The 144,179-nt window shown below is 38.1% G+C and overlaps 1 protein-coding gene and 1 long non-coding RNA gene across 2 annotated transcripts; one reads left to right on the forward strand and one right to left on the reverse strand.

Annotated features, from left to right (window-relative positions):
- The first annotated feature begins 13,606 nt into the window (after positions 1 to 13,606).
- LOC106908855 (contactin-4-like) lies at positions 13,607 to 82,744 on the forward strand. The gene is made up of 21 exons (XM_088005959.1): positions 13,607 to 13,872; positions 27,146 to 27,269; positions 29,610 to 29,785; positions 32,792 to 32,887; positions 36,664 to 36,867; positions 45,430 to 45,532; positions 45,718 to 45,902; positions 49,194 to 49,280; positions 49,830 to 49,980; positions 55,487 to 55,614; positions 56,186 to 56,358; positions 61,173 to 61,175; positions 64,878 to 65,014; positions 66,467 to 66,608; positions 66,900 to 67,089; positions 68,611 to 68,760; positions 70,244 to 70,314; positions 71,446 to 71,680; positions 71,783 to 71,898; positions 80,205 to 80,385; positions 82,716 to 82,744. Exons 1-21 carry the CDS (start codon positions 13,689 to 13,691, stop codon positions 82,742 to 82,744), a joined length of 2,865 nt encoding a protein of 954 aa, XP_087862085.1. The 5' UTR covers positions 13,607 to 13,688.
- LOC148159567 (uncharacterized) lies at positions 24,782 to 26,423 on the reverse strand. The gene is made up of 2 exons (XR_015762799.1): positions 26,049 to 26,423; positions 24,782 to 25,811 (listed from the first exon to the last, which is right to left on the reverse strand). It is a non-coding gene; the product is annotated as an uncharacterized LOC148159567 (long non-coding RNA).
- Positions 82,745 to 144,179: the final 61,435 nt, after the last annotated feature.

Here is a 144,179-nt window from a genome sequence, read left to right on the forward strand (position 1 = left end):
CCACTCAGGGTAAAAGTATTTTTATGAAGTGGAGCTGAACTGTTTGAGACATCTGAGAACTAATCCCTGAGAAACTGATTACTAACTGAGGTTGCTTATCTCCTCTTTTTAAAGGCTTTCTCAGCATTTTGAGAGTAAAATGTGTTTGTTTGTTTTGAGAAGTAGTTTTGTTAAAAAAGTCTGTAATTGACTGTGCTAAGCTCTTATGGTTTTTCTCTTCCCATCACGGTGTGTAGTATTCTCATGCACAACATGCGGCAGTTTAGCACCTAAGCTGCAGCATCCTTTGCCCCCCGGGGACTGACAGGATCTCAGATGAACTGTAATCCTAGATCAGGAAGCTTTTTGTTTTTTTGCTGGATATTTATTACTTAGTGTTTTATAAATAAACAAAGATGAAGCTGGATGGTTTGTTGGCTCCTGGAAGTATATTCAAGAAAAGGCACCGTCATGTTGATGTCTTTATGGAACCCTGCGCATTGCAGAAAGTACCTGCTATCCAAAACGGGTAGGAGGAAGAGAGGGGTCTTAATTAATACTCAGAAGGCTGCAGAGAGATCATTTATATAGTCACATGTTTAACCAATTACTCAGAGGGTAATGAAGTGGAACATGGCTCAGTAGAGATCCCAGGACACCCTACAGTTCCCCTTTTTCTTATTGTGCTAATTTGGCTGCTCCACAATGGAAAGCTAATCTGCTTGAAACGTTAGCAGGAATCTCTGTCCATCGGATACCTGCGTTTATCCGGGTCAGAATCCAACAGTGGTTTACAAATTTCTACGCTGATATCTCAGCATCGCAAGCTAGTCGGAGAAACGGAAGGGGAACACATTAACTGTGCTAAGCTCTTAATGTAAAAAAACAAAGTATTTTTGTCTACCTTCTTGTGCAAATATTATGGTACATTTCAAACAAGACAAAAGTAATTTACAAGTAACTTTCCAGCAGGCGATATGAGCTTGTGTTAAGTCAATAACTCCTTAATTTTGATCAATAAAAAAGCTTATATTGTTCACTTACAACAAAACATTTTTACATGTCATAAGTGGAAAAATTCTGCCAGTGCTTTTATATTAAAGCTGCATTTAATCATTATTATTATTATTATTATTATTATTTTACATATTTGTTGAAACTGTCACTGTCTTGACAGTGTGGCATAAGATGGACAATCTGTGAAAAATCAGTATCCTCAGGCTTCTGCCAGTGCTCCTAACAACCAACCAGAGCCAGGGGCCGAGTCTTAGTGCTGTCAGTCATAAAACTGATCTGCAGATGGCGGCGTGCATTTGTACTTTCATAAACAATATGCTGTTGTGTGATGTCAAGGTTCTGTTTCTGTGCATGCAGGTCACTTTGTGGACGTAAACTGTCCACACAAGTCTGATTGCAGAGGCATATAATGAGTAGTATGAACAACTATGCCTAAAACAAATGTAATTTAATTTAAAAAAAATTCTGAATTGAGTATCAAAACCTGCTGTGAGAACATAGCTTGTGAATGAAATTCAATTTCATGAAAGTATGACTTATTAAAGTAAATATGTCATACTTTAATGACTTATTTTGTAGTGTGGAATGTAAGAAAAGGTGATCAAGTGATATTACTCAAGCAGAGAACAATTGTCAACATTAACAATGAAAACAGTGATCCCATTAACTAATGGTTCTGGGTATGGAACACCCAGAACCGTAGAAAGGCTACAGCAGAGTTCCTCTATCAGTGTGCTTCTATCTGAGATTTTACATGCAGCCCCATATAATCTGATGCTCGTTTTTTGTCTGATATGGGATCAATTTCCAATATTAATATTGGATTGGGAAACCTCGTATATCTTGCTGAAAAGTTACCTATAAGATAGTTTTTTCTTATTCAAAGTGTAGTTAGATATTTGCACTAGAAACTAGAGCAAAAATTGGTTTGTGTTTTTTCAGTGCATGCCTGAGTGCTATTATCCCTTCCAGGCACCATTAGCCATCTCCCATCCAACACCTCGAACTGAGCATCTACCACATGCAAAAATGAATTACCATTGTTTCTTGTTAAGGGTATGTAAATTAATCACATGCAACTTCTTTAGGTTTCTGGACTGTAGCCAAAAACAAACAAACAAAAAAAAAAACCATGCACCCTCTGGATTCTGAGGATCCATAGATCATGATAACAGAGTTGTTGTGCCCCTCACTTAAACATCTCCAGGAACTGTCGTCTCAGCATTCCCAGGTGCTGTGTTTGGGGTACGTGCCTTCAGGAGCCCTGAGTGTGACTTTGAATACGAATCAAAGCAGAGCCACATTTGTGTGGAAGTGGACAAAATAAAGTTGATTAGCTGGAAAGCGAGAGTGGACAGCTGACTGCGGCAAACACAAATGAACATCGATCACTGGGCAGAGCAGGTCTGCTAATGACTTAAAATGCTGCAGGGGCTTGTTAGTCAACCTCTGTGATAGCCATTAATGCTTCCCATAGCCTCGCAATGCACTAAATGATAACAATGTCATCATTCTTAATTGAGGAACCCAGTATTGGCAAATAATGGGCTTCTGATTCGCGCAGGATGGATGGATTATGGAGCATCGTGAGGAAAGTGCTGCTCTGAAGGTGAAGGGTGCAGGAGAGCTTTAGATCCACTGAGTTCTCTCAACATGGCCCAGTCTTTAGGCGTTCAGTTTTTATATCCCAGTCAATCAGCAGTCAGTACTTTATACTATTTATATTCATATTCATTTAATGTGTTGGTCACTTTGTCTGAAATTGCAACCACAAACTTCACTTTATTGAGAATTTATGCAATAGGCCCAAATAAAATAATGAATTTAAATGTAGAAAAAGATGATTAAAAAAGGACTTCAGCAGAGGGCTTGTTGGACTCTTGATTTGCTATTGTACATGTACAGATGTTTCCAATCTGTTTGCTGCTCATTTATCCCTGTTGTTTTGAGATGCTATTTTTTGTTTTTATTCTGGTTTATTCATTTTATTATTTTGTTTTTCATTCTTCTGACTTTGGGTTAGTTGTAGCCCTAAATGGGCTTATAATTGTATATTACTGTGATGTAGTAATTATAAAAGAAGCCTGTTCAGACTGGTACATGACTGTATTTAAAAAAGTGGAAAAGTTCAATAAAAATACTTTGGTAAGGAAATAAAAGGACTTTAATGTAGCAATTTTTATTAATTAATTCTTAATAATTTTAATTAAGATCTTTTTGTTTAGCTTTTTTATGTAAAGTCCCGAGATGGAAATTTTGCATTCATATGTTTCTGGTACTTCCATAAATCTGATGTACAAGTGACATCTGCAAGCAACAGCAATGGACGACAAAGCTGCTTCTCATGGCACATTGGGGGTTAATTTTTGCTTCAAAAATTATCTGATTGGGCGCTGGAAAAGACTGTTGTGTTTAAATTTAGCTAAATGGAGATAATATATCAGTGAAGCTATTCAAGCCTAAAATTTTTCAGAACAACAATCTAGAGAAACCCCCTAGTTTATAAATAAAGGACTACTTATTCTTAAACATGGGGAACTAGTACATAGTTTTATACATTTTTTGTTCTTTTGCTCTTTCCTTTGGTTTGTTGTTTTGTTGTATTTCCTTCTAATTCACATAAAGCACTATGAACTTCTTTGTTGCTGAAAATGTGCTCTATAAATAAAATTACTTTACCTGACCTTAAAATAGCATCTCAATGCTAAACATGTAGCAGCAGCACAGATCACTAATGTCAGCATCCAAATTTCTAAAGAAGTTCCATGAATGATCATGCACCAGAATGAAGGTTAAATAACAGATTAAAAACAGTAAGTATTTTTTGTTGTTTAGCTCAAATGTCCATTAATTCAGTCATTTCACAGCAGAACATTTTCTTGAATTAAACGTTTATTTTATCCATTGCCACAAAATGAGATCTAGATCTGAACGGGGTTTACCTGGTTAAACAAAGGAAATAAAAAACAGGACAGTGAACATACTATAAAAAGATAAAACAGAAAACATAGACATGTAGAATAATACCCTATTTTGGAATTGTGTGATTTTTTTTTTCTTTATCTAAAAACATGTCTTTCATGTTACTGTAGTTATTTTCACTGTTGTTTCATGATGTGGAACATGTGACCCCGTTTTTCCTCTGTCATGCCACATGGGGAGAAACCCGTATGAAATGTGATTTTTTTTTTTCCCCTATAAGGCTGGTGCCAGCTCCTTGCAAATTGAACTGTTTCCATTCCCATCACTGATCTGCGCTTGGGCCAGATTCCACATGAATCAGACGATTCCATCTGGGCGCTTCACTTTTCTGTCACTGAGCGTAAACTTGACTTGTTTCAGCTCCTCTCCTCACATGCTGCTCAGTAAGTGCATCTGATTTTTAAAACTGATTGATTTTGGCTTTACCTAGAGGTGGTTTAACACCACATTAATTCCAAAAATGAATTTTAAGAATATATCTGAAAAATAAAAAATAAAAAAAAATAATATATATATATATATATATATATATATATATATATATATATATATATATATATATATATATATACTGCTCAAAAAAATACAGGGAACACTCAAATAACACATCCTAGATCTGAATGAATGAAATATTCTCATTGAATACTTTGTTCTGTACAAAGTTGAATGTGCTGACAACAAAATCACACAAAAATCATCAATGGAAATCAAATTTATTAACCAATGGAGGCCTGGATTTGGAGCCACACACAAAATTAAAGTGAAATGTTCCCTTTATTTTTTTGAGCAGTATATATATTACAGTGATTTAGAATTTCACAAGGGTCCAATAAAAGCATTTCATCTAACTCTATCAGCCACTCACATTTCTGTTAGATTCATTTGGAATCTTCTTACCTGGTTCCTTAATCGAAACAGAATTACTTTAAAATCCCAGAAACGGCTGAAAATAGGGAGTTTTTCATGTCTTGGATCTCAAAGCAGAAAGAATACTGCTGTTTGATGAATACTGTTTGATGGATACAGATACACTTTTTTCTTTCTACAACAGCAAAATATATCAACTGAGCCATCCTCATAAGCAAAGGAATCTACCAAAACTCCCATTATTGACCCATGTGTCTGTGTTTGATTGACAGGGCAGAAGACAGTGATGACAAACAAAAAGTCAGAAAGTAAAAAAAAACAAATCAATAATGATGGCTGACAAGATGGGGTTTGGATGATCTGCACTGAGCTCTCTCAGAATAAATAATGCAGAGTGTTGTAAATCTACTGCTCTTCGCCTGAAAAATGATTTTATTTTTGCTCCCCCCGTCAGTCACGATAACTGATTTCTCTGTTCTAGTTACAGACATATGTCTGAGCCAGTTTACTCTGGGAACTGAAATTAGAAGATACAAACACAAGCAAAACTAAAAAATACCACTTTACACACTATATTGTTGAAAGCATTGGATCATTTGGCTTGGTGTCCCATTCTTAACTCCTTAAAAAGCAGTGGAACGCCACATTCCGTTTTTACTTACTTGCAGACCCAAATCCTAGGCTGTCTGTTTAGACAGTCTAGGATTGTCTAAACAGACAGGGAAAACCCCCTCCCCTCTGGGATGGGGGTTTCTAGGAATTTTTCACCATTCTTCTAAGACAACATTTGTGAGGTCAGACACTAGTGTTGGATGAGAAGTCCTGGCTCGCAATCTCCACTTTAATTCATCCCAATGTAAGGATGCACAGAGAAATTATCCACTGTAATGGAAACATTTATAATGTGCCCCTCACCCCTGCTGCTTTGGGTTATTTGCATAGTATTACCATATGATTGGCCAACCTGCTTTCACACAGGCCTCTACAGTGTTATGTAACAACAGGTGAGAGGGAGACTATCTAATAAGACCCCAACCTAGAACTTATCTGCCCCCTCTAGCATTAAACAGTCCCCTTTCCTTAACAATAGACAAATGGCAAGACCATTTGTTGGGCTCTACAGAATCCCTGTTACATAACCATCAAGGATTCACACCTATAATCCAATCCAGTCTCTCTTCTCTGACCAGAAACTATAAAAGGAAGCCAAATCCACTGTTAGTCAGAGCAGACTTGACAGACTCTTTTGACTCTGTATTTCTGTTCTCACTTTGCAACTTTTTAATACATTTATTTCTTCTCATCCAGACTCTTGTTATAGTAATTTTTTCCATGACACCGCCCAATAAATCTGCCCCAATTTCCTAATTGTGTGAGCTTGATGATTGGCCGATACTTTGAAGCTGATTTTATCAACCTCAGCAAATTTCTGACAACCAGCCACTGTCCTCTCCTGTGACAGAGGTTTGACTGACAGAGCAGCCCACCAGGTCATGTCTGCATGCTTGCAGTTAACAATACTCACTCCACTGTTGCCAACTCAATGACTTTCTAGCTATATTTTCCAAAACATTTCAGCCAAAAAAAATTGGCATTAGCCAAAATCGGAATCGGCAGATCGTGCGTGCTCTTTCTGAATAGTGCATGTTGGGATTTGGAAGGTTCTGCTCTCTATGGATGTGACACATTACATCTGCCATAACATTGTCATCACTCATATTATTTAATTTTATAGTTAGTTTTTCACTAAATGGAAAAACAAACAAACAAACAAACAAAAAAATTCAAACCAAATCTCAATTTCAATACTCTGATTGGTCAAATATGTAACTCCTGAATGACTTGGATAGTACGTCTAGCTATCACTTTCACTTTCAGTTTTAAGCATCATTCATCCCGAGGCAGCAAGCAACGCTATCATTGGGTGATCATGTATCTGTATGCATCAGTTATGTACTATAGTACTGCATAAGTGAAAGACTCGGAGAGAGAGTTCTTGGTGCATTAGATACATGTCACAAATATTTGCTAATCTATCTGAGTCATAAAATGTGATTAATGTTAATAATTCACATATTTTTAGATGGTGGTAGGAACAAATGCTTCTGCATACAAATGTAGGTTACGAGATTTTTCTGGATCGTAATTAAAGTACATGCTATCATTTTGAAAATAACATGTTTGTTATGTAGTCAGACCTGCTGATTCGACTCTTGTCGTCAGCAACAGTTCTTGGAAACTCAGTAATCAGCATGAATGGTCACACTCCAGTTTAACATAATAACTCAGATTCTAAGATTCACTGCAGTCATCATCCTTAAGATTAAGTTTGACTCCTTTGAGTCATTATTAACTTTGCAATTTTGAAAATGTCTTATACTGTTTAATCTGCTCTGTAATTAGTCTTTAAAACATGCCAAAGAACCTGTCTTAATTTTTTTAAGTTTCTGTATTTTTCTGTAATAATTTGGCAGCTTTTCTGTTATAGAAACTTGTATAGACTTCTGATGCCTAATTCTGCAAATGTTTCACTTTGTCATTCTGAAATAAATAACTGTGTTTATTCTCCACTCATTAGTTTGAATCTCCCAGAGAAAGTCAGACTGTGTCTGATTTGTTTGTGGGAGATCCAAAAGCTAAGTTGTACATTCCTACGCAGGATTCATAACATATAAATAATTGAACACACTTCTTGGAGTTGGGTCCATCGTTTGCCTGATGCAAAGCTTTTGTTTCAATAATAAGCGTATTGATTTTAGAAGCTTTTAAAAAATGTACTCAGAAGGTTTGCATACAGTCTTGTAAATATAATGACAGCCCTTTAACTTTTTTACATTTTGGTATGTTGCAGTCACAACCTTCAAAGGATTTTACAGGAATTTTATATGATACGCCAAAACCATGTCTGTTTATCTTTGGTGGATAATTTCCTATCTCTATTTTCTGTTGAGGTTTAGCCTGTTGGTGTCAATGAGGCAATCCAGAATCTTCTTTAAGAGAGAATTTGAAACGCTTCTCCTGTTCATTCAAAGAGTAACCACTGATCACAATGATATAGTCACTTTGAAGTGAAAGAAAAATGGGACATGGCTTTCAATCAAAAATTTTCTTGCATATAAAATTCTTGTATATATTCACCTCCCTAGCAAAAACTTGGTTCATGTCTGTCAGTATGAATTGGGGCCTGCTATGCAATGCGTGGCAGGAACCTACTGTTCTACACCCAACAAGCGATCTCTTTATTATTTATTTTTCTTCCATCACCATTAATCCGACCCGTACTGCTGCATACACCCCCACAAAAATGGTATCAAAACGTTCAGCTTCATCCCGAGAAGGGAGCTATTACTTTTAGTGGGATTCTGAGTTAAAATGACGACATAAATTGAGAAAAATCGAGGCTGAGTGTCTCACAGAATCAGTAATCTTTCTCTCTGAAACTCACACACAGCACAGTGGAGGTCTGACTCCAAAACTCTTTAACTCCCCCTCACAGGCACAAATATCGCCCTATTGATCTCAAAGTCGGTCATGACATAGATACACATGCCTGCTCCCGTAAAATGTTTTCAAAATGTTGCTAGAGCTTATGGTTTTTTGTCAGGGTCCTTGAGACCGACGCTGGGTGTCTCACAAGTATAGAAACGCTGTCTCCAGCATACTGTCTGACAGAGAGAGCCAGCAGATCATTCATTACTACAGCAACGGAGCCCAGAGAGAGGCAGTGAGTAGTCTCAAAAACAAGCATAGAGACAGGTCTCACAATGCATTGTGGGAAGAATACATATTTCCTGTGACTATTCATATTTTGCTTACATAAAATTATTATTTCTCTGAATTTTTGTGTGTGAATTAAAATCCTTAATATGAAGATTGAATTTTTTTTTTAGAAATAAACAATTATCCATTGTCTTCATATTTTTTATTTTGGACCGTGAGTGAGAACCACATGTGCGAAGCTTATAGTCGTCAGTCAGACTGAATTTCTCTGTACATTGGGTTCAGCTACTGTAGTGTAGTGATTAACCTGGTCATCTATGGCATTGTGGTACTAGACCTGGCAAGTTTCCGTTATAGTGCTCTGGTGGTGAACCATGTCAGACCTGGATGAATGTGCTTCTGATACTACCAAGTGCAAATCCAGATATGTGAGCTGTGGCTTAAATGCTAGGTCTAAAGTGATGGGCACATTTTTGCAGGCCCCATTTAAATTTCTTCAGGAATTTTCTAGTTTCCTCATGAAGAGAAAAAAGAAAAACAGAAGTCACTTTGGACTACAAGTAACAGGTCCAGCCAAACTATGAAAAAAGTGTGACTTATAGTACAGAAAATACATTTGTATTGTTCTTCACTAAATAAAAAGACAGTCGAATGGGTAAAAACTCGTGGATGGAAATTGCACCATTGCTCTCACTGATTATTTAATTAAAGCAAAGTGGAAGATGCAGGAAGGAATGGGAAAGTTTTTCACCCAGTATGAATTCCTCCCCACTGTATGTAAAGACTCAGGCCAAAGAGCATGCATTTTTGTTCTTTTTCTTATTATTCATTGCCATGTAATAAAAACAGCAAGTACAAATTATTTATTTAAATTTCATGTTTTTCTCCTCAGGACACTGATAAAACTGCTGGTTAAGTTAAAATTCATGTAAGTGCAACCCAGTTCACTCTGTTTCAGATCATTTTAGTCACAATTCAACATAGCCACCTTAAATCCAATTCTAAGGATGCATTATAATGCCTCCTATCTTGTCCACCTTATGTTTTCATGCAGTGTTGTGTCTCAACTGGGAATGCACTCGTGAGAATTTTGGGCAATATTCAATGCTAATATTGCTGTTATGGCTGATGACCAATACTTACCAATATTGCATATATTTCATCACCGTTTTGACACCTTTGAAAAAAATACAAAGTAACCAGAAACAAACAGGAACACGATAAAAATACTTGGTCCAATAGTTTTTTTTAGCATATCAGAGCAATACCTATATGTTTAAAAAAATGCTAGTGCCAATATATTGATCATCCTTTAGTCTAATCAGTGTTGTAATGTAATGAAGTAGAAATATTTTTTCTGTGTTTAAGTAAAATTTCAATGTATTTTTACTTCGTAGTTTGTTTCTAGCGGCTTTCACTCTGCTACATTTCCTCAATAAATGTAGCAGCGCACATTTGAGGAAATGTACTCTGCTATATTTCCTCAAAATGTAGCCGAGTAAAGGCAGATTTACTCCGCTACATCTCCCTTAGCCACCTTTGCTACTCATTGCTACAATGCAAAATTAGAAAAAACCTGATTGGACAATGCCTGTTTGTTGGGAAGGGCAACAGACACAATCTACAACTTTCCACCAAGCCAACCGACCAAGCGCTGTAGAGGCGAGTCTCATTATAGAGCACAGGAGAGGCAAGAGGGCTGAGGCATCAGGGTGAGGTTGGCGTGCTGGGGGCCCAGGCATCCCTCACAGATCCGGTGCCCGTCAAAGGACATGATGTACCCCATCTGACAAGACTGGCACAAACGGACGATACCACTAGAAAACATCTTTGCTCTTAAGAGTGCTATCCTACGGTGAAGAAAAAGAGGGGACCATTTGTCCAGTCTGACCGTTATTTATACAGACTGGGGTGAGGCCCACCCAGTAGGTGGGCGTAGACTAAGCTTTTTTTTTAGTGCTGCACTGTGTGTGAGGGATAAACCCACTAGTAAATAGCCTTAAAGAGTGAAGCCTATACGAAATAGAACCTTCAGTTGCGTATGTTGGAGTGAAAGAGTCCACTTTCTGGATGAAGTGTGTTACGTCCACCAGGCTCATTTGTTGGGGTAACATTAAAGGAGACCACACAAGGATTTAATGAAAATAGAATTTAATTATATTACAGAAATAAACCTGAAAAAAAAGGAATGCCTGAAATGAGAAACCAAAGTAGATTAATGCAAAACCTATAGTTGACCAGAAATAAGCAAATGCAAAACAAACCTAACAAATCTCAACCATAAGATACAAACCAAACCAAATGGGGGTCTGAGGAGGGAGAGGAAAAAGCCCTCCAGACAACTGCATTCATGGCAGTTTTAAAGCTGCAGAGCATCAATCAGGGCAACACATATCACCTGCAGAGACCTGTCTTCAGAACCCTACAAGGAAAAAGGGCAGAGACCCACTGAAGCCGTAACAAGTGCCTTTTATGCCAACTGAAGACAACAGAGGTATTAGCATACAAAAACTCCCCATTCAACTTAAAGAAGCATGTTGAGGTATGTTTACATTATTTAATAGTATAATTCATATTAATTCAGTCAAGCCAGATTCTGAGTCAGTGTTATTTAACATTAAAAAATAAAATAATAAAATAAATGGTTGTTTAGGTATTTAAAAGCTTGCTAACTTTGTACTCGCTAACTATTCCGATTAGCTTGCATGTTTAAGCCAGTTTTTTTGTCCAGTGTGTTCAATCATTTAAATCTACATCAAACCTATTAAACATAATATGGTAAATTACGTTACGCTTTCTGGCATGATTTAATTGGTGGTGGCAGAATATGTCCTCCTCCCCCATGGAGAAAATACTTTTGGTTAGTCATTTGGCCAATTAGTGGCAAGTTGCAGTGTTAGTTTTAGTTTAATTCCTGTCATAAATTTAACATAATTCATATCATAAAAAGCATTGTGTTTGGTTAAGATTTGCTTAATTACTTAAATACTTTGTAAATAATTCAGTATATTGTTGGGCTGATATGTATTAGGAACATTACATGTCAGATATCATAACACAAAAAACCTTCTTAAACCATTTTAGATGTTTCTGAAAAACTTTAACTATTAGTAAAAGTCATTACATAGGTATGTCAATTTTTGACCTGTTTCGTGATGCGTCTTCTGAAGAACTACTTATGGTCCACCACCTGCATGTGTCCTAGTATCAAATTTTAACTCTTGAAATTCAAAGGAACTAGCTTAAATAATTTTCAAGATACAGTGCATATCTGATATTTTCAATTATTTTTCTTACTATCAGTGAGTGTATGAACTTTCTAGATATTATTTTCTCTAACATTTTTGAGTTGGCTGATGGGAAGCTATTCAAATATTTGACATGGAATTCACCTAAAGGGCCCGGGTCTTCAATAACAGGCCTGGAGGTCCAGTGTACTGGAACCTCTAGGTGTGTCCCTGGTCCAACACACTTGAATCAAACGGCTGAATTCTCCAGTGTCTTGCTAATAATCCAGTTATTTGAATCAGGTGTTTTGGACCAAGGACACATGTGTAAGTTGCTGAACTCCAGCCCTCAAGGCCTGGATTTGAGGACCCCTGCTTTGTAATACTGACAATTATGCATGGGTAGTAAATACAATCACAATATCAGACCTTTAATTAAAACTTAAATTTTAGGTCACATCATGTTAAAGACTTGGCTCAGTTTAGTTAACATTTATTTTCTTCAATATTTTAGGAATTGACTACATTAGACACACATGGAAGAGTCTACTCTACAGTGAGCATCCAACCAATCCAGTTCATCTGACGATGATGTCACTTTTCTGCTCTGCAGTCGTCTCAAGGATGAGATGGATACTCAGCCTGTTCAGCTGATAACATGGACTTAGTGAAATCATTCCTAGTGGTGTGCACGCTTCTTTTGAAGCTGAACTCTCCTCTACCAGCCTCAGCAACATTTGTCATCAGTCCAAGAAGAGCCCGACTGAATTCATGCAACTGAAGTTCTGAAGTTTTTGTCATTGATATTGGACAAAATAAATCTTATCTTAGAAATTCTGTGGTAACACTTTATTTGAAGGGGGTTGAATAAGACTGTCATGACACCGTCATAAACATGACATAACACCTGTCATGAACATCAATAAGCCTTCATGAATATTTATGACTGTTGTCATAAAGCGTCATTCGGTAAATTATGACACTTTTAATACAAAGTTGACATTATTCAAAATGTCTTTGTTATGACAACTTGACATTAACGAAGAAATCATTACTGATATAAATTTGTTATAAAAGTATTACTGATTGCACTTTAAAAATTAGGTAACTTTATGTTATTAAAGGTAAAGTTTAAACAGTAATGATTTCTTGGTAAATGTCAAGTTGTCATAACAAAGACATTTTGAATAATGTCAACTTTGTATTAAAAGTGTCATTATTTACCGAATGACACTTTATGACAACAGTCATAAATATTCATGAAGACTTATTGATGTTCATGACAGGTGTCATGTTTATGACAGTGTCATGACAGACTTATTCAACCCCCTTCAAATAAAATGTTACCAATTCTGTTTACTTGTACTTAATAATTTTACTTTAGGTACATTTTATATGGGAAATTTACTTTTGACCCTTAAGTACAATAAATGTCGGATACTTTAACACTTTTACTAAAGTAAGTAAGTAAGAGACTTTAACTTTTACCAAGGCAAATTTATGGTAAGATACAGGTACTTTCAGTGAAGTATCACTTTGAGGTACTTTAAACAACACTGTGTATAATCACCACTAATCACTGTCTTCTACGATCTGACCAGCTAACAATTTTCAGAGATTAAACACTTCCTGCAGCAGGATCCTGCTAATCTGTTGCTGCTTCTGCTTTGTTTTTGTCCTCCACGTGCTCTGTGGAGATAGTGAAGCTGCAGTATGCACCACATATCAGCTCCCACAGTATCGTATCAGCTGCTAGCTCAGCGCACAGCATGAGATCCTAGCCCGGGTTATTTGGTTGAATGAATTATTAATAGCGCACCGATTTTTCACAGCTTACTGCCTTTTACACATTCTCTTTTTTTTTCCTGAAGTCGCAGATTCCGATTGCATCTCGTAATGTTCACAGAGCTCATGTGGTCTATTTTCCTCTTTCTTTTTTCACAGTTCCAAACAAAGGGAGTGTTTGCCCATGAAGTGTTCTTCACTGTCTGTCAGAACAGGAATCTTTCACCTTGGAAAATGAAGATGTTGTTGCCATGGGAACTCTTAATCCTTCTGTCACTCAAAGAGTGCCTTGCCGGTAAGATGCCAAGACAAGTCTCCTTTCATGACATGGATGATATGCATACGTCTTTCAGAGAGAGAGAGTTTGCCTTGTTTTCCCTCACCTGTGTCTGGTTTATCATTTCTTACGGAGAGCTGATAGTGAACTCAAATAGAAGCATTCTTTTCTATTTGCTTGTATATCTGTGCAGATCCTACACCTACTTTGAGGGGGGGAAAGCGCAAAACATCTTAGATCTGATTGAAATTCAGCTTTGGTAGCGTATCATTTCTGAACCAGTGCGGTGCATTCTGGGTGTAGGAAAGTTTTCAAATTCACTTGTGGAGATGTTGGGTTTCTTTAGCTCTCAGTGCCAGTCAGAGATTTATATGTTACATATATACCACTCACAAAAAGTTAGGGTTGTTTGGTTTTCTTGCTGTTCTCTAAGAAGGAGCTTAAAGGGGTAGTATTAAGCAAACTCGACTTTTTTTAGCTTTACATTGTGTCATAATGTTATTTCTTCATCAGAAACATATCTGGAGTCTTACATTGATTCTTTCATGGTTGCTTGAGAAATCCTTTAATCTCTATGGCAACCATTCAGCTGTACAAAACACCTAGGTGAACCTAGATCTGCCTTCAAGGCGAAGCTCTTCCTCAGAGCTGCAGTTTACAAGCTTCTGAGCTTTCGCCTCACAGAGCAGCTCTCTCCTGAAATCACCACACTCAGCTCCATCAGACTAGCCAGCAGCAATTAGCAAACACCTGTAGAACTGCATTCAGATGACTGCAGTTCAGCAAACAACTGTCAATTGAAATCACATGGGCTGAAGCAAGGAAACACATAAAACATGCAGGACAGTGTGCCTTGAGGGCCAGGTTTGGGAAACACACCTCACCACTCAACCAGGGCCAAGGAGCATTTACACTGGATGAGGGACCAGTGGAGCATTTACACTGGATGAGGGACCAGTGGAGCATTTACACTGGATGAGGGACCAGTGGAGCATTTACACTGGATGAGGGACCAGTGGAGCATTTACACTGGATGAGGGACCAGTGGAGCATTTACACTGGATGAGGGACCAGTGGAGCATTTACACTGGATGAGGGACCAGTGGGCACTCGGTGCTGATGAAAGTCTAGTCACATTGCGTAGAAATGATGGCCGTCAAAGATGTTGGAGATGCTTTTTGCATCAACCACTGTTGTCACCAGATGATCATTTGGTGGGAGTTTTACAATGTTGACAAGTGTATCTAGTCAATACAGAACTGCCCTGGTACAATGACAAGCCCATGCTTCCTCATTGACATCAGGAATCCAGTCATTTTGGCCCTGCATGAACAACACAGACCTAATATCTCCTTCATCATGGTCGCACCATGATGGAACGAAAGAGGGAACGAAAAGGAGGAAAGTTTGCAGCTTTCCTCCTTTTTACACACTTGCACAACAAACAAATCCACTCACTCAGTTTAACGCTCATGTATTTATTTGGAGCATGCAGGGGATGCTGTTGAGCTACCTCTGAGAGACAAAGAGACCAGCACCAGACTCTAGTTTCTCAAATACCTGCATGAGTTATTGTGAAGGCTTTCCACTCCCTCTAAGAGCTCTCTGGGGTAACTTGGAGATTTACAACCAGCAGCCAGATTTGAGGGATATAATGTGTACCCAGATCAAGCCGACCGTTTACAAGTCATCACGCAAATATACACTGAAATTCATACAGCATATGGAGCCGGCTCTATTGCTTTGTTATTTATGCCTCTGTTTCAATTGATTTAGCATCCTGTCTCAAGTCAGCACTTCCACCGGGGTGTATCATGAAGCGTGCAGATACAGAGCAGAGAGAGCAGAGGCCAGTGCTCTTCATCATATTCTGCAAGTAGTGTTGTGTTCAAAATGATAGCAGTGTATTTAAAAAAAAGTGAGAAAAGCTCAATATCCTTATAACTGTTTTTATTTCAATATTAAGGGATGTGTTGAGAACTATAGAACATTCAATTCCAAAGTGAAAAACATGGCAGAACCGTAATCACACTTATTTCGCGCCATGAAAAAAAAGGAATATTAGGATGGTTTGAGAAATGGCAGCATCCACATTTTTCTCTGTAAAACCAAACATTTACTGCATACTCTGAAAAACCATGAAGATTTTTGCTTTCCTGTAAATCACTGAACTATTTAGTTGCGTAAATTACAAAAAAAAAAAAAAAACAATCCCACCTTAACTGCATGACATCGATCTTGTTGGTCTGGAACCAAGATGTAGCTTGTCTACTTCTGGGCTTTGGTTAGCTTGTTGCAACATCACTTTAAAGGCCATTTCCTCTTTAGAAAACTAACAACATGATGTGTTTGGCATCATGTTGTCAGATTAATATCAGATCAACTATTTTGATGTAGTTAATCTGACCCATTACCTGTTTTCTTTTGTCCATCATCTCTTTCTGGTTTTGGTTTTGAAGCAGTTAAGGTCATTTTAACTAAAATACCCAAACATTTTCTGAAAAACTTAATATCTACACGCCATACTAAAAAATTTGCTCATACTCAGGTGTGAGAGTGTGTGTGAATGACTGTAGTGTGAAACACTTTGGGATTTTCTGGTCCGATATACAAGTACGGAGCCAATCACCATTTTGCCTATTAATGCAAATACCACAATTGCAAAATTGTGTTCTTCAGAGTTAGCAGAATACTTTCAAAGATTTGCGTACATTTATAATGAATCCACAGCTTATGATGGGTCTGTTGGTATTCTCTTACTCAACTATATATGGTAGTAAATTATGTACTATGTGAAAATGTTACCAAAAACAAACGATCTAGTTAGTGCACACAATGCCTTTGAGTTTCCTTTTACATGCATTCTCATGAAATGTAATTAGGTGTAATGTGTAATGGATGTACACTCACTTGTAGCAGTGGTCAGTCGGGTCGGAGTGTTTACTGAGCAGGGTTGTTCTCAGGCAGATAAACGAAGCTCCCAATGTTTTCCCCTGGAGAAATAACCCAGCTTTTAAGGGTTCATTAATTTGTTTAATTTAAAGGACATTCCAAGCAGGGCAGAATCTGAAACGCCTCCCTCGGAGACGAGAAAGAGGGGAAATGAGGCCCTTACCTGAGGCAAAGACTCCCACTCTCATTAGGATGATCATAATGATGACAACGTGGGAGGGAACACTCTTTGTCCTAGTCAAGGTTAGAGATGTGTATCGGGAAAAGGAGAAAAAAAATAGAAAAACATCTCATCTTTCATCGTCTCAAGTGAACAAAGAGAAAATTAACATTTTTTCCAAGCAGCAGGGTTGTGCAGCTTGGCTCGTGACACGCCGTGTCTGAGGAAATGGAGGGTGTGCACCAGTGCGTGGCTGCATGTGAGAGTGCATCTGCTAAAAAAAAGTTTCACGGGAGTAATTAGTGCACCATCAGTTAATTACTCCTGTGTATTGATAGTTTGGCAGACACAACCAAAACAATGAGCTTTACAGAGAACACACCCACGCACGCACAGACTATAGACAGCAGTTCTGCTCTAATTAGATTAAAACCATTCGAGAAACCCTACTCTGAATACTTAAGCTCTTATGTAAACATCTTCTGAAAACTATCCTCCTTACATAATAAAAAAAAGATGAATCGGAGCATAAATCAGTGAGGGTTGAGTTGCTTAGTAATATTTTAGACCATTAAAAATATTGTATTGATTGAATTTGCTCTGTTTTTATTTTCTGTTTTCTGTCTCCACTTACAATTCCTTGCAAAAAAATCTTGAACTTTCTTCCTCATTTTGACACTTTGCAACTGCAAATTGCTGTTTATTTTTCTGTGATTTAATGTAGCAGACCAACACAAAATTATTTATCAGTAGCAATCTGAAAATTCTTTTCTTTCATATCCCCAAAAAATGTACACACTTGCGTTAACGGCGCAGCTAATTTTTAGCTATGCACCCTAGCGTTTTTACCGTCTTAGAAAACACTTAGTGCAGTTACCTTCTCCCAAATTAATTACTCCAGATAAATTATAAAGCTTGGCCATCTATTTACTTGGTGATCCTATAAATTTCAAGTTGAGTGAAGTTTGACATCTTGACTATTGACTGTTGAGATTTCTTCAAGTAGCGAGCTGTTTATATTCATGCTGTTATTTTGAAGTGGGTGAATACACTATCTCTGTTTCGTCTCCTCATGTTCTCCACCCGTGTTGCGGTACAGCAAATGGCATTTATTCTGTACCCAGAATGACTCGCTGTTCTAAAGTAAACAGTTTAAAATGTTGACTGTGTTTTCTAACCAAAGTTAATTAGTCTAAATCAGCAAGAGACTTAGCAAAACTCAACAACTATAAAACTAAACTCTGGAGTGAAAGAATCAAAGAATCACTTCCTGAAGTGCAAACAGTACAAGTAGGAGTGCAATAACAAATTTGATCCTGTTGAGGGCGGTATACTATGTTGTCAAATTGTCATTGATGCATGGTGCAATCAATATGGTTGAACTTAGCACTTCATTACTAGCTTTTGGTAAATACCAGGTTCATACAGCATGTTAGTGGAGCTAATGTTCTTGGATGATGCTTCAGGGTTATGCAACTAACTTTTTAGTTAGCAGTGCCCACCACTGATGAAAAGCGAGACAGACTACAAATTTCTATTAACTTTGGACTGTAGATTTTAAAAATGTCCTTCCTCACGTTTCACTCCAAGCCCCTAATAACAGTGAAAGTAGAACTCCTTCCTGCGGGTCTGTTCCTTCTTTCTCGGCTGTTACATATTCCAGTTTTCTTGGGAAAGTCTCAGAAGACATTCTCACCTACATTTGAAGTTTACTCTCTGCTTGCTGCCTTTTTGAGGTCTCTTAACAGATGTTTTCCTGTGTTTAAGACTCGGCGTTAGCAGCGCTGAAGGACAGGGAGATATTTTCCCTGAAGCTGCCGCAGAGTTTTCTTGGCTCTGCGTTTCACTGTTCAGCTGGAAGTTGAACATTTGCTCCAGTCTCAGGTGGATTTAATGCTACGACAGGTTTTGTTTAAGGAGCTCCCCTGTATTAGGCTGCAGTCAGTCCATCCGTCCCTCCCTCCCCCAACCCTGAGTTAGTCTTGAAGCAGTCCCTGTCGATTCAACCTTATTTCATTTCAGAGTGCTTTAATATTAGAACATTGTGCACGTGGGACCATTCAGAGTCTAAAAATAAATAAATAAAAGGTTGACCACAGAGATGTTGTGGGAAACCTCTGAGACAACTTTTGATTTTGTTGATTGGTTTTGTCCCTTACAACTAGTGTTTTTTTCTATCCTCTGTGAGATATTAAAGCTTCAAATACAATTTTTTTTGTCTTCATATCCTATTTGCAATAGCTGGGCTCTTGGTAACATCTGTAAAATTGAAAGTTGCATTAATGACACCCTGACTCCTATATAGAGTTTCACAACAAAGATCATTAGAACTTTTAGAACTGCTACTGCGACAACAGCACTTCAATAGTTTATTGAGATGAGATGGGGCCATCACCATACCTTCTTTCTTAGTTATTCTGCAGTAGATTTGCTGCTGTGTTTCGGGGTCATTGTCCTTTCTCGGCTGTTGGACAGATGTTCTGAAATTTGTATCAAGAATAATATAGAATGAAGCTTTATTGTCACCCATTGGGACCATTCATTTGTACCACCAGCAGCCACTGCATGCAAATTCACACTGATAGAAATATAAATATGGAGAAAAAGAAAAGAGACTGTGCAGTGAGGGCAAATTTATGACACAAGGAAAAGAAAAAGCGGCACAGTTTTACCTGTGTTTATCAAGAGGCAGTTCTCAAGGCACCAGTCCATAAAGTCTGGAGTCAACTATCTGTACTCTCAACCGTCTCCAACTGTAATGAGGTCAACTATGTCAGAGTCACAGAACTTCTGAAGACAGCAGTGTGGGAGAAGTCTGCATTTTAGAGAGTGAAAAGGAAAGGTGTCAGTACAGATCCCTGCGGGACTCCTTTCCTGCAGACCACCCTGTTGGAGACACAGCCATGTGTCCTCACATACTGCCGGCACCCAGTGGGGTAGTCTGGTTGTCATACACACTTTAACAAACCTTTTGTTCTGCAGAGTATCCACAAACAGATTTAGTTTAGTTCAGTTTAGTCTCATCTGTCCAAAGAACTGTTGAAAGTCACTCAGATACAACTTTGCAAACTTTGCTGCTATACATTTCCAGTAAGTCTTTCTCCAGGCAACTCCTCCAAGAAAGCTGTACTTGTTCATTCTTTTTTTTTAACTGTACTGTGATGAACTTTAAAATTCAACATGCTAACTGAGGCCTGTAAATGCAGAGATGGAGCTCTTGGGTTTTTGGCACTTAATATAGAAATTCATGTTCTGACCTGGAGGTCAATTTGCACTGATGACCACCGTGAGGAAGAAATGTGACTGTCTGAGAATGTTGTCCACTTGTGAATGTAATATTTAATAATGGATTTCAGGTGGTTTGGAAATGGTGTTATGACAATTCTCAGATACTCAGAAAAGACTCGCTTCTCTGGGGTTCACTGTGGAAAAATAAACAATGAGGGTTTTTTTCAGAAACAGGGGAATTAGAATTTTAGAAATTTTAAAGAGAAGACCGTTCTTATTACAACATGAAATCTAAAATCCTGGAATTGAGATTTGGATGTGGAAGACATCAAACAACAATTGTATTACTATTAATGGTTGATTAAAATTGTTAATGAAGTTCATTACAGCATCTGTAATGACTTGATTACAATCAATTGCATCTTAATCAAAAACCATACATTAACAAAGCAACATTTTCAATTCAAAACCCCTATTTGCTGCTAAATTATTGTATGAATAGACAAAGCTTTACTGATAGGCTTACTCCTTTTAACACAGCGTAGACCAGAGGTTCCCAAACTGTGGGGCGCGCCCCCTAGGGGGGGCGCCGTGTCATTGCAGGGGGGACGGGGGAAGCCGTCTGGATGAAAAAATCAAAAACAAAACATGAACACTGTATGCGCTGGGTTTTTACCTTAGAATGGCCAACTCTCTGTTATTCCTATGTCAATTTGATACAGTAGAGGCTTCCACACTTCCCATATTTGTGTCCTCTGTCACTTTTATCAGCAGTTAAAACTGTTTAATCCATTGTTAACATGTTGTAACCTGTTTTTCCGAGCCGCCTTTAAACGCAACATGAGCGCTACGACGCTCGCGCTGGGTTTCCACCTGTGAAGGAGACCTGCTGCTGCTGTGCGGAGCTATGTAGGTTTGTGTTAGAATCACGGCAGCAAACCAGCAAAACACAAAGAACTTTTCACAGTTTTTCCCTCCAAACTAACCGACTGAGTTGAGTAAAGCTGTTGGATGCAGGTAATGTTAGCTAAAAGATGACTAGCTAATATCAATACAGAACCTTAAGGTTAACAAGTACCTTGTAGGCTACCGATGTTGGTGTCTATTTTCAGCTACGTGCATTCATTTTGCCCCCCAAAAAGCCCCCCCCACACACACACACACACCCCACACGCGTCGTTTCAACCAGACAGCCATTTGTAATCTATAGGGGAGGCGCAGAAAATGTTTGGAAACCACTGAGGGGGCGCAGAAGAAAATGTTCGGGAACCACTGGCGTAGACACTGAAATACTCTTTTCCAGTGTCCAATTGGATCGCTTTTTGAAAGAAAAATTAATTCCTAGTGGGGCAAGAGATGCGGCTTTGTCTATTTGTCTATAGACCCTTTTCACATGACGTCACACAACCTCCGTTTTGGCTCGAAGCTGTGTATCCTTAGTTCCGGTGTACATAGTAAGTAACGATAAAGTGGTCTATTTCATATATGTAAAATGGACACATATATATCTATATATATCTATATAGAGACATATATATAGAAAGAGAGATTTATATATATATATATATATATATATATATATATATATATATATATATATCTGACAGCATATGTTGATCAGACAGAACACCGGAGCATGGAGTTTACACAGTCTCTAAAACATTTGCCTAAAATAAGATTTGAAGATAGCTCACGATTTGCAAACCAATTTTCTCTGACAACAAAATCTAAATTAGACAAAGGCTAGAAATTCTTCACCGAACAATACCTGTTTGACTATGAAGGTAGGTAGTTTTGTTTTGCGTAACCGTTAGCTTAGCATTAGTGAATTTTGTTAGCTAGCTAACTACATGACATAACTGTTCCTTAACCAGAACTTTTTACTGTTTTTGAACTATAACGTTTTAGGCTCTAATCTTGATCAGATTCTTAAATTATAGACTGGAGTTGCCACTCATCCCATAAAATAGGGGTTTGTTTGTTATAAGCAGAGATGTCCGGTGCCGCCGCTGCTTTGTAATGCTTTCCTCTAATCGGACCACTTTTTCCGGTGACGAATAATCTAACGAGCTCGTATTTCAAATCCAGTAATCAGATTAAAGTTATTTTTATGTCCTTTATTTTCCATTAATACAGAAAATGAACCTCTAAACGTTACATCACTGACAGGCGGCGGTGCATATGTTTCCTAACTGTGGCTAAAGCTGCTGCTAGCTGGTTTACTCATGATCGGAGGCTGGTTGGAGAATGGTAAATTGACAATGACTAATAACGGTTATCTAACACGTAAACACTGTTTTATAAAACACAGAAAGTGAACCTCTAAACGTTACATCACTGACAGGCGGCGGTGTATATGTTTCCTAACTGTGGCTAAAGCTGCTGCTAGCTGGTTTACTCATGATCGGAGGCTGGTTGGAGAATGGTAAATTGACAATGACTAATAACGGTTATCTAACACGTAAACACTGTTTTATAAAACAGTGTGAAAAGGGTCTATAGACCCTTTTCACAGTGACGTCAGACAATGGCCGCCATAACTCAAACCTGGGTATCTTTACTTCCGGTGTGATTTTGCCTTGGGAACCAAGCTGAAAAATTCCCGCATTCTCATAATCTTAAGGATATAATAAAAGGTAAGTTTAATAATAACAGCATTTAAGTGTTAGATAGCTGTTATTAATCATTGTAAAATCACCATTCTCTAACTGTGTATAAAATAAACAGCCTCCGATCGGAGAGTAAACCACCTAGCAGCAGCTTTAGCCACATTTAGAAAAAAATATACTCTCTGTCAGTGCTGTAACGTTTAGAGGTTCACTTTCTGTGTTTTATAAAACAGTGTTTACGTGTTAGATAACCGTTATTAGTCATTGTCAATTTACCATTCTCCAACAAGCCTCCGATCATGAGTAAACCAGCTAGCAGCAGCTTTAGCCACAGTTAGGAAACATATACACCGCCGCCTGTCAGTGATGTAACGTTTAGAGGTTCATTTTCTGTATTAATGGAAAATAAAGGACATAAAAATAACTTTAATCTGATTACTGGATTTGAAATACGAGCTCGTTAGATTATTCGTTACCGGAAAAAGTGGTCCGATTAGAGGAAGACATTACAAAGAAGCGGCGGGACCGGACATCTCTGCTTATAACAAACAAACCCCTATTTTATGGGATGAGTGGCAACTCCAGTCTATAATTTAAGAATCTGATCAAGATTAGAGCCTAAAACGTTATAGTTCAAAAACAGTAAAAAGTTCTGGTTAAGGAACAGTTATGTCACGTAGTTAGCTAGCTAACAAAATTCACTAATGCTAAACTAATGGTTACGCAAAACAAAAATACCTACCTTCATAGTCAAACAGGTATTGTTCGGTGAAGAATTTCTAGCCTTTGTCTAATTTAGATTTTATTGTCAGAGAAAATTGGTTTGCAAATCGTGATCTATCTTCAAATCTTATTTTAGGCAAATGTTTTAGAGACTGTGTAAACTCCATGCTCCGGTGTTCTGTCTGATCAACATATGCTGTCAGATATATACATATATATATATAAATATCTAAATCTCTCTTTCTATATATATGTCTCTATATAGATATACATAGATATATATGTGTCCATTTTACATATATATATATATGAAATAGACCACTTTATCGTTACTTACTATGTACACCGGAACTAAGGATACACAGCTTCGAGCCAAAACGGAGGTTGTGTGACGTCATGTGAAAAGGGTCTATAGAGCTTTGGAGTTGACGTCACAGGATATGACGTTTTCGTCGCTCGGCGCCATGTCTGGGGTCCACAGACCAAAACAAATTATTCAGAACACCGGTGTTTTCATTGTATTACCAACCGCAGTAAAGTTGTTTTCAAGTTGGATACTGGATAAACCGAGCTCCACGGAGTAAGAGACGTTCAGCTCAAGGTTGATCCGATTTATGAACGCTAATTTCGGCCAGCTGTTCTTAAGTCTCTCCACAAGCGCTCGGAGTTTCACATTGCTGCTGTCAATTTCCGAACACTCCTGTGCATAAATGCTTTGTCTTGTGACCAACTGATACCAAAAAGTGGACATTCATGCTATTACACGAGGCACACCATCTTCTATTAAAATTTTAAGTCATATTCAATAATTTTAATATTAAATGTTTTCTTCAGTAGCTTCCAAATTGTGTCCCATTAACTCAATCTGCTTGAAATTGTTCTAGATTGTATAGATGAGGCACACTCACCTTTATTACATTTGAACACCTTTTATATATTTTTTAGCTATTTCTGCAGTCAAAATTTTTTATTTTTCTTAGCTTGTAGGTCATGTAACCTATTAACTCAAAATCTGTGTACAATTATTCTATTAAACTATAGATTAGGCATATTTTTATTCCATTTTGACCCCTTTTTTAACCAGAATTATATTTTAAAAAAAAAGAAAATTCATAAAATGTATTACCTCAGATGATCATCACTTGTTACCCGTAATGTTCAATTGCATAAAATTCTAGGCCAGGATCTATGTCATTACATGTTCACTTACCTGAAATATGTTAAATACAACAAATATTTATTAAAGTGTGGTCTATTTCATAAAATTTGTCACCTTTATTGTTTAATTACACATTAAATGTTTAAAGATGGGCTCTTTCATCTGGTTTGTGTCATGATGTGGCGGTGGACACAAATGCAGCAGGCAGTGGACTTACTTTATGTGGATGTAGAAACAAGGCTGATCTAACAATAAGAACTAAGGAACACAGAGCAAGAGAAACTAGAAGATCTAAACAAAGAAATAACCCAACTAGAATGACACAGAAAGATACAGACTCAGACATGGAACAATAACTGAACCTATGGTGATCAAATTAAGAAATAAACATTACTAGAAACCCTGCAGGGAGGCTGAAATAAGAAATAACTAGAAGGATAAAATAGAATAGTCATTAAAGAAGGCTTGACATGGACTCAGACAAACAAGGAAAAGCAATAATATTATTCTAACTACACTAAATACCATGAACCACTTAAGTGAATTGAAACACAAAGTTAATAAAATGAAAAGCAAAACAAACCCAAAAACCCAGTGTCTTGACAGATGTCTGATTATATAATTGTTTACTTTAATCACATAAAATATTTATTTAAAAATATAATCTCATTACCTGAATATTTAAATATCAAATTGTTACTTAAAATGTGATTCTTTTCTTCACGTTTACATGCAACTTGAAGTGCTTGAATCAAACGATTCATGAATGTTTAATACATTAAATTATTAAATGAGAGAACAGCCATTTCCAACTGTATTTCAACACAAATGGTTCCTGTTCCTCTTCAGAGTCTGCAGCCTTGCTGAGCTCCTCTCCTGGGGTTCCTTCCTCCTCAGCCTCTCCAACTTGTTCCTCTTCTGTTGCCTCTGCTACTGTGTTTTCATTATTTACCTCTTCTGGGGTAAATAATGAAATCAGTCTCAGTAACCTGTTGATGGTTTTGCTGTATCGCCTCTTTAATTGACGCCCATGTCGGTCCGATGTTGTGGCGTTTACCTCAGTGACCCACATTCAGCACTGGACCCCAGTCAGGATTGAGCTCATCCATTTCATACGTCGGTTTGCCTTTAAGAGGACATATCAGAACACATCGCTATTAAAGCTGTAAATTTGATAACACTAGTAAAATAGTTTACTTCACAATAATGTAATAACCTCGATGTCCACTGACAAAACTCGGACTATGCTACATAAACAATATTAGCCCGAGCTAAACAACAGAAACTGAACGTAAGAACACTCGGACAAAATCATAGAACAACATTATGACACAAAACCAACAAAGCAAATTTAGACACTCACCAGAAAGGAAATGTCTGGAGGAAACTTGTAGGTATCTGGGGATTTTGGAGAACGTGATATCAAGACGTGTCACCGCTGATACCAGGACATTCGTCTTCTTTTCGTTAGCACCGATAGCTTAGCCTCCTCACGTTGTTTCCAAGCAGGATAATAGTGAAACCAAAGTCCGTCTTATATCCTTTTACCGTTTCAGTCGTGTGATCGGACATTACAGACAATAACGTAGCAAGTTCGTACCATAGCTAAATTATTTTAAGTAACTTGGATTGAAAAACTCTGCGAGACTGTTTTTTTTTATACTGCGAGACTGTTGTCTATGGACCCCTAAGATGGCGCTGATACCCCTCCGACTAGAGCAGTGACGTCACGCTCCAAAGCTCTATAGTTGTCATTCGTGGATGTCAGTTGTGTGTCAGATTTACAAGTGTTCCAGAAACATGCAGATACAAAGGTTCCGCCTGGAAACCTTATATGTAAAAAAAAAAAATAATAATTGCATTAAAATCTTTAATGCAATTAAACCTTTTTTATTAATTAATCAAAATTAACATCTTAGAGTCCAATTAATATTCTTATTTTCCTAGAGGTATTGTTTTAAAAGATAATTATCAGTAAAACTATTTAGTTTTTTTCCCCTCAAAAAACCTTTTAAACTTTAAGTTTTCTTCATTTTTATCTTTGGTTTAAAGTAATGCACTCTGAATCATGACAGCACAGAGTCTACTCAAAATAAGCATTCATATTATTAGAGATTTTATTGGTATAAAACATTCTAAGCACAAATGGAGCATAATAAGTAGGCTCCATCAGCTGCAGACTGTGCAGAATGGGCCGAGAGACCAATGTGATGCAGGGTTATCTTCTGTTAATTGCTCTCTCATCGCAATGTGACATCTGCATCGTGACATGATGGTTTATTAAATGCACAATGTACTCAGAGAGCCACCTTGGAAGTTAATTATAATAGGTGTGGAATTTACATACAGCTTCCAGAGTGCTGAGTGATTCCTCTTTGCATTAATATGTTGTCACTTGTTCCACTTCATGGTACAGCTAATGTTTTATTCATTTATTTATTTATTTTATTTATGATGCAGAGAACGCCCGCCATGGTCCTGTCTTCACTCAGGAGCCGAGTGACAGTATTTTCCCCATGAGCTCCGGCGACAAGCTGGTGTTCATTAACTGCAAAGCGAAGGGTAACCCACCTCCACACTATAGGTATGTACTTTGTTTTAGCTGCAGGTTAATGTGGCTATCACAATGAAAAGTAGTGTTTCATTAGAAAAAGAAAAAAAAAACTGTTTCATTTTATTACTACTATATGTGTTTTGGCCTATTTTTAAATAATGGTTTCCAGGCACATTATGAGTGTCATGGAATATATGAGTGATAATACAATGATTTTCCAGCATTAACACGAAATATTTACATAAAGATTTGGAATTATGACAAACTTATTTTTGTGTAATTCAAAAAGGCAACAATTATTTATATTGCTGCTATTTCTACTGAAATTTTGAAATATAGACATAAGCAACTGTCACACTTCATAGGTTTCCATTAGAAATGGAGAAGATAAGCATAAACATCCATATCTGTGTTCATAATGGTCATTTTTAAACATGTCAGTATCAGTCTAAGTGAAATTTTTATAACTGATATTTCCATCTTGCTGTTTGTGAGAAATATACAGTGTGTGTATATAGCAGCTTTGAATATCTGTTCTTAGACCAAAGGAGCAATAATAATCCAGATGTTGATATTTTTTCATATGGGTGCATCCCTGTCTGCCAAGTGTGCATTCAAAATGCATTACTTGGCTGTAAATATTAGAAAATGAAGCAGATTTTGAAGTGCTCATGTACTGAATAGTCCATTTATATAGTAGGACGTAAACATCAGTGTAAACATCAGTGCTGAACTGCGTCAGGACAGAATTCGCCATTTGCCTTGAAATCTCTGTTTGATTGTATTTCTACAGATATAGTAGAACAATAAACGTCTGCATAATTCAACAGCAGCTTTAAAGTAGATAAGTTTTACAGAATATTACCTTTTGTTTGTAGATTTATGTTTTATTAAACAGGAGATTAAAAAACTGATTTTAGCTAATTAGTCAGACTATCTGCTCAATGAGAACCTGCAGTCAGATACTTAAAGGGACAGTATTATGTAAAATCAGCTTTTGTTTTTTTGCTTTACATCATGCTATACTGTAATGTTAGTCCCTCGTCAAAAACCTACCTGCAACTCCTCCACTCAGCTCCTTCAGACTAGCCAACTGCAATTAGCAAACACCTGGTCTAATTGCTCATTATAAGAGCTTCTTCTCAGTTCAATGCTGGTAAAAACATTATTAAAAGGATAACCTCTCAAACCTGAATATTTCTGAAAGTAAAAGTGAGATTTTGGCTTGCTTAGTACAAGATCTGTGTGTGCTTGATTATTGGGCAACTATTAGTGTGCAGAATTAATATGCAACTGAATTAAACCGAAAACTTTCTCATCTCACTTGTTTATTGTCATTTGTTAAAGTGAGAATAATAAACATAGAACTCAAACTTGACAAACATTTCTGACATTTAAAAAATAAATCAGTGACCAATATATCCATCCTTCTTTTCATTAACAATTATAAGCCTTCCATTTATGGAGTCTGTCAGGTTCTTGATCTGTTGACGATCAACTTTTTGTGCAGCAGTAACCATAGCGTTCCTGGTAGCTTCACGTTTGATTCTTCTCAAATCTTTGGCAGTTAATTTGTCTTTTTGTCTCAACATGTTTCTTGCGACCCTGTTGACTATTTGCAGCAAAACATTTGATGGTTCTGTGATCACACCACAACATCTTAGCAATTTTCAAGTGCTGTATCCTCTGAAAGACTTTTCAGTCTCTTAAATCTCTTTTTTCCCCATTTTGCCTGAGGAAAAGAAGCTGCCTAATAATTCTGCACACCTTGATATAGGATGTTGATCTCATAGGCCCCACCATCCCACACCAGCTGATATGTTTATATTCAACAAGCATCCAAGTTTATACAACTTGGAGTTGGAAAATATGCATAAAAATGATGATACGATCGAAACTAAAACTTGTCTAATAATTTTTCACACAGTGTGCAGCATTTTTATAGTAGCTTTTAAAGTTACTTGATTATATTATGTCACTGTGACTGTAAAACACATAATGCTGCCCCTTTAATAAACATGTTGCCCATTGCTTACCCACTCATCCTAAAAACAGTTCATTAATAATTAATATAAAACAGTATTAGTTTCCACAGTATTAGTTTTGCAGCAGAAAACATAAACTAAATAGCTAAATTTATGGGAGCGCTCTGTCAGCCATCTGACCGTCAGTCACCCTAATCCTATCAACATCTGGAGACAACTCTGCCATATCTTAACAAAAATCATGTTAGTAGTTTTGAAACTTTTAAAAAATCTGGGTATATGTGGATGCGACTAACGAACCCCATTCATATTCGTGATAAGAGCTGATCATCGGTTTTCTAACGTGAAAATCAATGATGTACCGGTGGCACATCTGATGTCATAGGTGGAAAGTGGATGGGAGGGCCATAGACTCCAGCTCGGACCAGAGCTACAGCCTTGTTGAAGGTAACCTGCTGATAAGTAATCCTCATTTTATCAATCACGGAGGCGTCTATCAGTGCATCGCCACCAACGCGTTTGGAACCATTGTCAGCAGGGAAGCAAAAGTCCAGTTTGCATGTGAGTATTCTTTCTGAACCACCAATTTTTTTTTTTTTTTTTTTTTTTTTTTTACTAATTTTTCAGGTGGTTGTTAAACTTAATGAGCATATTGGTAAGAATTATCCCCAAAATACAAAAATATATGTATAAATAAATAAAAAATGCTCAGCATAGATACCCAGAAACACAAACACCTCCAATGATAGACTAACATACTAAAGCTGAGATGCAACATCTTAGTAATAAAATAATAAGCTTAGCATAAAAAAGAAAATGAATCATGAAGTATCTGTAAACAAAAATGCTTAGTTATGCAAATGGAAATTAAAGAGCTTGTTCTTATTTGTTGTTTCTGTTGCTTGGTTTATTTATTTTACACTTAAAATGTCTTACACTTCCAGTGTTTAATGTTCTTTGGAATTTAAAGTTTATTGATCTTGAGAATGTGTTCTTGCATTTTTATGCCATTACCATCATATAATTTGAAAATGGCCTCAAAACATCAATGTTATCATTTATCGGAATAACTTCTGAAACAATTTATTGTCCGGTAGAATTTATCATGACCGGCCTAACTGTTGAACCAGCAGTTAGCTTGTTACCACAGATAGATTGACTTTGTAAAATGACTGAAACCATGAAGTGAAAGGAAATGATCTGGTGGAACTCAGGTTTTTCGCAACTTTGCTGATTTTTCTGTGGAACGCTGAATTATTATCCTCATCCTCAAGTATTTTTCTTTCTGTTCATTACTGCTGTGGTTCTATTGCTGTGCTAGTACCAATACAGAGTAAACAGAGATACAACTAAGGAAAAGTTCTGTGTGGATCAATAAGTGACAGTAAAGGCAAACCCATTGTATTTACTGACTGCTGTTAGCTTTATAGGAAATAGTCATTTTGCAGTTTCCTGTAAAGCAAAAGTCTCATTTAATAATGTCGATTCTGGTGTGTTTCCAGCAGTCTGTGACACGGATTCACCTGGAACAGAAGCTGGAAGTTCACATTTGCTTCTTCATCCTCTATCAGAAAGGAACAATCTAATAAACTCTTATCTTGACTTCCAGGAAATTTGCCACTGCTGCTTATTGTTTCTTGAAGGAAGGACAATAATGACATGTGTGATCCTTCACTTTTTATCTCACGTCAACATCAGATAACATTCAGCATCAAAATAACTATATATATTTATATATCTATATATCCTGTTAGGATGAAATACTGTTGTAGCTGAAGGTTTTTCTGATGCAGATTGTGATGTTAGTGTTTTTATATTTTTGACATATTATATAGTTCACCCCATCGGATGTTTTACACTTTTTATCGCTTTTATAAATCAATCACAAAATTTGGCTTTTTTTGACAAAATAATGTACAAAAAGATACCTGTAATGTCAAAATGACAATGAAGTAAAAATAATAACATAAAATAAGTGATTGCAAGAATATTTGCCCCTTCGAGGCAGTACGTTAGAGATTCACCTCTGGCTGCTATCACAGCAGCCAGTTTCTTAAAATCCTTTTAAGCATAAAGAAACATGTTTTTTAGTGTACAAGGGATAAACTGCTTAGGATAATTTGGGTTTTAAATTCAAACACAAATATAAAAGTGGCTGTAGTTCAGTAGTCAGATAACTTAAGAAAACAGTTTGAATTCTTTTCTCCTTTTTATTCTATTGAGGGGGGAAACGTGCATCAAAAGGCCCAGTCAAATCAACAATACATAGGAAAAGCAAAAAAATAAATAAAATAAAGACTGTCAAACTGAGATTTTTGCTGTTTTGTTGATCCAAATCTTTGTTGAATTACCACAGATTTCTTCTCTAAATGGGGAACTCATTGTTTTACTTCCTCACAGTTGTGTGTAATAGGAGATGGAAGGGCTTGCCTTCATTTCAGGAGGAGTTTTAATTAGCTGAGCTCTGATTTGACCCACACTGATATTTGCGTGACCTCTCCAGAGACCAGTTGGTATTTTTTAGGATTGATATGTCTTCCTGCTATTTATTCTGTCGTACTGCAGACAGCGGTGTTTAATTAAAGGTGAAAGCCTGACTGCAGCGTCCTTGGCCCGATCTCCTTCAGGTGTGGGACAAACTGGTGTTGGTGTTTTCCTGTAGGGGGGATGCTGTCGTCCCACCATTTCTGAATTTCTTCCTTGTATCTGCTGAAGACAAGTGAGAGTTGGTAGTGATCCACAGCTTTCTCACTGACCTGTCTGCTGGAGAAACACAGCATGGAACACGCTCCATTAGTTTGTTCACTAACGTTCTCTAACAAACCCTTAAAGCCTCAGAGCAACTCCAGTTACACTGTCAAATATTAACAGCAATAATTTTGGTTATTTAGCTAGCAAAATATTTAGTTTACCAGCTAAATATATAACTCCAAACTAAATATTTAGTTTGAAAGCTAGATATTTTGTTTGAAGCTGAATATGTCTGTTAGCAAGATGAGAATTTAGTTAGTGAGCTAAATTGAGTTACCAAACTAAATATTTAGCCAGCTAAATAACCCAAATTTTTTAGTCTGTCACTAAATATTTAGCTTCAGGCTAAATATTTGGCTATATACTTATCTTTCTAACTAAATATTTAGTTTGTAAAATAAATGTTCAGCTTAACTTAAAATTTAGCTTGTTGACTAAATATTTAGTGTGAAACTGACATTTTTAAATGACCATTTTAAAAATCTGACTCATTTTTCCCCTCTGACAGGCTGAATAACATAAATGATTGCTCCAGGTTTTTGACTGTGTAACTTTAGAAACAATCACCACATAGTGATGTAATTATGTGGGTGACTTCTGAATGTGAATATGTCCTTTTCATATTTTTATGAGCAAAACAACTTCCACACCATGTATCATTTTCTGTCCACTTCACTCTACTTTGTGTCAACTATTGGCAGTGACATACTGATGTGCATAACATGAGCAGGCTTGAATATTTTTGCAGGGCACCTTATGCTGAGGTGTGCTTTAGCAATAACCTGATGATGTTTTTTCTTTTCTCATCCCCAACAGTTCTGCAGAACTTCAGCCAGAAGCCAAGGAACACAGTGACAGTGAGAGAGGGTCAAGCCGTGGTTCTCCTCTGCGGCCCGCCGCCACACTACGGAGGTACTGAACTCCCGACTATTACTCTCCTCAATTGTCTTCCAGCTTCACACTGCTGCTTGCCTGTGTTCCTCAGTCTGCTGCTTATTGTCCTCCAGCAATAATGTCGGGATTCTGTTTGTTTCTTTTTGTTTTGGAGCCCGACCCACTGGCGTTTGGCGCCGCCGGAGTTCTCATGGTGTCTAACCTGCCACTGCGCCTTGCCCAGACCCCTCTGACTTCCTGCATTTGTAGTTCACAGCCTTACACTTCTTAACCTCGAACTCGCTTTTCCTGCCCATATGATCTGTGGACGTCCTGCCATCTAGAAAGCTCCATCTCATCCAACTGTCATGTATGTTGTGAGTTTTTTGCAAACAGGTTATCTGCTGGGTAGTACCAGCGTCTGGTGGCGGGAGCATTCATCCCAGTGGCTCAGCTGTGTGTCGGCTCATGCGTCTGGGTGCTGCTGATTAGTGGGCCCTCACAGGGGTCGGCGCTCCCACAGCTATTCGGAGCCCGGCGGCGCAATTTCACGCCTCCTCAGCAAACTTCTCTCCCGCTCTTTCCTTTCCTTTTTTTTTTTTTATGAGGGTTTGAATCATTAAAAAAACCCCATTTAATCCAGGATTACAGTAAACATTTTCCTAGCAAACATTTATGTAGCAGATTAGAGATGATCTAGCAGATGAAATGATTAATCAATTTTTGAAATAATCAATTAACTAGAATAATCACAATCAATAAATAATGGATTAATCACAATTAATCAATTCTTGAAATAATTGTCAATAATTGTAGTAGTTGATTAATTGATTAATTGATGTGATTAATTGTTAACTGGAGTATACACTCAAATAAAGGTTGTTTATTTGAGTGTATATTTAAAGCAGTAATTCATCCAAAACGGTACAAAAATGATAGATTTTGCATTTAAGATGACATCTTTGTCTGTAAATTATCTTTTAGCTAAAACTCTTCTAAAGTGGCATCAGTTTTAGCTTCACCTGGTTCAGATTTACTTTAGGAATGTTATGTTATTTTATTTTAGGCAATAAAATGCTTAGTATTTAAAAAGGGAATTGAATTATCCGCTCTCTGTTTCCAACCCAGTCCTGCGGCCGTGTGAAATTCCACACATTAGCAGGTTTTGTTGCCCTCTGATTCCTTCCTTCCACCCCTTCGCCCTTTGAATACCCCCACCTCTTTAGTTTTCACCCTTAAAAGGATCATGGTCACACACTTGATGGGATTTTCACAGGGTGATAATGCTAGCTTGAGGTGTTTCAGCACCGGAATGTGTTGCTGCATCATTTTTGGTGATATCACAGCTGCCTCGACGCACGTCGAAGCGATTCTCGAGGAAATCTACAATGCGCCTTATTAAAGGAGAATTCATGTGAAGCTTATCTGAACAATCAATACCTAAGTGGCCTTAAAGGAGCGGCGCTGAGAGCTGAACTCTGTCGGAGCACGTGGGATTATGTGCCTGGAAGTCCTCTGTTGCTGTGGGACTGCGGCTCTTAAACAGAGCCGGTCTCTGATAGTCCCTAATCATGAAAGGTCTGGCAGTTCATGCCCCGACTTTCCTTGTAATGATTTCGAATCACAGTTTTTTCCCCTCAAGGAAGCGAATGGAACTTTTTAGCAGCTGCCAAGTGAGACAGACTGAGAGCAGAATGCTATTGGTGTGATAAGGGAGGGCGGCAGAAATGGCTAAATACCTTCGACACCCCCTGCAGACTTAAACTCCCTTCTTCCTCTTCTCTGTTGAAGTATTTGACTGCACACCTCGACTCTAATGTGCTCATCTCTTCTTTCCTTTCTTCACTGCGACATGTGTGATGTTTAGAATGAAAGTGGAAATGCTTTTTACCAAAGAATTCACTCAACTTTCTAATATTTTGTCCCAACATCATAGTTGAATTAATATAATTTTAGATTTTCTAGCAGAAAGGAGTGCATTCTTTACAGTAAATTAAAAAAAAAATCATAGAAATAGTATCTCTGATACAGGATATCTGATTTCTGAGTTTAGATTACGTTTACACAGGACTTCTGTCTGGAACTTGTCAGATTCTTCAGATGTTGATCTGGGAAAATGTTCCACATTTGGCTGGAACCACCAAGGCATGTCTAATCCGCCTGTCACAATTAGCAATTAATCAATTAATCGATTAATCATATGATCAATTAAAATGAGCGCAATAATTTCCACTCTGATTATAAATATTTTTGAAAGAGGCATCATGATCCACTTTATTTATGGTTTTGTTTGCAAGTGGTTCTTGTTTTCTTTCTATTTATTATTTTTGGTTGTATTTTTATTTTGGATACTTAAAATATCTTCCAGTTCCAGTGTGTTCTTTACAAAATGAAAGGTGATTGGTGTTTGAGAGGGCAAACTTGCATTACTCTTCTATTATCAATATATTACTTGAGAATCGTCTATAAAAACAATGTTATCATGTATCGCAATAATTACTGGTACAATTTATTATCCAGCAAAATGAGTTATTGTGACAGGCCTGGCTGTAGTTGTCAGGGTGTCTCTGCATGTGGTCACTTTTTCTAAGGTCTGACTCTCCCTGTTCTCTGTACCTGGTGATGTCAGTCTGTAAGGCATTGCAAATTGTGAGAAGGAAAAAAAAAGAGACTTCTTTCAGATTATGGATTGCATTAACAAGTGCTACACTCGTATATAAATAGTTATTTTGTAACTTTTGGGGCAGAGTGTGTCAGTGTTTTTCCATGGGAGCACAGAACAAAGGAATGAAGGTTGTGATGGATCAAATCACAGACCGGAGTTTGGACGTCATGGTTACTTTAATGTCCAAAAGCACAGAAGATGTAGAAAACACTGGGACAGGGGAAGGATGACAGAATAATCAAAATACAAATTATGAAACCCAAAACATCCCAGAACCATGACAACGAACCATGAAAAACCTCGAGACAAAATCTGTTTTTCAAGGGAAACCTGGCCAACAGGCGCCCCTGTTGGCCAGGGGCGCCTGCAAGCAAAACAATGAAAGGTACTTACAGTTAAAATATCTTAAAAGTATAAGTCAAACTGGTCTATGAAGGACTTTGAGATTTAGTAGAGAACATTATCAAACATTGAATGAAGCACTTGAATATTTTTACATTTTAACTAGCATTTTTAATAATAATAAAAAAGAAAATACAATTTCAAGGTTGAGTCCAGTGTTCCTGTGTTGTTAATTCTGTCATTTATTGTCACAGGTCAAATATATTGCATTTTGATCTTTCTGTGTTATTTTTACTTTATTATGAAAGACTTTTTATGCCCTTTAATATCAAGTGTGAAATATATAATCTAATCTCATCTGTTATTAAAATCCCGTGGATATCATCTTTACCTAAACAAGCTTAAAGCTGTCTGAGAATATAAATCCACCTCTTTGACTGCTCACAGTTGGAATAGCAGATATTTTATAGGACTCAGTGGATACCCACTTGCTAATATTTGTTCATTTTTATTTAGTATTTGGAAGTGTGACTTACACGGACTTTGCGACTTCCTCAATTGGCAATGCTAAAACTACATGCAGACTACAGATCTGAAGCAGAAAACTGAAATCACTGTTCACAACTTTTCTTTCTGTTTGCTGATCGGCCCGATAGAAAATTTACTGGTGAAATTCAAGCAAAGCTGAGAAAGCCCAAATTGTACTTTTTCAAATGCAAGATTTGAAAAATAACATATCCATCTCGAGATGTTTTTGTTTGATTGCTCTCGTCGTCACTTTTAGTGTTGTTCTTCTCGTTGTCTACAGAGATCAAGTATTCCTGGGTTTTCAATGGCAACCGTAACTTCCTCCAGCAGGATGCACGCCGTTTCATCTCCCAGCGGACCGGCAACTTGTACGTCGCCAAAGTGGAAGCTTTGGATGCCGGGAATTACACATGTGTAGTGAGAAACATGATGACTAACGCCACGGTGTTCAGCTCTCCAACCCCGGTGGTGGTGCGGGGTGACGGTAAGCCCTGACGCTGCGCCATCCGGTTACTCAGCCTGCTGAACCGACACCCAGAGGAGATAAATGGTTTGTCTGGAACGTGATGCTATTTTTCTCTTCAGCGGGGGTGTTAACACATCGGAAATATCTCGTATGGTGGCATGGTTATGTGTGCGGGACACACTCCGTCTCCACATATTTACATAACTAGACCGCATGCACAGTAAACAGGCTGACACCAACACAAATATCTACAACCCAGCTCTGGGCTTCTTGCTTCCACTGCAACCTGTATGCAATACAAACTCATCCATCCATTAACATGTTGTGTGCTAACCACGCCTTCAAACAGCTGCAGTGCAAAAACACAAAATCTTCCCATGTTTTTTTTGTCTGGTTTCTACTGCAAATAAATGATTACACTAGAAATAAGAAAACTAACTTACAAATAACTTTTCAGCTAAACATAAAAGCTTGTTTTAAGACAATAATTCTTGAATATAATTTTTTTTAAAAAGACTGGTTCAAAAAATTTTTAATAATATGTCTATTTTTTAACTTGTTTTGAGAAGTGTATTTTTTGCAGTGGGAAGTGTTATATATATTCATAACTATCTTTTTTTTCACATTTTCTTGGAATTATGTGACAGACCAACACAGTGGTGCTGAACTGTGAAGTGGGAGGAGTTTGTAAAGTTTTGATTGAACTTTTTTCTAAATCCTGAAATGTGTGCATTTGTATTCAGTCTTTTAAATACCCATAAATAAAATCTAGTACAAACAACTACTTTCTGAATAAGTGAACAAGCTAATAGTGTGAAATTTGGAAAATCTGTTCACTGGATAACAGAAGAATATTTTAATTTTGTTGATAGAAAGCAGCGAAAATGTTCACATAAGTCATAAAGGAGACACATGTAACCTAAATTACATTCTAGGACTATTAGGATTATTAAAGAAATAATCCAAGTTAGAGTCAATCCAAGTGATTCTTAAAACTAGGTTTGTCTGCTGGAGGAGGTGGCAAATTTGTAGAACACAGAGACAACTAGATGGTGCAAAATTGGTGAATTGTATTAATATTTACAATATATACAAGTTAGTCCACAATTTAAAGTCTAGAAGGGTTCCTTAAACCAAGGAAGTCAAGTCTTTGTTGATGATGAAAGGAAAAAAAACAAAAATAATAATAATCCAGTTCCATCAGTGAAGATTGTTGGGCTGAATCTCCAACCAATTCGGAAGAGTTTCCTCAGATGATAGAAGGTGTTGTATTTCCGGATCCGCTAAACGGTTAGCTCGCCAGTCTGGTCAGCAGGATGCCAGACAATCCTTGTAATAATATAATACAAAATAAATAAAAATAATATATAATAATAAAACAATTTATATTGCTATTTTCACCCTGTGGTTTGTACTATAAAGTATCTATTTTTTACTCAGCTTAACCAATTCTGATGATTTTGTCTTCAAAAATCGCTGGATTTTCGCATTTTCCCATTCAAATGCTAAGAAGCGAAGCCGGTGAGGCAGCAGGAAGCTGAGTCTCACCTGGGATTGCGCAACCTCTCGCTAACTGCACTGGCTGCCACTCTATGGGAGCATGTTCGTCCTCAGGCACGTGCAGAGGGGGGGGTTGGGGGTGCTTGAGCACCTGCCCTTTTTTGCTCCTTGCCCAAAAGTGCCCTTTTGGTCTTTTTTTTTTTTTTTTGTATTATTATTTTCAAAGCCCTCTTCTGACACATAATAACATGTACTAAAATTATTTTATTTTATTTTATTTTTTTGTACAACATAATAAGCCTTTCGGTCACCTTGTTACCTTTGACCTTTTGCCCGTGACGCATGACGCAGTTGCCTCTCGCGCTGTGAGATAAGGCGGCTAACTGGAGCTCAGCATAGCAAACGATCCAGATCATATGTCTATGTTCCAGATTACAGAACAGTTTTTGGTGAAATATATATATGAAAAAACGTTTTTGGTGAATAAAGTGGAGTAGACTTGCTACTTGTCAGATGACGGAAAAAGTTTAAGTATCGTTTCTGCTTCAGCTTTGAGTAGCGGCTTAAGCAGAGAGGTAATGAAATACAACAGACACTGACAGGCCTCTGCGTCTGCTTTACTCTGAAGAACTACTGAGGGGAGGAGACAGCCAGGTGAGGAAAAACTGTTCTTATCTATCGATTCAGTATTTTTATCATACAGACATTAGGCTGCTGTTGTTGTGCTATTAGCTAGCTGCTAGCTAACGACTTTGTTTGCAAAGCTAGATAACAAAAAGCTTCTTCCCTGTGTACGAGGCACATCGCCCATCCAAAACCGATCATCTCCATAATGGATAAATGTCCGATCTTCTAATTTCCTTTGCTGCATAATGTACATTGCATTTATTCTGGCGTTAGGTAAATGTATCTTGAAAGAGAATAGCACTTAAATAAAAGTCCAACAAGGATATTCATTTAGAATTAAAAATAACTCACCCTGAATTACCATGATAGATATAATGTATGTCATTAATGAAGGGGAAAAAACTCAACCCAGACTTTAAGTTTAGGGTCTGGTTCGCAGAGTTTGTAGTTAAATTTTTTCCTCAATTATTCAATGGTGAAAAATAAACTAACCTCAGTTAAGTAAAATAAAATTTTAATCAAAACTTTTGGAATTGTAATGATTTCTTTTTTAAAAACAAATTATTTTGTTTAAAAAACTTTTTTTTAATTAAATAACTAATTTTTGTCTTGTGAACTTAAAAAGTTATTTGCCAAACATAAACTTTTATTTGCACACATCAGAAATCTTGTTGTGATTTTGGGTCCTGCCCATGACGTCATGTGAGAATCACAAGCAAAACTTTGAGTCAAACAAAAACTTAGAATATCAAGAAAAGATTTCTGACATGCACAAATAAGTTTGTTTTGCAAAAAAAAAATTCACTTCATGAGACAAATGTGTGATTTAAATGTTTAAAAAGGTTTTTAAGCAAAACTCAGTAGGCTTTTTCCATAATGACATGCATTAACAATTCAATTTTTTCTTTTTTTTTTTTTCTTTTTTTCTGCAGTTCCACCTTAAAGTTTGATGCAGCTCTGCTTTCCTGAATGGACCATCTTCATCCCCACTGCAGTAAACATGCAGCTCTTTTTTTATAGATTACAGTTCACTAAAAGGTTGCATTGTGCCCTTGTTTATATTTTTAATAGTGTAATTCTGTAAAGACAACATATGTAAATCAGAGCTAAACCACCAGCTCTGATTTACATATCTTGCTAAATTGCGGGTTTGAATATCGCAATACTTTCTTATAACAAAATAGACCTGCAGAAAGAAATTACTAATAAAATATCTTACATATGCATAGTTGTATGCTCTGTATAGAGATTTACCTTAGCTTTGATTGTATATTTCACAATTTTGTAATTTATCATTGTTTATTAAACTCTGAAAGCTGAGAGGCTTTGTTAATATTCTGTCCTAGAATGCGGGGAGATGTGCCCTTTTTTTTTCTTTTGAGCACCTGCCCTATTAGTGGTCTCTGCACGGCCCTGTTCGTCCTGTCTGTACGCCAGTAATAAAATGGCTAAAAAACATTTAATATATGGACTGATTTTCCATAATTTCGCATATGTATATAATGTACAGTGTTTTTTGTCACTAACTGTGTATGTATCGTGTTTTGTGTGAGGAGGAGCGATCAGAAACGGCAGAAAACAGATTCCAGGGGAGGCAGGCAGTTCTCTTGCCTCATGTCAGGGGGCGCTCATGATCCCAGATATTGTGACTCCACAACTGCAAAGTAAGACACAGTGAGCTAACTATGGAGCTAGCCACACAGTAAATAAGTAAAGTACAGCGATATATTTGTTTTCTCCTCTCTTCCGACGTCAACATGAAAGACTACATTTCTACACTTAAACAGTTTTCTAAAGTAGATTTTCAGTTGAAGCAGGAGATAATAACTAAAGGAAGACCAACACCGGAGCTGAAAGTTTTGCTTCGAGAGTTTGACGATTCTCAAACGGAGTAGAAAAGACATGCCAAGGATAGACTTGGCTTTGGATGAACGGATGTTTTTGTGCAGAATTAGCGGTGCATGGATTTCATTGATACATAAAGGTAAGACAGCAATAAGATGTTTTTTTAATGAAATGTGCGTTTTGTGGGCTACAGTTTGTATGTCTAAATAATTCAGTAAAGTAGAAGCGGTAGCTAATCTACCACAGTAATTATTTATTAATTAAACGTTAAGCCTAAAACATACTACAACAACAGACTGGATGTTCTGTTCTGTGTGCAAAATTCTTGAATGTTTTTTGGTGTTAAATCCTAAAACATGAAGTGGCATTGTTGTCGGTTGCTATGGCAACGAATCTGCGTAGCTTGGCGAATACAGATAACTGCTGTGGATCATAGCACAAAATCAGTACCTACATTTCTAAGTTTCACTGAGTTAACGCGGCTATGGATGGCATGTAAAAGATTAGTCTTTTTGCCCTCAAGCATTGTATGCTTGCGCGAAATTTCCGTACGTCCAATAACATGCATGGTGTCTAAGTCTTAAGTCAGTGCCTCACCAGCAGTGAACCTCACCGCACGTCACTGGTTTACATAATAATTAAATGCAACTTATGCAAATTCAATTTCTTTTTTACACAACAGTAGTGTTTTATACCGGTAAGCATTTCAATTTGAACATGCCTTAGATCGGTGTATAACCAACTCAACGAGCTGGGAAGGCTAATGCTAGCATGCTAGCTCCCAAACACAACACTCACCAGTTCCCTCTTGACAAACCGTGATCGCTACAACGTTTGGTCGAATGCTCACACGTCTGCAAGTTAACAGAGGCACACGATTGAAGGATGCACACTAGACATTTGATAACTGCTTGGGAAACAGACCACAAGCCTACCTGCATACCAGAGTTCGACAGCGTCTCCTACCTAGGGTGCCGATTAGCAGCCATATAAGCGGTAGCTGTCAACATAGACATAATATAAGGATGGACGCTTCATGGACCGCTCTCGCGTATTGTCGCTGACGAGATTTAGGGCGGCCATCTTGGAGCGGTCCACCACTCCACTCAGCGTTATGTGTTTAGCAGCACAATGACGTATCAGCGCATTTAATCGATCATAGCACGCTTTTTTGTTACTGGAAACCATATTCAAACATCTATCAAAGCAACATTTATAAACAATTGTATTTTTTAAGTATGTTTTTAATACATAGTTCATCATATTTAAATATGCTTAGTGGCTATAACAATAGAATAGGAATGGAATATTCTGATATTGATGTATGAAGAGCATATTACAAAGCACACAGCCGTTCATAATTTATTTAATAAATTCTGGCCGCCCAGGAACAGGCCCTAAACACCAGAGCAATAGAGGCTCAGATCTACCACACCAGACAAGACCCAAGGTGTAGGTTGTGCAAGGAGGCCTCTGAGACAGTCCAGCACATAACAGCAGGGTGCAAGATGCTGGCAGGGAAAGCATACATGGAACGACATAACCAAGTGGCGGGCATAGTGTACAGGAACATCTGTGCCGAATATGGACTGGAAGCCCCGAGGTCAAAGTGGAGACCACCCGCGGAGGGTGAGAAGGGAATTTTTTATATATAAAATTCCCTTCTCACCCTCCGTGGGTGGTCTCTTTCATCCTCTGAGCTCGGGTCCTCTACCAGAGGCCTGGGAGCTTCAGGTTCTCCTCCAGTATCTTGGCTGTGCCTAGAACTGCACATTTCTGGACTGAGATGTCTGATGTTGTTCCTGGGATCTGTTTGAGCCACTGCTCCAGTTTGGGGGTGACTGCCCCGAGGGCCCCGATGACCACAGGCACCACTGTGGTCTTCACCTTCCAGGCCTTCTCCAGTTCCTCTCTGAGGCCCTGGTATTTCTCCAGTTTCTCGTGCTCCTTTTTCCTGATGTTGTGGTCACTTGGTATTGCTACATCCACCACAAAGGCTTTCCTCTGTTCTTTATCCACCACCACAATGTCCGGTTGGTTCGCCATTACCATCTTGTCTGTCTGGATCTGGAAGTCCCACAGGATCTTAGCTCGGTCATTCTCCACCACCTTTGGGGATGTTCCCCACTTCGATCTCGGGGCTTCCAGTCCATATTCAGCACAGATGTTCCTGTACACTATGCCCACCACTTGGTTATGTCGTTCCATGTAGGCTGTCCCTGCCAGCATCTTGCACCCTGTTGTTATGTGCTAGACTGTCTCAGAGGCCTCCTTGCACAACCTACACCTTGGGTCTGGTGTGGTAGATCTGAGCCTCTATTGCTCTGGTGTTTAGGGCCTGTTCCTGTGCAGCCAGGATGAGGGCCTCTGTATATATATATATATATGTTTTTCAGCCGACGAGTCCAAAACCCGATGTGAGATTCATCCGTGCTGCAGTGAATCCGTCTCTCTTTATAGATATCTCCCTCTTCTTCCTCACATCGTGTCTTTAGGAAATTTTCAAAACAAAAACGGAAGATTTAGGATGTATCTTACTTTGACAGAGTGAAAGAATATAAATAATAGTCTTTACCACCTGTGTAAACTTTGCCAGTGAATGTTATAGCACTGTAGCTAATATTAGCTGGTATCTCGCTGGTGGACATAAATACAGTAAAGTAATATTCTAATCACAATATATACACAATAATATGTCCATCTTACTTGTGAAATGTTGTCTGTGGAGCCCTCACATCAATAATCCATAGATCTGAACAACAATATCCCTCAGTGCTGAGGCATCTTCTGCTGTTTTGATTGAGCAAAGTAGGAGGGTATACCGCTCCAAGATGGCCGTCGTATTTCCTGCGCCGGAACGGCCAATGCGGGGTCTACTCTTATATTATGTCTATGGCTGTCAATTTAGGACGCTGACGTGCAGCGGTCACATGACTTTAAAACCGTGCGAGAACAATGTTGTTCTCGCCGGTTTGTATTGAATAAATTAAGGAAAGGAGGATTTTTAATTAAATTTTTAAATAAAATAAATAAAACTAAATTTTACAAAATGGAAAATAAAATAAAACTGAATCTAATATGGAAAAATTATCCTGGTTACACACAGAAAGCACATGGACGGTTCTATAAGGGGGTCCATAAGGGGCCGGTTCCCTGTAGAACTGAGCTTGGTCCCTGTTATGGCCCCTGTACTTAAGAGACCAAATCAGTTTCTTTAGTTGGTTTTATTTTTTTACCTTGATAATTTAAATGGATTAAAAATGAAGGTCCTGCATTTCCTGGGACCCCAGGAAGATTAAGATCAACCACTCCACTAATATAGCTTCAGCCATATTAGTTTCATCTGCTAAAGCTCCAGAGCCACAAGTGACTCTGTTGCTCACTTAATATCCTGTTTTGTTGTGCTCTTTTGTTTAATTTTTGTGTTCTCTCATAAACTCTGGTCAAACGTTCTACAGCAGTGGTCCCCAAACTACGGCCCAAGGGCCAGATCCGGCCCGCTTCCACATTTGGTCCGGCCCCTGATCCATACCAGAGAGTATTTAGATTTTTTTTTTCATATACTGTATTTTCCAGACTATAAGCCGCTACTTTTTTCCTAAGCTTTGAACCATGCAGCTTATAGCCCGGTGCGGCTTATATGTGGATTTTTCTTCAACCACCAGGTGGCTCTCTTAGCAGGAAGTGAATCATTGGAAGTCAAAATTGGAAATAAAAGAAGGAAGCGCCCATTAAAACAGAATTAGGTTTTAATAGGGAATTGAAATTTGAGAATGTTGTTGATCAGTTAAATAGCAATGAGGGGAAAAAGAAGATTTTTCGTTTTTTAAATAATACTGGGATCATTATGAGAATTTGAAGTATAGATATTAGGATCCAATAGATGGCAGTAGTGCAACAATAATGGATGCAAGCTGCCATTGAAATCTAAAGAAGAAGAAGAAAGCGCCTATTTTCATTTAGCACATGCTAGTAGCAGACATGACAGATCAGCACTTTTACTGTTACACTTACCGTTCGGAAGCTATCGTAATCAGTTCAGTTAAATCTAAACTTGGCAACGTTTTCTTTTTCAACCGTAATAAATGTGATATTCAATTGACCTGTTATGACTCAAATGTTGAGTGTCTGCCCCCCTCTGCTGTGTGCTGCATCATTGTGGAAAACCTAGAGCGGCAGAGATATCTGCGCCTTATAGTCCGGAAAATATTTATTTCATAAATAGTGTTATTTACTGGATTTTTTCTGTGAAGAACCCAGAGAGAGTTATTTGAGTGTGCTTTCTGGAAAACAATAAAGTTTTACATTTAGGCACTCCTGCAATCGTCACACTTTTTCTGTTACAAACTGACTCTGGCCCCCCACCAGAGAAGGGAAAAGTTATGTGGCCCTCGCAGGAAAAAGTTTGGGGACCCCTGCTCTACAGCTTAAGTAAAGCCTAATGAGTGGCTCTACACAATGAAGTTCTACTTCAGTTTATCTTTCTCGTAAGTCAACAAACACAAATATTTGTCGTTAAGGTTTTAACATTGCAAAATGTGAAAAATTAAAGGAGTATTCAAAGAACTTCAGGGACGTATCGTGTTCTGACTTCTGTCCCTCTGGTAGTGGTGATGGGTGAATATGAGCCCAAGATCGAGGTTCAGTTTCCTGACACCCTTTACGTTTCCAAAGGATCGTCAGTGAAGCTGGAATGCTTCGCCCTAGGAAAGTAAGTGTCACACATACGCATGCACGCACACACACACACACACACACACACGCACACGCACACGCACACACACACACAAAACAGGAGATGGGTTTGAAGGAGCAGAAAGCAAACATACACAGTGACTTCAGCTTTTATGGTCAGTGTGACCTTGCATGTGAGTGTGTGTGTTTCCACCTCGGCAGCCCCGTGCCATCCATCTCCTGGAGGAGAGCCGATGGAAACCCACTCCCTGGGAAGATTAAGATCAACCACTCCACCGGAGATCTGGAAATTCCATATTTTCGTCCAGAGGATGCCGGTGTGTACGAGTGTGTTGCTGAGAACAGCAGAGGGAGGAATGTTGCCAGAGGGCAGCTGATATTCCAGAGTAAGAAAGATGGATGTTTTTCACATTTTGTTTGTCACATTACAGCTTTCTTTTCATCTCTATTTAAAATCCCCACATTTTGTAGGACTAATAGTAACTGGATGTATTTTGAGGACTGTCTTTTTTAACTCACAAGATTCTTAACCGATAGAATTTTTCTATTGGTTAAGAAGTTTATCTGCATAGCCCATTTTGACAGCAAAGCAGTTCAAAGTGCTTTACATCATAAAAGTACAAAAATAAGAAGTCATAAAAACATCACACAAGCACCAGTTTAGGAACATTTTGTCAAGTGTCATCATCAAAATCATAGATACACATCAAATACGTTGGAGAATGTTGATACATTTCAAAATAAACTACATGGAAGGACTACCTGATGTTTTATTCCTGGATGAAACAGTCTATGACATCTCCTATCAGTTATACTTAAACTACGTAGTTTATGTTCAAAGCTAAGCACTTAATACAGTGATTCCCAAACTTTTTCCTCCTGGGCCCCCCCAGTGGATTACAATAGGGAGAGTTAGACTTTGGTCTTCTGATTGAAACAATGTGTGTGACTGAGGGGGGTGGGCGTAGTAGAGAGACTCTTAGAGACTCCCTGTTATACTCTTCCACCCACCCACCCCTCACACAGTGTTCGTCGTTTTTTTTTTTTTTTTTCTTCCATTCATCCATCCCGCGCCCCACAGTTTGGGAACCTCTGACTTAATATATTAAAAAAGAATTTTGTGCTATTCTTTGACATCACTCTATTTAGATTTCTGTTGCCAGAAATTATTTATTTGTGTTATTGTTTGTCCCTTTGGGATTAACAAAGTATTTTTGAATTTGAATTGTAAAATATTTCTGTGAAGTACACTATACTTCAGATAGACAGAATCCGGACCACAAGGATTTTTTCAACATCTAGTTGTGGAAAATTATACAACAGTTTAACAATAGAAAACAATGGCATAAGAATTAATAATGGAGTTACACAGTTTGTATAATTTATTATAGTGATGTGCAATATTACAAAATCATTGCCTAGGTTATTGCTTGGGTAAGATTAAATAGGTGTAATTTTTTTATCATAGTTTTTATTGAGCATAGACATCTGTTGAATAGAGGTGTCTCATTTATATTTAAATTGATTTCTATTTACATATCCGAAATAAAATCAATCATTCTCTCCCCATAAATGTTAATGCTCATAAACTGGAATTTCTCTCATAAAGTATAAATTACTTGCATTTAAACTTTAAGTTCTGCTTTACACAGAGTGTTGAGCTCCTTGTCCATGCCCTGTCATTATATGCCAACTCTAGCATACCCCTGAGGCAGAGCTGCCAGTGACTACATTAAAAGCTCTGCTAACGGTCCCAGCAGCGCCAGCGGCTCTGGTCTGCAATCAGTCAAAGACAACTCCTGTAATTCATTCCTTTTATTGGACGCTATTCTGTGTCTGTTAAGTCATTAAATCCGGTCTATACAGTAGACACTAGGAAAGGAGCCACAGAGTGAAGCTCTATTTTGCACTGGATAAGCATTATCTGGCCTTGCGACAGCCTGGCGACCTGTCCAGGAAGTACCCCGCCTCTCGCCCTGAACGTTAGCTGGAGAGGCACCAGCAACCCTCTCGACACCACTAAGGGACAAGGGTGTATAGGAAATGGATGGATGGATAAGCATTGTTTGGGAATCCCATGTCATAAATAAGTTTCTTCCTAGCGTCTTCTTTCTGTGTGATGCAATTGCACTGGACACTTGAATCCTGAGATTTTGCTGAAATTTACAAACGTTTCCCAGATACGATGTTGGTGCATTTTTTTGCGTCAACTCCAGGAATGACGCGAGTTGATGTTAAAAGTTCTTTTCAGGCTATGGCCATAGCTTGGTGCTGGGCAACATGCCTGCACACGCTAATACCCAAGAGCGAACAATGGAAGAAAACTCGAGTACCTTGAGAGAATCAATGCATGTACAGGGACAACATGTGAATTCTATGTTATGCAATTCCACCAGATTCTCATCTCCCTTTAGTGTTTGATCTGAGATTTCTCCTACTGATTCTGCTTTCTCCAGTTGAATTTCAACCAGACCATTTAAACAGAAGGAGGAATTCTGAATGATGATGTTGACTTTCTGAGCTGTTTTAGAATTGTAGTCTGCCCATGTTGGGTTGTAGTCTCAGCAATGGCAGCGGAGGAAGTGAACAACGTTGTTCAGTCTTGTTTGACCACTCTTCCAAAAATTGAGCAAGTATAGTAGGAGTAGGAGGACTGTAGAAGACCTTTTACTGCTGACAAAGATGCAGTGGGGTTGTTTACAGTGCATGCAATTTCTGGTAAGTTTTATCAAGTGCCTTACATACATCACAGCTAAACATTAGTGATTGGATAAATCACTAACGTCCAAGCAATAATTTCTCTGTAGCTGAGTGTTTCGTCCCCCTGTAAGAAGCAAGGCTTGTTTTTGCCAGGCTGGCACAGACCAGGACACTCTTGTTGCAGGGCAACTATGCAAACTCCCACCCAGCGCCACCCCATCTCATGTTTCATTTCTACACTGACTTCAACTTTCTCTGTAGACAGTAGAAGCACATCGCCTCTTAAGCTATTTTTTGATTGAAACATTTGTGTTTGGAAAGTAAAACAAACAAATAAAAGCATCATATCGATACATCTTCATATGAACACATTATGTTTTCCTAACTGTATTTGGATTCAACCACATTCATGGCAAAACTGAAGAACAGAAACAGTCATTAAGTCAAGATTATGATTGAGTCAGTCATCAAGTGTGTGTGAACATTTGCTCTGAAACTCTGTTTATTATTATATGCTCATTGTATTTTAATTCCTGTAATCACTGTCTCTTAATTCTTGCGGTGCTCATGCCCCATGCTCCAGAGACTGTGGCTGAAAATTAGACTATTTGGCTAAGCTGGTATATTTACACAAATGTTTTTTAATGTGCACCATCTTTACATTATATTTTAGATTTTAAACAAATTAACCATTTTTGAAGCAGAACAAATGTAACAGACTGAACATTTCTCATGCTTTTCTTATAATTGTTCCAGCATTAATAACTGCATAATAATTCTTTGCAACGATTTGTTTTTTGTCTACAACAGTAAAATAATTTCTGTGATTCATCCTGCTTCTCTCCCTCACAACCACCATCAATATGTTATTTTCAAAACAACATTATCGTTTATCACAATATCTGATAGGACAATGTATTGTTAGTAAAATTTGTTATCGTGACAGGTCTCGTCTCATTCATCTGTTTTCTCCTCAGATGTTGAACATCTTCAGTGGACCCAGATCCTGAAAGATGCACATATGGCCATTGATGCCAACCTGCAGTGGGAATGTAAAGCCATTGGTAAACCTAAACCTAAATATCGATGGTTAAAGAATGGTCAACCACTGACAGCAAGGGTAAGACACAAAGCAGAAAGTAATAGCTTCTTCTAATAAAAAGATTGTTTCTCTTGTCAGTAATGCTGAAAAAAATGTGTCACAGCTGCAGCTCCTGGTGTGTTTTTTTCAGGAAAGAGTTCATGTTGAAGCTGGTAGACTGACCATATCCACAATCCGTTTGTCAGACTCAGGGATGTATCAGTGTGTGGCAGAGAATGAATATGGATCACTGTATGCCAGCGCTGAGCTCAAGGTTGTAGGTAGGTTTCATTCACTGTGATCAACTAGCGTTGACAATAGAATGACAAAAATAGAATAAATAAGCTCGTCACAGAGCCCTGGCCTTTGCTTCCAAAAAAAAAAATTATAATCAATTCAAACAAGCAGCCAATCTGGTGGTAAAATGAAATGTCTATAATTGCCAGTGACACACTTGACATTTTGGCTGACAGCCGGTCGTTGTCCCTCTACAAAGCGAGACAAATGGCTTCAACACGGGTCTCTTCCTTAGCTTCGCCGCCTGACTTTACCCAGCGGCCCGTGAAAAAATCCACGGTGATCCATAGAGGGGGAGAGGTGGTCTTAGAGTGCCGGCCCAACGCGTCCCCCAGGGCCACCATCTCCTGGTGGAGAGGAGGCGAGCTCCTGAGGACTGGCAAGAGGTAGGTTAACATCAGCGCCGCAGCACCGAACACTGACAAGTTTTATCATTTAGACCCATTTTTATATAGATCTATCCACAAGGGTGGTCTATCAATATCAAAAAGGGAAAAAAAAAAAAAAAACACTTATGGATGTTTCCCTCTACTTTGACATGCAGTGAGTGTTGGTTTTAAGGTGTTTTCACACCTGATAGTCCAAGACCAATGTTATATAATTTGTTACATTTTCAGACGATGCGGTTCACTTCCACACTGCACTTCGTGATTATACGACTTGGCAGAAACAAGCAGGTATAGATGATGAATAGTTAGATGGAAGCAAACACCATGTGCAAAAACAATTGCAAACAATTGTCCTGATTTTTCTGCTAACATTAACTCTTGGTTTCATGAATCTATCAGTGTGTCGGAGTTGGGCTTTTTCATTAGGGCCATTAAATATGATGATGGTGCAACAAAGAACGATGCCACAGAATTAATCAAAGTCAAACGGTTTGATTTAGCAAAGAAAAAAAGACTGCCTTTTTCCTTGCTGTCGATTGATAACTCACTGAGTAATATCAAGAGCCCTGGAATCAGCAGAAATCAGTCCTTATCATGAGGCAAGTGAGAAGCTTAAAATAAAAAATCAGTCTGAAGTTTTCCAATAACCATTTTCACCTTCAAATATGCAAATTAAAAAAACACCTTTTGCCTTCAGTAAAAACCATCATGAGTAGAAGAAAATGTTACCAAGTTGTCCTCAAAAATCTGAACAATAATGCTTCAAAAAAAAATTATGAACTGGAGAGAAAAACAAAAGACAAACACTGTCACTTAGAACTATTGTGTGAGAGGCGGAGTTTCAGAAAGAGCAGGAGTTTTATAGAGACAGAGGCCCTATTTCAAGGCATTAAACTACAAAGTTGCATATTTTCTTACATAATTACAAAATTTATTTTAAGTCGTATTTGATAAATAGAGCATTTTTATAACACGGTTGGAAAAAGCAGGGCTGAGTCTGAAAAAGTTTGAGAAGCTCTGTTCTGTGGTATACTAAACATTTTGTGAGATTTGTCAATTTATTTAAAGTCAACTTTTACAGTATTGCCCTTTGGGTTTTGCTTTGGATTGATGAAAATGATCTATGGGGCCCAATTCTCAATGAAGGTGAGCCATTCTTGTTTCATTTGAGTCAGACACAGAAACTGACCACATATTGGGTCAACTGGTTTCCTGACTATGGGTCCACAGTTTTATTTATTCATGCTGGACAACGACACAAATCATTTTGCAGAGGTTGTGGGATGGTGATGGTCTTGGATGATTCTTTAATACCCTCCTTTACTAAGACTGATCCAACTCATTAATCTAAAACAATCTGAATACTCATGAAAAAAACAGTATGAAAACAAAAAATGGTTTCACAGACAAAACCTTTGGTTATTACTTTATTCAAGACTTCACATTGTCCCACTAATCAGCATAAAGTTGGTAAAGTGAGAGTTGTGTTTCTTAGAAATGTTACTACTATTAAAGCACCAAGAAGACCTGTCCATCAATAGCCAAAGACCATTCAAAATTAAAGAAAACAAGGGCAAAAGGTTAGAACTCTTGGTTCCAAACTGGAGCGTTTTATTTGCAGGATCCCATCCTACAAACTCAGTGTTAGGAATGATATTAAAGTGAGATAGTTGTTACACCAGTAGGCCCATTAGAGCCTTCTTTCAAGCAGCTCGATATTGGCTGGAGCAGCTTCTGAAGAATCCATGCTAAAAAAAAAAAGTAATTTATCAGACTGATGAAAACTAGTCGTAGCTCTTACAAACTTATATGAAAAGTGATTTTCATTCACCTTGCAGCCATTAGGAGTCCTCTAAAATCAAATCCTTAGCAAACTGCCCAATTTTTTTTTACCCAGAATGTAACCAAAGCAGCCCTTGTCTGATTCTTAAGTTATTTCTCCTAAGGTTCCCTGGAACAGAGCGCTAGTTCCTATAGCTTATTGATAAATCTTCCTAGCCTGAAGTAGAGCCTGACTCTGAAAAGCAGTCAATTGTTTTTGTGTGTCTGACAAAGATCGTACCTGCTTCAATTTAACACAGAATTTTACAAGTTAAGCAACAGTTTTAGTTTTTGCAACAGCAACTGGACATTGTGGTGGTGGATAAAGAACAGAGGAAAGCCGTTGTGGTGGATGTAGCAATACCAAGTGATTACAACATCAGGAAAAAGGAGCACGAGAAGCTGGAGAAATACCAGGGCCTCAGAGAGGAACTGGAGAAGGCCTGGAAGGTGAAGACCACAGTGGTGCCTGTGGTCATCGGGGCCCTCGGGGCAGTCACCCCCAAACTGGAGCAGTGGCTAAAACAGATCCCATCAGAAATCTCAATCCAGAAATGTGCAGTTTTAGGCACAGCCAAGATACTGGAGGAACCCTCAAGCTCCCAGGCCTCTGGTAGAGGACCCGAGCTCAGAGGATGAAAGAGAGAGAGAGAGAGAGAGAGAGAGAGAGAGACCACCCGCGGAGGGTGAGAAGGGAATTTTTTTTAATATATTTTTAATATATATGTGTGTGTGTGTGTGTGTGTGTGTGTGTGTGTGTGTGTGTGTGTGTTTGTTTCCTTAGTGTACTAATTGTACAAATGATGTATAATTGCTACATTTTCACTGGAAGGTTAGGTTTGTATCATGTGCTGCTGGCTGTGACTCTGTGAAAATCCCCTCATATCCCATGCAGTATTTATGACACAAAGAGCACCGGTCTTCAACAACACAGCGCTCTGTGCTCCAGCTGCAATTTCTATTAACATACATACTTATCAGAAATGTACTGACATTCAGTAATTAGACAGAGCAATATGTATTGTCAATATGAAGTTTGTTTCGTGAGGCGCTATCTGTTTATTAAAACATGTCTTTAAGTGAAATAAGTGAACGCTAATATTATTAGCCTCTAATATAAAGGTGTGTTCTTTAAGGTTGACATTCTGTTGTTTCTATGTTTGAGGTTCATATTTTGATGTAACAAAGGAGGTAGTTCCTGAGTGTAAAACTACAGTATTTAAGACAAAGAAATGATGGCAGAGTGGCAGGATTAGTTTTTGTATGGATGGCTGTTAACAAGACTACTGTTAACTTAGCTTTCACAGGGTTTGAACCTTATTTGGTTATATCTAGAACAAACTCTCAGTTACTATGAGATCAAAGCCAGGTTGGATAATTCTACACTGATTTTAAATTCTTTGAAACAGTTTTGGGTTTGTAAAATCTTAATTTGTTGGGAGACATAAAAGGGGTTTCTTAATTATCATGTTTCTAAAAATATTATTATTATCAACTCATCTCATTTTTGCATTTTTGTGAATGCAGGATGGTCTGTAGCCTCCTCATTACTGGGATGTAATGTTACAAACCTAATAAATATGACCAGACTCTGCCCTAAATACATACCTGATGCATCATTTGTATGTGGGCAAGTGCAGAGGAAGCAGAACTTATTTATTTATTATTTCACAGTTTTAAGCATTACCTAGTTTCATTGCTAAGGGACCTGTGAATGATAAGATCTGAATACTAAAGTCCAGAAGGTTCACAACAGTATGGACTATAGTGTAGTGCATTCTGGGTAAGTAGAACCAAAACAAAAGTGAGTGCTAACATTAGCTGGAGAAATGGCTCGTTGTTGTTGACCAAAAACAAAAGAGAAATTCTACAACCTCTAAAATCTGAGGTTTTTATGTTGTTTTCTTAAGTGGCTCTTGCTACAACGCCCCCATAGGAGAGGAGGGGAACAGGTTTTCCAAAGGGTTTGATTGGTTTGACTCAGCAGAGAACCACAGCAGCTGGAAATATCCGAAGCATCCGAAGCATTCGATTACAGCAAGGTCAGATTCATCAATTGGTTTTCCTTACTGACAAAAAGTGTAATCTAGACTTTTCGGTCATTAAGTAATAAAAGCTCTTTTATTTAAACTTCTAATATGAATAAGAGAAATAAACCTGATTAGTGACTTTCATTGAATTAATTATGATTAATCCTCTTTTGAGTTGAAAGAATGGCTCATTTCTCTGATCTGAGCAACTCTTTGGTTGCAATCAGTTGTCTTATTTCAGGCAGAAGCAAAAACACTGTAGAAAAAAATAGATGGCAGAAGCTGAAAAGATGGAAAAATAATCAGTCGGATCCAAGTTTTTATTTGATTTGCCTGGTTACTTAATAAACTGCTTTATATTTGATCATCATGTAATCTATTTTATGAGTCGGATGAAAAGTGAAGTCTATTACCATTGTTTTTATGTCTGTCTTGGTTTTTGCTCTCCGTCGGATCGATACAGCCTTATTCCCACAGACGTCCTGCCTGAACACGTGACCGTTCAGATGGTGTATTTATCATATTTGTCATGCTTTCATCTTGGAGAAAAAAGGGGGAGAAAAATTACCCAACTATTGAATAGCCTGTGCGTTTGCACAGGCTGGAACGGAATCGGTCTCCAGCGCAGACAGTTGTGCACGTCGCTCTTTGTTCTGCACCTCATTGCCCCTCAGGTCATGTTCTCAGCGCGCCTCCATCACTCACAGTTTGATATTTTTGTCAATAAATCAGCGCAAAGCACAGCGTGTCAGACATGCTCTTTGGGTTTAAGCTCGGCCCAAGTGAATACATATTTATTCTTGTGAGCTGCTATGAAATTGTTTCATTCCTGAGTCGGATGTTTGTCACATTTTTGTTTGATCATGTGAATTGACTGTGCCTTATTTATGCATAATGTTTTACATGTTTTCTGACTTAGAACTAAAATTACAATTTCTAGTTCAAAATGTTCTGATTCTTTCCTGTAATTCTGTTCCTCATGTCATACAAATCAGTTGCAGTGACAGGAAAAAATTTGCCCCTTGACAAATTTCATCTTTTTTGTGATACTTAAATACACCGACAGAGCTTACCTGAGAAAATTCAAAAAGCAGTTTTCAAATGATGAGTTCACTGACCAGAGGAACAAGCCCTTCTAAAACCAAGCTGACCCTATTAGAAGTCATAATTTCTCCCATTGGTAAATCTGGAAATGATTGTAAGTAACCATTAGTTTTGGAGTAATTTCCCCAGTCACACCCTGACCTGAACTCACTTAACTAGAACTTGTCTGGCAACATGAAGTAGGCTGAAAGCTCTAAAAAAAACCATATCATATTTCAATCTAAAGAAATTCAAAAACAGATGAAAAACAAAGTTTGCATCATCTGCATATCTGGAAAGACTTTCAAAGCCATTTCTAAGGTTTTGAGGAATCCAGGACTAAGATAACTAAAGCAAAATGACAGATTTCTGCAATATAATGCAAAATAACTGGGTTCAAAAGTCAAGGGAAATATGGCATAAAATCATTTTAGAACCATTAATTAGTTCACCTGATAAAAAGTTAAACTATAATGAAAAATCCAAATCTATTATAACCTCAATATGTGTTCACCTTAATGAAGAGAATGAATAATTGTGTATTTTTCATGTCTTCCTGATGTCTTTAGAGGGATGATCCTGGAGGACGGCACGCTGCGCATCGCCAACATCTCCAAGGCAGATGAGGGCAGCTACACGTGTGTGGCCAGAAACCATTTTGGAGCATCCAGCAGCACGGGGGCTCTAGTAGTGAAAGGTATTTCCATGCTCTTTGCTCTTGTTCCTCTTTTTCTTTAAGCCGTGAGTTTAAATTATGTTAGTGGGGGGAGGAAGCACCTCAAGCATGACTCTGATAATGAAATATAAAGGCGCTTTATGTTCCCGCCCGCTTGTGACAGACGTATAAGTCATCCACGGGTTTGTCAGCTCTGAGTTATTGCTCATGTAGCGGAGTGGGACAAACCTCCGCTGCTGCTGTGATTGAAGAATATTTTTACTCATTCAAAAAGAGCTCCTGTCGCATTGTTAGAGATTTTTTTTTTTTTAGAAAGAATGATTATAAAGTGGGAGTATCCTCTTTTTTTTTTCTAGTTGACGTTGTAATAGCTGTGTGCTTAATTATTCATGCCGAATTATAGGAGGCATTTGCTTCCTAAGTGAAGTTATTTAAGGTCACTTAATTACACTGATGGACCACAATCTGTCTCTCTATTCGAGCCAAATTAAGCTTTATTACCTTGTTCACTCGGCCAGATTTTATAGGGATACGTTCCACTAGCACATGCACAGTAACAAATGATCTTTCTCTATCTGCCGCTCTGCCACAGAGCCCACCAGGATTGTGGTCCCGCCTCTAAGCTCAGACGCCAGCGTGGGACAGAGCCTGGTCCTGCCCTGCCAGGTGTCCAGCGACTCGTCCCTCAGTCCTGTCTTCAAGTGGTTCTTCAACGGCAAGGCCATTGACTTCAGCCGGCAGGAGCACTTTGAGATGATCGGTGGGGTACGTTCACCATCCTGAGAAACGTATTGCGTTTAGAAATTCATCTTCACAACTTTCTGGTGTTTGTTTCGAACTAAGCTCATGTTTACATTTTCATACGGATCACTTCCAGTACCGAGATCTGAGGGTTAGCATCGAGCGATACTGAGCCGACAGTAAAACAGAGATGAACTGACTAAAACTAGGGCCTCGTTTACACGACAACAATTTCAGGTGAAAATGGAAGAGTTTCGTTGCGTTTGCAACTGTACATTTACACGAAAATGGTGAATGTTTTCTTTGACAACGGCACAGTTTGAGAATGGGTTCCAGAGTGCGATGTTTCTAAAATGTACCGGTGTCTGTTGTCTTGTAAACAGAATAAATAGATCTTTTCTTCCAGAAAATCCCCAGCTCATGCGTAGTGTGACACATTTCATAATGGCTGTCTACAAGCCACAGAAGAATAAACTACAGAAAATGCCAGTTGCCAGAGTACTATTTGTGCTTCTGACTCTTATAAATCTAACTACAGCTCTCCAACACAGTGCTCATTTTGTATCTCTACTTAAATCATCAAAGACGGATCTCGTACATCTCCACTCCGTTAATTAGAAGATGTATGCGATGAAGAAACATGTCAAGGAGGCGCTACTGGACGCGACCTGGGAGAACAAGCCAGTGGTGGGATAACTTTGTAAACAATGTAGTCGATGATGAGGGAAAACTTTCGTTTGTCCAAGCCTCACACCAACTAGTGGCGCGGCAGGGGCATTACACCTTTTCGATTTATGCTGTTTCTGTGTAAACAAAGATTGTAATTAGAACGTCTTCATGTAAACGTGTTAATAGAAACGAAACAAAATAATATTATAAATGATATTCAGTATCAAGTATATAGAGTATTCATTAAACTCTGATCCATAATCACATAGCTTTCTGGGAGATGTAGGCAAAGGAAAGGCTTTAGCTGCTCAATAAGCCTGTCACAATAAACAATAAATCAATTAATTAGCTTAATAAATTAAAATGAGCTCAATATTTTTATTTACGATTTGTTGTTTTTCTCTTTTTCTACCAAAAACTGAACGATAAAAGTCTTAAATCTGGTTCTTTGGTCTCAACTTTTTTGAAGTATAATTTTCTTTAAAGGCACTCCATAGTTAATTTCATTTGTTGTTTTGTTTATTTATTTTGGCTATTTAAAATGTCTTCCAGTTCCAGTGTTAAATGTTCATTAGAATTTAAAGTTTATTGATCTCTGAGGATGTGTTCTTCCATTATTATGCCATTACCATTATAGTTTCTTGAAGATGGTCTCAAAACGACAACAAAAATGTTATTGTTTATCACAATAACCTTCTGGGACAATTAATCATCCAGTAAGTTTTGTCATAGTGACGGGCCAACCTAAGCAAGGGTGGTAGCATCAACTCACTCACTCTTTGGTTACCTAGCAACAACCAGTTGTGTAACTTGTGCAGCAGTAGGTATCTCATGATGTGATGTTGTTTTTACATCACACTTGGATTATCAGGCAGTTAACTGGATAAATCTATCCGGATCCCCAAAAAGGGAACAAAACATGTTTTGCTTTTTGTAATTAGAGCATGACCTAATGAAACATAAAATGTAAAAAAGAGCTGAAGAAATCAAAATTGGACTTATTGTGGTCTATGGACTGAAGTGTCCAGTAGATTTAAAGACAAAGAAGATCTGCATAGACCTGCTTGTCAGCTGTGCTCCCTGCTGAAGTGTAAAGCTGAGATCAGACCTGCTGGAGTTTGGAATATTACACAACAGAGATATAACACTGCTTCTTACGTTCCCCATGTTCCTGTTCAGCGCTCCACTCTCCCACATTGTTGTTTTGCTTATGGATCTCACATTGCCCATTACATTCAGAGAGAGACATGTTTTCAAATTCTCACCTCCGCACTTCTTACTTTAGTCCTTACATTTATGACATACGCTTTCACCCGTCTGGGAGTTTTAGTGTTATTTTGGGAATTACTCAGACATCCACACTACTCTGATAGGAAGTGTTTGGAGGACTAAATCAGACATTTTCATTAATACTGAATATATGTGTGTGTATATATAAATAAATTGTTATATATCTACTTTAAAGAGACTTTACTAGAAGTTGTTTTGGGTTTATTTAAAATGCAATGGATTCACAGACAGTAAAGAAAGGGAAAAAGAAAAAAGGGAGGAGAGAAGAGGGACAAAGGTGGGAGAATGATCTAAGAACAGAAGAGAAGAAGAAGCATAGAGGGAATACAGGAAAACACTAGCTGTGTTTCCAATCAACCATAGAACTGTGCAAATGGAGATCACAGCAATATATTTGCTCAATGGAAACATGCCAATTTTGAAAAAAAAATGTTTTTCAATTAAACGTTTTTGCACTGGAATGAGGTGATCTTTCAACTGTATCAAAATTGATTTATTGATTTTTAAAACTGCGAAATTTCTTATGCATTACACGAGTCACATGATCAACAGCCAGATGTTACTACTGGCGAAATCTGCAAAGAAGACAATGAGAAGTAGCAGGAGGATGATGGTTTATTTTGTTGCAGCTCTTACAGCATCACAGTTCATAAAAAGCTGTCATCCCAACGTCGTGAATCCATAACTCTTCTGTAAAATCGATATCTACAATTTCCTGTAGATCTGACATAGCTGCTTCCAAGTAGGCGGGGCTTGTTGCTCCAAAATGCAGAAGTCTCCTCTGATTGGCTGAGAGATGATGAGCGCTAGTAACATGTCTGAGATATAATTATTTTACATGTAACTCTTTACATCCCTCGCTGCCATAATTTTTAATGACTTATCGCGCAAACAAGCACATTCATGTGTGATTGTAAATTTCATTTCTTATTTATTGGAAAGATGGCAATTCCATAATTTTGTGTTTTGTTTTGTTTTTACATTAGCAGAGCAGACAAGGATTTGTGTGTATTTGCAGAGGAAACGCAGCTAATGCCTCATTTTTCTTTTCCAGTTCCTCTTGTTTTTCCTGGTTCTAAATTTTAAGTCTTTAATGTATGACAGATATACGAATATCTCTCATACATTCATAATGAGCTTGAGTGTTTCATATTTCACAATGTTGGTAAAAAGTTGAGTCAGGAAAAAAAATTACTTGAAACATATTTACTTATTTGTAGGAACCTGCAAAAACCATTATTTAACGTATCAAAATAATTACATTTATTCTCATTATGAGTGTATAAAACAAGTGAGTGGCACTTGTTCCAATCTGAAATAAAGTCAGTAAGAATAGGACAGCACTGCTTTTGAATGGAATGTGGAAACAGGCTTAAAGCTTTCACCTGTAGCTACACAGATGGAGCTGCTGCTTTGTGGTGTTCTCTTGTAACAGCAGTTTCCTCTGTTGGAAATTACTTTTTTTCTACTTCAGACAATAGGAATCCTTCCTGTTGTCATTGTAAAAATCCTTACCCTAATGCAGAGGTTTCCAAACTGTGGGGCGCGTCCCCTAGGGGGGGCGCCGTGTCATTGCAGGGGGGGCGCGGGAAGCCGTCTGGATGAAAAAAAAACAAAACATGAACACTGGCCTTAGAATGGCCAACTCTCTGTTATTCCTATGTCAATTTGATACAGTAGAGGCTTCCACACTTCCCATATTTGTGTCCTCTGTCACTTTTATCAGCAGTTAAAACTGTTTAATCCGTTGTTAACATGTTGTAACCTGTTTTTCCGAGCCGCCTTTAAACGCAACATGAGCGCTACGACGCTCGCGCTGGGTTTCCACCTGTGAAGGAGACCTGCTGCTGCTGTGCGGAGCTACGTAGGTTTGTGTTAGAATCACGGCAGCAAACCAGCAAAACACAAAGAACTTTTCACAGTTTTCCCTCCAAACTAACCGACTGAGTTGAGTAAAGCTGTTGGATACAGGTAATGTTAGCTAAAAGATGACTAGCTAATATCAATACAGAACCTTAAGCTTAACAAGTACCTTGTAGGCTACCGATGTTGGTGGCTATTTTCAGCTACATACATTCATTTTGCCTCCAAAAAAGTCGATGCCCCCCGCCCCTCACACGCGTCGTTTCAACCGGACAGCCATTTGTAATCCATAGGGGGGGGCGCAGAAAATGTTTGGGAACCACTGGGGGGGCGCAGAAGAAAATGTTTGGAAACCACTGGGGGGGCGCAGAAGAAAATGTTTGGGAACCACTGCCCTAATGTATTAATTAATTTTATTTTGTAACCAGGCTGCTGTGTATTGCAGACTTCTGCCCAAGTCCCTCTTGAAAATGAGATCTAAATCTCAACGGGGTTTACCTGGTTAAATAAAGGAAATAAAAAAAAGGTAAACTCAGTTTGTGCTTGCTACCATATCAGAATCAACAGAACCGTCTCGTTGACACACCACTTCACGCCACAGACAAACACATAAACCCCTCGCTCACGTGCAACACTGATATTTAAACCAGTGAGCAGCTGCAGTCCACAAGACAAAACAAACCTACTGTTTTAATTGTTCCAATCCCTGTCTCGACTCCACATGGACTCCAGGTAGATGGAATTTTACATCAGTGTGACTGGAAAATATCCTCCACACATTTTTTTTCCCTCTAACTGTCATCATATGTCTTTTGAACAAACAGAAGGGAGGGAGAATCTGTGTGTGTGTTGTGTGTGTGTGTGTCCTGGACATCTGCTCCTACTCAAGTAAAACACTCGGACTTGGAATAAAAATGACAAAGAAAGAAATGCTGGATGCTAGCTATGAACTTTAGCAGCAATGACTTGAAACAGTGTGCTCAGGAGTGTCTGCAGAACATTATTTAATCAGTCAGCAGGTGGGACTGGAATGACCCACAGTGTAGAAGAGTTCCTGCTATCAAATAAAACCTACCAAAACACTGAAAGACCAATGCCTCACCACTAGGCGGTGTTGGCGTTGACAATAGCAACAGTGAAATTCAGATGAAGAAAATCCAAAACATAGCTAAAGAGATGCAGAGCCAAAGGTTCCTTCAGAACTACACCAGCTCATGTTTTTTATTCAATTAATTCATAATTTTTTCAAAGTCATAGCTTTTGGTGGAAAAATGGTTATGGTGGCTCAACTTAAAATTCCAAAACTGCATCAAAATAAGCCACAAAACCTATGGATTAGAAAAAAGCAGAGAACGTCTCATGCAGAGAATTCTCGAGAATTTTTTTTAAGAAAATGAGAATTTATTGTAATCCAGAAGTTCTGGTTTATTAGGATGCAAGTTTAAATTGAGCCATAGCTATTTTAAGAATGGATGTGTTGCAATGGCTCAGCCAAAGTCCACATTTCAGTCTCCCTGCCAACTTTAATGAAATAAAATAAAATATAATACTGCTATGAATCAAAGTGAGGCAAAATCGAAGTATACCAGCATAAATATTGGAAATAACATGAATGTCTCTGAAACCTGGTTGATAGAATTTTTTTTTCCTGGAACCAGTATTAAAACTGTTAACATAAATAGGATCTTTCTCCATTTTTAGTTGAACAAAAAGCAAAAAAAAAAAAAAAACACTTGCAACTTCCAAAGGCTCCTGGATGTCAGTCAGAAAATAGAAACAGATGCTGTTTTCTTTTTCACACACCTTCAGGTCACAATAAAGCTTCCCAGATTTAAGATACTTTACCTGATCAAAGATGCCCTGCTGTTGGTTTGAGCTGACCTTTTTTGTAGAACAGAAGGTGAATATTGTTTTTCTAATTATGGAACTTAACTGGTGCATGTGAACAGCTTTCAGTGTTTTATTCTGAGCCAGGCTTCCAGGTGCATACGTTTAATTCACCTGCTGCATGTCTCCATATCAAACCAATCTCATTTTCTCACATTACAAGCAGAAACGTCTATGTATTTTATTGACATATTTTCTACTAGCCCAACATAGACTAGTGCATTATTCTAACATGGAAGGAAATGATACATGGTGTTCTGTAATGAATAAAACTCAAAATAATGTGGTGTGTATTTGTATTTAGTCCCTATTAATTTAATACCACTAAATAAGATCCAGCATAACCAATAACTTTTACGGTCACATAATATAATTTTATAGCAAAATCAAGTAACTATTACCTTTAATTGTTATGCTGTATAAATCAAATCTGACTTAAAAGAAGTTTGACATAATTTAATACCTTGAAATTGGACCTATGTTTGTTTAAAAACTCCTGCTGTTTCTGAAATGCCGCCTTCAGGAAGTCATCACAACATGACTCCTCTGGTAACACTTTAACAACGTTTCTACCTCCCTATTTCAATCATGGGAGAAGAAGTGGAGGTGGTTGAGTAATATAAATACCTCTGTGTTCATCTGGACAATAGACTGGACTGGAGACGCAACAGTGAAGCGTCCATAAGAAGGGACAGAGCAGACTGGACTTCTTGAGGAACCTAAGATCCTTCAAGGTTTGCAGCAAGATGCTGCAGATCTTCTATTAGTCTGTTGTTGAGAGCATCATCTCTGCTGCTGTCATCTGCTGGGACAGCAGCATCAGAACCAGGGACATAAAAAGGTTCAACAGCCTGATGAAGACTGGATCTGTTCTGGATACGACTGTGGAGCCTCTGGAGATGATTATGCAAAGAAGGATTCTTCAGAGGATAGAGAAAATTATGGACAACCCTGACCATCTTCTTCACGAGACTGTCTTGGGACATCTTCAGTCAGAGGCTTCTTCAGATTTAGTGCAGTACAGACCGCTGCAGGAGATCTTTCCTGCCAACAGCCATCACCATCTTCAATAACTCTTTGAAGAATCAAATTTAATGAGTTACAACAACATTTAATTTCCCTTTGGGATTAATAATGTATTTTTGAATTTCAATTGAATTGAATTGCTCTGAGTAGTAGTTGATAATGACCTCAGCAGACACACAGTTTCACCAGGTGTTTGCTAATTGCTGCTGGCTAGTCTGAAGGAGCTGAGTGGTGGATGAGGGCTGCTCTGTGGTTGGAAGTGAACCAGCAAGGTGTTTTGCATAGCTGAATAGATTCAAGGATTTCCCAAACATGCATAAAAGAATCAAAGCAACACTCTAGATATGTTTTTGATGAGGGAATAACATTATAATATGATGTCAGCTGAGACATGGAAGCTGGTCAGTGTAAACAAAGAGGGCTTTCTGCACTGATGTGGGTACATTTCCATGAAAAGTTCAATTTAAGCAGGCACTTTGAAGAAGTTTTTTACCAGTATAAAGGGGAACTTTGTGAAAGACTTGGTCTGACTGAGCGCTTAGTTCCTTCTGTCTATTAAAACAACAGGCACAGTAAGCTGCAAATAACACTAAGGTAGCAAAAAACTACCTTAGACTTAACTAAACTTTGATGTCCTAGCCTTTGTCTTGATAGTGGTAGCATCATGGCTTCTGCATATGTTAGTACTGTGTGCTAGCATTTAGCTTCTTGAGTATATATTTGCATTATTGCGTAAACAGTTTAGCATTGGGTTTGTCATTTTTGTCTTGAGAAACACGTGACCCAAATACATTCATCCATGATTCTGTGAAGTTAGATGATCATATCTCTATTGCCAATCAACAAAAATGGCCAAACATGGCGGAGTGGAAGGCAGTGGAGAGAAACAGTCTGACCTCGAATTGGGGGCGGGGTGTGAAGTGCCTTATTTGCATTTAAAGAGACGGCACCAAAACTAGCTGTACCTCAGAACAGGGAGACATGTGGAGTAACAACAACAAAGAATTCAGACCAAAACATTGCAGTTCCACTTTATGTAGACCACAACTGAATGGTTTAAATGGAAAAAGGGAGGATTCAAAAACATGACATGTCCACTTTAAACAGAACTAACACCAGGGAACATGTATCTGTGAGCTTGTAATTGAACTGAAGTCAAATTCTACAAATGTAGCAGCAGCTCCTGGCCTTTCTCAAACATTATTCCAAGCCTGAAGTTGATCTCACCATGTGAGTTTATAAAATGCGAACCACTCGACTTCCTGCTGAGTAAAATTTCCTCATTTAAAGGTTTAGGGTGGCTCTGTTGAACCCACCAGGTCCAATGAGATTCAGCTACAACGCTCATATTTTCCACAGATGTTTGATGTGTTTTGAAGGGAACAAAATTATAATGCTAGTCTTTGAGTGCTTGAACAGCAAAAAAAGTGCAAAGGAAAAAAAAAAATCTCGTCCTGCTACTCATTCATCTGAGCTGTCAGGGTGAGTGTTAACACGGCAGCGGCTGACCCAAAGAAAACAAGCTGTTCAGAACAAACGTTGTTTTCTTTAATGCTTTCATTTCCACATAAAACTGAATCTGAATCTTTTTTTCCTGCCCAGTGGTCAACACGATCACGTCTTTGAAGCTTTCTTCTGGAGTATTTACAGCACATGACTAAGAAAAGAACCTCTTGTGTTCCTGAGGATTTGCAAAAGTTCTTTTCCTTTGTTTTTTATCTATGCAAACCTCATTTCTTTTATGTGTTTTTGTTCCCTTTTTTTTGCTTCACCTTAAGACTTTCATACTTCTTTGTTTTTCTCGCCAGGGATTTGCAGGCGACCTGATGGTGAGGAACATCCAGCTAAGGCACTCTGGAAAGTACGTGTGTATGGTACACACTGACGTGGACACGGTGTCGGCAGCAGCAGATCTAATTGTTAGAGGTACATCGGCTTCTACTTTGTGACAGTGCTTATCGTTATAAAGCATTATCTCTCGTGGTTTGTCATGGCTTTGCTGTTCTGAGAAGAATCCATGCGTGTATGTAGTTTACAATTGGGACACAGGTGTCTTAAAAGCTCTCAGATCAAATTATAAGGTTATAGTTTTACACTTTTTTGTTGATGATAATGGGATTTTTGTGAACAAAAAAAAAAAAAATCGGAGTGTGCTGAGTGGTGTACTTTGCGTCTCTGTATTCCTGCAACATACTGATTTTTAAATGAGAAACCATAGACAGGTTCTTCAGTTCAGTTACTCCCATTGAAGACTGGTCCTTCCACCACCTTTTGTCATTCAGCTGCCTATAACGGCCAAATGAGGGGAAAGCAAACAAAAAAAAAAACTTAAGTTTGGCTGCAGTGTCACAAATAACAGATATCAAGGAATGGCTATGAATGCATCTCTGCTCCTTTTTGGTCACTTTAATCAAATTCCAGTCCATTTGCCTAGAAAGTCCGGTTCAGTTGGAGAGGTGTGAATATGTAATCAAACTCTGGCCTACCTAAAAACTTCAGCATTACTGATATAAATTTGTTATAAAAGTATTACTGATTGCACTTTAAAAATTAGGTAACTTTATGTTATTAAAGGTAAAGTTTAAACAGTAATGATTTCCTGGTTAATGTCAAGTTGTCATAACAAAGACATTTTGAATAATGTCAACTTTGTATTAAAAGTGTCATTATTTACCGAATGACACTTTATGACAACAGTCATAAATATTCATGAAGGCTTATTGATGTTCATGACAGGTGTTATGTCATGTTTATGAAAGAGTCATGACAGTCTTATTCAACCCCTTCAAATAAAGTGTTACAAAAAAAAAAAAAAAATATATATATATATATATATATATATATATATATATAAATTATAATAAAAATTACATACTGCAGATTTAAGGAAGCTTTAAAACACATTGCATTGTGGTTAAAAAAAAAAAAACTAAATCGTTCTTAAAGTACAGCAGAAAAAATAAGACCGTGGGATAATGATAGTTCTCAGGAGCTGCCCTTCCTCGTTGACTCCCTGTGCCGACCACTGCAGAATGACTGTGATCGGGACTCTTAGCCTGAAACTGGGATTGGATATATTTGAAGAACCATTACACTTTTGGGAGAAGGGATGAATATTCTTTTAGCAATAAAAGGCGGGCTCTGTTTTCTGTCTTTGAAGGTTTCATTGGAAGCATTCTCGTTAAAGAATGTTATTTGAATACAAAGTAAGTTAAAATAGCCCAGACGTAGCAGGTCGTATCAGTTTTACCACCATGCCTCCAGCTTATTCCTTCAGCCTCAGACTCTCTGCTCTCCCCTGAGCCTCCTGTGCTGCTCAGTCTACCTCTCTCTGTCTGTTTGTGTGTTGTGGGTGTGGCACATCTTTCACTCTCCTTGCTCTCTGGCTGCTCATCAGCCTGCACACCAGCAATCCGTCTCCCTCTCAACCCTGCAGTATATCAAACCTGGTTCTTCAACCTTTCATCGCCAGCTCGTTCTTCCAGCCAGTGCGGATCATTGCTCGCCACCCGCTCTCACGCTCGTCTCCACACCTGCCAGTCAGTCATCCAGCCGCGCGCACATCCCGCTCTGCTCTGTTTCACCAGCCCAGCACACTCCTCCAATCCCTGATGAAAAAATAAAACACAATAACATCTCTAGTTCTCTCCAGCCATCTGCGTTCAGTATTTTGCTGTTGTTCTTGTCACAAGCCGATGAACTTTAATATTCACCATTGATGAGACTGCTTCTCTCAATAGAGCAACGTTATGAATCACTTAACACTAGTGGCAGAGTTTCAGAGCGCAAAACACAAAAACTAACCTGAAATTATTATTTATTTTTTCTTCATTGACTTTTCTGTGTTTCTGATCATTGCAGGACCTCCTGGTGCCCCACAGGGTCTGCTAGTGACCGCCATTACTGACACTACAGCGCAGCTATCCTGGAGCTCTGGACCAGACAACCACAGTCCCATCACCATGTACGTAGTTCAAGCTCGGACCCCCTTCTCTATTGGCTGGCAAACGGTGAAGACAGGTAAATTAATATTAGTGGTGGGGCTCAATTAATTGAATAAATTGCACCAGCTGTAATTTATTAATTGCATTTTAATTGAAAACCATATATCCACAAAAGTAACATTGTTAATTCAACATATATTTTGCTTATGAACTTTTGAATAAATAGACAAAAAAGCTCAAGAAAAATATATATTTGTTTTTAACCTGTTATTTAGGTTATTCAACCATGAAATTGGTGCAACATGATATTATACACATTAATTGCTTCAGGATGTCCTTGATGCATATATAAATGCATAATTAGCATTGAGATAGATGCTATTTTAAGCTTGAATAGCTTCACTGGTAGGCTAACTTAGTTTAACACAAATTGAACACAACAATATCCCAGTAATTTTCTTTTTTAGCAAAATGAACCCTCAACGGGCCCGGAACATTGGTTTGGTCGTCCATCGCTGCTGTTTGCAGATGTTGCTTGTGCAAAAAAGAAAAAAAAGTATTTGTGTGAATCTCTTTAACACATTAAAATGTAAATAATCAAAATTACTGTGTTAAAGACACACACATCCCTACTTCAAATAGGTTTTATACATAGAATTGTAGCTGGCGTGCAGGCTACCGAGCTGGCCAACCACAGTCCTGATTCAAACATGAGTTTGAATCAGGAATAGGTTTTAGCTGGATTTGTTAGGTTGTGTATTTATGGTGAGTCTTACCAACAGGAGATGTTTTTCCATTAATAAAACATTAATAAAAACCTGCTGTATCTTGACACATTAATGTAGCCAAGCTAGTTCCATGAGATCAACATCAAACGATGTGTTTACATTTCAGAATGTGGTTGAATGTAAGAGTAGTCTTTAGATTATAGCAAAATTTTAGTTTAATGTCAAGATGTGTGTCTTTAAGGCTTATAGACTTAATGACTGTAATGTGTGTCATATCATAGCAGCAAAACAAAAAAACACCAAAAACTCCCAACTTCCCTAAATGTGTTAAACTGTCATCATTGCCACCATCTTTGCATAGCTTTGGGGTGGAGTGCTTGGGACAGTTTCTTCATCAACTCATTTTATGTTGAGTCACTTAAAAAAAGTTAGGTCTTTATCTAAATGACATTTCTAATTGCCTGTTGAAGTGGTCTAGATGGTCTAAACACTGCACCACAGATTGGAAAATTAAAATAATATTTTGGAGTTCTTGAGATGACAGTTACATCCACTGATGACAGAAAAAAATAATTAGATTTTTTTAAATATATTTCATCTTAAGTACTTTTCACTGAACAACTCAAAGTGCTGGAAGACGTTTAGCTCCATCCTGTCAGTCACATTAATTAAATTGACCACAACAGGCTTTTGATTCTGTTTAGTTAAATGCAGTGACACTCCATAAATGGAAAAGTTTTAAATTATGAACAACTGTCAGCTTTTCAGACTGACGTCTCTATTCTTTTTTATTATTTTAATATAGTTGTTTCAAATATTCCTTAAAAACAATTAATAACACCTATCAATTCTTAATTCTTTGATTCTAGTTCCTGATTCTGTGCCTGGACAGATGATGCACGCAACTGTGAAAGATTTGAGCCCCTGGGTGGAATATGAGTTCAGGGTGGTGGCAATCAACAGTGTTGGTGTTGGAGAACCCAGCATGCCATCAAAACAGATCCGAACCAAAGCAGCAGGTACTCTGTCGGCTTGTTATGTCTCTTCATAGAAAATTAAGCAGCCCCCATGTGGAAAATTACCTGTTTGATTTAGTTTTGCATCTCATTGCGTTCTTTGTGCAATTGTTCATGTTATTGTTCATGCCAGCTCTTTGTTTCACTCAGAAAATGAAAATGAGGCGACATGAAATTCCACTTAATTACCGTAAGCGGCCAAGTCGAATGTAGAAACAAGCATTCTGGAACGTGTAGTGTTAATTATTTTAGTGGCAGACAGAAGTGTGACATCCACCAGGAGGAAGCAACACAAAGAACTCCTATTTGATGTAAGATAATTTTATCCATCTGGTTGGATCACAGAGGAACAAGTTTCCTGCTGGAAGCTACATATTCACCATCCAACTAAATCTAGACTTTTCGACTCAGAGGTTTCCTATTTTTACAGTTTTGGTCACATAAATGTTTCATATCATCAAACAAATGTTACATCAGACAAAGAAATGTGTGTAAATATAAAAAACAGTGTTAAAATTATGGTTTTATTTGCTATGGGGAAAAGTTATTTTATTGTTGAATTTCCTTTGATTGTCTGGCATAATTTGTTGCTTTTTTTAGGTTACATTCACACAAGTCTTTTGATCCTCTTGTTTGGTTCAGACCAAAAGCGGTCTTTATGTTTTTTGTTTTGTGTGGTGTGCCTTCGCATTGTGCTTTTTCTGCAAGCCCAAAAAGCACAATGTGTAAGTAAGCTTTATGCAGACAGTACATTATACTGAAATTGTACCTGATTCAGCACAGCGTTGGCATCCTACATGCTAGTTTGGACCAAACTGGTTAAAACAAGTTAATTCATGATTTAACAAGATGGGCATTTGCAGTTTCATAAAGGACCATGTTGGTTCAGGAAGCTGTTTTATTGTAATAAACAAAATCATCTGAAGCCTGCATTCTGTATTTACTCATATTATCTTTGTCTAATATTAAAATTGGTTTCCATTATAATCGTGCGCAAAACTGTTTTATCCTGCTAATGTAGAAAAAACACAATTTTGAAATTGCGGTGTTACCATTAAATAAGATAATTAAATTCACGTGAATAAGTTAGTCATTAAAAGCATGCCACACCACCACTTCCTGTCATCTTATCTTCTTTGTGGTTTCTGCCAGTAGTAACATCCAGTTGCTGATCATGTGACTCGTGTGATGCAAAGAAAGAGTTCCCATTGGAGTTTTGCGAGAGACGCAACAATACAACTAAAAAACCACCTCATCATAGAGCAAAAACGTTTTTATCAAAAACTTATTTTTTCAAAAATAGCTGTTTTTCCATTAAGTGAATTTATTTTTGTAATTCCAATTTGCACAATTATATGGTTGATGGAAATGCAGCTAACAACAGCAAACCACTTTTTCCCCAGCTCTGTGGCTAAACTGTCTGTTCTAACAGAAAATGCAGCACCTGCCCCTGTTGATGATTATGTTTCCTTTTTTTCCTGTTCAGCTCCCAAGGTTGCACCGGTTAATGTGAGTGGTGGTGGGGGAGCTCGAGGAGAGCTTGTCATTACGTGGGAGGTGAGTGGATGATTTTTGACCGAGCGTTCGCTGTGGCAGAGTGTCCTCCCTTTGATGGGAGATGAACTCTGGCAGAGTTACTGTTCCCGCAGAGGACCAGCTTTGGGTGCAACTGATTTTTAATTAAAAGTGGAGCCTTTTCTGATTTGCTACCTGCTGACTCCCTGTGTGGCGTAAATCTAAATGAGGATGCAGAGCCTGAGCCAGTTACAGCGTGTAAATCTGAACTTTGGTGACGACTTTACGTTTTGTGGATCATTCAGTTCCTTGGAAAAGTATTTATACCCCTTAAAGGTTGCAGCAGTTTATATAAAGACAAGAGAACAATATTTGTGGTTAACGCTAAAGTATTCACAGGTTGGAACTTTTTCCTCATTTTCTCACAATACAGCCGATATTCTGCTAATGTGCTAATGGCAGAACTAATTTTTAGCTTAGCACTTTACCGTCTTCGCTAACTTTGAAAACGTTTAGTTCACTTAGTTTGCTCTAGATCTATTTTTCCAGATAAATTATATTTTACACTTAGCTCCTTTGTTAACTTACAGTTGAATGAAGTTCAGCATCTGTCATTCTTCAAGTAATTAGACATTTATATCCATGCTCCTTTTTGAGGTTTGTGAAAACTGTTTATGCAGCATTTCCTTTTCCTCTTATGTTCACCACCCAAAATCTGCAACAGAGTTAGTAAAATTCAACAATAGTAAAGATGAAACTATGAAGTGAATTCACCGGAAGTGAATCCAAAGTTTCACTTCTGGTGAATCATGCAGGAAGGTGTGTAATAACAAATCAGACACTGTTGAGGGCGGGATGCTGTATTGTAACATTTGTTGTGTCGTTGGCATTGATAAGTTCAGCTTTGTGGATACAACTCATGCTTTGGGTATTCAAGGATCACATATCCCTTCAAAGCATTTCTGTGCCCTACTTTGTATTAACAAAAATCCAAATGAAAAGTATGATGTTTTTGTGGTTTTAATTTGTCAAGTTGTTACAAATGTTTGAATGGTTTGGTTGTTTCTCCAAGGTTGTGTTGGCAAAAGTTCTTGTAGACATTGTGAACGTTGTGGATCAAGCTTTGTAATTTAGTTTGATCATAGGTGTTTATTTCTTTACCTCTTCCCTCAGCCGGTTCCAGAGGAACAGCAGAGTGGAGAGGAATTTGGCTATCTTGTGGCTTTCCGACCACTTGGCAGCAGCACCTGGATCAAGACGGTGCTGGCCTCGGCCGACGTGTCCAGATACGTGTACAGGAACGACAGCGTTGCACCTCTGTCCCGTTTCGAAGCCACTGTGGGTGTGTACAACAGTGTGGGGGAGGGGCCGTTCAGCCGGATTATAAAAGTGCTCTCTGCAGATGAAGGTGAGGCATTCGCTTTGGAAACAGGAGGACGGAGATTCCAGAAGGGGTGTGGTTGTGCTATTAATCGAGGCAATGCATAATTCATATGTCTGTCCTCCACAGAGCCTTCTGCCGCTCCATCGAGAGTATGGGCTCATTCCATCTCTGCCTCTGAGATTGAGGTGTACTGGGAACCAGTTCCTCCCAGGTCCAGCACTGAGAACATCATAGGATACGAGGTATGAAGCAGAACAAGGACTATTCAGAACCAATGTAAATCCCACAGTGGCTGACCATGTAATAAGCTTCCATATTTTGAGCATATCTGTGGAAGTTAGGGGTGTCCAAAGTGCGGCCCCTCAACTGCAGTTCAAGACTGATACAAATTTGGACATATGGTTGATGCAGATGCAGACTTTTTATTTATAATCAAGGTAAAATTGTTACCAACACAATTTTCGTACAATGGAAGAAGTACAACACAAAGTATTTCTATTTTATAGCTAAGCTTTTATAATAAGTGGAACCACACTTATGCAGACATTTACTGATGCACCACAGTCAGCTTTTATTTAATTTACTAAACTTAGATAAATTAGATAATATTTTGATAGAAAGTGATCAATCTTGATCTTATTACTGATAATAAATATTTCCAATCAAAGCGAAAAAGAAATGAAAACTGGACGCATTTCATTAAATATAGAAAAAAAAATCTTTTACAGTTTGGATCTATGATGAATATTTTTCTAGAAGATAAATTATCCCAGATATGATTGAGATAAACAATATTCTCACTTTGATAGAACTAATATACTGATAATGGCATAATAATGCAAGTTTGCCCTCTTAACCAAGAAATCATTACTGATATAAATTTGTTATAAAAGTATTACTGATTGCACTTTAAAAATGAGGTAACTTTATGTTATTAAAGGTAAAGTTTAAACAGTAATGATTTCCTGGTTAATGTCAAGTTGTCATAACAAAGACATTTTGAATAATGTCAACTTTGTATTAAAAGTGTCATTATTTACCGAATGACGCTTTATGACAACAGTCATAACTATTCATGAAGGCTTATTCATGTTCATGACATGTGTTATGTCATGTTAATGACAGTGTCATGACAGTCTTATTCAACCCCCTTCAAATAAAGTGTTACCAAATAAACTAAAACATAACAACCAAAAACAATAAATAAAAAGGAAATAAAAACCCCAAACAACTGAAAACATAAATACAATGGATTATGAAGTCGTAAACAAAATTGCCCATCAAAAAATATTAATCAGAATAGAAATTGAGCTAATTTTAATTTATCATGCAAATAATTTTTTGTGACTATTGCAATAGATTTAAAGATAAAACATGCCTTTCTTACAAAACAAAACTTTGCTTGATTTTTGTAGACTGGAGGTCTCCAAAAATTGTTAAAAATGAAATAAATAGAGGAAAGTATGAACATCATATATCATTCCCATCAACAACAGCCTGTCTGCTGAGGTGTAGCTGGGGGAAAACTGAGATAAAAATACCATTTGCTGCTGGAACCCAGATATCTTACTTTTGAGGCTATGCCCAGGTGGCCTGGCCTGTGCAGAGACGCATGGAGCCAACTACATCGTTATCCACATCTACTGTTGTAGGATGAGAGCAGAGCAGGCTTGAAACAGGAATTTCAATCAGTATATTTACTGCAATGACTTTCAATTTTTCCAAACATTTTTTTTTGTTTATTCATGATTATGCTTTTGTAGGTTCCATTAAAGTGAAGACACTTGTGAAAAAAAATAATGTCAGATATTGCAGTACCTCCAGTTTTTCTCAATTTTGCAGAAATTCACTCAATCAACAGATCCCTGCATTTTTTGGTGCTAATGCATAGCTTTGAGTTTACTGCAATTTTTTTGCAAAATTGATAAAAAAAAAAAATATTGTGTTTAAGTGGTGCTAACACCCACCTGCCGGTGGCAGTATTTCTTACTGCTACTGCACTGCTAGCTCAGCCTTACTTGATATCAAGTTATACTCTGCGATCAATATGGCAATATGCAAAAAGTTGCATTTAATGTCAAGTATCACAAAGCTCTTTGCAAATATTTATAAAGTAGCACCACAAAATCAGTGATTTTGATTGGAAAAAAAAATCACAAAAACAGTCATGAAATCTCAGAGGGCCTGATGTTAATATAGTCCTCAGCAAAAGTAACCATACCCTGAGATTTTTCCTATTAAGACATGTTAAAAGTACAAACTTCAAGGTGTTTTACTGGGAATTTTGTCATAAAACATGAAGTAGTGCATAAATGGCAGGAACAGTTTTTGCAAAAATAAAAATACATGTATTTCTATTTTGATAAATTTTCTAGATCCACTAAAACTCTTAACTTTCCTGTATTTGGCTACACCCATCTTTCCTCAAAGAGGATCGCCTCCGCTGCCTTTGGTGCCAAAAACAGCCTGAGAACAGGATCTTGTAATTGTGTAAATAGGATGATAATTTGCATCATTACTTTTCTACAAACAGGAGATTTGATCTGACTTAACTTTAGACGGTGAGAAAAATGTGAATGTGTTTTTTTTTTTTTTTATTTGGTGTATGTAAACTTCTGATTTCAACTGTGCATTCTCAATAGAATCCATGACGTTTGTGGCTTTAAAATGACAAAAGGTCACATGTCCAAAGAGTATGAATACTTTTGCAAGGCACTACACTGACTGGACACCTTTCACGAGACAGCACCTTCCTTCCTGGAGTCCTTGAAATAATTTAAATGAAAACTTTGTAAGCTGAGGGAAGTACAGGAATAACTTCCATCTGAGGCTCTGGGAGCTGCTCCTGAATCTCCCAGAAGAGGCCGAACAAGGAGAGTGAGACCTGAGCACTTCATCCATTCATTATGTCCTGTCCAAACACTTTACCAGAACTCACAGCCTGACGTACCTGTTGTGTATCAGAGGCTTGTAGCAAAGAGGAACAGAAAAATGGATGCCTGGTTTGATTGTTTTTCAAAGTCATTGTTTTCGTTTTAAAGTTCACCTCTTTACAAAATACATTATGTGAAACTGGGAAGAAATACAACAGTAGATGCTGCATGGATCAGAACTGTAACAATAGGAGTACGGTAGGTTAGGGGTCCCAGCCCATTCAACAGCATGGGTGAGCTGTTGGTACCAGAATGACCAACACAACCACACAGGCTGATCTGGAATAGATGCTTGTTGAAGAATGGTGTGGCATAACGCAGCAGTGAGTGAACAGCATTATTAACCAGATTGATGTAGTTGAGTTATAGTTCTTTCCTACTGTCCACCCAATAATTGTTGGGGGTTACATTACATGAGCCAGCACAATCAGACTGAAGTGACACAGAACTGGATATGGGCTATAACTGTCATGCTCCTGAACCAGACCATGTTAGAAGTGACTTACCTAGGTAAAGGAGAATAGTACTGGGCTGTTGCTTGGTGTCCACATTTTTCTCTTTAGATAAGTTATTTTTGAGTTTTATTTAGAAATTAAGGTCCCAGGGTGCAGACACACAAAAACTAGCCTGGCTGTTGCCTTCCTATGCAAATCCACTTGATTCTCTTCTCCCTTCAGAGTTTTGTCTGAAATTTCTCCCACTGAGCTCGATTTCTCCGGTTGAATTTCATCCAGACCAATCAACAAACAGGAGGAGGAGTTATGAATGATGAAGTTGAGTTTCTGCACTTTTAGAGTTGTAGTCTTCCTGTAGTCTGTAGTTGTAATTTGGCAATGGCAGCGGAGTAACTGAACGAAGCCATTCAGTGCGTGTTGGCAAGACTTCCAAATATTGAGCAATTACAGCAGTGTTTCTCAACCTTTTTTGGGCCAGCGCCCCCCTGGCCTTTATCCAGGTCCCTCACCGCCCCCCACCAAATAATTGGCAGGCTACTTTACACTGACTATTATTTTATTATTAATATTACTATCACTATTGTAGATGTTTTGATTTTTATGCTTGTTTCTGTATTTATCATCAAAAATAATTTCCCAGAGAACAAAAAAGTCATGGGAATAGAAATTATTTTCACAGGTGTCTACAAAAAATGCAATGAACATTCAAGTTAAAATCAGTAGGCCTAACAGCAGCCAATCAGAGTGGAAAAAATATTCTTGTTCTTTGCCATTTTCTAGTTGTTAAATATTCCACAAAATGAGCAGATAAGATGTACAACAATGCCAGTTTAAACTTTGAACTATTTGCAAAACAACTGAGCTCTGCAGCATTAAAACATGGATAGAACTGTAACTACATTAATCATAACTCTTCTTCTCTTCAGTGTTTCTGTCTGTTTCTGGTGGTGCAGCTCTGTGCTGCCTTCAGGAGAATGGGACATCAGAGTATCATCCATAAAATTTCACCCACCTGGTATTTATTGTGCAAACCAGAGCTTTCAGTGGAAAAACAAAAGTTCCTTTTAATGCCATACAAATATGAGACAGAAACATGGATAATATCTTTATATAGACCTGTCTATTGATTATAGATTAATAGTTTTACTGGACAGAAATTACAAAGAACAAATCTGGTTCTTAATCAAATCCTAATGAGTCAAATTAAAAGTGTCATGGAGTCCTCAGCCTCATGACATTAACACTGACATGAAAATAATATTGAAGAAATAAATATATCAACTCTAATTAAAAACATAAATAAGTGATCAGTTCTTTACTATTATGGTCTGTAAGATATATTTATTCTCAGTACTACATATGGTCTCAACAAACCCATGGCACTTCAATAATATTATTTTACCTTTTATCTGGAAATAGTGTCTGTTTATTCTTGCCATACAGTCTCTGTATTAATTATTGCTCGAAAGGTCTTGCCGTACCAGTTTATTCCTCTGTATTTACTTTAGTTTCTTAGTTTATTCTTGTATTTTGTTCTTCATTCATTTCCATTTAGTTTCCTTTGATTAGTATTATCTTCTCGTGGTTTATTGCTATGTCCACTTTAGTTTCTTTCCTGTTGCTAGATTTATTTTATCATTTATTGACCATCAGTAATCTTCACTCATCACCTGCTGTGCCGCCTAATCATCATGTTTCACATCATGTGTTGATTTTTCACTGTTCAGCGTCGGATTCTCTGTTTTTATGCCATAATTCACATCTAGTTCGTCGCTCCGTTTCAGAGTTTTGCACAATGTGCGCGTCTTTATTATTTTAACCCCTTAAGGTGCAGGGTGGTCGGGAAGCGTATCGATGGGGAAAAGGCAGACTGACATAAACCTTTTAAAACAACAGAAATAATTTCTGCAATCTGATTATTGAAATTTAAAAGTGCTGTGTTGTTCTATCACCCCCGTTTCATACCGGACCTTACAGCACCAGTGTTAACGCATATAAAATGAACGCCCTTTATCGTGGTATCACAATGGAGGGATTTCTTTATTTAAATGGGTTCATTTTTCAGAGGGATACAAAGTGAGGGTATCGTGATTTTAGCTACCAGTAGCAGGAGAACGGAGCTGCGCCAAGAAGCTAATAGAAGCTAACAAAGACTGAATAGAAGGAGAGCTGCCATTGATACAGTGGCAGCCAAGCATGATTTAATGTTACACAATACTGTTTTACCAAGTTGCTCAGAGTCTAAACTGGCATTGTTGTGCATTTAAGGTGTAAAGTTTACCTTCGACCAAACGCCCCCCAAAGGAATCCCAGCGCCCCCCTTTTGTAAAAACTTCCGCCAGGGCCCCCTGCCGTCCTCTGAACGCCCCCTGGGGGGCGGTACTGCCCACATTGAGAACCTCTAAATTACAGTCAGAGAAAGAGAAATGTTTAAGACATTTTAACTGCGGCAAAGATATCATGGCCTTCTGCCCTCTGGGTAGTTCACAGCACTTGCAATTTCTGGAAAGCTTTGTACCATAGCTCCTTTCATGTTTGGCCAAACGTTAGTGGTTGGGTAAAATCAGATCCAATGGTTTCAAACTTAAGCAGGGCCACGCCTCCACAATAGTGACTCTGTATGAAGCAAAGTGTAGTCGTAGCTGAAAATAGCCACCAACATCGGTAGCCTACAAGGTACTTGTTAAGCTTAAGGTTCTGTATTGATATTAGCTAGTCATCTTTAGCTAACATTACCTGCATCCAACAGCTTTACTCAACTCAGTCGGTTAGTTTGGAGGGAAAAACTGTGAAAAGTTCTTGGTGTTTTGCTGGTTTGCTGCCGTGATTCTAACACAAACCTACGTAGCTCTGCACAGCAGCAGCAGGTCTCCTTCACAGGTGGAAACCCAGCGCGAGCGTCGTAGCGCTCATGTTGCGTTTAAAGGCGGCTCGGAAAAACAGGTTACAACATGTTAACAACGGATTAAACAGTTTTCACTGCTGATAAAAGTGACAGAGGACACAAATATGGGAAGTGTGGAAGCCTCTACTGTATCAAATTGACATAGGAATAACAGAGAGTTGGCCATTCTAAGGTAAAAACCCAGCGCATACAGCGTTCATGTTTTGTTTTTGTTTTTTTCATCCAGACGGCTTCCCGCGCCCCCCCTGCAATGACACGACGCCCCCCCTAAGGGGCGCGCCCCACAGTTTGGGAACCTCTGGTGTAGACCAAGGAGCTGGTTTTTATTAGGCTAACAAAATGCAGGTTCGAAGGTGAAGTTTCTGAAGTTTGTCATTACTGGGAGACCCATGTCATTTGCGGGTGTTGTCTGAAATCAGCTTCGTCAAGAGGGAGATTTAATTTTCCAGAAGGACTAGGCATCGGCCCACACTGCCGAACATACCTATAATAAACCCTGTAGAGAATCCATGGGGTATTGTCGAAAGAAAGATCGGAGAAACCAGAACAGAAAACACAGAAAAGCCACAGACTTAATATAGTACTGCATTGGTGCAGTAATTAATGCCAAAGAAACCCCAACGGTTAATCTAAAGTAAATGGACATACTCTCATTAGGCCCGCATTTCTGTATAAAAACATCTTTAGTATTATTTGCCTTTATCAGTCTTACAAAACATTGTGAATTTCTAGGAAACAGAATCTTAGGCTTTCATTAACTGTTAGCTCTAAACACAAAAGGCAATTATATTTATTAGCCTTATATTTTTATGGTCCACCTTTAGGTTTGCTATTAACTGAACTTCTAAATCACAGGCAGACATCTATAGGTTTAATTACAGCACCCATAAAATTATGTGGTCCATTTACAAAGGACAATATCTATCAGATCCAAATAAAGAAATGTTGATGAAAGAAAACTCCAGAACAATTTGTTATTCAAATGTGATAGATCAGTTTTATGGTGCCATACTATAATACATCTTCCCTGTAAAGTTTTCTTTAGAGTCCCTCATGTGTTTCTGAGTAATAAATGTTCTCATAAGGAGAAAAGTAAGAAGAGTGCTCACTGGTTTTTCTGTGTTACCAATAAGGAACCATACAGCCATTTAACATATTCCTGTTGGAAAGGGTTTTTTTGTCTCGCTGGTCCAGACAGTGTGGTTACATAATGTTACATCATTATTATGTGGAAGTGCATTTCTGCTTTCCAGGATGTGGCCCCATAAGCTGTTTATGTTACAAAAAATTGTTTTAACTGACTTTTCTCCTTTCAAAAATAAAGAAAAAGCTATTTGTGGTTTACTTGGTTTAATATTTCAAAGATATGTATGGTTTATGTCTTAATGTTCAGTATTTGACCCTTAGACATGGTATAATACATCAAAATAAAGTAAGACTGCTTTGGACTTTATTCAGTATGTAAAGAACTATGAACTACACACTCAAATATTGAGCCTAATTCACACAAAAAAAACCTCTGCTGTACTGTACCTCTAATATCTCACAATAACATTTAAGTGTGCAGCAAAAAAGTAAAATTTTGTAAAGAACAAATTCTTCCAAGTGGACGTTTAAAATCTTAGCAGAGGAGGAAAAACTGACCCGCTCTCTTCAGCCATTTCAGTTATTTTCCAAAGAGTCTGGAAAAGCAGCTACAATTGAAGTGCAGTGAGGAAAGAAACACCCTAGATGAATGCGTTATCAGAAACTCCAGCCCTGCTGCTAATCTGCCTTTCCTGAACAAGATGTCTGAGAACCTGCGTGCCTCCACCTGAATAAGTACCTGCTCTCATGGCATCTGTTTGACATTTCCTGTCTGCTCCCCCTATCTGGTGTTGAGGTCATAAATGATCTCCCTATAGATACCGATTCTGACACACTCCTAATCCTCATACTCATGTCGTTCGCCTTATTACTGATTGCTTTAAGATTAAATATCATTTAGGAATTTGAAAATATGACTTGGACTGCTTGAGGATTTTTGCTGCTACCATCCAGTGCTGATGTTTTTCCTTATTTTAAGAATCTGATACTGCTTAGCAATAAGAATGATGGTTTATGCATCTGATCTTAGAGGCAAAACATATTTTTACATTGTTCCCATAATAGTTTTCTACTATAGTTGGCCTTTTATCCAATAAAACATAAAAAAAAGAAAAAAAGATGTAGGAGGTGTGTAAGGATGTGTAGTAACTGTGATTACTTTGATTCAGGTTCTCTTTTGGGAGGGAAGCTCTGAGCAGCGTGAAGCAGACAGGGTGAGGGTTACCGACAGCACGGCGCTGCTCTCCGGTTTAAAGAGCAGTACGGTCTACCTGATCTCAGTGAGAGCCCAGAACAGTGCCGGACTTGGACCCTCTAGCCCCTCCATCAGCGTCGCCACCAAGAAACCACGTGGGTGCACACCAAACACCAGACAGATGTTTCGTTCCATCATTTTCTCTTATTTGCTTGCAACATCATTTTCTGCTCTTTACTTTTTCATTTATGACCAAACAGTTAAAATCCCATCTGTCTGTACAATTAACACATTACTGCAGTCTTCATAGCAGGTAGCTAACATATGCTATCTACCAGTTAGCTATTGTGATGGTCAACTAGCTAACAACTTGTCAGACTTGCAGTGGTATTTTTAAAAGAACTTGTATTCAGTACATAAGGTATGTTTATTTTAGAACTATATAAGCTTCTTAATGAAAAAAAACAGTAAGCTTTTTCAACTAATAAAAACTTTTAAAAGGGCAGTAAAGTTCAGGCTGACTTATGCATGTGATTCATAGCTGCGATCCCTTTTTTCTTTTATCCTTTTTTTTTTGTCCCAGCTGAAATTTCAGAAAAAGGTCATATTTGTCCTTGATATGCAGAAATGAAATGGCTTTTTGCCAAGAGATTTTCTGCTGCTCATACTAACCTGTGCCCAAGGCTGAAGTCACTTCCAGCTGGTATCTGAGAATCAGAAGTGGAGCACATAGGAGAGGAACAAGCTGCTGGGGGTGATGTGAAAATTGCAGTCAGATAGCATCACTTCGTGAAACAAGGGAACAGGTCCTGTGATGTTCAGTTTTTGGTTTTAGACATCATTCCTCCTGGAAACGGTTGGGCCCTTCATTCAGGTGGACATTACATTATCATGCAAAATATCCAGCGCTACTGATCAGGTAGATCAGTTTACATTTACAGTAGGATCATCACCACTGTATGGCTAAAATCGTTTTAATAAAACTGGTGGTTTGACTCAATTAAATTTTTTATGGCGTTAATCACATTTTAATTGAAAACAATATATCAACAAAATAAGCAACATTCTCAATTGAAAAACTGTTTTTGCTGCTAAATTATTGAATAAGTAGATGTACGAGTTCCACGACAGACATTTATTGTTTTTAATCAGTTATTTAGATTATTCAGTCATCAGATTGGTGCAAAGTGTTATTATAATCGTTCAGCTTTGAACTGTTTCAGGAACAATTGATCATTCATAGAACATTTTTGAAAAAATCCTTCCTGAATAATGTTGACTGTGGATGCTGACGTTAGCATGAGATGCTATATTAGGCTTCAATAGCTTCACCGATAGGCTAACTCCAACAAATTGCACACAACAATAGTCTTTTCCAGCATCCAATCAGATCACTTTAAGCAAAAGTGGTCCAAGTGAAGCCATTTTGTCTTCTATTGCTGTTGTTTGCAGCTGTCACTTGTGTGTCAGGCACACCAGCGTTCCAGAAACATACAAAGGTTTCACTCTGAAATATTGTCTGTAAAAAAAATAAAATTAAAAATTAAAAAGTGACGAAATTTTGACACGTTACAATCCATATTAATAAATCAGTCCAGAATGTGACTTCAGTCTAAAATGTTCTCAGAGGCATCTGAAAACAGGTTTGATGTGCTGGATCAACAACTCTCTATGTGCAGTCTGCTGCATCACTTACAGGACGTTTCAAGGGTCTGTATACTTATTAGAGTAGACACCAGAAAAACCTTCAGAACTTTAGTGCAGTTTTTGGAATATCTTTAAAAGCCAGGAAACCTACCAGGTGTATCCTTATGGGTGAGGCATTAATTATGATTCTTCAAAAGTGAGGGCTTCTGTAGTGAAAACAACTATTGATTTGATCAATTTACAGCCTTACAAAAACAACTGCATATGACAAGATTCTCTCAGAACATTGAATTAAATCTCGAGATGCATTTTTGCACTCAAGGATGACTGTAAATTTTCTACTAAAGGTACGTCTGGCCGTTTTCTGAAGTGGTTTTCTGAAAGATTACAGGCTGATAAATATGGGAAACGGAAAACCATCTAATTGAAACAGAGGAAATGTAGATACAGGTTATGAGTTTTTAGATTATTAGACAATTTTGGCAAAATGCAGGACATCAATAAAGAAAAATTCCTATAATCAGCAGTGGTCTGACAGCTGTTACTACTTCTGATTGTTTTCTTTCTACTATGGAATGTACATTCATTCCTATTTTCACTTGATTAAAGTTCCTTTATATAATTAGAGCTTTATGACTTTCTGTCAGTAAAATGAAATTAAACAAAGATTTCTCTTGCACAGTATTTTAATTACTGACCATGATTTTTTTTCAGTCCTTTATATCTGAATCAATGTTTATTTTGGTAATATTAAAAAGACTCGAGGAGCCAAGGTCTTAATGTTAAAAGGACCAGTGTGGAAGCTTTTGTTTTTCTTTTTTGAGCCATTCTGTTGCAGATTTGTTGACGAGGGATCAGGTGAACTGAACCCATGAAAATATTTCTATCTCTGTTGATAGAAAAGCATAAAGGTCTTCTCACCGTTCTACTTTCACGGCAGACAGAACATGACAGAAGCTGGACCAGAATAAAAAAAGGGATGGTTTAATAATTTTATTCTCCTCTTATCTTTGAAAATAGACATGTTTCAAAATAAAGGAGCATCTTCTGAATATCTGGCATCTGAGGGGAAATGAGCAAAAATCTGAGGTCAGGTCAAAAGTTTTAATTGTATGAAAAAGATACGTGTATAAACCTTCTTTTTTGCGTGCCTCACTATTTCATATCAAAGACATTTTATTTTGAAAGGTATGCAGAGAGAATATAAAAACAGTTTTTAAATTCTGAATTCATTAGTTAAAGGTAAAAGTCAAGCTAATAGGACTTTATGTGGACATGGAACTGAACCTTAACTTCTAAGTTTTTACGCTCGCTTGAGGCAGTTCGTGGCCGTCCAAAGACGAGTAAAGCTGTAAAGGGAAGATGGAAACACATTTACCAAATAAGTTCTGATGTTCTGAACTTTCCCATTCATTGTGCCTTACCTGAGAAAGTCCAAAACTCCAGCATGGAGAGGAGAACTCTCCATGTTTTCTTATTGCAGCCTCTCCATCTGGTTTGTGACAGCCATGTGTATCTGACGAAATTATGTTGTGTGTAGCCTGGTTGATTTTGCTCCAAACCAGTAGATGAAAATGCTCCTATTTTGCATTTTTTGTTTTTATGAAACTCTTTTTGCATCACCTGTCCTTAATGTTTTCTCAAACACAGGACTGATTAGTGACTGACCAGTAGAAAACTCATTGGATAGTTCCATGTTCCAAACCAATGCTGAGCAAAAACAGAGCAAAGGTCCATGTCACATCTGTCAAAATACATGTTGAGGATCCCTTGGTATTGTTGGAAAATATTCCGTGGACAGAAGAAACGTCCACAAAATTGAATTTGTTGGTATGTGTGTGTTGGTTTTGCCACCAAGTCTGATGAAAGCAGTTGTTAGGATTGAGAGGCAGCTATCTAAAATCACATTTATTTCAGATAGCTAAATCATACTACCATTGACTACCTGCATTTTGTAATTACACACCATATCGGTCTGATGTTAAAATCTATTGGATGATTTGAAACATTTATGTGTAATATAAAAGCTAAATCATAAAAAAAATTAAATTGCTTTAGTCATAAGAAGTTGGAGTGAAGTTCAGAAACATGGAGAGTTTCTAGTGTTTCCACTAGTGTTGAAAAAACACAATTTCCCAGTTGCAGTGTTTCCATTCAATAAGAAATGCAGTTAAAATTGCATGTGAATAAGTTCATTTATGCAATAAATCATTAAAAAACCTGCAGCACCATCATCCTCCTACCTCTTCCTGTTGTCTTCATCTTTTCCTCCAGCGGTAACAACCAGCTGCTGATCACATGACTCGTGCAATTTATAAAGTACATGAATTTTGAAATAGCCAAGAAACCACCTCAACTTTGCAAAAAACGTAATCAAAAAACCTGAATTTTTTCGGAGGTGCTGTGTTTCCGTTAAGCAAATTTATTTTTGCAATTCCGATTTGTGCAATTATATGGTCAATGGAAACACAGCTATTGAGTTGATCATGAAAAAAAATATTCTAGAGTCAAAAGGGAGGCCATCTGTTGAACTGACAGGAAACCAACCACAGACTGACTGAAAAAGAGAAATGAAGATATTGCAAAGTCCAGAACCAAATCTGAGTTCAGCTGTATTAGATGACCTCAATGTTATAAGAAACTGTAGATCAAAATTCCCCCACAATGATGTGAGAATCTAATACAGAAAACAACTAATTCATGTTGATTCTGCTAGGAAACTTGAAGCTATAAGCTAATGAAACATTGGGTGCACTAATTTTTTAAGTGACTGAGCACACAGATAGGACTGATATGATTCTGGGTTGAATGAGGACAAAAGAGGACTCTTACCACTCTCTTACCACTTGTTTTATAAAAAAGTAGCGGTAACATTGGCAGGAGAGACCTCAAAGGCGAATAAAATAAAGCTTCATCTTTTTCTCTGTGCAGCACTACAAATGCTTTCCTCTGAGTCCTTTCTATGGCTGTAATTCCAGAGTGCAGATATTCTTATTCAAGTTTTCAATGAACACTCCAAGGTCCTGCTGTTTTTAGACCGCAGAATAATTCCTACATTAGTTCTGAAACGGGTCTGTGTTTTTGATGCTCTTTTTAATGTCGCTTCTTGAATATTTAGACATTAAGCTGGCATTTAAAACATCACAGATCAACATACAAATGCAAAATAATTTTTACAGCTGTTTCACATTTTCGCACATTACAACCACAAGCTCTGTATTTACTGGGATTTTATGTGACAGACCAACAGAAAGTAGTAAATCTAAAAAGAAATGGTGTTGTGTGCATATTAATCCCCTCTTTTCTCCAATACCATTCAACAGGTGACTTCTCTTGAGATGTGTGTAGTTTTGGGTGTTTTCACTCCTGACAGTCTGGTAGATTTGGTTCCCTTGGGGAACAAAACTACAACATGTTACATTTTCAATGTGAAATGAAGCAAAGCCTTCATTACATCCTGTGGGGCCGCTGCACCAATAACCATTGAAGGAATCAACACCAAAACATCTGAAGAAGAAACTGAGCTCAACTTTCTTCTTCACCAAATGTAAACAAAATGGGGTTGTGTCAGATGTTATAGATTGTAGAATTTCTCTTTTCTGACCACAAGTTATCTCCTGCTAGCGCTGGACGCATGTTTGTCTTGGTTAGATTTACTCAGGATTCCCTTCACTACAGTCTGCTCCCTGCTTTTGGAGCGGTCGCTGGTTCGCTTAGCGTTCACATGTGTAGGAAGCCATGTGAGTTCACTTCAACTGAGGTTGGAAATGGACCAAAGTTTGCCGTTTTGGTTTGCATCACAGTTCCAGTGCGTATTCACACCTCCCCAGACCTACCAGCTCTTCTAGTCAAACAAACAAGACATTGATTAAAGCGGACTAAATGGGGCTGGCGTGAATTCCCCCAATCCACCTAGTTGCTAGGTGAATGTTAGGGTTAGGGTGAATTCACATCAGCCCTGTTAAGTAGCTTTAATCCAACTCCCAATTCCTTTGACTAGAAAATTCAGTTTGTTTGGGGAAGTGTGAATGCACAATGGAACTCTGAGGTGGATCATAAAAAAGCTAACTCTGGTCTTGTTGCTAAATATGGCAAGAAAGTTCATGAGTTGGAAACAGTGGGGTGACTATTATTATCTGCAAAAGTGCAGACATGACCTGGTGGGTGGGCCAATCAGTCAAACCTCCCTCACAGGAAGAGGACAATGGCTGATTTTTAGACTTTTGCTGAGGTGGATAAGATCAGGAGAAAAGATGAGCTTCACATGCAAGTAGAGGTGTGCCGATCGATCGGCTACCGATCATAATCGGCCGATTTCCGTGAAAAAGTGTATGATAGGTGATCGCTGATCACGGTCTCTTGTTGCCGATCACACAAACCGATCACCTGCATCTCATTTCGCAGCCTGCCTGTGCAGCTGGTCTCCTCTTTCCTTCACTCTGCGCAAACACGCAGCAACAAATCCTAAGCCACATGTGTCAAACTCAAGGCTCGCGGGCCACATGTGGCCCACCATGTCATTTTATGTGGCCCCCCTACCGTTTTATAGGTCCATGATTGACTTAAAATAGATTTTGAGCACGAATTGACTACAAACTACATCTCCCACAATGCATTCCGATTGTTACCAGCCAACATTACGGCTTCTCGCCACTAGAGAGCAGCAGAGTCACCTCAAGCTGCTTATTGATTTTCCCAGCGAATAAAACTGAGACATCGACAAGCTAACATCAAAACGTTCAAGAAAAGAAAAATCGATTTACAAGTAAGACTGTGAATGAAGATGTGTGTGAGTTGGTGTCAGGACGGCAGGTCGCGCCAGACTTTTTTTGTTATCCGTTATCTTAAATCGTCATGTACTATTTTTATCTGTGAAATTACAATCATATTAACGTCGGCTATTTAGCCGCATTTTATGCGGTTTAGTTAATATTCACCGTGAATCCAGATCCCATCACAAATTAAGCAGATAAATGTATCTAGATTTTTCTCCGTAGTGACAAAAACCACTGACCCCAATAACTTCCCAGATAGCACATGATGTTAAATCAACGTTGAAAAATAGTTAGAATCGTTGATTTTTGGTTGAAGTCGACAAATGACGGTGGATCAACCATCAAACAATCATCCAATCAAACCGTTGAAACTGTGACATTGAATCAACGTTGTTTTGTGGTTGAAATCTGATCACTGAAATGCCGAAGTCTGATTAATGGTTGATTTTTGGTTGAAGACGACAAATGACGGTGGATCAACCATCAAACAAGCATCCACCTCTAGCCAAGTAACCAATGTTGAAACTGTGTCATTGAATCAATGTTGTTTTGTGGTTAAAATCTAATGACTGAAATGTCGATGTCTGATCAACATCTGATCAATATTGAATCAATGTCAGATGTATTGCCGCACCCCTTCCCCTCCTCTCCTCCTCATCAGCGCTCTGGGTCAGAGTATTTTATTACTGAGCGGGGGTTATTACATTTAAATTAAGCACTGTAGAGGATAGTCGGTGGTGATTCCTTTCTGTACATTTTCTTACTTGTTCATAACAATTCTCACTGACTGTGTGTGTGTGATATATTGACACAAAAACATCTACAACTTACTACAAGGAGCGGAGCGGTCCACCCCCACCGTTTACATGAGTGGGATGTCCCAAACACACAGCTGCTTCGCTGTTGGCTTGTTGGAAAATATGTTAATTCAATGTTGAATTATCATCACAAAGGTTGCATGTTTGGTTGAGGTCGACAACTGATGGTGGATCAACTATAAAACAACCATTCAATTCTAGCCAATTAACTAACGTTGAAACTGTGTCATTGAATCAATGTTGTTTTGTGGTTGACATCAAATAAATGAAATGCCAACGTCGAATCCAGTGTGTTTCAGCACTGGTCCTCCAGGCCCTACAAGTTTTAGGCATTTCCCTAATTCAACACACATGATATTAATTGACGTCTGATTAACGGGGTTTTGCTGAACTGAAAAAACGCAGGTCAGTTTGATTGACGTCAAGGTTTGGGGAAGAACTACCCAGATAGCACACAATGTTAATTCAATGTTGAATTATGATCACAAAGGCTACATGTATGGTTCAGGTCAACGACAGAAGCTGGATCAACCATCAAACAACCATTCAATTCTAGCCAATTAACATTCATTGATTGAAATGCCACATCAAATCCAGTGTTTTTCAGCACCGGCACCAGGCACACTGCCCTGCAAGTTTTAGCCATTTCCCTAATTCAGCACACATGATTTTAATTAACATTTGATTAACAAGGTTTTGCTGAACTGAAAGCATGCAGGTCAGTTTGCCTTGAGGATAAGGTTTGGGGAAAAACTAGTAATCAAAGTGTTCAGGTGTTTTTTGCACCCCTCACCACCGCCTGCCATTCAAACGCCCAACCCCCTTCCCTCCACCCGCCAAAAACACACACACACCTCTTTCCCCCCACCTGGGCCCATCTACCCCTCAATTGGGTGAAACAACTTTAATTTTAAGTGAGGGTGTTTCATTTTTCACATTTTATTTTTTAAAAGATTGTTTTGGCTAGTGGCCTTTATTTGATAGTTAATTGACAGGAAAGTGGGTAATGAGAGAGAGGGGGTAATGCAGCAAAGGTTGCCAAGGTCAGGAATTGAACCTGTGACAGCTGCGTTGAGGACTGAGTCCTTGATTGTGGTTTGTGCTTAACCCCTGCGCCACCACAGCACAACCCCTTTTAGGTGAGGGTTAATCACGTTTTAACTTAAGCACTATGTGTTGACAACTGAGTTGTGATTCCGTTCTGTACCCAGATTCACTAGCGGAACAAGTCAGCGTTGGGCCGGGGGGCGGGGCTAATTACCGGACCCCTAACGAATCACCAGGCCCCTGACGTTTATCGCCTGCGCTACCAGAAACTGTTGAGCGAGGGGCGGGGAGGTTGGTCTGCGTTTTTTGGTTGATCTTTACCCAGGAAACACATCGGCTAAACCGTGAGTGAAACGGTAACTGGGACTGACTAGTATATATTCTATTGAGGGAAAGTAACTTTAACATTAAATAGACCTTTCTCAACAGGCGGCAATCAACATTGAATTAACATCTTTTGCCAACAAGCCAACAGCGAAGTGGCTGTGTGTTTGGGACATCCCACTCATGTAAATGGTGGGGGTGGACCGCTCCACTCCTTACTCCTTGTAGTAAGTTGTAGATGCTTTTGTGTCAATATATCACACACAAATGGTCAGTAGGACTTTTTTATGAAAAAGAAAGAAAATGTACAGAAATGAATCTTCACCCACTATCCTTTACAGAGGTTAATTTAGAATGTAATACCCCCCACTCACTAATAAAATGCTCTGACCCAGAGCTCTGATGAGGAGGAGAGGAGGGGAAGGGGTGTGGCAAAAGAGCTGACATTGATTCAACATTGATTCAACATTGATCAGTCGTTGATCAGACATTAGCATTTCATTCATTAGATTTCAACCACAAAACAACATTGACTCAATGACAGTTTCAACATTGGTTACTTGGCTGGAGGTGGATGGTTGTTTGATGGTTGATCAACCGTCAGTTGTTGACCTCAACCAAAAATCAACCATTCTGACTATAATTCAATGTTGATTTACCGTTGTGTGCAATCTGGGCAGTTTGTTGCAGCCCTCATCACCTCCTCATCTCCCCCTACTCCCTCCCAAACCTCCCCCACCCAGCCGCTCCTCCCAACCTTCTCCTCTTTACCCCCTCTCATTCCTTCTTCCCTCCCCCTCCTTGAGCTCTGGGTCAGAACATTTTATTACTAGGTGGGGGTTAATCATGTTTCAAATTAAGCACTACATGTTGAGAACAGTGGGTTGTGATTCCTTTCTGTACATTTTCTTACTTGTCTGTAAATATTATTACTGACTGTGCATAATGTGTTGACACAAAAACATCTACAAGTCTGTACTAGGAGTTGTACAGTCCACCTCCCCAATTTTACACTTGTGGTTTGTCCCAACCAAAAAGCCACTTTGCTACTGGCTTGTTTGCTACCGGCTTCTGAATTGAATTCTCCGCTGAGCACTTTTATGGTAAGTTTTTCAATATTACTTTGATCTTAAATGTGTTTATTGAAAAATAAGGGCATTGTTTTGTGCCCATAGTAATCCTGGTTATTTTGGGGCAAAACGGATATTTTTAATAATTGAGGTCATGTCTCCTTTTGTATTATTTTCATCCTACCCACCACTCCAGGCCTAAGTATGAAATCCTGCGAGATTTTGTGGGATTTGAGTTTTTAAAATAGGGCGGGGCCTATTTGGTCTGGGAGAACATGTGGTGGACAAGGAAGTGTAAGGCTGGCTGGTCCAGGTGGGCTTTAAATTGTTGTGATAGTAATCACTTGTTTTTAACTTTTTATTATGATATGCTTAGGGTCGTGCTTAAATGAGCCTCTGTACCAGAACAGCTGAGTTGGATGATTACATGACCGTCTGCAGCCATCAAGAAGTGCAGAAGGTTGTTAATCATCCACAGATTCAATCCAGGTGAGGCAGAAGGGAAACACTTAACATGTAAGGCAGGTGAAACACTGAACTAAACCTGCTAATGACTGATTCAGTCTGTTGATCCTTGGATTGGTAACTGGTTAAATTGAACTGGACTATTGTTACTTGTGTGGGATCTTTATTAGCATATAGACACTTTTTAAGGAATTTAATCAACTTATTTGGAAATATTTGTAGTTGATGGAAGATTGAACCAGCTATTTGATGGAAGTTTATTCTGTATAAATTATAATTTTTCCAACTACACTATAAATCACCTTTTGTTCTATTTATTTGTCTCTGGTGTGTTAAATAAACCTGATCCTCCCTGAGTTTTATTGTTAGGTTTTCTGATAAACGGCCCTTTATTTTAAATATTGATTTAATATCAATATCATAAATCCTACACTATACTGCAGCTTGATGGGTAAATGCAGTTGTATATGTAAACATTAAGATAAATATTAATGAAAGATTAAGATATTAATTTAACAGTGAGTGCACATGGGGAACTATATGGTTTGTATTTGTTCTCAGACCTGTAACCAGTACAGTGTTTAATCTTTCATTGTGTTTCAGAACTTTTCAAATGTTTATCATATTTCTAACTGGCACCTTCCTCACTTTTATTTTTTTCAGCTGTTGCTCTGCAGTTTGACCAAAAGCTGACTCTTGAGGACTGCAGCAAAATTGTCAAGAAGTGGCTTCATTACGCGCCAGAACGAGAGGAAAACATCACAAGGAATCAAAGTGACGCCAACCAGAGTCAAACTGGGGTTACCACAACTTGTACTGTTTCCCTACTTCATACAGTACAAAGCTTAACCTCATGGACTCTGTTCTTCTGTGGACAACATACTGTTGTTTTGACAGTCAAAAAGGAATCAAATGTGTTTAAAGATCTGTCCCCCTTTTCTTAAATAAAATGTTAAATCAAACCCATGTTGTCATTTTTAAACTTTTGTACACAGTTTACGCATCATCTGCCAATAATACAGTGTTTAACACCAGTAAAGAAACTTTTAGTGGCATGTTATGATGTAGACCTATCAGACGTAAAATGTACATAAATCCTTAGCTTTCATTCAATATAAAAACAACCCAAATCTGCATGTACATCCATAGTCAAATGAGTGTTGAATCAACATTGATTCAATGTAGAATTAACACAAATCTGAGGGGCCGTTTAGGACAAAATTTACGTTTCGTCTCTCACACACTACCAAAAGCTCTCGCATACTCCAAAAAATAGCCACGCACACTCAAAAAAATTACATTTTGTCTCTCACACACTACCAAAAACTCTCGCACACTCAAAAAAATTACGTTTTGTCTCTCACACACTACCAAAAACTCTCGCATACTCCAAAAAAGTAGCCACGCACACTCAAAAAATACTAAAATGTCACACACACACAAACGTTAACTTTCTCGCTCACATACACTGTACTAACAGCTCGCACATTCACAAACGTTAACTTTCTCGCACACACACTACTTACAGCTCGCACATTCACAAACGTTAACTTTCTCGCACACACACTACTTACAGCTCGCACATTCACAAACGTTAACTTTCTCGCACACACACTACTTACAGCTCGCTCACATACACTACCAGCTCGCGCACATACACACAAACGTTAACTTTCTCGCTCACATACACTACTAACAGCTCGCACACACAGACGTTTATCTCTCACATACACAAGACTAAAGTTGAACACACACACACAGTACTAAGACTCGTTTTTTGAATGTGTGAGCGCGAGACTTTTTTTGAATGTGTGAGAGCGAGACTCTTTTTGAATGTGTGAGAGTTGTCACGGAAGAGGCGGGGCATAATTTTTGGATCAAACTGCGCATGCGTAGATCCTAAACTATAAGTTTCGATTGTTGACTCACTGTATGTTCTATTACTTAGTATATTTGTGCTTTTAAATATATATAGAACGTTTAACTTTCTTGTAGATTAAATGTGCTATAGAAATAAATGAATCTGATTGATTGATTAAAAATAGCAAAATTGCTGTAGTACAATCTGTCCACTGGGTGCCAGCATTACAGGAATTATTAAGAGGTCTTGTGAGAAATTCTGTTCCCCTGTGAAAATCTGTTCCCCCTGTGACGGGAGCGCGCATTGCAGCCAGAGACGTGGATCCGGTGAATCTGACCATTTTCACGGCGCTTCTGATCGATTTCTCGGTAAAAACTACTCATATGATCATGTCAATGTGTAACTTTCAGTTTAATCGGCAGCTATCAAAATAAAAATACATACATAAATAAACGAGGTCTGGTGTGGAGGTCTTTTTTCGCTGTTTTGTGTTATTTTGAAAGCGAAGAAAATCGATCTTTTTTCATTTTTTGTGTCCTAAGCCGGACAAATAAAAGTCAGTCAACAAACACAGGTTCCCAACACGTAGTGTGCATTTATAATTTTTCATTTCTGATGAAGGAGGAAGGAGATTAATATACCTGCAAGATCTTTTACTTTGTTTTCAAAATATTTGCACTATGTTTGACATTTGTCCTTAACATAGTTTAATATAAGGTAGCTATTGAAAGATAGTTTCAATATATTTTTATATATTTAAAAGCACAAATATACTAAGTAATAGAACATACAGTGAGTCAACAATCGAAACTTATAGTTTAGGATCTACGCATGCGCAGTTTGATCCAAAAATTATGCCCCGCCTCTTCCGTGACAACTCTCACACATTCAAAAAGAGTCTCGCTCTCACACATTCAAAAAACGAGTCTTAGTACTGTGTGTGTGTGTTCAACTTTAGTCTTGTGTATGTGAGAGATAAACGTCTGTGTGTGTGTGTGCGAGCTGTTAGTAGTGTATGTGAGCGAGAAAGTTAACGTTTGTGTGTATGTGCGCGAGCTGGTAGTGTATGTGAGCGAGAAAGTTAACGTTTGTGAATGTGCGAGCTGTAAGTAGTGTGTGTGCGAGAAAGTTAACGTTTGTGAATGTGCGAGCTGTAAGTAGTGTGTGTGCGAGAAAGTTAACGTTTGTGAATGTGCGAGCTGTAAGTAGTGTGTGTGCGAGAAAGTTAACGTTTGTGAATGTGCGAGCTGTTAGTACAGTGTATGTGAGCGAGAAAGTTAACGTTTGTGTGTGTGTGACATTTTAGTATTTTTTGAGTGTGCGCGGCTATTTTTTTGGAGTATGCGAGAGTTTTTGGTAGTGTGTGAGAGACAAAACGTAATTTTTTTGAGTGTGCGTGGCTACTTTTTTGGAGTATGCGAGAGTTTTTGGTAGTGTGTGAGAGACAAAACGTAATTTTTTTGAGTGTGCGAGAGTTTTTGGTAGTGTGTGAGAGACAAAACGTAATTTTTTTGAGTGTGCGTGGCTACTTTTTTGGAGTATGCGAGAGCTTTTGGTAGTGTGTGAGAGACGAAACGTAAATTTTGTCCTAAACGGCCCCTCATAGAAATCTGCATGCAGATCCACGTTCAGCTGATGGTTGAATAAACGTTGATTCCTAACTGATTCAATGTAGAATCAACACAAATATGCATGCAGATCCACGTTCAGATGATGGTTGAATCACCATTGATTCCTAACTGATTCAATGTAGAATCAACACAAATATGCATGCAGATCCACAGTCAAATGAGTGTTGAATCAACATTGATTCAATGTAGAATCAACACAAATATGCATGCAGATCCACAGTCAAATGAGTGTTGAATCAACATTGATTCAATGTAGAATCAACACAAATCTGCATGCAGATCCACGTTCAGATGATGGTTGAATCACCATTGATTCCTACCTTATTCAATGTAGAATCAACACAAATATGCATGCAGATCCACAGTCAAATGAGTGTTGAATCAACATTGATTCAATGTAGAATCAACCGAAATCTGGATGCAGATCCACGTTCAGATGATGGTTGACTCAACATTGATATAATGTAGAATCAACATTGATTCATAACTGATTCAATGTACTATCAACACAAATATGCATACAAGTTGACATACAGATGATGGTTGAATCAACATTGATATAATGTCAGTTATGGTTGAAACCCTAACGTTGATTCAACATACAAGTCACCGACCACTTTCAGTGTTGTTTCAATGTCAGCGTTCAACGTTGATTCAATGTTTCTGGCTGACATTGATTCAATGTTGTTTCAATCATTCTGTGCTATCTGGGTTTTAATAAATTGAATTAAGCGACTTCACTTAAATTAGCATCACTTCACCCGCTGGGGTCTGAACGCACTTCCTTCTGGTTCCCATCTGCAGAAAAATCTGCGCTAATTCATCAGTCAGTTGGATCTGTCTGATCCAAACAGATCAACTGAACTCTCTGAGTGTTTTACCCTGCGTGGTCCGGTGTGTGCTTTTACCAGGAATTTTTTGTTTTATTTATTTTTTTTTTTTTTTGCGTGGTTTCGCTTCTCCGAAACGGACAGATGTTACGTCTGCAGCTCCTCCAGAACGCCGCTCTCCTGGGTAACGTGCACCAAGGCTCCATTTGTTAAAGCCGCTAGAGGAGTTTTAATTCTTCGCAGCGGCGGAGCCGCATCAGCAGTGGTTGAGCAGCGGGACTGCGCATGTTACAGTCTAATTAACTTCTGCGTCGTGATTTATTTCCTCAAGATAAACTGCCGGCTCCTCAAATGGATTAACACAACGTTGCATTCTCTTTAGTTTTTTCTGGTCTGTAATGGAGACTTGAATTTAACGCGCCATTTTAAACCAAAGGTTTGTAATGCGCTTCCTAACGAGACGCTCCAAAGCGTCCGGTCCATAACTCTTCAACATGCTGTCAGCTCCCGGTCAGAAAGACGCATCTAGTTTACCAGAGCTACCATTCTGCAACTTTAGATGCGTTCCTTCTCTAACATACCTGGATCATTGACTCATTATAAGCCTCTACAGAACTGAGTTGCTGCTAATGAGGGAAGTCAACCTTTTGTCTGAGGTATATTTTAGCAGGGATGCATCTAAAAGTTGCAGTCTGGAGGACTGCAGCGGGGCACTCCTGATTTGTACCGTCAATGTGGCCCGTTGAGGGGGGCCAATATGCTGAAGTGGCCCTCGGTGAAATTGAGTTTGACACCCCTGTCCTAAGCGATGTGGTGTGGAACTATACCGCACTGAGTGAATGGGGAAGTTTGCGTGTTGCGGCGGAAAATTGAAGGACGTGGGGTGAAGCAGGTCAAAATGCATCAACACGACGAATCTAATATGGCATAAGAACAATAACATACTTGACGGAGTTTGGCTACATCGAGGCTCAATAAAAAAGACATATGGAGGATCAGATAGCAGGTAAAGCAGCGCACAGCTACAAACACTCACCCGGATTAGCATGACGGTCAGAAAGCTAAACAAATAACCCGCGAAATGATTTAAGTCTTCGAGCTGCGATGTAAGACGCTGGTTCTGCTCTCGCTGTTGAACCGCTGCTACGCTACAGGTAGTAATATTTGACAGACGGAGCTTCGCTTCTGCTCCACCTGGTAGTGACTCTCACACCGAACCTCTGCTTAAAGCTGCAGCATCTAACTTAAAAAAAATAAATAAATTTTACATACGTATTAAAACTTTCGCTGTCCTAACATGAGACAGATAATCTCTGAGAAAATAATCGATCTCCTCCCTGTTCTGCATAATTACTCAGCTCAGTCAGAAACAGCCAATCAGAACTACCAGTAATCAGCTAGCCGCCATGCTACCAGGAAGTTTTCATTCAGTAACTCTGGATTGTTTATTGTATGGAACCTGTATTTACCTTTGAATGTTAAGTTTTATACTTGAATTTTTTGGCAATGTTGAGAGGTTTTATTGTGACTCTTTGTATTATTTAGCCTCTTTAGAGCCTTCATATGTTATCAGTCTGTTAAAGATAGTATTACCGATAGCAGTACAATTTGTACAATGCCTGTTTTGTTTTGTTTTTTTTCTTGGAAAAAGTTATTAAAAACAAGTTTTTGTCTAAATTAAGGTGAATTCATGTATCTAAAATTAAGGTCTTAAAACAATCTAAGTTGGCCTTGACTACGTCTTAAATTTTGTTGAGATGTTACAATTTAATCTAATAACCGGTAGTGCTAATGATTAAAAAAATTAATAATTAAAAATTATGTGATCGGTATCGATAATCGGCCGTGATCGGCCCTCATAGGTGATCAGAATCGGAATCGGCAGCAAAAATCCTGATCGGCACATCTCTACATGCAAGTATTGGCTGATAACAGATCTCCCAAAATTAAGGAATTTGACGCTGATTAATCAGCTGACTGATAAATCTGTCACTCCTGCTTAGAATGCATATTATGTATGTATATGTGAAGATTCCAAAAGTAGACAATGAACTATAGCGCAGCGCATTCTGGGTAAATCCAGGTAAATCAACCACACAGGCCTAGCACTTGTGGGAGAAATGTCTTGTGGTCTTTAGCCAAAGACAAAAGAGAAATCCTACAACCGCTAAAATCTGACACCACTCCATTTTTGTTTACACTTTGAAAAGAATGAAGTTGACTCAGTTGTCTTCTTCAGAGGTTTTGTCATTCTGCCCCTCGCCTGTGGTGAGGGGCAGAATCACTTTGAAAAATTACAGGTTTTTCAAAGGGTTTGTTGTCTTCGTTTGATCCAGTGGAGTCTGAAAGTGAACCACAGCAGCTGGAAATGTAACAAATGTGGCAATTTTGGTCCCTAATCTGACCAAGTCTACACTGTAACACATTTGAGCCACAATTAGTTGTCTACTCGCTTATAAAGTAGAAAATTCTACTCTATAAGTCAAATGAACTAACCGAGTTTTAGATTTTGAACCTAGATGTGAGTTTTTGAAAGATAAACTTATAGTAGTAAGTTGTGTTTACTTTTTATTAATTCTGTCAAAGCTCCAAGAGTTGAATCAAGCTATTTTTTTGCACTTAAATATCTGAAAGAAGAAAGACAGGAGTGAGAACTATTTCCCAGCATGCTTAGCAGCACATTGAGATGGAAGTGTGTTACATTGATCAGACTCTTGTGTGTTAAGATAATTATTTATTTTAATGCATCTGGTAGTTTGCACAGCTTGAGGATAATGTTCTGTTCACACTAAATGTTTTTGAGCAGAATTCATTGTGATGTTTAATAAAATTCATTATCAGAGCAGAAATTTTGTTCATACAATTTGAAACAAGAGTTTAAATTATTCTAAAGTAAAATAAATAGTTGTTTCAGCCTGATATTGTGAGTAAACATCATAGAGAGATGTGTGCTCCTTAGGTGAGGACAGTTTTTTTCTTACATACTGCGAAATAATTATTTGGTTTAATGTGCATCATTAAGTTAAAACTCACAATTCAAGATTAATAAACTTAAAAAACAATGTTTAGACAACGCGTCTCTTGTTAAATCAACTTCATGAACTACAATCTCTGAGTTAAAACCAGTGTTGACTGAAAATGCATTTTCAAGGCAGAAGATGGATTTTCATCTTCAAGTTAAACCACCGTCAAATGTTTTACAGTGTAGGTTGTGAAAACACCCTTGAAAAACAGAAGCTAATTGTATCTCTGGAGGAACTGCACAGCTCCACTGCTCATGTAGAAAATTTATTTTAAACAAATCTGACCTTTGTGGAAAATTAGCAAGAAGAAAACCATTGTTGAAAGAAAACTCTGAGAGGTCCCATTTGCAGTTTACCAAGAATTCTTAGCTTGAGTGCTATGGATTCTTTGTAAAGCTTCTGGAGAATTCCACAGTTTTAAACAATATTGACAGAATCTGAGCACTACTGAGGTGCTTAATTGAAAAAAGAGCCTATATAGACATGATTGCTGCTTCAGGGTGGACTTTTAATATTATCCCTTTTACTCAGTGGTTTCACACATGAACAAAACCGATGGACAGAAGCACGAGTCTTCTGATTTACTTCAGTAAAAATCAGCTAAAATCTGATTTACTTCAAATACTTCATGATTAAAAGGTGGCCTACTGCAGAGGCAGAAAACACTATGGATAACATCACTTTAGTCATTCATTCATCAACATTGTCCGTTATAATTTTTATATCTTGCAGCACCAAGCCAGCCTCCGGGGGCCATTGAGTGGAACCTGACCAACTCAAAGATCTTTCTGAAGTGGGATCACGTCAAGGCGTCGCAGAACGAATCCGAGGTGACGGGATACAAGGTGAGTTTTTCCAGAGAATCGGGAGAAGTGTGGAAATAAACGTGGCCTCGGCAGCTGTCATCTCAACAAATGGTTTTCTCATTGCGGAGGAGAAACGAACCTCGGCAACCTCTGTGTTACAATATGGATTGGCCCTGTCTAGCCCCTTCAAAATTAAAAGATCTGTCCCTGATGATAAAACGAAGGGCGTCAGGCTGCAGAGAGAATTCAGCTTCTTCTAACCAATACAGCGCTGAAACCCATCTGATCCACTTTGCATACTTTGCGTGGACGAAAACACAGTTTTTGATTATTCTTTTCACAAATATATATTTCTTCTCCCGAGATATGCGGCCTCGGTCATTTAAAGATAAGCCTCCTGTGGAGCTGTGGTATAAGGAAGCACATGCTGTAGATATGCCTCGTTTATTAAAATGCCTAATGCAAATCCCTGTGTTTCTAATATGTTTTCATATTTTCCAAACTATGCATCCAATTTCCCGTCTTCATGTTTCCTTTAAGGGTCAACACAGGACACTTTTATAACAAAGACACAGCATGACTAAATGGCTTAAAATAATGCCAAAGGTCCTGTTTCATGTCCTCGTCTTATTCAGTCTTGACTCACTAGAACAAATTATGTCCTCAAAAGACATTTTGAAATCTTAAAAGGCTAAAAGAAATTAGCATTTGACCAGTGACATTTCTGAGAGTAGCCCTATTTGGGTCATTTTACAACTCATATCTGGGTCAAATATGGATCAACCCAGCACTGGACTAGTTTAACAAAATAGGGTTGGATTATGTTTTTAACGGAATTTACTGGATTAGGTTTTCTCAAAAAATAAGTCAAAGTGACTTAACATGATATTAATTTTAGCAAAAAGGGGGATGAAAAGACTTTTTCTTATATTTTTATGCACATTTTAATAATTAATATTTTAAGTTGTAAAGTTTACATGCAGCTCACAATATCCAGATCTCCGGTTACATGACTGTGTTTTGGGAAACTCAAACTCTATAAATATATTTTTTGTAAAGATCTCATAAATCTCACTTGTGAAACGTGAAGTCCAAAGACTGTTGTTTTCATGTTTACTTAATCTTTTACTAATGCAAACCAGATTGAAACCTTTTGTGTATCGGATGTTCCTTAATCTCAAATCGTGTTTTAAAAGAAAGATATTGTCATTTAAATTCAGTCCAAAATCATTAAAAATTGATTTTAATGATTTTGAAAATCATTAAAATCATTAAAATAAATTGCTTTATTTCTGGGCTAGTAGTGAGCTGTAAAACAGATGCTAACTTTATTGTCATTAACAACTAACAGTTAGCTGGTCATTTACAAGCTGAACTCAATTATATGAAAGTTGGATAAAAGGTGACATGATCGTTCTGACTGCAGACGCTTTGAAAACTATTTAATATGATTTAGTACAACTTGGGGCAGTGGCACAAATTAGATTTTATTTTGGAGCTGAAAAGATCAGAATTAGGCCTGCCATGAAAATATAAGATATAGATCCCACATAGGTAAAAAAAAAAATTGCGTTAAGATTGTATTTGCCTGCTGTGTGATCATAGCCTAAGAGTCTCAAGCATGGACACATCAGTGTGTCAAGCTGGCAGCACATACCTTAATATCCGACAGCCAGTGTTTTACCTCAGAATTACCAGATTTTAAGCTAACAGGTTTGCAAGACAGAATAAACTTTGACAAGTGTTTAACCGTAGTCCTGCTATGTTTTGACATTTATTATTAGTGTAATCTTGTGGCATTAGAACTCATTACCCCCTAACATAACTGCCTGCTGGTGGACTTTCTGGATAATTCTTTGGTCAAAAAGTGAATCCAGCTTAGCTATCACTAGTTTGAAGAAGCTAATTAGCAGGTGAAAGTTTAGTATTATCTCAAGTGAACTAGCCCTAGCCTTGGTCACTGGTGTGACATTTTGTTAACTGACATTAACAATGCTATCCAGCATCATTTGATCATCTTACCATTTCTTATGTCAGCATGTGAAAGAAGTCTGATTGTTTTATTATAAAGTGATGAGTCTCCTCTTAGACTCTTGTCTAATCCAACTACCTGGGTCACAATTACTGAGCCAACGTTAAAGCTGTTTGAAACTGCCTGACTCTCTGTTTGAACAGAACAAATCCAGCCTTTTGGTTTTGTTCTGTTTTTTATATACATTCTGGCGGGGCTGGCCCAAAGTTGTGTGAGACGTTGAGCAGAAATTAATCGAATTACTTGAGTCCTCTCTTCCTGTTGAAAACTTAACAGCACTTCAATACGGATTCAGTTTAATGAGGCCAAGTGTAACTGTCTAAACTTCATATTGTAACTATGGTAAAAACAAGCATAAAGGTTGAAGTAAGCTTGCCAATTCCTTTAAACTTTTAATTTAAAAATGTAAACAATATAAAAAATAATCTAGGCTAAAATCAAAATCTTCTTATTCTCAAAAACCAAATATAAAAATGTTAACTCTGGTTTTATGGAAAGCTCTGGATGGCTAAGCAGTGGCCTGGTCATTTTTCCCCTACCCCAGACAATCATATAAAGATTTTTTTAATCATTACCAATGTTGCCCTTCAGGTTGTGTATCGCCAGAGCTGGCATGGCAGGACTACGGTACTGCAAACCAATAAGACCAGCGTTGAGCTGGGGGTTCCTTACGGGGAGGACCACGTCATCGAGATCACAGTGCTGACTGAGGGGGGCCATGGAACCAGCAGTGGGCCCATTCACATACCAAAGATGTCCAGTAAGTTTCAAACATTTTGCAGTCTAGAAATGATCAGAGGCAGAAATAGACAGGGGAGCGATGGGAATGAACCAAACCCCAGAGTGATGCTGTAGGAGCTTTACTGAAGGTCATCAGACTGCACTACAAAACTCCAAAATCAGTGTTTGATTAAACCAGAAATAAAATTCTAACAGTATTTAAAAACTGTCACTGTCTCTTTTTAGTATGATCTGAGTTAGCTTAAAACAGTGGAGAAACATGAATAAAGCTGCAGTAGGTAACCTTTATAAACCATAGGTTTTTTTTGGTACATATTTGTTATTACTATTTTGTGACAGTTTGACATAATACAGATATTTATGAAAAAAGTCAAGCACCTCTACCGCCTCTTTGTAACCTCCTGCTGCCATCAGCAGAAATACACCGCTTGATCTGAAACAACCAATCAGAGCCAGGAGGAGGGTCTTAGCGCTGTCAATCACACTCATACACGCTGTCCAGACCTCACCGTAGAAAATGTTTTGCATTTTGCCAAAACTCAGATTAATGGGTCAAATTGTTCCAAGAGATCATTGTAACAATATTTATAATAAAAATACAAGTTTGACTTCAACCCCCCCTTTTTTTTATCAATATCCACATGATGACATAGGAAGTCAATACAGACTCTGGAATCAGGAAACCAGTAGACCTCCAGTTTCCAACAGTTGGTTCCTGTTCATCACATTCTTCATCATCAGAAATATTACTATCCTCTTAAGAAGCCTCACCATAACAGCACCAGTTGTAATCTGTTGTATTTAGAAAATTATTGTATACAGTGTAAAATAAGCAGTAGGTTACTCCAGTTACCCACTAGTAAACTGACACAAACCTGCAGCATGAGAGTGTGATGTCTTCCATGGTTTAGAAATATCCCGCCTGAGACACTCCCACATGAAAGAGGGCGATATGGAGTTGGAAAATTGAAGTTTTATGATATTTTTTGGTAAAATTGTGATAACAATAAAAGTGATTCCGATCTGTTTATTGCTTCTTTTTAAGGTTTATTTCTTTTTTTAACGCAAATATTACTCTTGAAATATATTCCCATGTATAACACACTTCTTTGGGATTCCAGTCACATTTAGAAGTAATGAGCCAAACCACACAGTAACTGCATTTAATCTGCATTGAATCATGTTTTCAAATGTGATATGTATTGATACTATCATTGAAAATAGTAAAACTAACAATCCCAACAACATAGACCCTTTTAAACATCATTAATTTGGATTTCTTGTGACAACAATCAAAATTTTTCCCATATTATAAATGATATGTTAAATGTCCACATCTACTCACACTAAAGTTTTTGCTTCAACAACACACGCATTTGTAGGATTTTTTTGTGTCAGACAAAACATATGATAAGCAGTTTGATAATACAGATTTAACTCCAACATTTTGATTATACTGTCCACCATAAAACAATCTACCAATAATAACCAGTTTCAAACTTAACAGGTTTTCTCATTCCTGGCTCTGTGCTCTACGATGCTCCTTGGTTTAACTATAAAATACACAGTAGACTAAGTAATACAGTAACATATGAGGATATTCTGTTTTTATCTTTTTTTTAAGTGAAGCCATTTTATCTTGCTAACATTTTTTTTTCTTTTCTTCTTAGGTCTGAACTCAAAAGGACGTGTGGCTAGAATTCCAGTGAAGATGTACTGTTTTATCCCCTTTGGACTTCATTTATTAATCCATCTACTGATGCTATTATACTGAAAATAAACGCAGTGCATATTTTTCCTCCTACATGTGACATTTGTTGAATAAACGGCGGCAACTGTAACATTTTTCAGCCTCTGGTTTCCAAGGAACAGGAGCGGAGTGATGGAACCTTGGTGAAAGGTTGTCAAATGCCCACAAAGTGCTGCTCTCAGACAACGGCACAAAACATCTCCTGCTGGGCTGCAACACTGCACAATGCATAAATTTGTCAAAGCTGAAAAGTGGACCTTCTCTCCTTTCACTGTCAAATGAATTTGAGCACAGCTTCATGTCCCTTTTTTATTTCTGTGTGTGCTTATTTTGCATTAATGTTAAAGTCCAGTTTCAGCTTGTTTTGATGTGAAACCTCTCACCTTGGTGCACAAATTTCTCTCTCAACCAGCAGGTTTGAAAGAAAAGCATCCCATCATCCTCTTCGCTTTGTTTGCTGAGGACGAGCAGCTGAGCCTTGATTTTTTTACTTCGGTATGAAAGAAAAACCTTTGAAGAAATTGTAAATATTTGTTACCATGCCTGTAGCCAGCCTGAGCTAATGAAAATACACTTTTATGATACAGGTTAGAAATCTCCCAAGATAAGAAGACATCTGGCTTTCTAACCTGTATCTGTTCCAGGCTAGAGTAGATCAACAGTAAGCATCATTAGCTTAGCAGCTTGAAACAGAAGTTCTCAAAATGTTCTACTTCCAACCCAAAGGATAATAATTGCACAGAGCTGACAATCTATCTACTGCAGGTTGAATACAAAACAAGCTACTGTGCTTGGTCAGCTTATTCTTTGTCACATTGTGCTTAGTTTTCCATGACCCAGAGTTGCTGTTGACAACAAACTTAAACTATGCTGGGAAGTGACTTGCAGCATTTCAGTTGAAGTTAATGGCTGTAGCTAAATATCTAGATTCTTGAGTAAACCCCCATCACGGTGGATGAAGACCTCCCTATCCTCTCTGTGACGTTCATGACGAACTAAAAATCTGTATGTTCCACTGATCACCGTGAGCTGATGACACAGATCTTTTTATCAAACTGTTGTAAAATATTATAAATACAGAGCGACTACTTTTATGTCTCCTCCCTCCTCCTTTAAAAAACAATGACCTAAAAACTCAAAACTTCCTTTGGTCAACGTGTTGCACAATATGGGAGTGTCCACAGCTAGGAACTGTTTCCATAGGAAACCCAGCGCACGTGCTCTCCTTTTCCAAGGTGTCTGATCAAGGCTCTATTTATTAGTGCAGAGACTGAAAAATATGAATTTCAGCTGCTGAATGAGAGCAGCAGTGAGTGGCTCAAGCAAAGAGCTAAAACTTAACAAGATGTACTTCAGACTTAAATTCTCTCCAGCCATCTTGCAGTTGAGCAGGGGTGTCCAAAGTCGGTCCTGGAGGGCCGGAACCCTGCATGTTTTAGTTCTCTCCCTGGTTTAGCACACCTGGATCAAATGATGGCTTGTTAGAGGTCTAAGAGGAACATTGACTTGCTGAAAAGGCTGTTACTACCACCAGGGAGGGATCTAAAACGTGCAGGATGCCCTCAAGGACTGACTTTGGACACCCCTGCAGTTGAGGGGTGTACCCAGGGCTTTAACCAGGTGTGAGGGTGTTTTATGTGACTTAGCCTGAGACAGTTCAGATTCTATTGTTTAGCTAAATCTGGCAGTTTTTACCTCCTGTCTTCTGAATCTGAGAGATGATATGCAACACTTTTTTTCTACATTTGATAATTGAGACAAAATCAATGAATGCATCTCACCCAGTAGCTTTGTTCCAGCTCAGCCCTGCTGTTGCTATTGGCGCTTTATTGGGCCGATCGGTTCCTGCTAACGCAGCGTGGTGGCAGAATGGGAGCAGATCCATTGTTAAAGTAATTAATAACAGGTTTGCTGTTCCCTCTGCAATTAGTGAAAGTCTCTGATGTGAGTAGAGCTGCTCAGTAACCACAAGCTCAAACTTATAAACATAATTATATTAGACTAGCTAATGGCTAATGTTGGCCCAAGCAGTGGTCTTTAGTTAGAGACGAGCCAGTTTCTTCTGTTTAATTCATTCCTCTAAAGCTTGTGTAAGCTATAAAACATGTTTTTTACTGAAGTTCATTCAGTTGCTGTGGATTATTGTTCGTCTATATTGAAGATTTGCCAGCTGAAGTACATATCTTCATCCTATCAATGGCACTGCTCAGTTCCTCAAAGCAGACAGTCAAAGGCCAAACTGCTTCTTTTTTTCTCGATGTTATGCAAGAAAACACGGAGTGACCTTGTGATGCTTTAACACGTGTGCAGATGCTCTGAGTTGCATTTTTAGCTGAGTTTCTGTCAGAAATCCATTAAATCGCTCTGCCTTAACAAGTTCATATACTGTTTATGTTAAATGTCGGAAAAGATTCACTCTAAACGTTGATGCAACCAAACCGTTTACTGGTACTGTGTATCAAACCGATGAAGTTGTCCTGCATCAAGACCATTGTGCTTATAATGTAAAGAGATGGATTTATAATGATAGGACAGAATGATGAATGTTATTATATTATTTTAATTGTTTGCATTTTGTGATTTGTTTTTGTTATTTTGCGGGAAGAAAGGATTGGCTGAAGGAAAAAACATCTGAAAACTTTAAGAAGTACCAGAGTATTATGAGAGGTAGTTTCCTAAAGTAGATTTCACATTAAGAGTCAAAATACGTTGGTGTGTGAAGCACTCCAACTCCAGTGCTGTATAACTCCGATTTGAGTTATACAGCACTCAAATCCGTTCTGTATAACAGATTTGTTTTGCAAAAGTATTCATATTATTCAGTTTGTCCAAAATTTGTCATGTGTAAAAGAGTAGCACAAAGTAGTGCAAGTGATACAATATGAATATTGATCTGTTTTATACAGTTGTAAATAAGTTTTCTTTTTTTGATTTTCTTTTTCTACAGAATTGAATCTGAAAAGTGTGGTGTGCATACAGACCCCTGGATCCATTATTAATAGGAACACCTTCCACTCATATACAGATGCTGGTCTTCCAGTCTGGCAGCTTACTTTCCCTTTTCCCTGTTCTTCCTTGTAGAAGCTGAAGCTCCAGATGGGAAGCAGAACATCTGTGAACATGAGTTTTTAGTTTTGCTAGCTCTTTATGTCTCGACTATTAGAGTTGAAAATGCGACCCTGGGGCCATTTTGAGCCTCTGATTTTGTGCAACCTTCAGCCACCATTCGACTATAGCACAGCTCTGGTTTGCTAACTCGAGTAGTTGAGTTAGTAGTCATATTTTGACTGATTTAAAGCCTTTTAAAATTCCTAAAATTGATCATTTAAGGTGCAGCACAAATAATTAATCTTCTCTCAACCTTATTTCTATCTTTGCTTTGATTAAATTTGATGTTAGATATGACCACAGTGACATTTACTGGGATGCAGACATGGAGGCACACATTTATTGAGCTTGGCAAAATGAAGCAATAATGGGCTGCAGCTGGTTTTTGTTGCTGAAAATACAAACACAAATTAAAACCTAGACAAAATGAATCAACCTGAAGAAATTATTATTAATTGATTGAGGTCCAGTCTAAAGTCTCACAAAACAGCTGCATTCAGGTGGTTCTCAACTGCTAACAGAACATTTATATACGAGTATCGGACGGCTGAATGCACGGGCAATCCACACTTTTCAGATACAAAATAAAAATAATAATTCTGAGCACAATTTGCTGCTCACATAAAATTACAATATTAATTTTATTTGGTACAGTGCAGTACATTGAAGCTTGTGGTCATACAGCATCAAAACATGAAAAAGTAGTTAGATATGAATATGTCTACAAATGCCTGATGAGTTGTTCAGGTAGGAAGGTAAATTATGTTTTTATTGTTTTCAATTTAACAACATTGCAACCAAAAAAAGCTGTTTTGTTTTTCATTGTTCTGCATCAAGCAGCAATTTTCAAACTGTTGCATATCTTTGATTGTGGTACATCAGACTTGTGACACATTTACATCCAGACAGAGTTTGCATCCTCAATATGAACTTCCTGTAGCTGCACATGGGACAAGCATGAGGATGCAAACATTTCTTACTCTCTGCTGTTACACTCCAGTAAATATTAGTAGATTCTGTTATGGTGCAACATCCAAAAACAGAATATCTGAAGCTTTTTAGTACAGTAGGAAAAGATACTCAAATATATTAAATTCCTTCATAGACACAATAAATAGCTTTTTAAAATAGATAAAATATACAAGTCGGTTACAGGAACATTGCTACTGCTGAACTCCAGTTTTAAATTTCCAATCATATGTTGAAAATAAGAGAAAAGGGCAGATTATAGCAATGAAATCTCATTAAAATGTCTTTAATATTTGACCTTTTTATTTAAACTTGTGTCTTTGTCAGTATTAACAGTATTTAATTGATTTATTAGGACTAAGTTGTCTTCAAATATAATTCATACAATTTTAATTTAACAGAAATTTAGGTAGAGTTGGGGTAAAATGCTCTCCATGGTTGTACACATTTAAAAAAAGACTGCTTTTTTTTTACAAGGTTAAATAGGGCTTACTTTATATTTGAAATAATACATATTTGCCATTTTAAAATTGCCTTTTAAAATATTAAGATCTTCCTTTTAATTTTGTTATTGTATTATTTGTGTGTTTATTTCTTTTAAAATAAGTATAAATTATTGTACTAGTGTTTTCATTAATTTTAAATGTATCAATAACTTATCATTAAGCTCTATTGCTGATTATTTAAGTGATGTAATACTATTGTATTATGCAGATATCTCTGTGAGATACTGAGAAACAATTCAATAAAGTTTCACATTGAAACCTTTTCATCGGTTTCTGTCTTGATTTGTTTTTTGCCTTGTCTGACTCATACACCTCACCTTGAGATGGACTTTATTTATATTTTTTAATTAGTCTGAGGAGATTTCTGCTGTAGCGAAGAGAGAAGTAGTGAGGCACTGCACACGTGCTGAGTAAGTATCCTGCAGGACTGCAGAGGAAAAACGATAGAGTGAAGGTTCCTTCGGGACAAACAAACACAAAACAAAATATTCTGCAGCAGTTGCCTTGGCAAAGAGTTTATCTTTTTATTCTGAATGCCTTTCACAGCCTTCTGTTCAGCAGATGAATGCTTGTTGAGAGAAAAAACTTAACAGAATGCAAACCAGGCTGGTTGTCATAAAGGAATCCATAATACTAACTTGTAGGTTGGATTAAATGTACCTTGATTTTAATGTACATTTATTGATAAAATGCTTGGGTTCAATTATTTTCTACAGGCTTATACTTCACATTCTCCAATGTATCTTTTTTTAAACAAACCCATTTTGTTCTCTCTTTACATTTACCCAGGAAGTTGTAATCACAACATTTTCTGCTCCTGATAAGGCTAACTATAATTAGCTAATGAAGCTAATCTCATCATTTTGTTCATTCAAAACCTGTAACCTGTCGACTCATTTACTGACGAAGATTTAACAGTTCTATGTATGACTGACAGCAGCAGCGTTTCCATTACAAATGTGTGCAAAACTTTGTCAATACTCTGTTAATTGTTAGAGACACAGTTCCGTAGTTGAGGTGCTAAATAAGAAATTACGGTAAATTAAAATTACATGTGAATGTTTGTTCATATGTTAAGTCACTGAAAACCTTCTTCCTCTGACCACTTCCTGACTTCCTCGTGGTTTCCACCAGTAGACATAATATAAGAGTAGACCCCGCATTGGCCGCTCCGGCGCAGGAAATACGGCGGCCATCTTGGAACGGTATACCCTCCTACTTTGCTCAGTCAAAACAGCAGAAGATGCCTGAGCACTGAGGGATGTTGTTGTTCGGATCTATGGATTATTGATGTGAGGGCTCCACAGACAACATTTCACAAGTAAGATGGACATATTATTGTGTATATATTGTGATTAGAATATTAATTTACTGTATTTATGTCCACCAGCGAGATACCAGCTAATATTAGCTTTAGTGCTTGGTGTAATACGGGTTCAGCCCCGCTATGAAGGCTAACTGAGATTCTGTACATCTAAAGAAAAAAATTATTCTCTAACATTGACTTAGATTATCTGACACAAGGGCCTATATTAGAAATGCAACAATATAACACATATTATAAAACTTATATTATGTGTTATAACATTCACCGGCAAAGTTTACACAGGTGGTAAAGACTATTATTTATATTCTTTCACTGTCAAAGTAAGATACATCCTAAATCTTCCGTTTTTGTTTTGAAAGTTTCCTAAAGACACGATGTGAGGAAGAAGAGGGAGATATCTATAAAGAGAGACGGATTCACTGCAGCACGGATGAATCTCACATCGGATTTTGGACTCGTCGACTGAAAAACATATATTATTCACTATTAATCATTATTTATTTGTGCCATTATTAATCTTTATTTATTAGTGTTTGTGTAGTATTGATATTACTAAATAATTTATTAAATATATTATGAACGGCTGTGTGCTTTGTAATATGCTCTTCATACATCGATATCAGAATATTCCATTCCTATTCTATTGATATAGCCACTAAGCATATTTAACTATGATGAACTATGTATTAAAAACATCCTTAAAAAATACAATTGTTTATAAATGTTGCTTTGATAGATGTTTGAATATGGTTTCCAGTAACAAAAAAGTGTGTTATGATCGATTAAATGCGCTGATACGTCATTGTGCTGCTAAACACATAACGCTGAGTGGAGTGGTGGACCGCTCCAAGATGGCCGCCCTAAATCTCGTCAGCGACAATAGGCGAGAGCGGTCCATGAGGCGTCTATCCTTATATTATGTCTATGAGTAGTAACATCTGGTTGATGATCATGTGACTCGTCGTGTGATGCAAAAAATGTATTTTTATTACAGTTTTGGAAGATTGACAAATTTTGAGATGGCTGGAAAACAACCTCATCCTAGCACAAAAACGTTGAATCAAAAAGCGCAGTTTTTCTCCAAAATTTGTGTTTTTCCATTAAACACGTTTATTTTCGTCATTCAGTGGTGAATGGAAACACAAATATTGTGAGGCAGACATTGAAACAGCTTCCAGTACCCTTGCTATATAAGGAAGCCATTTTTAATATTAATGCCAGGGTTGGTGAGAAATCTCCAAGTTTTCACAAGGCTGCTAATTTCTGTTCTGACACAGCTGTTTAATAATGAACAATAAATAATTTCCTCTTTGTCTGAATGCAAGTATCATCTTGCTCCTTACAATCAGCTACATATTAGCAGTGGTGGGCTGTCTGTACCAGCAGGGCCTTCTCTGTTTGCCCTAGAAAATTGAAAAGAAAAAGTGTAAAATGTTTTAATCATATTTAATTTTAGCTACAATTTAATTTTTATTCTACAAAAGAGTTGCTTATTGGTATTATTGAAGTTTCTTTTAATTTCCTACTTTAGAAAGCGTCTTAAACGCATCTGACGAGCAGTTATGCCATGCAGGCCTTAGTTTGCATGACTGACAGAATTATCAGCCAATCAAAACTGACAATGACGGCGCGTCCCACAGGGCCAGCTGTAAGTAAAGAGCTTCAACTAAATCTTTTCAAGCGCCTTTTCAAGACGCTTTTTAACGGATAAAAAAAAAATTACGTAATAATCGAAAATCCACACCAAACCTGGATTCACTAACACAGACCAGTAAAACCTTTATAGGTAGACTGTAACTACAAGCGCTACACGTGGCTAACAGTTAGCACTGAGCACAACAACCTGTGGATTTATTTACAAGTAATGGGTGAGTGCTACTTTTCTATTACATTCTCATAGAGACTTTACTTAATATTTTTTCTGTTGATTGTTCACATCTGCTATTTGAGCAGTATTGAGTTGAGTTTAACTGGGGAACATAGAAAAGTTTTGCTAAACTGCTGGCTGTTCAATTATGTGTGCTGCTGCCTGTGTATTTTGTTAAAACATTGTTGCTTTACTTGGCATATTTTCATTTATTTGCATAGCATTGGATGCCTGTGGCTTGGTGTGGTGCATAGTTTTTCAATTGTCCTGCACAACGTGTGTATTGTTTAGGTATAGTTGACAAATATTGAAGGTCCCCACTGAAAACTCATGGCACGCCACTGCATATTAATTATTAGCCTCTGATCAAAGAGATTTTGTTTAAAAACTTGTAATTTAACCGTGATTGTTTGGTTTTATACAACACTGTGCTTTAAACTCTTAGCTTCCTGTCAAAAAAGTGAAAAGTGTCATGATGATTAGAATGACCAATCACAATTAGTCGTTTGCAAAATACAGTTTTTCTTTGAGTCCAGATGGTTTCGCTCCATTTAGAATAAAATGGGAAAAACATTTTTCTATGGATGGCATGTAAAATAATCAACTTTTGCGTTGTGTGCATATGCAGAATTTCCTGATGAAAACAACATGTAAACTTGTCTATATCAAACTCCAAGTATTGTAATAGACTGTGACACTATCAGACATACAGTGTGTTGCTCATAAGTTGACATATGCACATATAATTTCATATTTTTTGTCCATCATAGAGGATGAAAGATAACTAAAAACCTTTTGTCTCATCCATAGTTAAAAGACAAAATGGCAAATAGAATGAAACACATGGAACTGAAAGCAACAGACAGAAATTAATAATCAGGTAAAGCAAAGGTAGAATCAAACAAGTGAATGAGACCATGCAATGCCACTGTGGGCATAAAGCCACTAAATCAGGTAGAATATTTATTAAAAGAGTAAGACATGTACTAATTAGCAAGAGGACACTGAGGAACAGTGTTGGGAATGAATCATAAGTTAGAGGAGTACAGAAACCAGGAACAATTTTATCAAAATAGAATGAGAACCAGTGTAATATTAGGCACATCAAATTACGTGCGTATGAGTCTTTTTAAATTTATTTGATCAAAAATCCATTTTGTTGCAAAAAATGTAATAAATGCATATTTTTGTGCACATGGAAAAATGTCATTTAAGGAGACTTTTTTTTAAAATATTGTTAGGGCGAAATTAATGAAATTATTCTTCAAAAAATATCTAAATATTTCCTGCAGGCAAAAATGCTTAGGTTTACATCGGTTTCTATCAAATGAGGTAATGTGAGCAGTGGATCCAGAGTGAAACCAGCAAACTGTAGTTTATACACACATCGTCTTACAATATCTGCCCTAGATGTGACCAAGAAGCAGGAGCTGGAGCTCCCTCGTGTCCAGAGCAGCAGTCATGATTCAGTTCTAATAAAGTCAGCATCGTGTCGGCTGACACAAACCCTGGAGAGAACAGGATTAGTCACAACAGGGAAACTACCACATTACAGACAAAACACAGGTATTTCAACATGCTGTCTGCACTGAGGTACCATCTTCTATGAGATGTCATACACTGATCAGGCACGACATTATGACTAGCGACATATTAATAAATCTCATTCATATTTACGAAACCAACACACTAGCTGTCCCTCATTAATGTGCAGTCATGGTAACAGCAGAGTCTGTGACAATAGCTATATCACAAGTTAGCACTTTCCTGACTGGTTGTAATCACATTACTTTGTTTTGGTGTAGAGCTTCAGTTTGGGATGAAAAAAGAAGCTAACCAAAACCCAGAATGAGAACAACTCAAAGATTGTAGGTCTATCTTCTTTACAATTGCAATGAACTTTGTTGTTATTAAGTTCTACAAGTGTGAATATCTTTTACAGTTTCTGTAAAATCCTTCAAAAAATGGAGGTACTCAAGAGTCTGAATGCTTGCAGAGTTCAGACTCAGAGATCTTCTCTTGTTTTCCATGTACTTTTGCAATAATTTACTGGAATGTTATCTGGGGTTTTGAGATTTATTTGTTGTGGCACTAGCTGTGATTATTACCTAAGTTATTGATGGGATGATTCCTTTTAGTATAAGGTTAAAGTTGCATTTTGATCTTCAGTTATCCTAGTCTTGTTAATATGATTGGTTACACACTCTATTTACAACATGCACTGTTGCCCACTGAGACATTCACTACTCATGAAGTCAGATTGTGTAATGTTAGAGTGTAGGTCAGAGAATCTGGGCTATTCATAGGGCAAAATCGGTAAGTGTTTACATATAGCAAAATAATCAGCTGATCTGAGTCTTAATCATTATGTTTGGGCCAGCAATTAATTTCTATAAGACAAAATGTCTTGGTTTATTTTAATCCATTAGAACCAGAACCTCAAAGTTCTCCACTGCTGAGTATTGTTACAAACTTCAGCAGAGAGTTGACCACTCTGCTGCTGCTCCCGGCCTACAATAGCAAGGAACCCTAATGGAGAAGCTCAGTATCTGGTGTATAACCGAACAGCACATTAACCAGTTAATGCGTGCCCAGAAAAGCACCAAACGTCAGAGCTATTGCGGGTGATGATGAAAGCCAAAGAGCTTTGTTTGCTGGTTTGTTTGGATTCTCGGCTGAGAAGGATGAGCTGTGGTGAAAATCCTTCTGTCTTGAGGTTTGTTACGCTGTTTGTCAACCAGCTGCTGTGGTCATGTGGTCTGTGGAGGTTTTGCTGCAACTAGCAAGTTGGAATCTGAAGTTCATGGTTGAAAATCAGTTTTGATGTAAAAGAAAGATGACTGCCAAGGCTTTGGCAAATACAGTTAAAATACATCTTTGGTTTAGTAAATATCACTATAATAAACCTGGATAACATACAACATGCATGCTAACTCTATATATATAGTTAGAATCTGTTATGATAAATAGTATTGTAAAGATGCTTTGGGTTAAAATGAAGTCTTCCAAAGAAAAGAGAAACCTCAGTATTTAAATCACAGAATACCTCTTTTTTGCATCTGCTTAATTCATCTACTACAGTTATCAATGAAAACAAATTTTATTTGCGTTCAACAACAATTTAAACATGAGAACCGATTATTTTTGCACTGAAATAACATGCAGCCTCTTGCAATTTAATTTCTTCCACACAGCAGTAAGCAGTCTGACCTGCTGAAGCTGCAGGTCAGAGGTCACCGAGGTAATGTTCACACTGTTTGATTTGTAGAATACAACCTTCTCAAACTGAAGTCAGTTGGGTTCTCCACATGGTTCTGTAGAACCAGTTTTTATCTTTGTCTGACTAATTTATAGAAAATTAGAAACTCTTAGGGTGCGTTCACACTGCAGCCTGAAGTGACTCAATTCCGATTTTTTGGCAATTCCGATTTTTTTGCCGGGGCCGTTCACACTGCCAGTAAATTTGACCTGTATGTGTTCTGCAGTGTAAACGGGCAAACGACCTGAAAGTGTCCTGCATGCGCAGTAGAGGGCGCAATAGCGTCAGCGTTCTAAGTGTTCTGCCAACTGCCATAAAAAGAAGTGGTGCTCAGTGTTTGCGGAAATAACATGGAAGCTAACGGTGGAGCTTAGCTTACATATTTGAAGTTGTTATCCGGCCAGAGCAGCATATTAACAACTTAATCCTCATATAATCTGTCATGGTTGTTGTTTTTCTTCCCACTTACGCTTATCAGGACGCAGAATAGTGAGATTTGTTGAGAAACAGTGACGTTCAGTTCGGATGAAGGCGACCTGGACGTTAGGTCGCATTTGAATCGGATACGTATTGGATATGGGTCACATTCGAAAAAGAATCCGACCTGTGGTGTTCACACTGCCATGAAAAGATCGGATACAGGTCGCATTACGTCAAAAAAATCGGAATTGAGTCACTTCAGGCTGCATTGTGAACGCACCCTTAAAGGAAACTTTACATGGTGAGTAGTTTGTCCAGCAGGGGGCGTCGGCTGAGCTGGTGCTGCAAATAACTCCATGTAATTCTTCTAGAGGTGATCCACTGGGTCCTGTCTTTCAGTGTTTTCAGGTCCCTGGGTGGTAGTGGTTTCTTTCAGTCTTCCCAGCTGGTGGTCTGTGTTCAGTGATTAAACAGAGCAGCTCTGTATAAGAGCTCCCTCCTGTGGCAGAAAACTGAGTGGCCACAAATAATAGCTGTTCTATTTCAGTGTTACACATTTGTCGATGAGGTGCCGTGTATTGTGTCTGGCACTCAGTCCTTTGACAAAGCCAAAACATATGAAGGGCCCTTCCATTTCTTGTGTGAGCTCCCTCTTGTGGCAGAATTGAAAATTCCAACACAATGTAGAGGGGGAGAGTCTCATGTTGCAGTTTTATAGCTGGTCAATGTTCAGTGATTAAACAAAGTAGCATCAAGTTGTTGAAATTTGCCTTCCTGCTATCTTTGAAAATATCCATAAAAACGGAATGGATTAGGACTGCAGCTGGTTTGACTGATGGTCTTCTGGTTTTTGAAGGTAGGTAAGATCAGCTCCAGTGATCGTTAGGTGAAATGTTTAAAATGGTTCTTTGTGGTTGTGTGGATGTGTTGTTGTTGTTTTTTTTTTTAACTCCTTGTAGTTTAATACTAATTGAATAAAGTGTGCTTTTGTTCACGTCATTTTTGCTTTGGTTTTCACCATTTGCTCTCCTGGTAATGCACTTCTAAATTGTACTGAAGCCTTCCACAAAATTGAGTCTCTATTTGTACATTTTAAACACTTGTGAAAATGTATATTTCCTGGTAATTTTTGGAATTTACCTTCCTATTCTTCTCTTAGTTACAGTATTACTCTGTCAAAGTGCTGCCCAATCTCTTTTGACTTAAGCCGCCTGTTCTGCTGGTGAAAAATTCAGCTTTAAATATGTTAAGCAACTGGAAGAACCGGAGCTTGACTCGCAGCTTGTGGCTAATCCTTTATTCATGGAAATCTCCTGAGAATGGCAGCATTCAAAGGCTGCTTCCCTTCCTTTCTCCTGGGCTGTGCACATTTTGCAGCAGCATCCTCCGCTTATTATTATCAACACACAGCGCCTCCTGTGGATCAGTTGCCAGGAACTGCTCAGGTCACCTGATTAGCATGGGGTGAGCTGACATTTGCTGAACCCAGCACTCTTTATTTTTAGGGTTTCATCCTCATCCCAAACACATGCTGCCAGCAGAAGTCAAATGTAGATTGGATTGTTGTGGAGCGTGTTGGCGGGCAGCCTTTGCTCCCCGGTCAGTGATTTGTTTTTCACATTGAAAGCAAGTTGGAGGTGGGGAGGAGCTGACAATAATTTTTTTAGCGGTTTTTTGTCGAGGTGCGAGCTGGGAGACGTATCAGAAAAGTGACACTGTGTGGACCTGAGCTGAGCTCCGAAGTAAGGATAAAGTGGCGTGATGGACAGAAGATTGGCTGGGAATTAAAAGACCCGGAGCCCTCTCGGAGCGCCACGGGACACATGACAGGCATCCTGCAGAGCTCTTCTCCAGGGCTCACAGAGAAAAAGCCGTCTGTGTCTGGAGGAGAGCTGTGGAAGGCTCAGACTGACAAACGCTGCGCTCATTACTTTCATTCTTCACCGTACTCTCTGGGAGCAGACGTTTCTTTACATACCTACACTGGTATCCAGTTCTGCTGCTGTTCTCAAAAAATAATCCCCAATCTAGTAGAATACCAGGGAAGTAAAACCTAATTCAGCGAGGAACACAATCAAGTTGTTCTTGTTACTCTACCTGATAAACAAGCTAACAGCTAGCTAGACTGCTACAGAAGTGGACTTCTTCCTTGTTGAAATAACTAAAAATATGTAGTTGACCAAGTGAACTGAGCAACATAGATCTCCAAAGGGTTAGACCGAAATCAAAGTGTGATCATGTAGTTTGGCTTTCACATGCGCTCATTAGTCATAAAAGTCCACAAGACACAACCAGGCGAATTCCTGTAAACCCCTCCAGCTGCAGTACACATCATGGTGTGTATCATATGTGGCTGATGGCGGTACAGTAAACAAAGCGAAAATGGCACAGAGGAACGACTATTACAAGTTCCAAGGTAGACAAAATGATTGTCAAGCTCCAAAATTTCATTTAATTTTCTGTTATCAAAAGAAAACAAGGGCACATGGGGGAGGTTAGTTTTTTAGTGCAACAATATGCACTTCTTCATGGCCTCAGACAGTTGCTCGTCAAAACTGTCCATCCTGCTCTCTGACTGAAACACCAGTATAAACAAACACACCCAAGACATTCAGACCAATCGCTCTATAGACACATTGGATGTTTTTGTTTACATTAAGAAATTTTGTGCATGCGCATAACCCTGGAGGCCAAAAAAGACAATTCTTTTACTTGTCATCAATGGCTGCTCTGCCACAGTAAAATATTCCCATTAACAAAATGAGACCCGGAGATGCAGGTGTTATTAATTTAGTGCAGTGTGACACAGCAAAGGGAAAAATAACACAGAAAAACAGCTGAAGAACAACTCAAAACCACTGAATTTCTTTTTTCCTCACGGTTTCGGATAGACTACACACAGATATATTACCATAACAACTGACTGACAACAGCTACACTAGTCATCAGGATTCAATACCAAAAAACACTTCCCACACAAAGAGCAAGGTATTCAGTTTGTTACAGTGTTATGATTTTAGGGTTGTTCATATTCCGACTATTAATAAGTGATTGAACACAGCAGTGGCTGATTATCTAATTTAAACAGCTGCTCTACTGATGATGATGATATGTTTGGGTCACCTTTTTTTTAAACTGAACTGAAACACTGAATTTCACAGCATGTTTATGTTAATTGTCAAAGTCAAGCTAGCATAACTGAACTACTTCTTTCTCCTTCCCTTGTTTAAAACTTTTTCCTGACCTGTGAAACTTTTATCTTGACTTTTATCTAGTTGTTGTAATGTTGACAGTTAGTAGCCAAGCACGGCATCCATTTTCCTTTTATATATCACACATATATATACATATATTTTGTCTCTATATATACGTATATAGTTGTCACACTGACAACTATAAAGCTAAAACCAATGGTAGTCATTGCCAACAAGCAGTTTTTTGGATTTTACACAGCTGAGAACAAAATGACTCGATTTTTGACATGCAACAATCATAACTGATTTCCGCAGTTTGACTCGACCATGCAGAGCCCTTTACCCACTGTAATGCTTGCACTCAAAGTGGAATGCTACATGGTATTCTCATTGGAAATTTGAATGGGCCTTTTGTTCATGTTGCCCTTATCCCAAGCAATGCAGAGTATTTATGAGTCATACTCTACATGTCCCCTCTCAGCTCTATAGATGCAGTATTGAGAACGTAGACAAACTGGAGCGGGAGGACTCTGTGCTATCATTACAGTCTATTGTTGCTGGTTGTCAGGCTGAAACAGCAGAGAGAGGAAGTTGAATTGAACAATGCTTTATGCCACCAAATGTATCTTTAAAATAAGACTGCAATGGATTACCTTCCAAATGTCATTATTTATACCAAAGACCATGGTTGATAATCTTCAATGTAAAACCCGTTTCTTGATTTAGTCATAAAACTAACAATTTTTCTATGTTAGGTATTTAGAACAAACAGATACATTGGTTTTTCAAAGGGTGGTGCTGCTTTATTGGCTCTGGGCAAAATGTATTTGGCAAAACACAAGACAGTGGTAAAGTTGCTGACCGCTGCTTTTGGGTACTTCATTTCTTAGTTTAAGGAAGAAAAAAAAATTGCTTTGGTCCAAACACAAGCAAATGTTCATCCAGGAGGAATGCTGCAAGTCAGCAGCTGTATTTCCACTAGCCATATAATTGCGCAAATTAGAATTCGAAAAATAAATTTGCTTATTGGAAAGAAAATTAAATTTTTCAATAAAGATTTATGCGCTACAATGAGGTGGTTTTTCGGCCGTATTGAAATGAGTGTATTTTACAAAACGGCAAAGTAAACACTTTCTTCACATCACACAAGTCACATAGTCAACAACTACTGCTTAAAGCAGATGTTACAACTGGTGGAAAAGACGAACAAGATGACAGGAAGTGGCAGGATGATGAGATGGTGAGTGTTTTATTACTATCTATCACATGAACAAACTTATTCACATGATTGTAATTGAACTTATTTAATGGATACACTGCGATTGCAAAATTTATAATGTAAGCTAAGTTTCCACAATTCTTTGCTTTATTTTTTTTCTTTATCTGTTGGGAAGGAAATTTAGAAAAATAATTTCCTGTGTTCTAGAGGAAAATACAAGCACCATATAAAGAAACACTGTAGTAAGGAGGTGGAATTGATGTATTGACTGATATCTGATTCAAGCTAAAAATAAAGGGCAGGTGGAAACATGAATGTGTTGAAAAGTAAGCAGTTGAAATGTGACATCTTTGTCTACTGTCACTCCTCACACAAGCATTTTCAATGAGACTGTCGGTTCACATTGGTCTCAGGTAGTGGTTACATCCAGGAATAGATGGGAAACAAGCAGAAAACTAGGTGGAAGCAGCAAAATGTGAGCAAAGCACTTAAGACGTGGCCTTTGATGGTGGCTTATTTTACACTGAATGCTGCTGCTAACCACTCCTGTGATTACATACTCTCCGTCTCCCCTGCTGTCATATCAAACAGCATGGCTTCTCCAAAGTACAGAGAATCCCGGTGAGTATATTCTCTACCCAGAGTGCTGATTACCTGATGCGGAGCTGTAATAGAAAGAAATGATCTTGTATGTCTGACGGGTTTTTACATTTGTTGCTTTGAACGTTTTAGTGTTTTTCACGTAGTTGTAGGTTGCGGCGGGTTTGGCACTGTTTCTTGTCATTCACAGCACAACAATAACATCTTCATATCTGTCATGGCCTGTCAAGCGACCTCTAGCATTTCAGCCCGTTAATGCATGTACGCCATTAACCTTGGACTTCCTCTGGGACCTGGATGCTGCTGCACTCATTTCTCTGCTGTAAATTATTGATCAGAGAAACATGAGTTTATTTCCTGTCATATATTGCCTGCTTGTCGTCTTGCTTGTGTCTGTGCTTTTACAGCACCACGCCTCCAGCCTACTAGTGATTTTTAAATTTAATTTAATTTTTTATTTTTGTTCAACTAACATACTCTGAAATAATCTGAAATTTAGAAAATACACTGCAGGATTTATTTATTCACTATTACCACTGGCAAAGATTATAGTCCGATTGTATTTTTAAGAATTTATTTTACTACTGAACAATCACAGTGATGATATATATATATATATATATATATATATATATATATATATATATATATATATATATATATATATATATATATATATATATATTTCTGAATTATTTGGGGCTGCACAGTTGGTAGAGCTGTTGCGTTGCAGCAAGAAGCTTCTGGGTTCGATTCCCGGCCCGGGATCTTTCTGCATGGAGTTTGCATGTTCTCCCTGGGCATGGTGGGTTCTCTCTGGGTACTCTGGCTTCCTCCCACAGTCCAAAAACATGACTATTAGGTTAATTGGCCAAATTGTCCCTAGGTGTGAGTGTGTGTGCATGGTTGTGTGTCCTGTCTGTCTCTCTGTGTTGCCCTGCGACAGACTGGCGACCTGTCCAGGGTGTACCCTGCCTCTCGCCCAGAACGATAGCTGGAGATGGGCACCAGCAACCCTCCTGACCCCATAAGGGACAAGAGTGTAAAGAAAAAGGATGGATGGATGAATTATTTGGAAAATATGGACTTGTGTACTTCTGGTGCCAACCCAGCCTGGCTGCACCCGATGAAAATCTTCTGGGACTGCCACTGGGTACAAAATAATCAAAAATAAGAAAATTAAATAAATTACGTTTCTCTACTTTTATTTATCCTTCTACCAAAAAAAGGAAAGGAAGTCTGAATACTTCCACACATATATATCAAAAAGTTAGTGTTCTAAAGAGATAAAGGAAAACCAGAAATAATAAATGGAATTTATGCAGATGATGCATGTAAGGCATTGTATGTTCAGATGAAAGAACAAACGCCAGCTTCTACCAATGGGGAATAAAAATGAAAGGCTAGGTTTAGCTAAACCTTCTAATGCTACATTCAATTAAAAACAAACTAAAGACAACCCATAGAAAGCTCAAACAAAAATAAATGAAAAGAATTATCTGGTTTTCATGCCAGCGTCGCGTTTCATCAGGAGCAGCAGGTGACTGGAAAGGTTGTGAGAGAAAGAAATCATCAGCCAGGACACCTTGTAACTAATTACATCCATTGGCTACAAGTCAGTGAAATAATTGTCTGTGCAAAAGCTCCCAGGACTGGCTGAGTCCTGATGAAACAGCCTTTTAATCTCTGCAAGGAAAAGCACTGAATGCATGGACTCTCTGACAGTCACCTTACATCTGACTGATCCAGGTTTGAACACAAATGATCTAGTCTCAGAATGTCATTCAGAGCCCACTGAGGAAACATCAGGAGCTAAGAAAGTATCAGATTATGTTGCTTTGACAAACAATCTGTTTCTGGAATTGTAGTTTGTTTTGATGTCTTTCCCAGCTATTGTGTAAAGCACTTTGTGAGATTGTTGAGAAAACTAAAGCAGAGCCATGTCTCTAACTAGCAAGCTGTCTGCAGAATGTTATGTCTGGAAAAACCACCGAGTGAGACTGCTGAGTCAGGAGAATACAGGAACTCTGGAGAATCTGTTAAACCTCAATAAAAATGCTCCATCTAAATTTAATTGTGATAATAAGAACGGTTTAAAAAGTTGCATTTTGAAATCTAGACCAGCTGAGGCCTATCTGGGGGAGGCAAACAAAGACGAGTTGGCATTATTGTTGACTGGGAATTACTTATCAATCGGATGCAAATTAAATGCAGAGCTAGTCTAATCAATACTGATTCTGACACTTTGATCTGTAAATGTCATAATTTACTAATTTGACTTGAGTTAGTTAACCATGATTACCATAAAAAAGGAAAAGTTTTATGGAAAAATAAATATTTTTATTAACTAAATGAAAAAACAATCTAGGAGAATAGAAACAAAATAATTATCTTCTACTTCACACAGTTGTGTATTAGAATAACTGAGTCTGTAACATTGAATCTAAATAAAAGTACCATTTTCCCTTTAATAGCTAAGACAAATCGGTTATTATAGTCAGGGAAGTCATCATAACATGGCTCCTCTATTAATCCTTTAACAACGTTTTTACCAGAGTTTCAATGAAAAGCTCCCCAAGGTGTAAAGCTCAAAGTATACACAATACAGCCCCATTAATTTATGATGAAGATTATCAGTACAATCCTGATTTTTGGGGATTTCCCCCATATTTTTTTTCCTTAACTTTTTTTAATTCCAGTTTATGCACCAGCATGAACTCTGTAAGGAATCTGAGGCAGAAGAGAAGCTGCAAACAAAAGTATCGATCTTATCTTGCTAGTATCAATCCAATACCACCACTCTCCTTGGTATCAGTAGAGTCAATATGTTTCTTTATACTCGAGTTAAAAAAAAATTATCTCGCTAGACTCCTCGGGTGCTCAACGACCTTTGTTTAATTTAGAATAATGATTCAGTAACTTGTGTCATTGGGAGTACTTATTTCAAAAGTGAGATATAATCATGGCTAAACTGTTTTGTTTTCTATTTTGGAAAAAAAAAACAAGTCTGTGCACAGGACAACAAAATTTGAGCATCATGTGAACCTGAATGTAATGTCACATAGTAAAAGATTGTTGACACATTTTCTTTCTGCTGTGTGTTCATCACATGAAAAGTGTTTATTTGAATAGAACATCTCAGCAACAAGGCAGTTTAAAGTGCTTTACATGTTAACATAAAACAACAAAAAATAGTTATGGAAGTGTACTGTGGTCATGGAGGAAAATGTTTGAGAACTATCATGTTATAATGTGATAATATATTACACAAACATAATGATATGCTGTATATAATAATTGTACAAACGTGATAATTATATTGAGTACAGTAGTGCCTCCAGCACTGTAACTTTAGATTTTTCTTTGAGTTAACTTTTTTAATTATAACTATTTGAGTTTTTATTATTTTAACCTTTACTATTAACAAAATTATGGGACAAAATAAATAAAAATGGTCCTCTGTTCAAAACAGAGGACCATTGTATGTAGCTCACATCTATTGAACGCATGTCCGCCCGAAATCTAAATGTTATTGGTCAGTTTACTTTTATTTATTTGGCAGCTTGGAGCTCTTTCTGTAAGCTAAATGTGACTAAACTGTGAAGCTAGCTAAAACTGAATAACTTGGCCAACTCCTGCTAGCCACTGTACTAGCCTTCTTTAGCATACTACTGCCACCTGCTGTAGTATGCTAAAGTATTTTATTCAACTGAAACCTTACTGAACAGCCAAATAAATGATCACTTCAGAATTTATCCAGAAAAATCAATATCAGGGAAGGTAAGGTGTGTGTGTGTGTGTGTGTGTGTGTGTGTGTGTGTGTGTGTGTGAGTGTGTGTGTGTGTGTGTGTGTGTGTGTGATGGATTTCTTTATCTGGGATCTGAGTACAAATTTCGTACCACAAACTCCCAAGGTGTTATAACAATAAAAAATCCTGGAAGCCTTGAATCCTTAAATGTCCTAAGCATTTACAAAGTTAGCATAGATGCTAAATGAAAAAAAGTAGATTAACGGTTTAGTTGAAATGTGTCCACCACTACATCTACTGAAGGCATGAACTTCATAGTCATAGTCATAGCTGTGTATATCTATCTATCTATCTATATCTATATATATATATATATAGATATAGATATAGATATATATATATATCAGTGACGTGCGGTGAGGTTCATATGTGGTGAGGCACTGACTTAATCGGATTTACAAATCTAGACCCCTGCATGTTATTGTTTACATAAGGAAATGTCGAGCATGCGTACAGTGCTGGAGGGCAAAAAGACTATTCAACATGTGATGCTTAGCTGCTCCGCCGCCGCAGAATAATTCCGTTATATCAAATTTAGACATGTAGATATTATTAATTTCGTGCTGTGCTTAACAGCAAAGGGAGAAACCATTAAAGTACAACTCAAAAGCACGTCTTTCTCGCTCTCTGTATCAGCGCAGCTACTGTATGGCTAGCTCGCTGTTACCGTCTCTTACTCTGCAGTTGTGGAGTCACAATGTCTGGGTTCATGAGCGCCCCCTGCGATGAGGGACGAGAACTGCCTGCCTCACCTCGAATCTGTTCTCTGCCGTTTCTGATCGCTTCTCAGCACACGAAACACGTTATACACACAGTTGGTGACAATAAAAACACAGTACATTAAATACATAAGCTAAATTATAGAAAATCAGTTCATACATTAAATGTTTTTAACAATTTTGTTGGCGACGTACAGACAGGAGGAGCATGCTCTCATAGAATGGCAACCGGTGCAGTTAGCGAGAGGTTGCGCAATCCCAGGTGAGGCTCAGCTCGCTGGTGCCTCACCGGCTTCACTTCCAAGCATTTGAATGGGAAAATGCGAAAAATTATGCGATTTTGAAGGAAAATATAATCAGATTTGGTTAAATTAAATGAAAAAAATAGGTACTTTATAGTACAAACCACAGGGTGAAAATATCTTTATAAATGATTTTATTATTTTTCCATGATGACAGGTGAGGCTCCGCCTCATCTGTCTCCCCTGACCGCACATCACTGATATATATGTATATATATATATATATATATATATATATATATATATATATATATATATATATATATATATACACAGTTTCTGAATTTCTTTTTTTGAAGATACATGTGCTTTTTTGAAATCTTGCTTTGACAAATTTTTTAAGGATTGTAGAAAAGAACTATTTTAGCTTGAGACATTCTCGTTTTTCTGTCCCTATTTGTCTCAAATTTCAACCATTTCACTTCTGGATAGTCGTAGGCCCGTCATGATAAACAATAAATCAATTAATCACACAATAAATAAAAGTTATTGGCCTCATTTTATTTTATTGGCTTTACTGTTTCTTCCTGCCTTTTTCTCTTTCTATTGATGACACTGGATGAAATAAAGGCTCAACTCCGGTGCTCTCCACTGACCCTCCCTTCCTCATTTCCTTAGTGTAACGCCCAGCTCACACTACACGATCTTAGAAATGTCCGCTGATCGTCAGCCCATTTTCAAAACCTGAGAGACCACACACTAGCCGACAGAAATCTTATCTATAACGGGTTTGATCGTACCGTTTGGTATCCAACAATGGGGACAAAATAATGGCTACAAGTCCAGTTAACTCATTTTAAAACCAGGCATTAATCAATGTTTTACTACAATCTACCTGCAATGCATGTGGCTAGTGTCAGCATGAAGTCCTGACTGAATATCATTATAACCTATTTATGTCACGTTAACATTGATCAGCTGAAAAGTTACCGGGTATACTGTAGTAGCAATTTCGCTCCAACTCCTCTCCTGTTCATTTCTGTGGATATTCTTTGCACGAAATGTTGCATAAACATTAATGTTGTTTCCACATATGTTATCTCCGATGTCCCCTGCACTCTGGGTTGCACTGTCAGCTGTTTGGGATTCCCCCTCTCCCACCCATGCCCTACCTGTGCTTTCCCCTCAGAAAGCACTGAGGGGAATCCGCACTTTCTGATTGGCTACCGGTCACATTCAACAGGCTGCGTTCTGGCTCCCTTTTGGGGAAACCCCCTGATTTAGATCGGAGTGGCCACGAGGTTCTACGACTGGACCTGATCATTCGTAACACATGACATACTACAGGATGATTGGTTACAAAATCGCAGGTGACAATGTTAGAATGTTTAACATTCTAAGATTGTCATAAAGGGAAAATTGGGCCAAAAAAATCGTGTAGTGTGAACTGGGCTTAAGGGAGGAGTGAACTATTGCATCAGGTGGTCGGATATGTCCATCTTTTCTATCTAATTCTAATGATTATTGAAGGGCAATATAGTGCCCTTCAATAATATGAATAGTGAAGAGTACAGATTTCATAATCTCTACTCTTTTGGATTTTTCTTTACCAGTTCCAGTGTTAAGTGTTCTTTTGAAAATAATGTATCTATTTTTGGGATGATATCGCTTGCATTATTATGTCATTTTCATTAAATCAGTGTAAAAACGTCTTCAAACAATATTATCATTTATTGTAATAATTTTTGAGACAATCGCTCAGCAAAATTTGTCATCGTGACAGGCCTACATAGTCGTGATATTCTTTACTCACCAGTTCAAAGAAGTTCAAATGAACAGATTAACTTTCCCACATTAGGTTTTTTTTGCCTGGTCCATGGAATATTGCTTGTTATTTTGACTTTTTTTTTGCCACTGTGAATTATTCTGCTGGTTAGAAAATTACACATTCTTCTTAAGTCCTTGTTTTTCTGTAAACCTGAAGCCTTTCAGGAATAGAAAATAGATTTTTATCCCCATGCTGTTTTCCTTTTCAGCTTCTCTGACTTCTGTGCAGGTTCAGAGAAGCAGCGCCTCTGCAACTCTGATTAACCAGCTGCAGGGAAACTGATTTAACGGAAGTATAAGTGAGTCATTTTTATAATTTGGAGCGCTGGTGTTCTTTAAATTTTACTTCAAATTTAGTCTGCTGAATAGGAGATCAAAGAATGAGAATAAATATGTGTTCAGGGGATGGTGAGGGATTGAACATGCTTCCCTCTCTGTGACAGGGCTACACTGATGCCTCCTCCATACCGTTATCAGTACAAATTCTTGTTTCCTCATCTGTCGGTGGAGTGGCTATGTTGCCTTAATCATCCCATCCCAGCTTCCACAGCACTCTTTTAATTACCAGTCTGAGAATTGACGTTTGCACTCTCTGTGAAGCATTTTGTCTTGAAAGATGCAATTACTGAGACAAGCAATGCCTTCAGCATCATTAGGATTCACAGATGTAGCAGGGACAATATACTTGTTAGCTATATCACCAGTTATTTACATTTGCCAAGTGTGTAAAGAGGAACTTCAATATGGGGGGAATATGAGCTGAAAACAAGACTAAACTTACACATATAGAGCGAGGAGGGAAAATGCTCCTGTTTGACTATAACTACCGTCATTCTGACTGGCTTCTTCTGCCTTTCAGCTCTGATGTTTGATTTGTATTTCTTCTGGGGTAATCGGAGAGTTCCACAAACTATATTCATCTACTTTGAAGATATTTCTGAATGAAAGGAGTGGGAAGAGGACAGAACACAGCAACAGTTTGCATATAGACCTCCGTATGTTAATACCAGAGGTCACCTGTATTAACATACGGAGGTGACCTGTATCTGACCTTTTTATGACAGTCTGAATAACACAGATTATATTTTGACAAATGCGACCCAGTTGGAAGTGTGGTCCTAAACCCAATATCTGATCTTTTCCAAAGTGACCTGTGTCTGTACGGCCAGCTCGCATTCATTCAATCTGTATGTCATTGATACTCAATAAACATCACTCTTCTGAATCCTGCAACATCCATGGTGGATGATAATGTGAATGATTTGCTTGCTCCAGTGGGACAAGAATTTAAAAAATCATAAGATATGTTCCACTACATCCATGTTTACTTTGGCAAACACTGGGCACATTCACTATGTGATGCTACTGCAGCTTCTACTGCGCATTCAGGGCACTTTTAGGTTGTTTGGAGTTCACACAGGAGATCACAGACAAGTCATGTATACAGTGATCCCTAGCTATAAAGCGGTTCACCTTTCGCGGTCTCGCTGCTTCATGGAATTTTTTTTTTGTGCATTTTTTTTTCCACAGTGCATTGTGTTCTGCGTCCTGATTGGCTAAACAGTCTGCGGGTGTCTCTACCTGTGTGCCAATAACATTTCAGTATTTAAATATAAGTAATACAGCTTGGCCATTCATAAGATGAAAACTGAAAGTTTGAATGCCTGCTGGAAAAAACTGTGGCCAGAGGCAGCGCAAACCCGACCAGAGGCTCGGTTGATGAGATCCATCGTTCTGCTGTAGATACAGCTGTGAATCTCATAAAGCAGCTTGGAGGAGATGCTTTAATGACATGACTCCGGATCACATTAAGGCCCGATTGATGAACACGCACATCCGCTGACCTGAAAACAGGTTCTGTTCTTTGGTTCCAATGTAGAGTATTTAATTATGCTGTGTAATAATTGTAAAAAATAAAGGTAACTCTACTTCGCGGATTTCGCTTATCGTGGGTTATTTTCGGACCACAACCCTAGCGAAAAACGAGGGATCACTGTATTTGGAAATGTGAACAGCTACACACAAAAAATTCAGATTTCACAAAAAATTCAAATTGAGCATTAAGGTCTGCACTGTGAACGTAGACTAACTTGGGGCATCAGGTCCCAAGTTAGTACAACCAGTGTGAGAGCTTGAATTGCATTGCTGGCAGTCAGTCTCCAAAAAGCTTGCCCTAATCCGGGGACTGCTGACCCCGGATTAGGCAGAAGGTACTCAATTGATGGCTTACTCTACATTAAAAGCCAAGACATGCTATCCAACAACAAAGAAATGTGTTCTTTTTCTTGAGGTTCATAAGGATAAAACAAAGTTCTTTTTTTCAGGATATTTATTACTTAAGAAGAACACAAGTGCAGAACCCTTGGGAAGACATCAAAGACCCCTCATGATGGACTCGACACACATTGAATGACAGCATTGACAGAGACATTTTTCAGTTTTCTTGTGTTGGACCTCGTGTGCACGTCTTCATGCACAAAACTTCACATGCACAAATTTCTTCTGTTGGTGGTTGGTGCGTTTGGCTAGAGGAGGGGAAGTGACTGGTGCTTCATCATGCAAGTTCCATAGGAAATGAACAGAAAGGGAGCGATCCTAGAGTCCAAAATTACCACATTGACAGACATCAAAGGTTTTGTTTCACATCTGTTCTAATTCCATTAGATTGTGATTAGAACAGAGGGAAAAAAGCACTCCAATATCTTTTTAATAATGGAAATGCTCATTAAAACCAGGTTTTAATTATTACAAATATTCACTTCCTTTAGTATTTGTGGCATCATCAAAGTCACCTAAAACGAGCAGTTAAATTATTAAATGGCTGGAAGAGGAGGATATTTTGTGTCAACGTCTCCGTTGAAGGTAATTGTATTCCCAGGTCTCCACTTAAAAGTTGCACCAACCATCTGGTGAACATAAACAAGCGTAATATCTGTCCTTCTCATCGGGGAGCTTGTAGCTCTTAGCCATGTTCATTAGCCCCAAATGAACTTTGAAGGTGAATGGGAACGCCGAGCAAGACTCTATAACACACTGTGATTTGTGTGTTACTGTAGTCACAATAATTATCGCCGAATTAAATAATTGTTTTTTTTTTCTAATTATAGACTGTGAACCCACAGTTAAAACCGCAGGCTGTCCGTCACTCCTTGGAGAAAATTGAGTAATTGAGCATAGCTCGCTACAAATTAATGACATACTATTTGCAGCTCAGCAACTTGTTACCGGCAAACAAGGATTCTTCTGCGCATTGTGTTTATGCATATTTATAATTCCGTGAAATTATCCCAGATTTCTGACTTCTGTGCTCAGTCCCAGAGGAAAATTGTCTCATTTGGAGAATTTATCCTCTCATCCTGTGGGTGAATTGTCTAAAGAAAATTTATGAAAAATACATGTTCCAGAGGAGTGACCTCAATTAGTGTCATCCTTTCGGTCTGAATAATGGCTGACTTTGTCTGGGTGTAGACATCCAAACAGGTGATGTGTGTCCTTTTTTTCTTTGTTTTCTTCCTCTGCTGCAGTGGGGCTGTCATTTCAGGTTTTTTATTCTAAGGACGTTTGTCTCCAGCTGTGTTTGAATATTTTCTGTCTAAATCAGAGCGCCAACCATTGATTAGCCTTGAAAGCTGAACAAAAATTATTCTCAGCTGACAAATGAGCTGCTGCCCTTGAACCACAGAAGGTTTGAATGAGTTCCTGTTTGGAGAATTTAAGGTACTGCAGCATCTTTACAATGCCTTGAATTCACCAAGAAAACTGATGTTTTGTAAGCGTTGGATTCCTTCCATTTTGCTCTGCAAACACGGGCACCAACAATAATTGTTTACTTCTCCAAGAAGCGTATTTCTCCTTTTCCAGATAGTGTTTTGCTTTGAACAAAACTGGAAAGTAAATTAAAAATTAAAAATTTTAAAGAAAGTAAATTAAAGGAGTAGTTTAGGACTTCTGAAATTAAGTTTTGTTAAAAAGGGATAAGCAGTTATCCCTTTTGAATAACTCTCTTGTCATGGTTTATGCAAATGTGTTTTATGACCCTTTAAAGTTTTTAACATTTTTACTGGTAATTTATGAGGATGTACCAATATAAAAATCTGGACCAACGTTGATAAATTTGACTGCTCCAAAAGCAGGAAGCAGACAATAGTGCAGAGCATTCTGGGTAAATATAACCAAAACTATTATGCGAGTCTTGTGCTAGCATGAGAAATGGCTTGTAGTTTTTTTTTTGTTTTTTGTTTTTTTGTTTTTTTACCAAAGACAAAAGAAAAACTGTACAACTGCCAAAATCTAATGGATTTTGCTTTTGTTTACATTTCATGCAGAAGGACATTCTGCTCAGTTTGTTCTTCAGAGGTTTTTATGTAGCTTCCTTCAGTGGTTTTTGGTGCACTGCCCCCAAAATTAGGGAGGGGAACAGGTTTTTCAAAGGGTTTGTTTATTTAGTTGTTGTTTTTTTAACAGTGCAATGTGTAAGTGAACCACACCAGCTGAAAATGTAACAAATGTTCTAATTTTGGTCCCTAATCAAACCAATTCTATCAGATGTGAAAACAGCCTTAGAAAGGGTTCTTCTTCTGGGCTTTTTTATTCTCTTTAAGGGAACTACTACTACTTATAAAAATTGACCTTATTTGGAAAATATTTATCGAAGATGTAAATACAATACAGTAATAATGCTGTAGGTCAGGGGTCACCAACTCCAGTCCTCAAGGGCTACCATCCTGCAACTTTTAGATTCACCTCTGCTCCAAAATGTCTGAATTCCCTCACCAGCATTCATTCCTCTCTGCAAAAGGCTGGAAACAAGCAGTTTATTTGATCCAGGTGTGTTTGAGCAGAGACCCATCTAAAAGTTACAGGATGGTAGCCCTCAAGGACTAGAGTTGGTGACCCCTGCTGTAGGTTATTTAGTTTTTATAAATTTTAATAAAATATTTTCACAGGAATGTTACCATGTTGTTCACCCTGCAATGCATTCTGGGTAAATGATGTGTAATGGTCCAACTGCCTGGCTTCTCAGTCAGTTGGTGAGTAACGTTATTAAGCCTTTTTATTTTGAACAGGAGCGCATTGAAATCTATCGGAACGTAGAAATAACATGATGATGATGAGGGGGACCAAACAGAGGAAGAGGACAGAGTTGGCTGTAGGAGCTGCTGCTGCCTTCAGCTTTGTAAATGAAACAATGAATGACACTTACCTCTGGTTGCACTGCGTGATCCATTAAGTACTTCTATAGTTCTGTGTCCAATTAGGCAACAGTGGTTTAGGGCCGAACATTGTTCGGTGTTGGTAGTGGTTTCACATTCAGTACCGGTGTTCTAGCGCCATTAGCATTTCCAGTAGTAATAGCTCTGTTAGCGCTTCTTATCTTTGATGTTTCTCCCAGCGTCTAAATAGCGCTGTGTCTGGTTCGGCATCAGCTGTGCCGTTTAGAGTGTGGTATGGTGGAAGCAGCCACACCGAACTTTATTACCACCATCACCAGACCTCCATGGGTCCGGTCGGATCTGTGATGTCAGTACCGCAGACAGTATAGCTCCTGTTATCATCTCAAACAGCGTCTCAGCACGGCGTTTATTTTTAGCTCATTAAGGTAACGATCACTTGTTAGAGCGTTCGTTAGTTCTGCTGGTGTAAACGAGTCAAAGTGTTGTGGAGAAATGTCCAGGGTCCAGATTAGGTCCTTCTTTGTGTTCCACTGCACTCTCTTTTCTTTCATGTGGGAAATTATCCATATTCTGTCTCAATTTTTATTTAGTGTGAATATTGTAGGCATTCACACCAGTGTTGTGGTCAAGACCACCTAACCCGAGACCAAGACAAGACCAAGACCAGAGTGTATCGAGACCGACACAAGACCAAGACTTTTAGGGTCCGAGACCAAGTCAAGACCGAGACCGAGGAAACTCGAGACCGAGTCAAGACCAAGACCAGCACCCCGCGGTATATGACACGATAAAATGTGAAATATGATCAAAATTGCTTCTCAAACTGATCTGAAAGATCCGTATTCCCATACAAAGACCTAGATATTAAATACTTGATCAATTTTACCAATATTAAAAGCAGAACAAACTTTTTTTTCTGCTTTGCTTCCATCTCTGTGCTACAATCTGCGGTGGTCTGGTTCCATCCCTAAAAAGATAACGCCCTGGGCATTTGCCTACATTGCTCATGTCAGAAACCACCACTCTCTGTACCATTTAACATAGCAATTGAGGCAATGCCCAGATGGCAAATAACGCTCAATTATGAACACTGACCAAGGAGCAACAAGCAAGAAGTAACCATGCACAAGGCGCTCATCGCGACTGTTCTCACCCTCTCTCCCACTACATGAAGCCAGGTAGTCTGACACCATGGCACACATTACAGCTGCCACTTTGAACGAAAACAATCAAAGTGCATGCTCTGCGTGCTCTTTCATTCTTGTGTTTTATTTATTTAATTAAAAAAATATCAATGTACATAATTAAATAAAATAATGATAGGTACTGCAGTGTATGCAGAGCATCACAAGAACAAAGAAGAGTGTTCTGTCAGGTCAGCATACGCTGTCAGATCATCACACGCTTAGAACGAACTCATGGCTATATCTGTCAGACACGCCATTACTGTTGTGGATAGGGGTAATGTGAGATCACGTGGTGTTATTAGTGATTGTAGATCACCTGTTGCTCACCTGGTGACTTCAGTGAGTGGGTGATGGGGGAGGTCTACTTTTTGCTGACCGCTATGTTTTGTCTTTAATCACTGTTTAATTCTACGGATCCGTTTTATGCTGCTTTTGAACACTGTTTGCCTTTGGATATTGACAATAAAATCATTGCAACTGCAGCTTGGATTTACGTTTTGATCAGCTTGCGCGTCAACAAACACTCCCCTACTCAGCGACTTTGTTTGATAGTCGCTAATAATTACCATATCATTTTATTTAATTAGCAACATAGAATCATGACGTAGATCATCGTACACTTTATTAACATTTGCATGGCATCCCTACTTAGCTGTTAAGTAGGTAAATGAGTTTTACACGGGCGTATGTTGTAGTTGACTGCAGCTGCAGCGAGACCTTGCTTTAAATACACTTTGAAACCACAGCAACGCATGTATATCTATATAGTTATCATTGAAAACAATTTAATGACTTATTTTCATCAGAACTTGCTGCGTATGGTGAACTGACAACTCTTCTGACTGTTGGATTCTTAATGCGCATGTACAGGCCTGGTACTCACTGCATGTATGCTATTCTGACAGCATACGGCAGGGGTCCCCAAACTACGGCCCGCAGGCCGGATCTGGCCCGCCTCCTCATTTGGTCCAGCCCCTGAACAATACCGGATCCGGCCCGCCTCCTCATTTGGTCCGGCCCCCTGAACAATACCAGAGAGCATTCAGTGTTTTTTTTTCATATATATGTGGATTTTTCTTCAACCACCAGGGGGGCTCTTGAGCAGATATGAAACTTAGTTTCCCTCAATGGAATCTATACTAGTCAGTACCAGTCACCGTTTCGCTCATGGTTTTTTTCCATTTGCATTCTGGGTAAAAATCTATCTACAAATGCGAATATGTCGTCGGCAGTAATCCAGCCCTCCCCCCCCGTCAACAAAAGTTTTATAAGATTTCTTTCTCAAAAAACTAAGACCGGCCCCCAACCAGAAAAGGGAACAGTTATGTGGCCCTCGCAGGAAAAAGTTTGGGGACCCCTGGCGTACGGTAATCTGATAGAACAACAGTGTTCTGTTAGATCAGCATACGTTGTCAGATAGTCATACGCTTGGCTCAGACATGTATACGCTGTCATTACCATATGATTTTATTTAATCAGCAACATAGAATCATGACGTAGATCATCATACACTTTGTTATTGACAGCTGTATGGCATCCTAACTTAGCGGTTACGTAAGTAGGTTAATGAGTTTTACATGGGCGTGTGTTGTAGTTGACTGAAGCTGCAGCTAGACTCTGCTTTAAATACACTTTGAAACCACAACAACGCATGTATATCGTATCTAGTTATCATATTATATCATATTATGAACAATTTAATGACTTATTTTCGTCATAACTTGTTGCCTCTGCTGAACTGACAACTCCACTGACGGTCGGACTTCTTAATGTGCATGCGCGGGCATGCTACTCACTGCATGCATGCTATCCTGACAGCGTATGGCTATCTGATAGAAAAACAGCTCTCAGCGACACTCCAGTCCTATCTAATAAGTAAAGAGATGAGCAGATTAATCGTACTGTTCCTGAATGTCACATCACTATGTTGCAGACTTTTGGATACAGCGTTGTCCCATAATGCGACAAGTCAGTCGCACAATAATTCAGCGCAGTAAGTGACTTTTTTTCATCACAAATAACGTGTCTCTGTATAGCTAGCTTTGCTAACATCACGTCATCTGAGCTTACCTTTCTTTGAGCTACTTTTCTAAGTGACAAAAAAAGTTGGACGTTGTCCCCACAGTCTGTGAAAGCGAAGCGCTGCTGAGTTAGCTGTGGTCATCGGATTTCTTATGATTTATGCAGCGATATTCCATTACTGACGATTAGACAGACATCTTCTGCCGCTCAGAGAAAACAACTGCGCATGTCTTGGAGCGCCGCGTGTGAGTGAAAGGTGGGAAGGGGCAGGGGGAGTACCAGAAACACGTTATTGGTTGGATTTTAATCGATGCGTTTTGCATCCAGTGAAAACAAAGATGTTGACAAATAAACTGGACAGTATGCTGTACGTTTAGTGATATTTTCACAGTTGCGGTCTCGACTGGTCTTGAAATAAAATGGCGAGTCCTCAGCGCCCGAAACCGAGACAAGACCGAGACCAAATGCGGTCGAGTCCGAGACGAGACCAAGACCATCAGAAAATGGTCTCGAGACCCGTCTCGAGACCAAGACCGATCTCGAGTACTACAACACTGATTCACACTATTGAGTTATACTTTTCTGGTTGCTTCGTAAATTTCACCGTGCTTCTTCTCCTGCATACTTTGTGCTATTTTCACCGTTTAACTTTTATACTATTCAGCTTGCTCTCCTAATGCCAGGTATATCTTTTGGTATTCATAACCTTCATACTTTTTATAATATACAGGTTTTTATGAATTTTTCTCCCCGTGGGGGAAGCCACTCCATCCTGTGGCAGAATTGAGAATTACAATATAAAATGTCCGTTGTGTTTCACAGTGGATGTTTCAGGTCCTGCCTATTAATTGCAATCAATTATTCAGATTCAGAGCTGTCATCGAGGAAACAAGGCAGTTGACGATTTTGAAGTTGGGCATTTAAACAGCTTTTATGCTGTATAACACCTGTGAATAATTTGAGTATTTGACATTGCTTTTTTCATACTGCATATAGCATGTTTTTTGTAGTCACTGTGGTAAACAATGCCTCCAAACAAATGTCTATCTCAGGAACCATAAAATGTATGGATTTCATTCACCCAGCTTCTAAGTGTGTCTTGGTTTGGTCACTTAAGCTCTTTTTTCAAATGCACTTTATAAATAAAATTGATCTGAAGATTGCCTTGACCTTTTTCTGACTAGCTGTTAGCGTTAGCCACTGATTTTTTTTTTTTAGCTATACGGAGAAGCCTCAAGAGTAAATCACAAGCTGTGAATTTCCAGGTGAGGAGCCTGTGTTTTCCCTTCCACACAACAGGGTGGCACTTGTTGGCGTGCCCATCCCAGCGTCGGGATGGTGTGCAAGATTCATGAGTTTTTTTGTGGTTCATTAAAGATGGAAATGCAGCAAGGCCTCCGCCAGCCTTTTGATTGACAGATGTTCCTCTGAGGCGTCAGTCTCCTGAGATCCTCTGCTCAGTGGTCAGGAGAGCCCTGCTAGCTTGACTTGATGATGATAGATGAGGGCCTGCGGGGCCAGCCAACCCCATACATCAGACATAAAGAAATGTGACACTGCGAAATAGCTTGACTGAAAAGTTTCATCTGATCGAATGGTCGTGGTTTAGTCTCATTATGTCTCTCGTGGGGAAAACGGAGACTTGTATGACTGGGCTTCCTGACATCACTGTAGGGAAAAAATCGTGAAACAAAATGTTTCAGTGACTTCAGTATAATCACGCTACTCAGAAAAAAGTTTGATCAAAAATGTAAAAATTACAGGTTTGTCAATCGCCTAGAAATTGAAATCTCAATGCTTGAAGAGATGAGTAAAACTTGCCTTTAGGTATTATTGGAAGTTAATGCAGTTATGTCTCTTCTCGACTATTACAACCATTCACCTTTCCCCCCCATAGTTTGAAGCTCTCAGCAGCCTCTATTGCTCATTTCCACCTGGGAGGCTAAAATAAAAATACATTACTCTCTGTAGATATTTTTAATACCAACACAACCTGAGCCAAGTCGCTGGGTAACCGTTAAAAGCATCTCAGACTTGACTATGTTCCTCCAGGCTGTTGGAAGGCAGCCATCTGTGAGAGGAGTAAGTGCTGCTGAGGCATCACTGAGCAAATACATTGCAGTCTGAGCTATTTTACTCAAAGATACACTCCATGCTCCACTGGCAGTGCAACAATATACATAGTGGATTTCAAAGAAAATAGACGATGTCTATTATTGACAGTTTTTCCAACTGTAGCTCTCTGGTAATTGTGCTATGCTATACTATCTTGGTAATTATCCTTTCCTTTATAAATAAAGCCTCAACAACTCATACTTAAATAACATTTAAAAGATCCAGTTTAGTTTTTATTCACATTTTCCATTTTACTGCCACAGGTGTCAATTGGTTTCCTTAGACTGGATACAGAGCGTCTATAAACGACAATACTTGTGTTAGACCACAGGTTGTAAATTGTGTTACAGTTGAAACCAAAAGTTTACATACCAAGAATAAAATTTCACAAACAGCATTTTTTCCTCACTTTCTAATGAGAATGTTCAACCATCACACCACTCAGGATGGAGATGGTTTATGTGTTCTAGAGAACATGTTTTGGTCCAAAACGTGCAAATCAATCTCTGAACAAAAGACAAAGACTTTTTGTGTACTTTTTATACAAATGTAGTCGAGTCTTCCTAAAAATTAATATCTTTGCTACATAATTTAATAAAAACAATATGATTCGCATAAAATTGGTTTCAGAAAAGTTTTCATCCACATGAACTTGCACAAATCTGCCACTCAGCATTGTTTTTAACATGCCAAACCCCTAGGGGGCAGTGTAGGGCAAAGCTAAAACCTATCAGCCAATCACATTGCTTCAAAACAACCATAACTTCCTTTTAGGAATTAAGCATGGTGCCAGGAGGTTTATTTGTGTGGACAGATATTAGAATATAAAGTAAAAAAAAACAAAAACACAAAAAGCAAGATGACGTCAAATGGGTATTATATGAATATAACTATGTATTCATATTTGGCGCAGCCTGTAATGCGCAGGACCCTAAATCTCTGTTTTCACATGTATGCACGCAATCAAAAACCAGTGTTTTTTCAAATGTCCACTTTGGTCAGAGTTTTTAAGTAATTGGTGGACTAAAACTGAGTTTTTGTACAGAAAAAAAGTCAAAATGCATATAAATGTATTTATTTTCCCAGATATCTGGTTATGTGTGAAATAGGCCATAGTTTTTCTCCTGTACGAAGCCCAAAAAGCACAACTTTGGTCACATCTAAGACATCAACTAAAAGGCTTTTGCTGAAGAGGACATCTTAAGACTTTTCTTTTGAAATGACTTCCTACCTTCTTCTCTTCTGCAAGGCACTGAGGCCCAACTGAGACACATTTATAGACTCTCCAGTAAAATACTTTGGTTGAAGCCCTGAAATACAACTTTTAAACAAAATATCTTCACGAGGCAGTACCACTGCTGCTGGAATTGGCTCTAGTTTCCATCTGAATGTTTTCAGGTTAGATAGAATATATGTACAGCTACACCTAGCATTTAATCAAAGAGGTTTCAGTTCATGCAGCTTCTCTTTGTCTTTGGTGGCAAAACCTTGATGACAAGTGGCTGACAGCTTCCCTTCAGTAATTTCAACCTGTTTAAAAAGAAATGATGTGATGTTCTGCATTATAATCAGTGTCATAAATTCAATGGGTTAAATGTTTCTCTCTGGTCTTTCTACATTTCCTTCACCTCTTGCCTATCTATGTAAGCGTGATGCATCTGTTTCTCAGCAGCCCAGCTGGGGCTGAGAGGAAAAGGTCACTTCAGTTTTAGATTAGCAGGATTAGTGATGCACCTTCTGGTTTGACCCTGGGTTTTATCGTCATAGTTATGTCTCTTATTGCCAAGCTGCATGTTGTGCTTGAAAGGCCAACAGACTTTGATTTGACTTGGAGAAATGACATCTGCCCACCAAGCACGATAAATACCCTGAGCACAGCTTTTCCAATGGGAAAAAAGTGGCAGCGTCATGCTGTGGAGATGCTCTTCTTCGGTGGGAGCTGAGGAACTGGTCAGAGGTGATGATAGATAGAGTTAAACACAGGGTCATCCTGGAAGGAAACCTGTTAGAGGCTGCCAAACACTTAAAGGGGCAGTATCATGTAAAATCGACTTTTTTGAGTTTTCCATTATGTTGAGCCATGAGATAACTTTTTGGGACATCCCATATTCTCAAAACAGTTCTGTTTACACCCATTCTTATAATTTGAAGGAACACACAATATCCTGAAATATAAGCAGATATATGAATCAGTAACCAAACTAAGATTGCCTTAATACAATAATCCTAAATATGAAAAGTAACTCATCTTACCCCACTCTCCCCTACAGACATTGAAGTCTCTAAATAAACTTTAGAGAAATAAAAGCAAATTTTTCATACTATTTTCCTCAAACTGTGCGGATTTGAGTTTTTTTGTGTGTTTATTTTCTAGGTTTTGTTTCCTCGAGTCTCTGTCTTTTCCTCCTTGATTGCTTCCCAGATGTGTCTTATTCCCTAATTACCCTCCCTGTGTATTTAAGTCCACCTTTGTCTCTTGTCGGGTCCTCGTCTAATGTCGCTTGCACCGTCTGTCGTAGCTGTTGTTAGTCTGTCTCAGTCGTACTGGGAAGTCCTGAGTCGACTTTGCTCACTTTTCAGTCTGTTTATAGTCAGTTACTACCAGTGTGAACCTTAGCCTTCCGTTCAGCTGTGCCGCCTGTACTTTGACTGTAGAGCTCATAATCGTCATCATTTTTTCATCTCTACCTGGGGTCGTCAGTGTTATCTCTAACCCTTTCAATTATAAAGGTTGCATACTCCTGGCCTATTCAAAGTTCAGACCTAAATCAAATTAAGAATACGTGTCGATTTGAAAAAACATTGCTTAATGTGTCAGTCTATCACCTAAAATCCCAGCATCAATAATAAAAAAAAACATAAAAAAATTTTTTTTCTGCATCTTGGGAAAACCCTGCACTTTTCCTCTTCTTAAAGTTTTGTCATACTTGAGATTAAAAAAAGTAATTTCTATCACAATCTGACTCTGTAACATCTTGTTCCTGTTTTTTTCCAGCTTGCTGGATTAATCACATTTCAATACGTGGGCGCTGACAGGGAAGGTTCTCACTGCAGACTGACATTTTGACGTGTTCCTTCACTAAGAACATTTGCAGTCTATCAGATGACATTTAGATATCAGAATGGCAAAGATGAGGACTTCTGGGACAGTTATTGTAAAAATGGAACAGTTCATCTTTCAGTCGACGAGGACATGTTTCATATCTTCCTCCTTGGCTCTATTTTTACTTTTTATTCATGCAGAAAGAGTTTAACTCTAAAACCTAAAACCAACCTTATTGTTAGAGCAGAAAAGTAATTAATATGTAGCCCACCAGTATCACCTAAGCTGTCCTCAAGCTGCTTGAGGACTACTCGAGCTGTGACGGGTTCCGTCTGTGTTATATCCCAACTGTCCATTTTCTAGAACCTGCTGATGAGGCAGTTTTTCTTTGAACATCTTAGACCTCTCAAGTGCTCTAAAGCTGCGTTCATGTAATATAAAGAAGTCTCTTTGAGTGTTGCGCACTCTGGGAATATCTGTATCAACAGCTTATCGTGCTGTACATTCTACAGCCATTCTGGTAGTGCTGGGGATTTTTCTTCTGTGGCATTTTGTGTTTCCTTTTTTTATCTGTTCACATTTATTCGGTTTTTACACCTGTGTCATTCAGTAAATGGTGCGAGTGCAGACGCATGAGTAATACTCTGAAAGTGCAACAAAAAAAGGTCAGAAAGAGACACTCCTTCCTTCCTCCTGGGCTTTTACTTTGTCTGTTGCCGGTGAGAACCACACAACTGCCAAGTCATATGAATTTCTGGACTATAGCTTCATTGTTCATATTGCGAGAAGGGTTGGTCTGGGTGGTGATCTACAGAAGCTGGAACCTTAGGATGTTTTCACATCATACGGTAGACGAGGTTCGATTGGCGCCCAAAGTTGCAACATTCGTTACATATTCAGCTGCTGTATTTTTCTTTTGCACTGCCCTGCCAAACAAACCAAACCCTTTGAAAAACCTGCATCCCTCCTCACCAGTAGTTGTACTGCAGCAAGAACCACTGACAAAAGCAACGAAAAACATCTGAAGAAGACAAGAGCGCAACTTCCTGCTTCACGAAAAGCAAACAAAAATGGAGTAGCTTCATATTTTAGTGGTTGTAGGATTTCTCTTTTGTTTTTAGTAAAAGACTCTGAACCATTTCACCTGGTAGCGCCAGACTCACCTGTTTGTTTTGGTTGTATTTACCCAGAGTGCTCTGCGCTGTAGTCCGGACTTTCTAGGCAAACAATCTAGAGTTTGATTAAAGTGGACTAAGCAGTTCAGATGTGAACGTACCTTTAATCTGTAGTGCCAATATGACAGTGGCATGAAACTTTTTGGTTAGTGCATCTGAACCCCCTGAAATGAACCTTTGACAAACATTTGCTTACTTCCATAAGTTTTTTTTAAAAAAAGGCTGGCATCATACTTTCAAACTAAAGTAAAATATTTTTTGTCCCAAATTTTTCCTTATTTCCACAATCTAGAAAATGTAAAGACAATAAATAAGATTGTCGATGTTAACTTCTGCAATGCTGCTAAGATGGCTTCCACTATTTTTACATATTTTGGTACATTTGGTGTTTGAACTAGTAAAATAGCCAGTCATGAAAATGTTTAGAGGCAATCTCAAGTGTTCACAGTGTTCATTAGGTAGTTGCAAGGACATTAACTAAGCACAGCCATGAAAGTCACTCAATATTTGGGGTGTTGTGACTGTAGAGCCTCCACATTGCTCTTAACAGTATCACCATCCAGTATGATTCCTGCAGTATAATCAACAATAAGGCAACAAACGCAAAACTTTGAGAATAAAAGTTGGCATGGCGACTTGTTTGTTCTTTCAACAAATCTTCATGTCACTTGTCATGACAGTTTTTTTTTCTCGCGTTCAGTGGTTGGAACAGAAATAGTTATCAACAATAAAAATTTACCTACATATTTTCTATTTCTGTCTACTTACACATGTTTTTCCTGTGCTTTATGATTGGTCATAACTAGACTACACAGCGAGTAAATGCATGGTGGAATGCATTTACTCAGAATTCTTATGTCCACAATTGTGTGAACCTAAAGAAGAAACACTAATCGTGGTTCATTGGAGATTTTTTTGTACATTAGAAAAGATTGGTGGAATCGGCAGAATTAGAAACGGCTTACCGTATTGTCCGCACTATAAGGCGCACCGGATGAGTGATTGTGATAAGAGGGAAATGGAAGAGCATTTGCCGTGTTTTCCCATCAACTGGTGGGACTATGGCTTATCAGAGGCATGAAACTTGGAAAAATGCTAGATGATATTGGGAGAATCGCCAAGATGTGGGATCTGTGCTAATTTACAACCTCTACTTCCTGTTTATTAGACACATAGGTAACATTAACGTTTGTTGAAGTGAAGCTGTGCAAAGCCTGGTTGATTTACTCCAAACCAGTAGATAGAAACACGTCAAAATCACATTTTCCTTTTTTTGTGACATTTCAAACATTTGCATAGCAATTAGATGGAAACATAACTACTGTGACTCAGTTCAGTTTGTTTTTGTTACAATCAGTCAATAAATTTAGTTTATTTATGAGCGTTCATGCTTTATACTTTTTTTTCTGATCAACCTGTGACGCGTGCTGCCCCTCCAAAAGTATCAGAACCAGCCCCGGCCCCCAGACGAGTTTAACAAGGGGGGCATCGGCTTATTTTGGGAGGCCAAAATGAATCTACATAGCAATTACTCAAGTAAAAGAAAAAGGTACAGTGAATTAAAACTACTTTTATAAGTAGTTTTTTTTTTTTTTTTTTTTTTTTCAAAAAAACAAATTACTCAAGTGAATGTAACAAATACTACCCACTTTTGAACATGGACAACAACATTCCCTGAAATTGTTAACAAGCTTAATAAGGTGTTGTATTGGTATTAACTAGTCATCTTTTAGCTAACATTACCTGCATCCAACAGCTCAACTCAGTCAGTTTGGAAAAAAACTGTGCAAAGTTCTTTGCGTTTTGCTGGTTTGCTGCCATGATTCTAACACACCTGAGTTGCTCTGCAGAGCAGCAGCAGGTCTCCTTTACTACCGCACAGATGGAAACCCAGCATTTTAGCACTCATGTTGTGTTTAAAGGCGGCTCGGAAAAGCAGGTTACGACGTGTTAACGTATTAAAAAAAAGTGACATAAGGAACAGATATGGGAAGTGCGGAAGCCTCTACTGTATCAAATCAATACAGGGATAACAGAGAGTTGATCACTGTGAGGTAAAAACAACAAACAGCTTTCAGTCCAGGCGGGACATGGCTGACTCTGTCAGCAGGCCGTGCCCGCTGATGCTGCACGAAGCCCTAGCCCACCTGTATCAGTCAGTGATTTTGTCTAATCTTTGTTAAAAGTTCCAGCAACGTTTGGTTTGTTTTCCTTCTCTCATCCATTATTAAGCCAGTATTAGCTGGTTACAAATTTAAAGACAGAAACTACCAAGACCTTCACTGAACTGACTTAGAATCAAAACCCTCCTACTTCAGGAGACATCCAGGCAGATTGAACCTCTGTTGGAGCAGAAAAGCCAATTCTCTGCCGGCGACCAGATGACTTAGTTAATGGAAGCTGGACAAGGACGCTGGCTGGTTCCAAAAGAATGTACAGATTATTCTCACCCACAATGAGGATCCACTGATGACTCTATTTTATTTTAGTTTTTTTACATAATTCTGGTGACTGAAATTGTCAGACTTTCTAGGTCTTAGTTTTTGAATTATTTCTTTCAGAACTTTTATGAAGCAAGTTTTCTCAGAGTTAATTGCAGTAAAATAAATCCAAATTATGTGTGAAATCCTCTCTAACTCAAGAGACACTGACAGAAAAAGGTAAACCCTTACAGGCAAATAACTGAACTTAACATTCATTCTTAGTTCCCTTTGGAATTCCTCTCCATGCTCAGACTTCTTTCCTTTTTTCTCTTAGTTAATTCTCTAAAACACAACATTTACTAGTAAGTCAACTCTCACTTTTGTAATTAGCGCATTCAGTTTAAATTACAGTGTGTTGGTTTGGTTGAAAAGAGCCAGATCACTGAGCTCTGATGTGATTTTTACCTAATTGTAAATCAATGTTAAAGGCCAAATTAAATTTTGAGTTGTTTTTGGAAGACATACACACACACACACACACACACACACACACACACACACACACACACACACACACACACAAACAAAAAACATTTGAAACATTCGCCAAAAAACGTTGAGTTGGAAATTGACAAAAAGTAACATTTATTTTTACAAATCAGTTGTCACTTCAACTTTAAAGGGAATTTCTTTTTTCTATAAAAAGTCAAATTTTGTTGAAAGTGATTGATTTGTAAAAGCAATAAAACGGTAAAACATCCAAGGTGGTGAGTACCTGTATGGCTTTATTAATATTATCTGTTGAACAAACTGAATAAAACCAAAAGAGAAAACTGCTCACGGTTGGATGCCAGGGCCAATGCTAACGTGTAGCTAGTTTTTATCCAATGAGCTTGTCCTGTTAAAGAAGTTCATAAATATTGA

The sequence above is a fragment of the Poecilia mexicana genome, unplaced genomic scaffold, assembly GCF_051168715.1.
Source record: "Poecilia mexicana isolate PSO_F unplaced genomic scaffold, ASM5116871v1 scaffold_5, whole genome shotgun sequence".
NCBI classification, from domain to species: domain Eukaryota; kingdom Metazoa; phylum Chordata; class Actinopteri; order Cyprinodontiformes; family Poeciliidae; genus Poecilia; species Poecilia mexicana.

What these genes read in the sequence shown, in the direction of transcription:
- LOC106908855 (XM_088005959.1), top strand. Translation starts at nt 13,689, where the DNA reads ATGTTCACAGAGCTCATGTGGTCTATTTTCCTCTTTCTTTTTTCACAG. An exon ending in GGTGGTGGTGCGGGGTGACG is followed by an intron (nt 36,868 to 45,429) that starts GTAAGCCCTGAC and finishes TCCCTCTGGTAG; the next exon opens with TGGTGATGGGTGAATATGAG. An exon ending in GATCCGAACCAAAGCAGCAG is followed by an intron (nt 68,761 to 70,243) that starts GTACTCTGTCGG and finishes TTTCCTGTTCAG; the next exon opens with CTCCCAAGGTTGCACCGGTT.